The following is a 144,179-nucleotide window of genomic DNA, read 5'->3' on the forward strand; positions in this document are numbered from 1 at the left end:
TTTGTTATTTTTTAAGAGAAGTGGATGCTCAGAAATAGTCATCATTTTACCCTCACTTTACCCAATAGCCTGAATCTCTCATAGACTAACCTTGTCCTTAGGATAGGATGGAGCTACCAAGAAAGAAGGTCACCAAGGAAAATGGCATCCTCGGGAATTTCCTTCATTGTGGCTCACAGCTCAGGCCAACCACGTGCATTTCTACCAAACTGACCATGGTTTTCAGGGAGGACTTGTTTGTCCACAGTCAGTGTGAATGATGAAGAGGAGAGATTGAATCAAAGAACGCAGGTCAGGAACATCCCCTCCAGGGGCCATTGCTCAGCCTTTCCTACTCAGAGCCAACCTTCTGCTTCCACAAACACAGCACACGTGGATCACCTGCAGTGTAAAATATGGCAGCACAACTCAAACTCATATTCTTCCCATGTTGATCAGAGATACCTGTGGCGGTGACACCCTTCTGGATTCTTCTTGGTGACATGGATGTCTTACCCTGTGAGCACCTTGAACATCAAACACAGTGCTTTTCATCTTAGAACTCTTTTAAATTAGATCTCCTCTGTACTCCTAGGTGTAATGGTGCAGGTAGAGCTGCTACAGACCAGTGATGGGCTCAGAAAGCTTTCTCAGAGGGCTATGTCTCACTGCCATGTCTGCAGATAGCAAGTTTCTAGATCTATCAGGCTCTGGGAAACAAAGCGTGTGTTATGTGGCAAAGAAGCCTAGTGATGACAATTTTAGCAACAGCCCCGTCTTCAAAATCAACACACTGCAACCATGATAGCTCAGCCAGCTAAGCATGTTTTAGCAATAATCTGAAACCTGGAGACACTGGCATGTATTATGTGGGAAAAGTACCAGGAGGCACGGTGAAAGGAACGTGGACAAACATCTCAAGCGTCAGGAGACCAAGAGGGCAGCAGAGGGAGCTCAGGGTACAGGGGACACAGTTTTTGCCATGGGAGCAAGGACAGGGGTGCTGAGTGCTTGTTTCCTCTTGTGTCTAGACTTTCCCAATTTACCCAAGCCGAGAGCCTCTCCGGGAACTCCTCCGGAAGGGCAGTTCAAATATCTCTTATTTTCCTGCCCTGAAAATGAAAATCCATCGTTCTTCCTGAGAAGACAGGGAGAAACACATCAAACTTGGGATAAGTTGAAATCAATCCCAGAAGGCCCAGTGTTCTCTCAATGTCATTAAATTCTGCCCTCAATGTGCTTCTTTCAACACATTCCGTTTCTCTCCACTGTTGTATTTTTCCCCAAATGCCAGTTGGTTGAAACTGTATGTGTGCACATCTGACGCCAAATATCTTTTGAAGAGAAAACAATTCAAAACAAAGCATGATTTTACAATTCCTGAAATAATTTATACTTAAATTATTAAGTGCCGGGAGGCACTGAACTGCAGAGTGTCTGCTGGGAGAGAGGCGTAGTCTCAAAGTTTTTGGCATTTTCAGGGCCCCAGTTGGGAGGCGTGGTCGACCATACTGGTTAAACCCATTGGCTGAATCAAGCCCATCTGACCTAGATGGCGTCTCAACCAGGTGTGCCGGCTTCCTCTCACAAAGACCTGAATGTGAGCATGCCCTTTAGCCTTAAGCAGCTTCCAACTTCCTGTAAGGGTCGAGAGAGGCTTTGGCACGTAGAGTGACAGCCCATAGTTCTGCCTCACAGCATCAGTGTCTAAAGAAGACATGGGTGTTGGAGAGTGTGGGGCAATGATGATACTCTCGGGTGGACCTGATGGTTTCAAGGAACTCCATACTGCCCAGTCCTCGACACACAGGATAATTCCATACTGTCCAGTCCTCGACACACAGGATATACGGGAGCCTCAGTCAGGGCAGGAGCAATGAAGGCTGGAGGGAGAGAACACTGGGCTCAGAAATGCTGGGTTTTCCTTTGGCCATTCACACACACCTCTTAGGAAAAGAGATCTCTCATTGCAGCCTAACACACAAATAAGTTCAAAAGAAGAATTACCCTACAATGGCCTCAGAAGAAACAAAAGAACCTCTATTGATAAACACAGGGTTCCCTCCTATGCAAATCATTCTGCAGGCACTAGGTTAAAATCCCAGCCTTGGGTACTGAAAGCTATCAGTTCTCTTCTGACAGGGCTGTGGGTCCCTTGGGAAAGCAGAACTGTGGTCTAAAGATGCCATTTCTGTTAGTTCTGTGCCTGGTGACAGTTCCTCAACCTGAGGGTCTCATATATCAGTGTTGATTCTATGGGGATGGTTGTAACTGCAAGTGACTGACATATTCCAATTATTTTTATTTACAGGCGTCCTGTCCCAGGTGCCGCCTCAGGAGTCAGGGCCAGCACTGGTGAAACTCTCCCAGAAGCTGTCCCTCACCTGCACTGTCTCTGGTGTCTCCATCACCAGCATTGGTTACGACTGGAACTGGATCTGCCAGACCTGAGAGAAAGGACTGTGGTGGATGAGATACAGAGATTATGATGGTGGTACAGATTATAACCCGTCATTCCTGAGCCGACTTTCCATCACCAGAGACACATGGAGGAATCAGTTCTCCCTGCAGCTGAGCTCCGTGACTGCTAAGGACACCGCCATGTATTACTGTGCAAGGAACAGTGAGGGAAGTCAGTGTGAGCCGACACAAGCCTCCCCTGCAGGGAACACATTGGGCAGCAGGGGGCGTGCAGGACCCACTGAACACACACACCCAGTCCTAGACAGACACATGCATGACAGGGAGGATTTCCTGTTGAATGAGGGTTTCCTCTCTTACCTCTCAGCCACACCAGGGACAATTTTTTTTCTCTCCACTCACCTCTCAATTTTAATTTCCTCCCTGCATACTTGAACGGAGGAACAAATATTAAAGTTACTCTGATCCTTCGTACTCATCTTGTATGACCGAGTTTCCTTCTCTACAAACTGATTATCATGGTCATTCTCATCCTAGCTGTTACTCAAAATCTGTTGACAATGAAATACAGGCACGCACAGATTCATGAGTGCAAAGCATGATTTCAAATGTCCTCAGCTCGCTGATCTATTACAGCCCGGGCAGGCCTCTGGAGTTCTTTCTACAATGCTCCCTGTGCACTGTGTGTGATAATTGACTAAAGATCTCTAAGTCTGAGAAAATAAATGGGTGACTTCTGGGGCTAAACTTGTGGCATATCCTTCATAATGCTTGCTCTCCACTGTCTCCCTTGATGCAAAAACAAGTGTTCCAGGCACAGAGGGGAACAGGTGAACTGGAATGAGCTGTCTGGTTCGCGGACTCCTTTGTAAGATTACTCATTGGAGTCCCAAGGAAGTGAACGCTTGTTGGAATGAAAACTTTGATTTCCAAAAGAAAGCAAATGTGTCATAAGAGGAGGACATTCCACACTCATATCTCAGAATGCTTTTTAGAACTGAGAATAGTGTGACTTCACACGTATTTTGAATCTGTGATCAGGGGAACTGGTTCCTAGAGAAAGGACATCCTGTTTGGTAGAGTGTCAGCAAAACAGAGGAAAACGCTCAGTTAGAAGCACAGACAGAGTGGCTGCAAAAATGGTATCAAACTTAAGAGCAAGTGAGGATGGTTCAGGACTTGGAAGTTTACTTATTTGCTGTAAGTCTTCATGAGTAAAAGTGACTCTAAAACACCCAGCATCTTTGATGGCCTGAGGTGCAGAATGGTCAGCTAAGTGTAATTACCTAAAATAATCTGAAACCGTTTTTTAAAATTTTAAATGTTAAATAATTTTAAAATTATTTAACATTTAAAATTTAATAAATGTACCAGTCCTAATTAAATTACAGCTATATGTTTTTCAATCAGGAGAACAAAGTATAATAAATAACTAATATATAATATATGCAAATAAAGGTTATTTACAACTCCACCACCCTGGTGGCATAGTGGATTTCACATTGGGATGCTAAGTACAAGGTAAGCAGTTCAAAAGCATCAGCCACTCCAAGGGAGACAGATGAGGCTTTAAAAAGATTTACAAGGAATGTAAATTATATAATCCAAATCCAAAGAAGCCAATAGTATCAGAGCTTAAAAAACAAAACCAAAAATTTTTAAATAGTATCAGAGCTTAACTTGTGAGATTCTGGCATGCAGAAGGCCATGGATGACAGTGGAAGCTCAAAATACACTTGCAGGATCTCCACAGGGAATACACCTCCTGTGATTTCCCTCTGACCGTAACTGAGGGGTGGAAAAAGCTGGTGATCAGAGAGTATTGGAGAGATGACTATAGAATTTCAGAGTGACACATCTGACTTTGATGGTTAAAACTTTTCACTTGATCTCTCCTTTTATGAATTTTGTGCTGAATCTGGGTTTTAACATTTTATGTGATTTTTTACAAATTTAAGGGATTAATTCTGCTGTGTTTTGTTATTGTTGGTAGCACTTTTGATCCTCATATATTTTTATATGTTTCTTAATGTATGAAGCACAGGGTGGGTGACTCTACAGAATAAGGGTTCCTGGGGGTTTCAGCAAGAGAGATGGGGGAGTTAATAGGAGTTGAAGAAGGAAAAAACATGTTTTCTAACTCTAAAACACTGCTGGATACAATTTAACTGTAGAATGGGATGATGTCTGGATTAGGTCTTAATAAAAGGGTTTTTGTTTGAAAGAAATAAAATGTTAAAACATATTAGTTTTGAAAAAATGTTTTAAAATATTTTAATTTTGAATACTTTCAAAAATTATTTTAACAAAATAATATTGAAAATTAAATAAGAAATCTAACATCGATATAATATTATCTATTATATATTTCATAATAAAATTGCCAATTTCTCAATTAAAAAAGTTTTACAGTGCCTAAAACTCTAAGAGGCAGATTTACTCTACTCTAGACAGTCACTATGAGTCAGTGCCAGTGAGTTAAGTTAATTGTGTTTCCAATTTGAATCTTATTTTGGTTGCTTATGTCCATTAGTTTATTTTCTGTATTTTGTTTAAACATATTTAATACTATTGTCAGGAATTGTTTTTTTTCCCATTACCATGGTCTTCATAGAATTTCCTACATTGTGTTTTTAGGTTAATAATCTCATCTTTTCTGTGACATCATTTATGATATTGTTTATATTTATTAACATGTTAATGGTTTTCCTTTTAAAGATATTTTTCTGGTTGTGCTTCAATTTACAAAGTAGCTTGATAAAAATAACCTTATTCTTCCATCCATTTGCATTTTCCCCTTCTTTTATAGTGTAAGGACGACTTAACAGAATATTTCCGTTCAACCAATGTCTGAGGTCACCAGAAAAAGCACACCTTATTCACAGGCATTGGATGCAATAGTTTTCTCCCAGAGAGAAGAGACAGAGCCGGCTCATCATCAGGAATGGGCACCAGTCTCCACAGCCAGTGGTTTCACACTGTGGCCAGTGCAGGAATGGAGGTTTGCAAGCATCCCTCCTTTGTGCTGAAAGTGAAGAACAGTGTTCCCTCCTCAACAGCAGAGATAGAGAAATAAGGTTGTGCTATAAGGTGGAATCTACTGGAAGGCTGTGCTATAAGGTGGAATCTACTGGAAGGCAGTGATATGGTTTTGTTGTTGTTGTTTTGTATATTCCATGTAATGTATGTAACAATCAGTTTGGGGAAAGTTAGCTTATGTTCAGAAGAAGGTAGGTGTGTTGTAGGATGCCAGCTACTAAAGAGTAATTTTAGATCCAGAAGCCTTGGGAAAGGCAGTCAGACAGCAAGGTCATCACATTCCAGTAGCCAGCCTGACACATTTGGTCTTAAGCACACCTGGGTCTGTGATGGACTCTGGGGAAGGGCAGCAGACTGCACTTGGACTGCCTGCTTCTTCAATTTCCAATTCCTATTTGGGTTTATCTCAGATGTATTTTTGTCGTGGGCGGTAACATTCTTGAATTTTTGTTCTTTGTTTATCTGTTTTACATTAGATGACACCCAGAATTGATGAACACATCGAGATAGCAAAGAGAATAAGAGATTCTGGGGCCTACAGTAGGGGGTGGCGGGGATAAAAGGGAGCTAATGCCAAGGAGTTCAAGAAGGAAGGGGGTGTTTTGAAACTGATTCTGGTAACAATTGTTCAATGCTGCCTGATGCACTTAAACTAAGAATTGATATGATTATAAGCACCAAATAAAATGGTTTTGGAGAAAAAAATGAGAAAATAATTAAATATTAAATAAAGACTATTCCATTGCTAACAATTTTTTAATTTCAAATTTCTGGCTTATATCATAATCTCTTTTCCAGTTCAATATTTTAGCTAGTGTTTTGAAGTGTTGTACCAGCAAGACTTTCCATCAGTTTCTGATTATGCATGAAGAAATTATCTTTCATTTTTAATTTATTTTTCTCATGGTACATGTATAGGCAACAAAATAAATTTTCAACAATTCTTTTCATGAATGATTCAGTGGCCTTAGATTATCATCATGTTCAACAATTGCCAACAGCTGTAAGCTTTCCTATCACACACATCACAGACACCCATCAAAAAGAATTCTGACTTGACAATTCCCTCCTTTACATGGGACAAATAACTTTTACTTTCTTGCTTCAATTATTTTGAATAGAAGTCTGCTTTAAGTATCTTTCTCTTCATGTGGAAAGAGTGAAGCCTACACTCTGTTCAATACCTTCATTGTCTTTCAGGCAGATTTCTTTCTTAATCAGTATTTTATTGCGGAATATATCTCAATGTAATATCTATATAATTATCTATATCTATAGATCATACTTCCTTCCACTGTACCCAATTCAGATTGTCTTCAAGTTGTAGCACTCTCTACCTCCAAAGTTTTTTACAGTGAGGGAGAGTCAGTGTGAGTCCAGACATAAAACTAACTTCAGGGAGAAAGCTGACCTGCAGGAATGCTAAGGACCCATCAGCTCTGGACCAAGTGAAGAAAGAAGTGAGGACAGGAGCCTGGATAAGGACTGCAGTGCCTGGTCAGCGAGAACTGCTGTGCTGACCACTGTGGTAGCTCTACTGCCCATGGCAGGAAACCTGCTGAGACAACTCCAGGTAACACTCCTGACCAATATCAAGAATACTTGGGACCAGAAAAAATGTTGCTGTGGTACCCACAGAAGTTGGAGGACAGTATGAGCCCAGGAAACACTCTCTTGTATGTGATGGGATGCTGCCAGCAGGGGACTCTCTGAAGACACTGAGCCCAACACCCACCCCCGGTGCTAATTCATGGGAGGATAAATGAGCTTCTTCTTATTTCTTTGGTTTCTTTTAACCTCACAAATAAACCTGTTGTTAGGAAACAATTTCATTCCAACTCTAAATATTGCATACAACATTTAAGTGTCTTTTACTTTGTTCCAAATATTGTGAAATGTAATAGGGGAAGGAAGAATTTGGGATGATATTCACTTTTTTGTGTTCAGAGGTATGAGAATTTCAGGTTGATCTGATCTTGATTCCAAACATGGTGAGGATAGAGATTGTCTTTAATTTCAATATATCATTTGGGTACTTTTGATGGGAATGCACATAAAGTTACATTGAACATGAAATCTGCACCGATATGCACACAATTGGTAAAGTGGAGACATCAGAGGACTGTGTTCTCCCAAGGACTCCACCAGCATCGCTTTTCTAGTCTGAGTCCCAGAGCTACGGGCTCCATTTAGCCCTTTCCACCTTTAGATACAAGTGCACCTCCCACATGCAAATACCAGTCCCATGAAACCACAGCATGCATGTACTTAAATTCATATTTCTTCTTGCCCTGGAGAGCATTTTCTGGATGTCACAAATCTTATCCACATGACCATGAATTTTGTGTGGGTGTTCCTCTTTCTGGTGGCGACTCTGGGAGGTGAGTGCTTCAGAGATTCCTACATGAAGTCTGGAGATGCAGCATCTGAGCGCATGACTCCCTGTGTTTCTCTTTATCCCCAGGTGTCCTGGCCCAGGTGCAGCTACAAGAGTCAGGCCCTGGACTGGTGAAGCCCTCACAGACCCTGTCTCTCACCTGTGCTGTCTCTGGATTCTCTTTAACCAGCAATCATGTTACCTGGATCCGCCAGGCTCTAGGAAAGGGTCTGGAGTGGATTGGGGTAATATGGCATAATGGGGGCACAAAGTATAATCCAGCTCTCCAATCCCGGGTCAGCATCACCAGGGACACCTCCAAGGGTGAAGTTTATTTAAAACTGAGCTCCATGAATCCTGAGGACACAGCCATGTATTATTGTGCTAGAGACACAGTGATGGGAAGTCAGTGTGAGCCCAGACACAAACCTTAGTACATCAGGTCATGGTTTCAGCAGATGTGAAAGAGACAAGTCAATGATGTTTCCCATCAAAAGCTGTGGTTTCCCCACCTTGTCAGCACCTCTCTAGGGACCACCAAGCACAGACTCTAGGGAACCTTCATGTGTCTGAACTTGCCTTCTTTTGAGTGGAATGGGTTTTGTCTGTGTTTCACCGTTTATGCAAAGGCAGACTTCAAAGTAACAGGTATCGATGAAATCTCAGTTTACATTCAGGGTATTAACTAGTGCTATTTGTTGTCAAAGTTAGAAATATAAAACAAAACAAAACAAAAACAAACTCACTGTCGTCCAGTTGATGACAATTTACAGTGACGCCCTGTGGGTTTCTGAAATTTTAACTGCTTATGGGAGTAGAAAGCCCTGTCTTTCTTCTTTGCAGTGGGCACTTGCATACAGATCTCAGACCAACACATGACCACTATGCCACCAGCCTTGTTATAAAAATATTAGTGCAGGAAAAATTCTCATGTGAGCTTCAAATTTTCTCCAAGCCATCAGGTGGATGTTCAATGTTTTCATTCCAGTGAACACTCACAAGTCTACATTTATGTAGTAATTTTAACTCAGAATGACCTAAATAATATTGAATATGTTGAATTGTTGTTACCCTGGAATTGGCTTCAACTCCCAGAGATCCCATGTAGAACAGGATGAAATACTGCTCGGAACTGCACTCTGCTTACAATCATTCCTCCATTTGGACTCATCATTGCAACCTTTGTGACAATCCACCTCCTTGAAAGACTCTCTATTTTTCATTGACAGTCTACTTTACCAAGCACAGGACCAATCTCGGGGTTGTGGTGCTCCTAATGACATGCTCAAATAAAGGAAATAAAGGCTTACTTGAATGCTTCCAAGAAGCAGCCAATCGGAAGGACCTTGGGCCTCTACTCAAGCACTCCCTCAATGCATGAATACTTTCTTCTATTAAATTGGCATTCTATGATGCTCACCCTCCAGACACAACCGCTGAAGCCAAAGTGGGTGAACAAGCAAATGTGGTGAAGAAAGCTGATGGTGCCCGGCTATCACAAGAGATAGTGTCTGGGGTCTTAAAGGCTTGAAGGTGAACAAGCGGCCATCTAGCTCAGAAGCACCAAAGCCCACATGGAAGAAGCACCACCAGCCTGTGCGATCACGGGGTGTCAAAGGGATCAGGTATAAGGCATCATCAGAAAAAAAATGTCTTACCATAGTGAATGAAAGGGGAAGTGCAGAGTGGAAACTCAAAGCCCATTTGTCGGCTGCTGGAGATCCCCTCGCAGAGGGGTCTAGGGGAGGAAATGTAGCACCGATGAAGAATATAGCTTTCCTCCAGTTCCTAAATGTTTCCTCCCTCCCCCGCCCCTCCCCCCCCCCAACTATCATGATCCGAATTCTACCTTGAAAGTCTGGATAGAACAGAGGATGTACACTGATGCAGATAGGAGCTGGAGGCACAGTGAATCCAGGGTGGATGATACCTTTAGGAGCAGGGGTGTGAGGGGCAATACTGGGAGGGTAGAGGGTGAGTGGGTCGGAAAGGGGGAACCGATTACAAGGATCTACATGTGACCTCCTCCCTGTGGGACGGACAACAGGAAAGGGGGTGAAGGGAGATGCCACACAGGGAAAGATATGACAAAATAATAATTTATAAATTATCAAGGGCTCATTAGGGAGGGGGGAGCGGAGAGGGGGGGAAGGGCTTGATGCAAAGGGCTTAAGTGGAGAGCAAATGCTTTGAAAACAATGAGGGCAAAGAATGTACAGATGTGCTTTATACAATTGATGTATGTATGGATTGTGATAACAGTTGTATGAGTCCCTAATAAAATATTTTTTTTTAAAAAGCAGCCAAGATGTGCTTATTCCAAGACAGACCTGCTTGTCCTTCAGGCAGCCCGTGATATATTTAATATTATTCTCTAACACCATAACCCAAGTACATCAATTCATCTTGGATATTTCTCATAGGGTATTTGACCTTTACTAGAGTCGCTCTTAGTTATCACAACTGTGGCAGCTGTTTCTGACACTACAGATAGTGTCCAGGGTTGCTACGGAAAACACACAATATATAGGACAGCATATTCTACATATACTACAGTGAATACTCACGGAACAAAAAATAGCAGTAGCACTGACGTTGAAGAAATCTATATGACGTCTTAACACTGGTCACCATGAAGAGAAATGTTAATCTTCAGAATGTAAAGGTAGATTCATGCAAGTTATACTCAGGAGAACTTGGACCACAAAGGTATGTGGCACAATGATTAAATGCTCAATTTTAGCAAAAAGATTGGCAGTTCAAAACCACTCAGTGATTCCGTTGGTTAAAGAACTGATAACTTTCTCCAATCAGTATTTCAGAAAAGAAAATCTATTCAGACGGTTCTCTTTCATGTTGGAGACTTCATTAGGAGTCTCTAACAACAATCCTGCGCTCATATAACCTTGGATGCATAAAGTTCGATTGATATGCAGACAAGACATGTGCTGCCAATAATTATCCAAGACACAGTGAACGTCAACATAAGAGCACTTATAAAGACAATGTATTCTGTTACATATTTCCCTTTGCTAGATGTGCTTTTCTGCATAAATCATATACCATTTCCCTAGCACTGTTATTCAACCCGGGAAGAATGTTGTGTATTTTGATTTCTTTTTTATTATGTTAAGTACCAAAGAGTCAGTTCCAATTCACAGTGATTGAAAATACAATAGAACTAAAAAACGTCTCCCTCAACACCATAATCACAATGAATATTTTTAGCTCATTGTTACAGCCACTGTGTCAATCTATCTCATCATGTACCTTGTTCTTCATTGATCTCCTACTTTATCATGGATGATGTCTTTCTCAAGGGACAGGAATCATAACTTTACATGAAACAAAGTCGCCCCATCCTTGATTCTGAGGAACTCTCTCACTGTACTCCCTTCAAAACAGATCCATTTGTTATGTTGCCAGTCCGCCCCACAGTACTTTCATCATTCTTTTTCAACATCACAAGTTGAAGGCCATCATTTTTTCTATGACCTTCCTTATTTATAGTCCAGGGTTAATATTTATATAATAATATTGAAAATGTCATGACTTGGTTTCTAAAAGGGACCTTTAAGAAACCCTGTAACATGTGCCTGTTGGTGCAGAGATATGAAGGGATATGGTGGTGCTGAGGGATAGGATATGGTTGCTCACCACAAGGTCAGGGATTCAAACCAGATAAGGAATCCTCCTGAGTAAGAAGTTGTCTATTCCTGTAAGTAATTACAGTCACAGAAAAGCCTAAGGAGCAGTTCTAACAAGTCTTATAGCATTCCTATTAGAACAGATGCACTCACAGGGGGTTTGGTTTTGGAGGAAGAGCTTGTTCGTTTCCTAAAGCAGCTGCTTGCTTTCTTGGTTTTCCTTCAGTGTAGAAGAAGATCTGGTATGTTTCTAGCTCTCAGACCTAACAAAAAATAAATTAATGAATGAAATAGTAGAAGTATATGTTCACATCAAACAATACTGTACACTGGAACTCTGATAATTTTATAGTTGCAAATATTGGAATCTAAGGAGCCTACTGGTTTAAGGCATGCCTGTGGGTCACATCACTCCCATCTCTGTCATCCAACTTGTTTCAGCAACCAGCTCTGGAGACGCTTTGTTGTGGAGCTGTGGTGCCTGTGAATTATCACTCTGATCATAGTCCCCACCTCTTATAACAGCCAGGAATACTCCTAGGGAAATGCCTGTTGTGGTTTCTTTCATAACGAGACCACCACCATCACCGCCCTGTGATAAGAGGATTCCAGAGCCTTCTGAGTAAGGGAGCTTTTGATATAGAAACGTCAGTCTCCTTTCTCTTCCGCCTGATAGTACTAGTTCTCCCATCAGGTCAGTGGCTGGGAGATGCAGAGGGTCACAGCAGATTCAAAGACCCATTGGTCCTTTAATGCTTGTTCCGAAGACTCCAGTGGTCCTGTACGAAACACAGGTTGGGTTGGGAAGACAGCATTGGGGTTCACACTGACTCTTCTTTACTGTTTATCTTGCACACTCATACAAAGTTGTGTCCTCAATTTCAATCCATTAATTTTCACAGGAAAAATATTTTTGAAATAATTTCTTTAAAAAATCATTTCATTGTGGGCTCATATACTTCTTATCACAATCCATACATACATCCATTGTGTCAAAAAACATATGTACATTTGTTGCCATCATCCTCAAAACATTTGTCTTCTACTTGAGTCCTTAGTATCTGCTGCTCATTTTCCTCCTCCCTCGCCACTCCCCCCTACCTCATGAACTCTTCATCATTCATAAATTTTTATTTTGTCATATATTACACTGTCTGACATCTTCCCCCGCCTTCTTCTCTGCTGTCCATCCCCCAGGGAGGAGGCTATAGGTAGATTCTTGTAATCAGTTCTCTCTCTCTACCCCACATTCTCTCCAACCTTCAGGTATTGCAATTCTCACCACTGGTCCTAAAGGAGTCATCTGTCTAAGATTCCCTGTGTTTCCAGTTGCTATCTGTACCTATGTACATCCTCTGGTCTTGCCAGATTTGTAAGGTAGGATTGGGGTCATGATAGTGGTGGGAGGAAGCATTCAAGAAGTAGAGGAAAGTTATATGTTTCATTGTTGCTACTGTGCACCCTGACTGGCTCATCTCCTCCCCACCACCCTTCAGTAAGGGGTGTCCGGTTGGCTACCAATGGACTTTGAGTATCCACTCTGCACTCACCCACATTTTCAATGATATGATTTTTTGTTCCTTGATGCTTGATACCTGATCCTTTTGACAGCTCGTGGTCACACAGGCTGGTGTGTTTCTTCCATGTGGGCTTTGTTGCTTCTGAACTAGATGGCCACTTATTTATCTTAGAGTCCTTAAGACACCACATGCTATATCTTTTGATAGCTGGGCACCATCAGCTTTCTTCGCCACATTTGCTTATGCACACATTTGTCTTCATTGATTGTATCAGGGAAGTGGGCACCCACTGATATGATTTTTAGTTCTTTGATGTCTGATAACTGGTACCTTCTGTACTTCGTGGTCAGCCAAGCTGGTGTGCATCTTCCATGTAGGCTTTGATGCTTCTCAGCTAGATGGCCGCTTGTTTATCTTCAAACTTTTAACACTGCAGATGCTATATCTTTTGATAGCCAGGCACCATCAGCTTTCTTCACCACATTTTCTTATGCACATGTTGTTCTTCAGCAATCGTGTTGGGAAGGTGTGCATCCTGGAATGCCAATTTAATAGAACAAAGTGTTTTTCCATTGAGTAAGTGCTTGAGTGGAGGCCCAACGTCCATCTGCTGCCTTAATACTAAACCTATAAATATATGCACATACATCTGTTTCCCTCTACTCATATAAAATATTTACATATGTACATTCCAGTCTTTAGACCTCTATAAATACCCTTTGTCACCTAGTTCTTTCCTCTATTTTCTTTTACTTTCCTCTGTCCCACTATCATGCTCAGCCTTCATTTGGGTTTCAGTAATTTCGGTTACCTTGCCCTTGCTGAATCCCTACCAGGTCACTCACACTCTCCTTGCTACTGAGTTTGGATCACTTATTGCTCCCCTGTCCCTGGGTTGGTTAGCACCACCTCCTTTCCCCCTCCTACTTCTCTCCAATGTCCCTCCAGAACCATTGGTCCCGTAGTTTTCTCTTCCAGACTGTTTATCCAGTCTATCATATTTAGATAGATCTGTAGAGATAATAATATGCACCAAAATCAAGTCATAGCAAGATAGGCGATGAGTGAGAAGACAGCTAGGACAACAAAAAAAGGAATCCAATTACCCATGCAAGAGTAAATTAATTAAAAGAAAAAAAATTTTAAAGGAGAGAAAAACCTGTAAATAGATCAAGGTCTGAATTTTGATCTCTAGGTATGTCCCCCAGTCAGGTCCAATGGGGTACCATGCTTTGGACCCCAGTCTGTCCTTTGTACTCCCTCGGGGGCTCCCTGCTCTGCTTCTACAGTTGCTCTGCAGCACACTTTTAGTGGTTTGTCACAGAGTCAGTCTTAGCCAGTCCTGGCCCTGAGTCTGCAGTGTTGACCCCTTAGGACCCGGGGCCATCAAGGGATGGTGTGTCTCTTAGTGGGATCAGCCATATTGTCCACTCAGTCCATTGGCTGCTCAGAGTGGGGATATCATCCTCCAGGCATGATGGGCCAGGATGTGCTCCATTGTCTCTTCCTCCCCATTCTTTGCTCCCATTTGCTCTCATCAAAAATGCCCCTCTCCCCTATGTGCAGCTTCAATGCCGTCCTCTCAAGTAATTGAAATAATTTCTTCAGGTAATTAATCTGCCTGGATTAGTGAAACATTCTGCTGTGTGACCTTGGGCTTTATATATGCACCAATTTGTTCGAGTATCTTCTCTAGATTCTACCTAATTCACATCCAGAAAACCTGAAACACGAGTGTGTGTGTTTTTTGTTTTTTTTTTACTGGTGGACATTTCCAGAGAAGAGTGTCCTAGGGATTCGGAGACAAGTCTAGCAGTAGTCCACTTGAACTGTGATTGTCCTTTTTCCCTCAGGCCAATCTCAGGTGCAGTTGTAGGGATTGCCCCCCCCCCCAAGAAAAAACAACAACACCGAATTTACTGCTGTTGAATCAATTAAGACTCATAGAAACTGTAAAGGACAAAACATCATTGCTCTTTTGAACTTCTGAGACTCTGAAACCTTCTATGATCAGAAAGTTTTATCTTTCTCCTGAGGATTAGATGGTGGTCTTGAACTGCAGAACTTGTAATTAATAGTCTATTGTGTAATTCACACCACCACTGGATTTCCTAAGTTTGGTTTGTGTGTGTGTAGCTTTGGCCTTTGTTATGACAGATATATTTCATTTTTTTAAATTAATGAGTAATTTCTTTAAAATTTGATCAGTAATAGATGCTTGGATCTTGTTCAGAAGTTAATTATAATGATAATAAAATTATAATTATAGATTAGTTAGAGTGTGTTATTTTCACAAAGTTGAGCCTTCCTCTTCATAAACATGGTCTATTATTCTAATTATTTGCATTTCTTTTGGTATCTTGGAGTAGTGTTTTTCTTATAGTTTTCTTTATACAAGAATTTTGTTTCTCTGCTTAGGTTTATTCCATTTATTTTATCTTTTAGGTAGCTATTATAAATTGTATTATTTTCTGATTTAATTTTTAGAGATTTCAATATTATTCTTCTAGGGCTTTTGCATTTTCTATGTTTAGAAAATCATCAGCAATTATAGAGAGTTATCAGCAATTATAGAGTGTTTTATTTCTTTGATGCCATTTTGGATGCATTTGTTTTACATTTGTTGATTGATAGCTATTGTTCAGAGTTTGTGTTAGTCAGGATTAACTAGAGAAACAAATTCATAGACACTCAAATCTGTTTAAGAAAGACCTTTATATAAAAGAGCAGTTGTATATTGAGAAAACATCCCAACCAAATCCAGATCAAGTCCATAAGTCCTATATTAACCCATATGTCCGATATCAATCTACAAATTCTTCTTCAGACTCATGCAACACATGCAATGACCACAGGTCAGTAGGTGGAAAGACGTGGATCCAGTGGCAATGGAAGCATCTCAACACTGGCAGGGGTCTCTACAGGCTCCTCCAGCTGCAGGACTCTAGTGTAGCTCCATGTGTCTTATCAGTAGGAATGTCTCGCGGGGAGTGTGGAGGAAAAGCCATTCCCCCACAATGAATCACGGGTTTGATAGGCACAATCGTACAGTTGAAGTATATAATGATTATAATAATGTCATAGAGAATAAGGAGAGATAGAAGAGAGATTTAAATAATGGAATCAGACACGTTTCATGATAGCATGCTCACCTCAGTCCAGATTGATGGTCCACGTGGAGATGGTAGACATGAGGGCAGGAGGGAGGGGGAGGGGAAGGGGGACAAGGGGAAAGGAAACAGGGGAGCAAGGATGGTGGGATGGGGAGAGAGCCAGAGAGCGAAGAGAGAGAGCTTTTTACTGCTAACCCAGGCGTATATATCTTTTTTTTGGGGGGGGGGCGGCGTGCAAGCCCCTAATTACAGATTAATACATAGAGGAAAAGGTTGTGCTATAGGTTATACAGTAATGGGAGGGCAGTGATCTAAGGGTACATACCTAAAGGAATAGGAGGGATTAAGGGTATATATGTGACAAGATGGGCAGATCCTAGGTTCAGGATGGCAGCCTAACTTTGCATGTCACCAAGCGGATTTGACCTGTTCTCTGGCTCTCCATGGAAACATTATCAGTAGGATGTGAACCCCACCTACAGTGGACCAGATTTCCTCACGGAGAATATCTCTAAACATATGACCTCCCACCATGTGCTGGAATATAGCCTCTAATGTTTGGCATATCTTTGGGGGAGACAAAGCTGGGAAGGCATTTGTATCCTACAAGGGAGTGAGTGTGGATCCCATCTCCAGCAAGCTATTTATTTCCATAGTGTTACCAAATGAGGTCATCAAGCTATCACCTGATTGACAGGCTAAATTCCACCCCATTCGCTATCAAAATTCTCAAGTTGACACCAGATTATGTAACTACCACAGAGTTTCAGCACAATATGAACTAAGGTTGGTATTTAATGGTAGCCTTATCTAGTTCCAATTTGAAAGGAGAATGCCTTCACTTACTCTCCATTGAGTTCAATGTTTGTCATTGACTTTGCATTTTAGGGCCTATCAAATCAGTTTGGACTCACAGCAACATGAGAGAAAACAGAATGAAGCACGGGTCTTGCTTCATCCTCACAGCTGTGATTCATGAGGCCTTTGTTGCAGTTACTCTGCCAATGTATTGTGTTAAAGGTCAGCTTTTTAAAAATTACTTTATGCTTTATAAAGCATTAGGTCCTTATTCAAGCTCTGATTTTCCTGACATATGTCCAAAGTACTTGAGATGAAGTAATCACCTCACTTATTTCTATTAAGCATTAAACATCATCCAATATACAATTGTTTGTTGTTCTGGTGGTCCACCCTACCATCAAATTATTCACCAGTACCACAATTCAAGTACATCGTTTGATTTTCTATCTTTTTCATTAATTGTCTGACTTGCACGTGTATATGAGACAATTGGAAACCGCATAGTTTGGGCCAGGTACATCTCAGTCCTCAAAATGTCATCCTTGCTCTTCAACCTGTAAGGAGGTCTGTGCAGCAGGTTTGCTCAACGAACTGCATCATTTAATTGACTGTGGCTTCCATGAGTATTGATTGCAGATCCAAGCGAGATGAACTCCTTCACGGCTTCAATATTATCTCCATTTATCTGATATTTTCCATTGGTCACATAGTGGAGAGTTTAATTTCTTTACATTGAATTTTAAACTAAAGGGAAAGCAGCAGTCCCGCTCTTTATCAGTAAGTTTTACAAGCCATGCTGCCTTACAATATGTAGTTTTGTGTCATTTGTAAATGACAGATCATTAACATGACTTCCTACAATCTTGATGTCGTAGTTTTCAGTTAGTACAGCTTCTCAGGTTATTTGCTGAGTATAGCATGTTTCTCAGAGAAACTACTGAAGTTTTCAATGATTCTATATTACTGTGATGTACACTGAAAATCCATGGAAACAAAAAAATACACCACAGATTAGATTGAAGGTATATGTTTAAAAGAAGAAGAAAAAAGATTCCATGAAAGTACTAAAAATGTTATCTGGGAAATATGGCCAGGTCCTCTCTAACTATTCCACGAAAAGATCTGAAAAACAAAATCAACCAAATAATAACAACACCAATGAGTAATGGAAGTTAACATATTTGTATGTGTATCTTTGCAACGTGAATGCCTCCTTTAGTCATGTATCTATTCATTTCTTTTGCCCATTTTGTGTCTCGAAACTGTACATGTACATTGTCTCAACTGGGCTGATTTAGATGTTAGAAAAAATAAAGAGGATTAAATTCTCAAGAGAATATTCAGAGAAACGAGGAAACACAGTAGAATTAATATCCACTGTCAATTGGGGGTTTTAATGAAATCAGAATTTCTTAACACTCTCTATGCTTTCTGTGTCCAGACATTTTCTCTGCTCTTCAGCTTAAGGACCTTGAGTTCTCAATAAATGGAGGCCAATCCCAGAGAAGATGAAGACATTACACTTTCTCTTTTCGGTTTTTGAGAAAAGACTGAAAGCTTCTCTACTTTTTCCTCCTGAGACTCTAACACGCAGATCACACCTTCAATTTTTGGGTTAAATTTCAAAACATGATGAAAGACATGACACTGTGGTCAGAGATCTCTACGAACTACCTAACTTGTCCATAAGTTTTTATTTTCTTTCGGATATTCTTTGGCCTGGTGGTTATGTATTTCTCACAATATCAAGATATTTTAAAATGGTTGATATAAAAGAGGCTCATATTAGTAGTCATCATGGATTTTTCTCCCTGTCCTGGGTGCCCTGTGACAGGTACACCATCAGGATTTGAGCCCAGGAGTGATGAATCCCTCACAAATTCTCCCCCTAAGATTTTCTGTCTCTTGTGGTTCCATATTTCTGGAGCTAAATCTACCACAACCTGCAGAAAAGTTTGCAGTGGTTGTAATCAATATGTTGATCAGCAGAAAACAATTACCCACCTCAAAGGAGTTGACTATCAAGCTCCAGAAGAACATCCACCAAGTCGTTCACCCCGCAATACTGAGCTCAATGACCACTGAGGGACACAGCTGTCTATTACTGTGTGAGAGGAACAGTGAGAGGACTCAGTGCCATCCCAGGCACAACCTTCCCTGCAATAATGACCTCAGTCTATAGGGATCACATGGGCTGCACAGAGCATAGGAGCCAGACTTCTGGGCAAGGGCAATGGGGGAGGCAGAGGAGCAAGGAGCTTCCTCTTAGTATCTAGGGTTTCCTTTCCCTCCAAAATAGTTTCTCCAATAATCTTTGCTTCCTTAATATTTATTACAAAATCACACATCAATTTCAATGTTAATTCATTTATAAGTTGTATGCATAAACACAATTAAATATATGTATGCATGCACACATGAATCGTGAGGGTATAGTGGTTGCTCATTAAGCTGAGACTTCAAATTTCAGGAGATCTGAACCACCAGCTGTTCCACAGTAGAGAAATGGGTCTTGCTGTTCCCATAAAGAGTTACAGCTTCAGAAATGCTCACGGGCAGTTCTATCCTGTCCCCGTGAGTCACTGTGAGTCTGCACTGACTCATGGCAGTGAGTGAGTGTGAGTGACGAATACATGGATGTATACTATATTATTTGTATCATTAACATGAATGGTTGTACTGGGTTAAATGAAAATGAAATCACAATACAACAAACTGTGGGGTTTATCTGAAGAGAACTTAGAAGGCAGTTCATAACCACACACATTTGAATAGTGTGGAAGCAAAACTCTGAAATTGATTACCTCCATTTCCAATTAATGGACCTAGAAAAAGATGAGTATGCATAGGTAGTATCCATAGAATAGGTAGCAGAGGGGAGGAGGCAATATAAAAGGAACCAAGATAAATGAAATTATAGGAACACCATCAGTAAGCCAATGATATGAAAACTGACTCTTTTAGAAAATAAAGAAAAGTGAAAATTAGCCAGGTTTCCTGATCATGACAAAAGAAGGGGGACTTGAATCTCCCAGATCAGAAACCAGAGAGACACCATTCTGCATGTTTTGTGGACATGCCTTATGAACAGCTTCCTGTCCACGGGGTACAAATGTCACTGAAATGTGGGAATGCCTTGGAAGGCAAGAAAATCAGTAAGATTCCCACACAAGAAACATATAATTGAATGGCCACTATGATCATGTGTATCCACATCTTAAGGGGAATGAGAGAGGATGCATTGTGAGCGTTCATACCACAAAGTTAAAAAGTTTGTTTTGTATGTAATATAAAGTTTACAAATAGAAAACTACTTTATAAAATATTGATAATATAGAACAATTAAAGCAATGCTTGATAAACAGTTTGTTAAAGTGCAGTTTTTCTTTGATAGTGTTTGTATTTCTCTGGGTCCGAGGGAGAATTATTGCCTAAATTTTCTACTCATCTGCTTCTAAATATCAGGGGATATGCAAATGTAACTGTCTGCTGATAAACCAGCCACAGTCCCTGATGTGGGCCTTCTCAGAAGACAGTCTGTCTCCGGGGTCTTAGTTACTATTTTGAACACAGGAACTAGTACAGAGGACACATAATGAATTTTATACCAAAGTTGGCTTTCATTTTGACAATTTTACATGGCAATTACTGAGAGCTTGCTGTATGTGTGTATAATTGCGATTGTCTGTGATTTTATGTGTGTCGTCTAATCACAGTGACTCTATGCTTAGAGGTGTCCAGTGTGAGGTGCAACTGGTGGAGTCTGGGGGTGACCTAAGAAAGCCTGGGGGTTCACTGAGACTCTCCTGTGCAGCCTCTGGATTCACCTTCAGTGACTATGGCATGAACTGGGTACGCCAGGTTTCAGGGAAAGGCCTGCAGTGGGGGGCAACCATAAGCTATGATGGTGGTAGTACATACTACACAGACTCTGTAAAAGGACGATTCACCATCTCCAGAGACAACTCCAAGAACACGCTGTATCTTCAAATGAACAACCTGAAAGCTGAGGACACAGCCATGTATTACTGTGCAAGTGACACAGTGAGGGGAAGTCAGTGTGTGCCCAGACACAAACCCCACTTGCAGGGAGGAGACTGGTCCCCAGGAGGCACTCAGGACCCTCAGAGCACAGGACTCAGACCCAGGAGTAGGTGCAGCGCGAGCTTCAACGCTAGTTTCCTGTTGTCATGTGTGGATTCTCTAAATTTTAGAGTTCCCTCGGGGAATCTCCGTCTAATTTAAAAATAATAATTCTGTGCCTACTCCTGTTATCTATATTAAAAAATTATATTGTAACAGGAAAAGATATTCTGTCCTACAGCAACAATCAACTTGTTAACCTTTAAGGACAAGAAATGACTCTGCCAGGGGTCCCTGCATCAGAGTTCTCATGACTTTCAGATAAATACTTTCCAATCAGACTCTAGAAACATTGTAGCTGGCAAAGTTGAGTCTTAAGTGTTTGACTATTTGCTGAAAATTTCACAGCATGTTCTTCCAACACAATTTGTGAGGCATTCTGACAATCATCTAGCTAATGATGTAGTTAAAATCTAGGCAGTCAGCATGTTTTATGTTGAAATTATTCTTCACATGACACAGGTTTTGTTGCTGCTGTTGTTTGGTTTGGTTGTTTTCCTAATCTGGATGGTAGCCTACGTGTGTGTGTGTCTTTTCTGGAGCCCCATATGAAAACACACAAGCTCATCCATTGCATTTTATTATCTGTGTGCTAATGTCTTGTGTTGATCTATCCTTCAGAACCTTCAACCCGTGATAATCCAGAGAGACACGAACTTATCTGTGCAAATTCAGTATTCAGGGAGATCTCTAGGGCCAAAAGGGATCATTCAGTTCTTCATGCTGGATGCTGTATCTTCACCTTCACAGCCCCACAGAATGTTGGCCACTCTTTCTTGTTTCACCCAGAGAGTCCATACCTGTCACTCTCCTTCTGGTGGCTTTGCTACTATTTTGTATTGGGATACCAGTAACATTCCCAGTATCAAGTGACATGCAACTTTACGTGAGGATTTTCGGATATTTCAGTATAAGAATCTGTATTAAATGTAAAATTAGGTGTGAATGACATTATTAACGATGACATTTTGTATGAGAAATATCTTCCTGTGACAAAGGTAAATTGCTTTACAGTGATATGTACTCTTTCCACAGTAGAATGACTCTTAAGTAGACATAGCAGTGTAGTTGTTGAAGAAAAGCTCTTTCTCTTTAGTGACTTACAAAAGCCATTCCTATTTACAGCAATCATTGAATTGGAGCCACTTTGGGAAGAATTCACTAAGATTGCTAGATTTAGCTGATCTTCTAACTTTTGAATAATTCTACCATAATCTAATGGAGAAGAGAAAATGTATATCTGACAGTTTAAATGTTCTTGGTTTTGTTATGTGTGTCTGATAAATATATAAGTTCCCGATAGTAGAGGACTACTGACTTTATTCCTAAAGTCATCCTCAATGCTAAGCCAAGTCTACCTCCTCAGCCATCTTCCCCATCACTTTCTGTGTTCTGGAAGAATGGGACCTTCGTCTTGGTGAATGGAAAAGTCATGGACAGGATTGTGTTCTCTGAGGATACAGTCAACAATCTCAACCCAGATGAACCCATTTTAAAATATATTAGAAAGCTACCAATGATATGCAAATCTCCAACCAGATATAGTTTCATGATGTATTTATTTAAATTTAGGTCTCATTCACTCTTTATAATATATCTCAGAACCATGGACCTCATTCCCAAGAATATGTCGGTTTCGTCATATTGGGGCAGCTCTCAGAGGTGAGTAGGTCAGAGACTGAAACGAGAAGGTTTGGCAATACTTCATCTGAGCACCTGGATCTCTGTCTCCAGGCCAATGTGCTGGGGTTGGACCAATGTATAAAGTGTATACATTTTGTCTCACTATTCTGTCTCCTGATTCTCTTACATCAGCTACGAGTCAGCGTATTATGGAGTGGTGTGTGCAGACTATACTCCTCCTCCCATATATCAAGTACACATCCCCAGTGACCCTGTTCATAGTCACATTCATTGAACACTGAGCTCCATTGCTGCGCAGGCCATTGCCGTGCATCCCTGTGAAAGGAGGTGGGGGAGAAGGCAATGTGACTCCTGAAGTCCAGGAGAAGAAAGGCGTATGAGCTGCATAATGCTACATGATCTCCGTTTCTGTGTATTCTTGTTTTTTCTTACACGTAATGTACATTATTGGATAGAATGTTCTTTATTTTCTATAGTAATAGTCTCCAAAAATAAATACCCACTTTATGTTTTTCTTTGTATCAGGTCATCTTTGTGACCTTGTTAACGATACTATTTATACCACATTTATTGACATTTTCCTGTAGATTTTTTATCATAATTTTAGAGTTTCATATTTAATTTTATAATACCCATCTCTGTGTCAATCATGTATCCCAAATTGATGTGTATCACTTACAACCGTTTCTTACTATTTTGTATTACCCATAATATTTGTGGATAGATGGGCATGTTCAATATGTCCATATATATCAGCATATTATGTTCTGTATGATGTTTTCTATTGAGGACTGATTATGACCAAAGTTCTGCTAGGCTTTAATTGTCAGAGTTTGTTAAAATATAGTCATGGATCCATTTGTAGTTAACTACAAACAATGTACATCACTGCTAACCTTGGTTTTTATTTAAAATACTAAAGGACTCAAATTCCTCTATAAAACTCTTTTTAAAATGTGTTTGCTTTGTGTTCACTTGCTCTATCGCTAGAGAGAATCTCGATATTAACTTCCCTGATGCACCCTGCTGTTATTTTTACTGAGTGCGGGTCACTGTTGTGGCAGGGTGTGGGCCATGAGCATTTCTCTGGTCTTTTGACTGAGCCTCATTCCAAGGGGGTCCTCCTGGACCGGGCTCTGAGATGTGGTTTCTACCTGTTCCTTTTAGTCTGCGAAGGTTCTACGGATCTGCACATTCTGCCTACCCTTTCCCATTGGGCAGAGAACTTTTCTTCCAAGTTGTTCATTCCGTTGGTGCAAAGGTTTTCCCCAGTGCCTTCAGCTACTAATCATTAAGCTCTTCCTCTTCAGATGGAAGACTTCATGCCTAAATAGAGAGGTGGTCTGGGGCATGACTTTAGACTTGCCCTTTTAAAGATAGATTATTTTTTTTGTCTTACGGTGGCTTTTATTATTATTTTTTTGACACTGTTTTTTAATTTTAACAATTAGGGGCTCATACAACACTTATCACAATCCATACATAAACATACATCAATTGTATAAAGCACATCTGTACATTCTTTGCCCTAATCATTTCCTTTTTTTTTTCCTTTTCTTTTTTTTTACATTTTATTCGGGGCTCATACAACTCTTATCACAATACATACATATAAAAACATCAATTGTATAAAGCACATCGCACATTCCCTGCCCCAATCATTCTCAAAGCATTTGCTCTCCACTTAAGCCCTTTGCATCAGGTCCTCTTTTTTTTCCCTCCCTCCCCGCTCCCCCCTCCCTCATGTGTCCTTGGTAATATATACATTGTTATTTTGTCATATCTTGCCCTATCTGGAGTCTCCCTTCCCCCCCTTCTCTGCCGTCCATCTCCCAGGGAGGAGGTCACTTGTGGATCCTTGTAATCAGTTCCCCATTTCCAACCCACTCACCCTACACTCTCCCAGCATCGCCCCTCACACCCTTGGTCCTGAAGGTATCATCCACCCTGGATTCCCTGTGCCTCCAGCCCCCATATGCGCCAGTGTACAACCTCTGCCCTATCCAGGCCTGCAAGGTAGAATTCGGATCATGGTAGTTGGGGGAGGAAGCATCCAGGATCTGGGGGAAAGCTGTGTTCTTCATCGGTACTACCTCAAACCCTGACTGACCCATCTCCTCTCCTAAACCCCTCTATGAGGGGATCTCCAGTGGCCGACACTTGAGCCTTGGGTCTCCACTATGCTCATCCCCCTTCATTCAATATGGTGTGTATATATATATACACACACATATACATACACACACATATATATACATATACATATATATCTTTTTTTTTCATGATGCCTTATACCTGGTCCCTTTGGCACCTCATGATCGCACTGGCTCGTGTGCTTCTTCCATGTGGGCTTTTTTGCTTCTGAGCTAGATGGCCGCTTGTTCATCTTCAAGCCTTTAAGACCCCAGACACTATCTCTTTTGATAGCCGGGCACCATCAGCTTTCTTCGCCACATTTGCTTATGCACCCATTTGTCTTCAGCGATCCTATCATGGAGGTGTTCAGCCAATGATATGATTTTTTTGTTCTTTGATGCCTGATAACTGATCCTTTCGGGACCACTCAATCACACAGGCTGGTATGTTCTTCCAGGTGGGCTTTGTTTCTTCTGAGCTAGATGGCCGCTTGTTTAAAAGATAGATTTTTACCAATTGGTATTGAGCCTTAAAGTCATTTTGTTCTTCTCAGAGTCAGGAGTGGTGGATCTTGGTGCATGGGGCAGTGACTCTTCATCTGTTACTGTAGCCATGATCAAGGGATATAAGGAAATAAGGTTTTGTTTATTATCTGCAGCGTAAGGGATTTTTCTGCAAGAAAACAGTATTTTTTTAAGTCTGTGTTCCAGGGAGATGCTATTTACTTTAACCCAAGGAACATTTAACTGTTTCTTAAATGTTTCAGCCTAATCTTATTGAGTTTAAATATCATCCAAGACATCTTCTCCAGAGAAGGTAAGAACTTGCTCCTTTTCCTTCCTGATAGCAGCTCTCTCTCTCAAAATACGATGTTTGTTGTTTTAAGTGTAATGATCAAGGACCTAATATGAATCCCAGAGCTATGAAGACCATTTATAAGGAAGCAGGGACACATGTTAGTGCCCCATTTCAGGGCGTTCATACGCTGTCAAACACAGCAAAGGAAGTACACACAAAGAAGGCAACATAGATGAGAGTGATCTAAAAATCAGACATTTATGTGCATCAAAAGAGTTAAAAGGGAAATCAAGCAACAAATAAAAAGCAAAAAGCTCTTTCAATTTTAAGCTGCAATGTATATCTATTCCTTGTACAACAATAGACAACTGGAGCAAATATTATTGCATTTTCCTTAAGCCATATTTTCTATTATTTCCATCTTTCAGAATTTTGAGAGATGCAGTGCACCTTGATTAAGTGACTGACCAAGCCCAACCTCATGAGATAGGGGACTGCAAAAGAAACCCAGACATCTGAGTCTAGAAGAGTTCGATGTGTTGCTCCTTCAGAGTACAGGGAGATAGGAGATCATTGAGAACATGTGTACCAAACCTGTTAGGATAGTGATGTGTACATGAATAATGTCATGTGGTTGACACTTAAGAAGACCCCTACTAATCACTGCTATGAAATTATGATATGATCATGGCAGTGACCTGAACTAGTGTGCAGCTATGTGGTAGTCACCTAATCTGGTGTCAATTTAAGGACTGAGAGTGTAAGGGTGGAGTCTAGGTTGTCAATCTGAAGATAGCCAAAGGGACCTCTGTTGGCATGACCTTCTGAGAATTCCGATACTTCCTCTTTGGAGGAAGAAGACACCTCTCTCTCTCTGCTACTCCCTGGGAGACATTCCAGAAGACAAGCCACATGGACAGAACCAGACCACAGAAGCCAGAGAAGCCACAGAGACTTCTGCCAGGGCTAAGATATTCCTAATGATACTGGATCCAAAGACTTCCTACCCACTGGCCTGTGATCTTCTGCATTTGGCATCATTGCATGTGTTGTGTGAATCTCAAGAGGACTTTGCAGATTGATATCAGAAATATGGGCTAATATCGGATGTATGGACTTGATCTGGACTTTGCTGAGATGTTTTTCAATGTTCAATTGCTCTTGTATATAAATATCTTTTTTATACACATATGTGTGTCCATGGATTTCTTTCTCTAGTCTACCCAGATTAACACAAGCTACATCACGGTCTCAAGCTTGAATCGGTTAGACAAGCACCAAGAGCAAAGAGTGAGATGGGGGTTTGATGAAATGAACAGGATCAAGTGATGCTCTCTCTGCCAGTGTGCATATGAAAAGTGAACCAATTCAATGATCTCCAAATGAAAAATGCTAGAGTGTCCTGTGCTTTCACCCCTGGATTGTAGTGAGTACAATGTGTCTTCACTTTAAAGTAATTGATTATGCCCTTCAGCAAATTCTGGCACAAAGAAGTCCAGGTGACCAACACGTAGTGCTTGGATTTCCCCACCGTAAAAAGAAACATTAATTTGGAGGTGTACAGATTCTAATTAATCAGCAAATGAGTGTTGTCAACCCTCAGTCTGAGGAAAATATTTAAACTTTATGAGGAAAGAATCTATAAACTACATGTTTATAGATGTCACAGCTTCTATAGCCAATAATATGTACCATTTTCCAAAATTAGACAATCTTTGAGTTTAGGGAATAAATGTCAGGTGAGACCCATGAGCAGTTGTGACGTGGCTGTGCCCAGAGCACAAATGGAGAGGCTGTCTGTGGTTGGAGATGCTCACATTTCAATGGAACCAGAGTCCCAGGGCAAGGGACATTTACAAGAGTGTCTGTTTAATCTCTAAATGTCGAGGATCAGTTGGATGGATAGACCTAATTATAATGACGAGTGCCTCGTGGGTTTCAGGAAAAGGTCTTTGGTTTCAAAGTCGACAATATTGTACTTGACTCTTACTCTGAGCCTTTTCTTAAATGATTAGTTTTCATTTACTGGTTTTCTCCATCTTTGTACTTGAAATCATGACTCGACTGATTTTTCACTATTCCGGATATTCTAGCAAACAAGGGAGTGGTTTTCTATTCAGAATCTTGCATTTCTTAGAGGCTACTGAATTAAAATATTGTCTTGCCTGGGGCCCAACTTTTCCAGGTGTCACGTTCTTCCCTGAGACCCAGTAACACTTGAATCACTTTGCTTACACTGAGGTTGACCTCGATCATTGGGCTCTGGGATGTAGTGTGGGTATTACAGGTAAGAGTAGTGGGGTTGGTGATGACCATGGCCCAAGTTTGGGAAATCCTGGCTGCAACAGATTAGCAGAGGGACAATGTTGACTGGAAACATTCTGCCTGAGGCTTCAGGTCAGATGTGTGCAAATAAACTGCAAAGCTGGGAGTGGAGCTTGTCCTTTGGGCACAGCATCTGGTTTACCCTTTCCTGAGTGTCAGAATTTGGACTGAACAGAACCCACCACCACGTGATTCCTTTCCTCAAAATTTCATTAATTTCTTTTGGATTTTTCATTGATTCACAGAATCCAGAAACATAAGGGAATCTCCTCAAGAGTGGAGTAGGTGGAAATTGGAACTGAATGGCTTCATAGAAGAGTTGGACCTTTGGGATCTTATCAACCACAACTCCTTGGGACTAACCTGATATTCATGCTTCTCAAAGATGTCACTCCCACACAAGGAAAACTATTAAGGCTCTGAGGAGGTTAATTAAGAAGTTTCAGGGTATACAGGAAAAAAAGGACCTTGGAAATTGTGAGGTCTGAAGATGACTTGGGGTCCAATTGATGGTTTTAACAAACTATATTCTGCCCACTCTCTGGGGCACAGGATATACAGGAGCCCAAGGCAGGGCAGGAGCAATGAGGACCGGGAAGGAAAGAACACTGGGCTCAGAAATTCTGGGCACTCTTTGACCTCTCCCACACACCTCTTGGTAAAAACTTCTTCTGTTATAGACTAATATGCATATGAGTTCAAACATTTACCCTACCATGAGCTCAGAAGATAGAGGGGGTCTGGTCTCTATCACTTTCTGTTTATAAGGACAGGACATCCTCATATGCAAATTATATTTCAGGCACTAGGGTACAATTTCACCCTTGGGGTGGGAAAGCTATCAGTTCTCTTCAGACGGGGCTGTAGGTCTCTTGGGAAAGCAGAGGTGTGGTGTTAAGATGCTATTGTTATGTGTTCTCCTATGCTTGGTGACAGTTCCCCAAGGTGAGAGATACAGATATCTGACCTGGGTCTATGGGGATAGTTATGACTTCAAGTGACTGACATGGAACATTTGTTTTTGTTTTCAGGGGTCCTGTCCCAGGTGCAGCTTCAGGAGTCAGGTCCAGGACTGGTGAAGCCGTCCCAGAAGCTGTCCCTCACCTGCATTGTCTCTGGTTTCTCCATCACAAGCAGTGGTTACTGCTGGCATTGGATTTGCCAGACTTCTGGAAAGGGGCTGCAGTGGATGGGAGAGCTATGCTCTATTGGTAATACATATTATAACCCGTCTTTTCAAAGCTGACTCTCCATCACCAGAAACACATCGAAGAATCAGTTCTCCCTGCAGCTGAAGCCCGTGACTGCTGAGGACACGGCCATGCATTACTGTGCAAGGGAAACACACAGTGAGGGGAAGTCAGTGTGAACCCAGACACAAATCTCCCCTGCAGGGGAGACACTGGGCAGCAGGGGGCACGCAGGATTCATGAGCACAGACACCCAGTCCTAGACAGGCACAGATAGATGACAGGGAGGATTTCCTGTTGGAATTAGGGCTTTCTCACTTAACTCTTAGCCTCCCCTGGGACAGTTTTTTTTTTTAATTTTGCCATCTTTTTTGTTTATTTTATATTGGGATGCAAAGTGCAAGGTCAGTAGTTTGAAACCACCAGTTCCTCCAAGGGAGAAAGATGAGGCTGTTTGCTCCTCCAAAAGATTAACAGTGTCTGAAACCCTACGGAGCAGTTCTACTCTGTCCGAGAGTCACTGTGATTTGGGATTCACTTGGTGCCAATGGCTTACAGTTATCAAATTTCTGAATTTGTATCTTGTTTTGTTTGTTTATGTCCATTAATTGCTTTCTGTGTATTCTGTATTTTGTTTAATCGTATTTGATATTATCAGGAATTGTTCTATTTTTTCCATCATCCTGGTCTCCATAGAACTTCATACATTGTGTTTTCATTTTAATTATATCATCCTTTTCTGTGACACCTTTTATGATATTATTTATAAAATTATTATTAACATGTTAATGGTTCCCTTTTACATATATTTTGCTGGTTGTGCTTCAATTTACAAGGTACTTTTATAAAAATAACCTTAGTCTCCCTTCAAGTTGAATTACTCCCCTTCTTGTGTACTGCACAAAATATAACTGTTGATTTCGGTAAAACCAGTGTGTGAGGTCACTGACAAAAGCTCAGCTCACACACAGGCTCTGTGTGCAACAGTAGTTTGCTCGCACAGAGAAGAGACAGGGCCGGCTCATCATCAAAGTAGGCAGCAGTCCTCACAGCCAGTGGCTTCACCTGTGGCCAGTGCAGGAATGGAGGTTTGCAAGCATGTCTTGTTTGTGCTGCAGTTGTAGAATAGTGTTCCTTCCTCAACAGCAAACATAGAGAAATAGGGTTGTGCTGTGAGCTGAAACCTCCTGGAAGGCAGGGAGTTGGTTGTGTTGTTTTTGTTGTTGTTGCTTGGTGTATTTAATGTCATGTGAAGGACAAGCCGTTTGCTTGTTCAGCATGAGCCACAGGGTGTGTTGCAGGATACCAGCTACTAAAGAGTGCTTTTGGTTCCAGAAAATCCTGAGAAAGGCGGTCAACTGGCAAGATCCTCACATTCCAGTAGCCAGACTGACACATCTGAAACACACCTAGGTCTGTTATGGATTCCGGGCAAGGGCCGCAGACTATACTTGGACTGCCTACTTCCTCAATTTTAAATTCCTATTAGAGTTTATCTCATGTGTTTTGTCATTGGGGGATAGCATTATTGAATTTCTGTGATATGTTTTTCTGTTTGACTGTAGATGAAAGCCAGAATTGATGTACATAAAGAGACAGCAAGTAGAATAAGGGCTTCTGGGGCTACAGTGGGGGGTAGGGGAGTGGAATAAAGGAAGATGATGCCATTAGTTGAAGAAGGAAGATGATGTTTTGAAGCTAATTGTGGTAGCAGTCATACAATACTGCTTGATGCACTTGAACTACTGATGAACATGACACCTGTATTTGCTCCCCAAAAAATGGTTTTGGAGGGGGAAAAAAGTGAGAAAATAATTAAAATATTAAATAAAGACTATTCCATTGCTAACAATTTTTACAAATTCAAATTTTGGGCTTATATCATAATCTCTTTTCGGGTTCAATGTTTTAGCTGGCTTTTTGAAGTGTTGCTGTACCAGCAATACTTTCCGTCAGTTTCTGATTGTGGTTGAAAAACTATGTCATATTTTAAAAGTTATTTTTCTCATACACGTGCAACAAACTAATATTTTCATCACTCTTCTCATGCATAATTCAATGGAGAGGGAGGTGGTTTATTGTACCAACCTGGTAGATAAACACATGTGGGGTCAATTGAGGGGCGGAGGGATAAATGACTCGGTGAGCCTTGCCTTTCTAGTTTTTGGGTCTCTTGCTTTCTGATGGTTGGAGCAGATTGCAGATCCCTTACCCAGTGCCATGCTTGATCTGGCAAGGCTCACTTCCTGCAAGAACATCCCCAAGGACACACCGCATGTACCTACCCCAATGCAGCCCTGGGTGCTGGAATAGCTCTGTGGATACCCCTGCCAGCGCTGAGATGCATACACTGCTCACTGATCCAGTTTTCCTCCTGCAATCGGTCTCATTGCATGTGTTTTGTGACATGGAGGAGGACTTTGTGCATTAGTGTCAGACATATGGGCTAATGTTGGACTTGTGGACTTGGGTAGTACTTGGTTGTGATATTTTCCTGATGTAAACTTACCATTTATATAAAACTTTCTCTTATTCAAATGAGTTTCTGTGGACTCGTTTCTCTAATATACCCACACTAACACAAATGGAATTAGATTATCACTGTGTTCAACAATTATCAACAGCTGAAAATTTTCCTACCACACGTCACTGAAACCCATAAAAAAGAATTCTGACTTGTCAATTTCCTCCTTAACGTGGAATAAATAACTCTATAACTCTCTTGCTTTAATTAATTTGAATAGAAATCTTCTTTAAGTACGTTTCCTCTTCCTGTGGAAAGAATGAAGCCTAACCGGTGTTCAATATTTGATTGTTTTTCAGGCAAATTTCTTTCTTGATCAGTATTTTATTGTGGTATATATCTCAATCTCAAAATCTAGATAAATATCTACATGTATATATCGTACTTCCTTTCACTGCAACCAATTCAGAGTGTTTGCAACTTGTATCACACTCTATGTCCAAAGTATTTTATAGTGAGGGAGAGTCAGTGGGAGTCCAGACATAAAACTAACCTCAGGGGGTGGGCTGACTTGCAAGGATGCTAAGAACCCACCCACTCTGGACCAAGTGAAGAAAGAGGTGAGCACGGGAGCCTGGATAAGGACTGCAGTGCCCGGTCAGCTAGAACTGCTGTGCTGACCACTATGGTAGCTCTATGTGGACTCATCGTTGCAGCCTTTGTGACAATCCATCTCATTGAGAGTCTCTCCCATTTTAATTGACATTCTACTTTACCAAGCACAAGACCATTCTCTGGGTTCTTGTTCCTCCTAATGTAATGCCCAAATAAGTGAGATAAAATCTTACTTGAAAACTTACAAGAATTAAACAAGATGTGCTTACTCTAAGACAGAACTTCAGGCAGCCCATGACAAATTTAACATTATTCTCTAACACCATGTGCTAGTCCAGGCAGACTAGAGAAGCAAATCCAGGAAGACACTCACATGTGTATAGGAAAGAGCTTTATATCAAAGAGTAACTGTATATTAAGAAAACATCCCAGCTCTGATCACATCTATAAGTCCAATATTAGCCCATATGTCTGACACCAATCTATAAATTCTTCTTCAGACTCACACAACACATGTAGTGACAAAGATCACAGGCTAGTGGGTGGAAAGTCTTGTGGATCTGGTGGTGCTGGAAGCATCTCAGCACTGGCATGGGTCTTCACATTGCCAGGGCTCCAGTGCCAGGGCTCTGGCTATTATCAGTGGAGCACCATGTTGCTTTGTAAACAGGAATATTTCAACAGGTAGAGATTCTATCTGGGTCTGGCTTCCAGTGAGCTATTTATCTCCTTTGCACCTCCAAATGAATTCATCAAGCTGTGACCTCATTGATAGGCTAGACTCCATCCCTTCCCAAGTTGTCAAGAGATTATGAAACTGCCACACCATATCCCAAATGCGCCAATTCCTTGATATGTTTTATGGGGTATTTGGCTATTATAGTAGTCACTCTTAGTTTGCACAACTCTGGGAGGTGTTTCTGGCACTGAAGATGGTGCCCAGGGTTACTATTAAAATCACACAATGCCTAGGACAGAATCCCATAGTAAATACTCAAGGAACACATAATAGTAACAGTACTTGCATTGAAGAACTCTACATAATGTCTTAAGACCAGCCATCATGCACAGAAATGTTCACCTGTAGAAAGTAAAAATAGATGCATATGAATTGTACATAGGTGAACCTGAAACACAGAACTATGTGAGCATAATTAAATGCTCAACTTCTAGCCAAAAGGTAGACAGTTCAAAACCTTGGCAATTCAGTTGGTTAAAGACCTGATATGGTTATCCAATTATTATTACAGAAAAGAAAATCCTTTCAGACAGTTCTCTTTCATGTAGGGTCAATACGAGTCTTTAACTGTTTTTGCACCCAAACAACCTTGGATGCTTAATGTTCTATAAATATGTAGACAAGACTTTTGCAACCAATAACTAACGAAGGCACGGGGAACTTCAACATAAAAACAGTTATAAAGAGTGTATTCTGTTACATATTTCCTTTTCTAAGGAAAAGAAAACATATACCCATTCCCCCAGCACTGTCATTCAATCTGGGAAGAACATTGTGTCTTTTCATTTGTTTTGATGATGTTACGTGCCACAGAGACAATTGCAACGCTAAGTGATTCAATGTAAAACTGAACTAAATCATGCCTAGTTCAGTACCATAACCATAACGAATATTTTTAAGCTTATTGTTAGAGTCACTGTGTCAATCCATCACCTCCTCCTTCACTGATCCCATGCTTTATCGTGGATGATGTCTTTCTCAACAGACTGGTGTCATGATAGCCTGTCCAAATTACATGAAACAAAGTCTCATCATCCTTCCTTCTAAGGTATTCCTTGGCTGTATTTCCCTCAAAACAGATGTTTGTTATATTGATAGCCCAGTTTGTGGTGCTTTCAACATCCTATTCCAAAAGGTAAGTGAATGGCCATAATTTTGGATATGGCCCCCCTTATTCATAGCCCAGAGCTCATAGTCACATAATAGTATTAAAAAATCACCACTTGGCTTCTCAATGTGACATTTATACAGCCCTTTATACGGGCTTCTTGGTGTAGAGATATATGAAGATATGGTGACACAGTGGGATAAGTATTGGATTGCTCACTGCAAACCAGCCCACTGTGCCTCCCGAGTAAGATGAGGTTGTCTCTTCCTGTAAGTATTTATGGTCAAAGAAGTTCTCAGGAACATTTATAATCAGTCTTATAAGGTTCCCATGAGACAGGATAGGTGCACTTGCAGTGGGCTTAGTTTGAGGACGAAATCATTCGTTTCTTAGCTCATTCGTTTCTTGCTTGGTTTACTGATTTTCCCTCCGTGCAGAAGACTGTCTGGTGTCTTCATAGCTCTCAGAACTCACAATGAATACAGTAATGCATACATTAGTGGATGCGTGTGTTCAAATCAAACAATTCATATACAATGGAACCCTGATAATTTTGTGATTGCAAATATTGGGATCTGGGCAGGGTAAAAATTCAGTGTATGCCTGTGGGCCACCTCACTCACATTTCTGACATATTTTTGCCATCCAACTTGCTTCAAGGCCCAGCTCTGGAGAAGCTTCCTTGTGGAGCTGTGACCCCTGTCCATTAGCACAAGCAGAAGACTGGTGTGGTTTATTTTCTCAAATGATATGAACACCCACCTTCACTCCCCTCAAGATTCTCCTCTGGAACCAGAATTCCAGAGCCTGCTGAGCCAGGGAGACTTTGATACAGAAATGTCTGTCTCCATCCGCTTGCTCGTTTTGATGGTCCTAGGTCTCCCATCGGGTCAATGGCAGGGAGATGCACTAGGTCACAGCAGATTTATGGATAGATGGGATATTCAAAGCTTGTTTCCTAAGACTCCTGGTGTCCTGTCCCAGGTGCAGCTTTAGTAGTCAGGCCCTGAGGTGGTGAGACCATCACAGTACCTCACTCTCATCTGCACCATTACTGGGGACTCAGTCTCCAGCACCAGTGCCACATGGGAGCAGATCAGGCAGCCCTGAGAGAGGCTGTGAGTGGATGGGAAGGAGCTTCTACAGGTCAGAGTGGTTTAGCGAATACACACCAAATCTCAGAGATCTAGTCAGCAACCCAGACACATCCAAGAACCAGTTCTCCCTGCACCTGAGTTCTGTGACCACTGAGGATCCAGCTGTGTATGGCTGTGCAAGAAGACACAGAGAGAGAAGTCAATGTGAATTCCCACACAAACCACTCTGCAGCACAGGGGTGGGGTTGGACTGAAGGGAATTTGGGGCAATGGGTGTGCTCAGGCCCAAATAGCACAGGCCCAGGTTCCAGGAGCAGGTACAAGTGAGAGCACAAATAGGATGGTCTGCTGTGTTCTTTAGTTTATTTTGTTAAAACAAAATTTGGATTTTAGCAACAGATTTAGCAGGAATTTCAGTAGGAATCATTCTATTTTCTCTTAATTTAAAAAAAAAAGATGACACAGCAGCAGTAGTAGTAGTGGTAGTAGTAGTAGTAGTAGTAGTAGTAGTAGTAGTAGTAGTAGTAGTAGTAGTCGTAGTAGTAGTAGTAGAACAACAACAAGAAGAACAAGAAGAAGAAGAAGAAGAAGAAGAAGAAGAAGAAGAAGAAGAAGAAGAAGAAGAAAAAGAAGAGGATTGTTGTAAAGCTTTAGAAAGGAAATAGTAGAGTAAGGTAAAAAGTTGTGAAAAGAGGAAAACAATTATATTCCATGAAATAAGTGCTAAAAAGTGGTGAGGTGGAAAACTGGAAAGACCAGGGGTAGAGTGTAGGGATGGCCTCATTGGAGTGGACAATGATTTCTCTTCACTACAGTTTGCTGGGTCATTCATGTCTGTGCCCTCAGGTTTCAATCCATTAATTTCAAAGGGAAACTGTTTTCAAATCTCTCTTGAGTGGTTCACCTGCCTTTGCTTTATGAAGCATTTTATGTTGTGTGACCATTGGCTTATATAGAAATACATCCTTTCCAGCCTCTTCCCTAATATCTGGTTGATTTACATTTAGAAAAATCAAAACACAGTGAGTCTATTCTGAGACGTTTCCAGAGGAGAGCGCCTGAGTGATTCAGACATGATAGTGTGTAGATGCTTCTCTTGATCACATGGCTCATTGTGATTGTCCTTGTTTCCTTGGGTCTATCTCAGTTGCAGGTATAGAGGCTGGACCCCAAACACCCAACTCACTGCTGTCCAGTCACTTAAGAATATTAGAAACCCTATAAGGCTCTGGTTCTCAACCTATGGTTCGAGACCACTTGCTGGGGGGGGGGGGGGCAGGGGGATGAGCAAACGACATTTGAGGTATTTACTCGTGCCAACATGGCTGGTAAACACATGTGGGGTTAAATGAGGGCCTGAAGGATAAATGGCTCGATGATCCTCACCTTTCTAGTTCTTGGGTCTCTTGCTTTGCGATAGTCGGACTAGGGTGCAGCTGCCTTGGCCAGTTCCCTGTTTCAGCTGTCAAGGCTCACTTCCTGCAAGACATCCCCAAGGAGAAGCCACATAGACCTACTGCAGTGCAGCCCTGGGTGCTGGAGCAGCCGTGTGGAGACCCCCGCCAGCTCTGAGATGCTTACAGGTTCACTGATTTGGCTTTCCTCCTTCAGTCAGTGTTATTGCCTGTCTTTTGTGAGATATAGGAGGACTTTATGGATTGGTGTCAGACATATGGGTTAATCTTGGACTTGTGAGCTTGGGTAGCACTGGATTGGGATGTTTTCTTGCTGTGCACTTAACCTTTATATAAAACTCTCTCTTATACATGAATTTCTGTAGATTTGTTTCTCTAAAGTGCCCAGACTAGCACAACCCTTTCACAGTGATCACCTAAGATCATCAGTAAACACATTTTCCAATGGTCTTAGAAATCAAGACACCACTCCTCCATCCATCTCCAGGTGGGTATGCACTCGTGCAGATACACCCACATATGGGTAACTGGTGTGATGACATCATCGCGCCTACCCCATACAAATACAAGTGTATGTGAAAGGGTTGGCACCATAATGTGCTTAAGCGGACCAGTAACACATGTGTAGAGAGCAGCTACTCTGTAGAGATCAGTTGCTTTGTTGAAAGCAGTTAGCTACTCTGCTAAAAGCAGCTACTGTGTTGAAAGCAGTAGTATTGGAGGTAAAACGACACTTCATGAATTATAATTATTGGGTAAATGTAAAATCCTGTACCGTGAAATCATCAACTACTGCAAAAATATGGGATATCTGTACCATGGCAACTTAATCCTGATGCTGATTGGTCTTGTTAAATTCAGCTATGGTTGATATGAATACTACTCCCTTGTGAGAGTAACAGGTATGTAAAAAAACACAAACAAACCAAAACCACAGAATGGTAAATCACAGGAAACTTTAACGAACTCTATTGACTGAACTGTGCCATGTATCACCTTTTGTATTATTAAAGCGATTGTTTTATATTATTTTCATTAGAAAACCATGCCATGACAATGAATCATGTAGAGAAGAATGTTAACAAAATAAAATATAGCGAGGATTTTTTACAGTATGTATTTATCTCAATATTTACAGCAGGAATTGAGGAATCACAATGTGTTATTTGTTGTGAAGTTCTATCAGCTGAATATATGAAGCCAAAGAAACTATAACGCCATTTTGTTAGCAAGCATCTGTGTTTGCCAACAATTATACCAACTATTTTAGAAGCAAAGCTCATGGACTCAAGAAAGCCAGACTTGACACTGGTGGCAAAACCACAAACCAAACGTTAACAGCCAATGAAGCTTCATACTTGGTGGCACTCAGAGTTGCCAGAGCTATGAAACCTCACACCATTGCTGAGGATTTATTGTTGCAAGTGACCAAAGTCATTGTTTGAGTTATGATTGGACACAAACTTGTTATGAAATTCAGTCAATTTCCTTATCTAATGATACTGTCCGCAGAAGAATAGGTGACAAGTTTGCTGATATCCTTTATCAGGTCATCCCGGAAATTAAATCTGCTCCACTTCCAATATTTAGCATCCAGTCACTTCCAATATTTAGCATCCAGTTTGATGAATCTACAGACATTGCAACCTGGTCCCAGTTACTGGTTTACCTGAGGTATATTAATGATGGCAACTTTAAAGAAGAGTTTCTTTTTTGCAAACCTCTTGAAACAACAACTACTGCAGATGATGTATTTGACACAGTAGGTTCATTTCTGAAAGAGCATAAGATCTCTTGGGAAAAGTTTATGGAGTTTACTCAGATGGTGCTCCAGCTATGCTAGGATGCCTACCTGCATTTCAACGTTTGGTACTGAATGAGTCACTAAAAGTCAACGGACTTCACTGTATGATTCATCGGCAAATATTAGCAATGAGATGCTTCCACAAGAGTTACAAGAAATAATGAATAGTGTCATAAGTTCTGTCAATTTTGTAAAGGCGAGCACTTTAAACAGTTGACTGCAACTGCAGAACGAGATGGATGAGCACAATAATGCTCTGCTATTTAACACGGAAGTAAGATGGTTGTTAAGAGTAAACGTTTTAAAACGTGTTTTTGAGCTTTGTGATGAACTCAAAGCATTTTAAAATCAGAAGGCAACAACGCAGTTCAAAGCACTTTTCAGCGATCAAAGTAAACTACAGAAAATAGCTTACTTGGTTGACACATTTTCCATCTTGAATGAGTTAAATTGATCACTGTGAGGAACAAATGCAACATGACTTGATTTTCTGAAAAGATCTGATCATTCCAAATGAAACTTTAGCTTTGGCACAAAAAAAGGATGAAAATAAAATTTATATGTTGTATCTGCTTTTTTTGAGGAACATGACATTGAACCATACAAAAGAATGACGATGGTCATGCCTATGAAAGAACACTTGCACATGCTTGCAGATAAAATTTCATTGTACTTTCCAAATCTACCTGACATTCCATTTGCACTTGCTAGACACCCATTCACAGTCAAAGATGAAGATGCTCCGGAGACAGTTCAAGAAGTGTTCATTGAACTCATTAACAGTGAGTCAGCACAAACTGATTTCGCTACAATGCCAGTTACAAAATTCTGGATCAAGTGTTGGCAGTCATATACCTATCTGAGACCATCTTCTTCCATTTCCAACAACATATCTGTGAAACAGGGCTTTCCAGCTTTTTGGTTATCAAGTCTAAATACCAAAGTAGACTTCGTTGTGCTCTTGCAAAGACTGAGAACTTCTGATCTGGTGAGAAGGAAGGTTTCTCAGCATTTGCACGCACGCTGGCTTTTTATGCATACAGTCGCAAAATGTAGCAATGCAGTTTATTATCATTATATTAGACTGTTAACCATGCTACACCATGCTTCAAGACAAAATTTCATTTATTTGTAATCAGAAATAAATATTTCACAATACATAATTACATATTGTTTTTGTGATTAATCACTATGCTTTCATTATGTTCAATTTGTAACAAAGAAAATGCATCCTGCATATCAGATATTTATATTACAATTCTTAACAGTAGCAAAATTACATTCATGAAGTAGCAAAGAAAATAATTTTATGGTGTGGGTTCTCCACAACATAACATGAGGAACTGTATGAAAGGGTCATGGCATTTGAAAGGCTGAGAACCACTACTATTGGACAAGGGCTAACTGGCCGTTTTGGATTTCTGAGATCATAAAACTTTTCAGGATCATCTTACTCCGAAAGAGTAGCTGGCAGTTTTTAACTGAGGACCATGCAGCTAGTAGCCCATTGTATAATCCACTACACCATCAGAGCTTCTAGGTATAGAATCTCTTCCCTTTCTTTTTCAACTTTTCAGAAAGATGCTGGGATCTGAATCAGAATTGCATTATAATTATAGATCACTTGTGGTGTGTTTGATATTTTCACAAAGTAAAATTCCCTATTAAAGAGTATGGCTAATTTTTCACTTTATGTCTTATGGTATCCTGTAGTACTGTTTTTAAGGTTTTCTTTGTACAGATGTTTGTTTTTCTGCCCAGGTTTTTTCCATTTTATCTTATAGGTGGCTCTTGTAAATGGTATTATTTTCTTGAATTCCTTTCCAGAGCGTTCTCTGTTGGTACACGGAATCCAAATGGACTTTTCTATATTGACCTATGGCCTGTGAAATTGCTGAACATTTCATTTGGATGCAATGATTTTCTTGTAGGGCCTTGGATTGTCCATGTTTAGAGTGATACCATCTCCAATTACAGTTTTACATCTTTGCTACCATTGTCAGCTTTTATTAGACACTTGTTGATCAATAACTGCCATAAAGACTTGCAGCATATTATTAAATAAAAGTGGTATTAAATGGTATCCTTATCAGGTGCCAATATGTAAAGGGAAAAATTTAATTAACTATGCATCAAGCAAAATGTTTGTCATTGGCATTGCATTTTGCTGTTTAAGTCAAATTAAATCATGTCACTCTCATAGAAATGTTAGAGAAAAAAAAGAATGAAACACATATGGGTCCTGCTTCCTTCTCACAGTTGTCAAGTTTGAGCTTAGTTGCAGTTACTGTGATGTTCTATGTTGTTGAAGTTCATCCTTTTTTCAATGATATTTTGCTTTATCAAGCATGATGTCCTTTAATGGACAGATCTCTCAACAAATTTCTAATATACTTAAAATGAAATTTTCATAGTATCCATTTATGACAAGCATTATAATTGTACAACTTCTAAGCTACAATTGACAGTGCATCAAACTATCAAGTTCTTCACTAGCACTATAATTAAAATGCATCATTTTACTTTTAAACAGCCTCATTCATTTTTCAACTTTCAGTGGCATATGAGACAATTAAAAATAAAATAGCTTGGATCTGGTAAATATTAGTTCTCAAATAGACACTGCGTTTTAAATGTTTAAAGAGGTCCTGGGAAACAAATATGCCCAGGGAAACACATCACTTGTCTATGGCTTCTGTGTATATTGATTGAGGTCCAAGTGAAATGAAATCCTTGACAACTTCAATGATATCTCCATTTTTCATGGTAATTTGTATTGGTCCTATAGTGAGGATTTTGGTTTTCTTTCATCGAGCTGTATTCTGTAGTTAAGGCACCAGTCTCTGATCTTCATCAGTACGTTTTTCAAGTCAGACTACCTTATGGCATGCAGTATTAAGGCATCTTCACACTACAGGGAATTAATAAGGCTTTCACAAATATTATTTCCGTGCTCTTCTATATTTAGGACAACTTCTTAGATTATTTTCTTTTTTTAACATTTTATTACTCATACAACTCTTATCACAATTCATACGTATACATACATCAATTGTATAAAGCACATCTGTACATTCTTTGTCCTCATCATTTTCAAAGCATTTGCTCTCCATTTAAGCCCTTTGCATCAGATCCTCTTTTTTCCCCTCCCTCCCTGCTACCCCTACCTCATGAGCCCTTAATAATTTTTAAATTATTATTTTGTCATATCTTGCCCTATCCAGCGTCTCCCTTCACCCCTTTTCTGTTGTCTGTCCCTCAGGGAGGAGGTCACATGTAGATCCTTGTAATCGGTTTCCCCTTTCCAGCCCACTCACCCTCTACCCTCCCAGTATCGCACCTCACACTCCTGGTCCTGAAGGTATCATCCACCCTGGATTCCCTGTGCCTCCAGCTCCTATATGCACCAGTGTACAACCTCTGCTCTATCAAGGTAGATTTCAGATCATGATAGTTGGGAGGTGGGGTGGAGGAAGCATTTAGGAACTGGAGGAAAGTTGTATACTTCATTGGTGCTACATCGCACCCTGACTGACTCATCTCCTCCCCTAGACTCCTCTGTGAGGGGATCTCCAGTGGCCGACAAATGGGCTTTGGGTCTCCACTCTACACTTCCTCCTTCATTCACGATGTTAAGTTTTTGGGTTTTTTTTTATGATGATGCCTTATTCCTGATCCCTTTGGCACCTCGTGATCACACAAGCTGGTGTGCTTCTTCCGTGTGGGCTTTATTGCTTCTGAGCTAGATGGCCGCTTGCTCACCTTCAAGGCTTTAAGACCCCAGACACTATCTCTTTTGATAGCCGGGCATCATCAGATTCCTTCGCCACGTTTGCTTATGCACCCGTTTGTCCTCGACAATCGTATCATGGAGCTGTGCAGCCAATGATATGATTTTTTGCTCTTTGATACCTGAAAACTGATCCCTTCGGGACCACGTGATCACACAAGCTGATGTGCTCTTCCATGTGGGCTTTGTTGCTTCTGAGCTAGATGGCCACTTGTGCACCTTCAAGGCTTTAAGACCCCAGACGCTATCTCTTTTGATAGCCGGGCACCATCAACTTTCTTCATATTTACTTGTTCAAATGCTTTGGCTTCAGCAATTGTGTCGGGAGGGTGAGGATCATAGAATGACAATTTAATAGAAGAAACTATTCATGTATTGAGGGAGTGCTTCAGTAGAGGCCCAAGGTCCTTCTGCCACCTTAATACTAAACCTATAAATATAGACACATAGATCTATTTCCCCATCCTCATATATATATTTGCATGTACATGTCTTTGTCTAGACCTCTATAAATGCACTTTGCCTCCTAGTTCTTTCCTCTATTTCCCTTGACTTTCCTCCTGCCCCACTATCATGCTCCATCCCCACCTGGCTTACAGCTATACCTCTTCTTTAAGTAACCTTGCCCTTATCATTCCCTACCAGGCCAGCCACTCCCCACCTCGCCACCAATTTGGATCCCATGTTGCTCCCTTGTCCCTGGGTTTGTTAACACCACTTCTTTACGCCCAATCTCCCCCTATCCCAGGTACCCCCAGAACTGTCGGTCCCTTTGTTTTTCCTCCAGATAGTTCATCCAGCCTGTCTCATGTAGACAAACCTGTGGAGATAATAACATGCACAAAAATAAGACAGAGGAAAACAAAGCAACAGTATACAGCCAGACAACAAAACAACAACAAACCACTGACAAAGAACAAAACAAAACACATCAAGATAGAAAAGCTTGTAGTTAGTTCAAGGTTCGTTTGTTGGCCTTTAGGAGTGTTTTCCAGTTCAGTCTGTATGGGCACCACGCCCTGGCCCCAAATCCACTTTCAGCATTCCCTGGGGACCTTGCCACTCCATTCCCTTGCTGTTCCGCTGAACTCTCCCAGTGATTTGCCTCAGTGTGGTCGGATCAGGTCAGGTGCAATCTGCACACTGTGTCTCTGATGCTTTCTCCGGTAGCGCCATTGGTCACTGAGGGGTATCATGTCTTATAGTGGGGGCCATGTTGTCCTCTCTGTGGACTGGCTGCTCTAATCAGGAACATCATCCTCACGGCCTGGTGGGCAAGTCTGTGCTCCACTCTCTCCTCCTCCCCTTCATCTGCGCCCGTGTGCTCTGATCCGATATATCCTTCTGCCCGAGCTGTAGAATCAATGTCGTCCTTTGAAACAAATTCTTCTTGGGGGAGGGGCAGGAATCCACTTAATTTTTGGTGTTGGGGCCAGCCTCCCAGACCTCTCCACTGGTTCCCTACTCCACTCCGGAATGCTGCATTCACACCTCGCGGCACTGGGTGGAAGTCTGGTCCCACTTTCCCTGTGGAGATATAAACAATACCCTCCCCTTGGGTGGGTTAGTGCCCCATGCCCCAGCTCACCTTTTCTTCCTTATATTCATCCTTTTATTTTTCTTTCCCCACCTCCTCCCCAGTTGTCTACTATGTGCATCCCTGGTTTTGATCTGGTCTCTGCCATACTACACAGTCTTCAACCCAAAAATGTTAGTATATAGTAACTTTTTCCCCTATGCCACATTAGCATTTTTTTTTTAATATTTGCCTCAGCAGGATCATGTTTTACTTTTCCTTTTGTACCTGACTTACTTCACTTAGCATGATTTCCTCCAGTTCCTCCCAAGCCGGTATGTGCATCATAGTTGAGTTTCTTTCCCTGTGATCTATCTTTCTCAGAGTGGTGTGTTGAAGTCACCCACTATAATTGTCGGGTCTGTGATTTTTTCTTAATCTTTTGGAGTGTTTGGTTGACATATTCAGCTGGTCTCTCATTCAGGGAATATATGTTTACAATGCTTAGTGGTTCATTGTCTATGATTCCCTTGAGCATTAGATAGTATCCTTCCTTATCTCTTTTTATGGTTTGTACTTTGAGGTCAATTTATTCCGAGATTAGGATTGCAACCCCTGCTTTTTTTGTATTGCTGTGTACTTGGTAGGTCCTTCTCCAGCCTTTGATTCTCAGCCTATTTTTGTCTGTAGCCTTGAGATGTGTCTCCTGTAGGCAGCAAATGGATGGGTTGTGTTTTCTAAGCCATTCTGCTAGTCTCAGTCTTTTAATGCCTGCGTTCAGGCCACTGATTTCAGGGTTATTATCTCCATCTGTGGACTCTGTGATGCCATTTTATACCTTTTGTGTTGGGAGTTTTCCTACTTTCCTTTCTCATTAGTGTGTGTTTTTTGTGTGTATCATTCTTGACTTCTTTCCATCCTTAAACCAATGCTATCTTGGGGTCTCTTTTCTCCTTGTTGTGCTCTGGGTGAAGTTGTTCTATGTATTGGTCTCTTATTTGTGCTTGGTGAGTGTTGTTCATCTGCCCATACTGAGTCGGCGAGGATCTTTTGTAAGGCTGGGTTTGTTGTAATGTAATTTTTGAGTTTTTCCTTGTCTGGGAAGACTTTTACTTCTCCATCGATCTTGATCGATAATTTGGCTGGGTAGATATTCTTGGAGTTGCGTTGTTTTCCTTCAATTTTTGGAGTAATGTTACTCCACTCTCTCCTTTTTTTCATAGTTTCTGCTGATAGGTCTGAGCATATCCTTATGTGGGAACCTTTATATGTGACTGCTTGTTTTTCCCTGGCTGCTGTCATGATTTTCTCCTTTTCCTCAAAGTTGGATAGTTTAACTATTATGTGCCTTGGTGATTTCATCTTGGGGTCCTGTCATGCTGGTGTTCTTTCAGCCTCCTGGATGGTTGCCTGGTTTTCATTCATTAGGCTGGGCAAGTTTTCCTCCAAGAATTCTCTCGCTATTGTAGCAGATGATTCTTTGTTGTGTCTTCCTCCGGTAGGCCAATAATTCTAATGTTCTGCTTCATAGCATCAGACATAGCTCTTAGGTTTTCTTCAGCTTCTCTGATGCTCTTGTTAGATTTTTGTTCACGTTTATTAAAGTCTGCTTGGCTGTCCTCCAAGACACTGATAGGGTTCTCTGATTCCTCCAATCAATTTTCAAGGAACATGATTGTGCTATTGTTTTTCATTATCTCCTCGCTAAGCTCCTGTATCGTTTCATCCTTTTTCTGTATTGTTTCCCTCATATCCTGCATGGCTCCAAGCAGCATTCTGAGTTTCTTTGAGTGGCATCTCAATGTCTGCTTCTTCTATGTATGTTGTTATGTTCAGGACATCTTCTGCCTTTGTCTTTTTTTCTCCTGTTTTTTTCGTTGAAGTCGTTAGGGGTGATGGCTTTTTGCGTTGAGTTATTTTAGAGGGACCAGGTGCCATTTTCTAGTCTCTCTCTGGAAGACTTACAGGAATGCTTCTTCGAACTGCCTACAGCTGATTTTGCTATGGTATTAACCTACCACTTTATCTTCCTGTGGCTTCCCTATCAGGGGAGTACCCCAGATGGCAGGTCGGCTGCCTGCCCCAGTGTTGCACAGGCTGGGCTGATGTTCCTGTTATTGGTTTGAATGTTGAAAAGTGTTGGCTGAGCTGCCTTATGTCCCCAGGTACTCAGGCAGGAACTCCCTGGTGAGAAGTCTGAGGAGTATCCCCTAGAGAGCAAGCAGGCCTTTCCCTAGCCTTTGGCTATCTAAGCAGGGTGGAGCTCACCTAGCTGGGTGTGGCCAAGGCGCAAATGCCCTAGGGCAATGGGAGTGCCCCATATGTCTGCAATGGAGCATGAGAGAGCAGGGTAGGAATAAAGAGCAGGGGGAGAAAAATTAAAATGTTAGACTAGACTCTGCAGGGGTATAGGGAAGTGAGGGAAGCAAAAGCAACTATGTAGCTGAGTCCCACTCCCTGCCTGTGGAGCTACAAGGGCTTACTCCCTGCCCCAAGCCCCAGCTGCTATCCACAGCTGAGCCCCAAGAGTCGCAAGAAAGCTGCTGAGCAGCCCCCAAAGAAGTGGGGGGACACAGAGCAGAGATGTTAACAGATGCAGCAGTGTAGCTGAACCCTGATCCCTGCCTGTTGGGCTGTGGGGTGTTGGGTTTAGTCCCTGCTCAGACCACGTAGGCACCGCAAGCTGTGGCCATGACATGAAAAAGCTCCTGTGCAGCCCTCCACGGCTGTGTTGGAATAGAGAGCAGAGATATAAACAGAAGCAACAATCAATGTAGCTGAACCCTGATCCCTGCTGGTGGAGCTGCCAGGGTCCTGTCCCTGCCCTGAGGCAGGCAGGGGAAAACTGTGGCTGTGTTTAGACCAAGCCCTGCTACAGGCTCCAAATGGCCCCGGCTCTGGCAAATACATTGGCTGGGCTCCAAATGGTCCCGGCTCCAGCAGTTACAGCGGCTGGGCTAAGGTCAAGCCCCCGGCGGCTTCCAGTGATGTAAGCCAAAACCCACAGCCCTTCAAAACCCAGTGGATATGCGCCTACTTATCTTTATGATGCACCTCCTGCGATCCAGCAGCGTTGAATTTCCCTCTAAGCAACTCTCCTGGGCTGGATTCTGCAGAGTCCCCCTGGCATGTGTGACTACGTTGCCATCGTCCTGTGGGCTCGAACTGATAGTCCTTAAATTGGGGATAGGATTTAGTGCAAGCCCCAAACCCATTCCTTGATCTATTACTTTATTACCTTTTATTTGATAAAATTAAAATTATTTAACTTGGCAACCACTGTATAGGTCATATTGTTCCATAGTTCAATTCTGTCCAAACGAATTGTGCAATTTCTTGCATACTCATACATGTTTTCCAAATGATAGGGTTCCTTCCTAGACTTCTTCAAATCATCTCCCTTTTTTCTCCTCCACCCTTCAAGCACCCTAAAACCTTGTTATGCTTTCTTTCCCTGTGGGCACAACATCCCTAGGTTTCATTTTCTGAAAAATAACCAAACAAATTACACTGCTTCAAGACGGTGAGCTCCAATGGCGGCACACCTGTGAGAAACAGCCTAATGTAGATGAGTATAAGCAGACTGCAACAGAACAGCCACACAGTTGCCAGGATAATACGTCTTAACACAGCACACTTGCTGTACCAAGACTTGTTTGTTAGACAACCAATAGTAGACAGCTCTTGGTACAGCTATTTTCTTCAACCCCAGACACCATGTGTTTTCCAGCTTAATTCCTCAGGTTACAGTGAGTCTGGGGTAGAATCCAGTTCCCCCAGTGGAGTTCCCATTTGGGGATCCCACAGAAGCAGCTCTGCAGCATGACTTGTACTCTGAGAGTCAGGATTCAGTTTCCCACTGTTCTGTGACATCTGACCTGGCTTCCCAGGTAACCCCAGAGTCCTAAGTCAGCTCTGCTCTCCGAGTGCAAGTCATGAAATACCCTCCCTACCTGTTGATCCGAAGAGCACCTGCAGTCTCTCCTTACTCCACTTGGCTGTCAGCTCTCCTTTCCCACACCCGAGCAGACACGCACTTACGTTCACCCAAAATTGACTGTTCCATCTCCCCTCTTCAGTGCTGCCCACGCCCTACCATCACTAAGCCTCACCCCTTTGAGAGGGCCACCACCCTCTCCAGGGGACCTCACCCCAGATCCATATTGCTACTACTCAGCATCCTGCCCCCTTTCCCCCACCAATGGATCCCAGCTATCAGGAGATCAGGAAGTGTCCTCTGGCCAAATGACCTCCACTATACTTACCTTGACCAGAGGATTTGTGGTTCATGGCACTGGTCCAGCTCTTTCCCAGGCGATCTAGCTCCTAGCCAGAGGGCCTGATGACGTGCAAACTTGAGCTTGTGCCCTTTCTGCGACTTTTTCCAAGTGGAGTGAACTTAAATAGCATTTGTCCTTTTGTGCTTGACTAACTTCACTAAGCATGTCTTCCAGATCCTTCCACGACTTGAAGTGTTTCAATGCTGCTTTTTAGGGATTCATATTATTTGTGTGTTTACATCAGAGTTGTTTTTTAATGTATCCACTTTTCTCTTGATGGGAATTTAGGCTGGTTCCAGCTTCGTGCTATTGTGAACTGTGCTGCAATGATCATGGGGGAACACATGTCTGTTCGTCATCTCTTTCTTATTTCTTTGGGGTATATGCCCAGTAATGGTATTGGTGAGTCAGATGGTAGTTCAATTTCCATATGTTTTAGGTATCGCCATATCTCCTTCTATAGTGGCTGTACATATTTACATGACTACTAGCAGTTGTACAAAAGTCCTTATCCCACCAGACCCTGTCCACCCTTTATTGTTCTGTTATGTTTTGTTTTTAAATTGGGATACATTACTGGGCTTTAGTTGGTATCACATTGTTGTTTTGATTTCCAATTCCTCAATGACTACAGACCTAGAACATTTCCACATGTGTTTATTAGCCATTTATCTATCATCTTGTATGAATTGTTTGTTCAGGTCTTTAGCCCATCTTATCAAAAGTTTTTTTCTTGCTATAACCTTGTAAAATTCTGTGGATCTTAATCATTAGTCTTTTATATGATGTGTCATTACTAAATATCCTTTTCCAGTCTGTGGGCTCTCTTTTTACTCTTTTATTAAATAAACTCTATTGATTTACACAAGTGTTTTCTTTTTCATAGGTCCCATTCATCTATGTTACCTTCTATGGAGTATGTTTCTTTTGTTAATTCTGCCAACCCATGTATTCCCTGGACTAATGATCCTGCTAGCTCTGGATTTTACATGTAGGTGTTTAATCCACCTGGAGTTATTTTAGTACATAGAATGAGATATTTCATTTCATTCTTCTGCAGGTGGTTATCCAGATTTTCCAGCACCATTTATTGAGGAGGGCACCTGCTTCCCATTTAATGTCTTTTGGGCCAATGTAAAAATCAATTGTATGTGGATGTTTTTATTGTTGGGTTTTCTGTCCTGATTCATTGACCTGAGAATATTGGTCTTTTAAAATAAATTTATATGCTGTTGGATTCTATTGACCAGGGCTTTGTTGAGGATTTGGGCATCTATATTCATGAGAGATACCAGTCTGTATTTCCAGAGGTTATTGTGGTTTGGGGCAAGGGAGGAGTATAACCAATCCACTACAGTCCCTTATGTACCCTGTGAATTATTTTTAGAAGAGTGCACTTTTATTGTGCTTATAACAGTGGTTTCCTAAACAGCTCAGAATTATCCGCTGTTTATGCGTGGTCCTGGGGTGTCAATTTTCTATTACAATGAATGGCCCAGGGAGGAGTGTACATTCAGAAGTGGATCAGGCTACAGTCTGGGCACCAGTTCTGAAAGGTACCTGGCCTGTGCAGGACAAGTGCCGGAAACCTGGAAATACCAGGTCCTATTTCTACTAGCACGGTGAGGCATTTTGTGATTCCTTTCTCAAAGCAATATAGAAACACCTCCACCGACACCTAGCCCTGCACCTGGCAGATTCCAAGCACTCCTGTTTCCCCAGTGCTGAGACTCTCTCCACGTGGCCTGATCTAATCATCTGCAGGAAGGAGCTGGGCATAGCTAGGGATTATCACCAGTGGGAGCTCTCCTCCCTCTGCAGACCATGTGGTTCACCATCAAGCCTCCAGTTGTCTCTGCAGGCTTCTGTGGGATGATCCTGAAGTATCAACAGTTCGGCCGGGAGTTGCCACAGCACCTGCAAGGGAAGCAAAGCACAGGAAGGTGCTGTGAACTCCGACGGCATGATTGAGAGCACAGCTGTGCTCTCTGTGGATAAACCAATTTAAAGGACACCTGGTATTATATCCCAGGCCCCAACCCAGCTACCTACCTGCAAATTTGGCAATCCCACAGCAGTGAGCTGTTCACAGGGCCGATCCAACACTTAGCTTTCCTTTTAAATATATTTTTTCACTTGCTTTGCTTCAATTTAAAGGTAGATGTACAAAAATAGCCTTATTCTTCCTTCCAATAGTATCCCCCTCTATTGTAATGTAAGGTCAACTTAACAGCATGAATCTGTTAAACCATTGTCTGCGGTCCCCAGCAAAAGCACAGTTTACCAACAAATACTGCATGCAACAGTACTTTGCACACACAGAGAAGAGATGGAGCTGGCTCATCAGTAACGGGTCTCACTACCCCCAGCCAGCAGTCTCACTTTGCGGCCAGTGCAGGGATGTTGTTTTGTAAGCATCCTTCGTTTGAGCTGCTAAAAGAACAGTGTTCCCTCCTCACCAGCAAAGATGACAAAATAGGGCTGTGCTATGAGGGAGAATCTACTGGAAGGCAGGGAGTTAGTTTTGTCGTCGTCGTTTGTATTCCTTGTAATATATTTAACAATCAGTTTGGGGAATGTTAGCATGTGTTCAACCAAAGGTAGAAGGGGCAGGCTGTAGGACACCAGACCTAAAGAGTATGTTTGAACACAGAAGCCCCTGAAAAGGCAGTGATCCAGCAAGGTCACCACATCCCAGGAGCCAGACTGACATAATTGATCCTAAACACAACTGGTTCAGTCCTGGACTCCAGGGAAGGACAGAAGAGTACACTTGGACTGCCTTCTTCCTCAACTTGCAATTCCTTTTGGGTTCACCTCAGATGTATTTTGCAATTGGGGGTAATTCTCTTGAGTTTTGTTATGTGTATTTCTGTTTAACAGTATACGAACCCAGAATTGATAAATGTATAGAGGCAGCAAGACAAACAAGGATTTCTTGGAGATACAGTGGGGCAATGGGTGGGGTAAAAGGGAGCCGATATTAAAAAGTTCAAGAAAGATGTTTTCCTCCTGCTTGATGTGATGGAACTGTGGGATGATATGATATCTATGTTACTATGGGTAGACTAGAGAAACAAATTCATAGACACTCACGTCCTTGAGAAATAGCTTTATGTACAAGAGAACTCAAATATCAAGAAAACATCCCAGCCCAGTCCAGATCAATTCCTTAAGTCCAATCTTAGACCATATGTCCGATACGTATTTTTAAAGTCTTCTTCAGACTCACAAAACACATGCAATGATGCCAAATGCAGCAAGAGCACAGGCCAGTGGGTGGGAAGTCTTCTGGATCTGGTGGCATTGTAAGCATCTCAGCGCTCGCATGGGTCCACGTGATTTCTCCAGCTGAGAGCACTCACATAGTTCCACATGTCTTGTCAGCTGCAATGTCTCCCAGGAAGTCAACAGAAAGAGACAGAGAGAGACAGACTCCTACATTCAAGGAGGAATGAAGGAGTTCCCAGAATCCTCAGGAGGCCACTCCAACACAGAGGCCACATTGGCTATGATCTGATTAACTGGCTAGACTCCACCCCTTCACTCTTAATCCTGTGAAATTGACAAATGATTATATGACGACCACAGCTAACTATAAGATGGTTTGGGCAAAAAACAAATAATCAAATAAAATAATAAACATAGACTATTTCATTATGAAATTTTTTATTGTAAATTCAGTTATTGGTTTATATCACAATCCCTTTCCTGTTCAATATTTTAAAGTTTTTGAAATATTGTACTGGCAAGAATTTCTGTCCGTTTGCAGCTATGTGTGCAAAACTTTCTGTCATGTATTGGAACATATTTTTCTCATGAAACATGCAACAAAATACTATTTGCAACATTCTTCTCAGGTGTAGTTCAGTGGCATTAGAGTATTGTTTTCAACAATTAAAAACATCTGCAAAATTTCCCATCAAACATAACAGAAAACCACCCCCAAAATAATTCTGACTAGAAACTTTCCCCTTAACATCAAATAATTAACTAAAACGTTCCAGTTTCAATTATTTTGAATAGAAGCCTGATTTAAATACTTCCCCGTTCCTCTGTAAAGAAGGCAGCCTAAATCCTGTAGAATATCTTTGTCTTTGAGCCAGATTTTCTTTACCAGTATTTTTTGTGGCGTATATCTCAATATCAAAATCTGTATAAAGAGCTATGTCTGTAGATCATACTTCCTTTCACTGTATCCAGCTCACAGTGTTTGCAACTTGTAGCACTCTCTACCTCTAAAGCTTTTCCCACTGAGGGACCAGAGGTAAAAATAACCTCAGGGAGAAAGTTGACTTGCAGGGGTGCTTAGGCCCCACAGGAGCCTGGATACAGACTGCAGTTAGAGCTGCTGTGCTGACCACTATGGTAGCTCCAGTGCCCGTGTTTGGAAATCTGCAGAGACAACTCCAGGTAACACTCCTGACCAACAATCTGAATGCTTATGACCAGAGAAAATGTTACTGTGTGCCCCACAGAAGTTGGAAGACTGTGTAAGCCCAGGAAACACCTCTCCTGTATGTGATGGGTTGCTGTCAGCAGGGGGCTCAGAATACCCATCACCCACAGAGGGTACTAATCCATGGGAAGAAATATGACCTTCTTAAGACTTCTGTGGGTTCCTGTTTCCCCACAAATAACCTTGTTGGTAGGAAACACTTTTTTTCCAATATTAAACATGGACTATAACGCAGTATATTTTATCCTTTCCCAAATATTCTGAAATGTTATAGGGGAAAGGAGTTTTAGGGAGACATATACTTGTTTCCCTACGTGGTCAAAGGAATGAAAAGATTCAGGTAGGCCTAGTCTTGATTCCATTGCATGGTAAGCATAGAGATTGTCTTTAATTTCACCAGATCATCTGTGTACTTCTGATGGTAATAGATGTAAAGCTACATTAAACTTAAAATCTGCACAGATGTCCGCATGATTGGTAGAGTGAAGACCTCAAAGAGAGGGCTGTGTTCTCTCAAGGACTCCACCAGCATCACTTTTCTAGTGTGAGTCCCAGAGGCAGGGGCCCCATTCAGCCCTTTCCACCTTTACATACCATGCACCTCCCACACGCAAATGCCTGACAAGAACCCAAATAAAACCACAACATGCAAGGACTTAAATTCATAATCCTTCTCACCTGGAGAGCATTTTCTGGGTGTCACGAATCTTATCCACATGAACATGAAGCATGTGTGGGTTTTCCTCTTTCTGGCAACTCAGGGTGGTGAGTGGTTCAGGGAGTCAGACATGAAGTCTGGGAGTGAAGAATCGGGGCACATGACTCACTGGGTTTCTCTCTATCCCCAGCTGTATAGGCCCAGGTGCAGGTACAAGAGTCAGGCCCTGGACTAGTGAGGCCCTCACAGACCCTATCTCTCACTTGTGCGGTCTCTAGATTGTCTTTAACCAGCTATCATGTGACCTGGGTCCACCGGGCTCCAGGAAAGGATCTGGAGTGGATTGGGATAATATGGGAGAATGGGGGGCGCAAACTATAATCTAGCTCTCCAGTACTGAGTCAGCATCACCAGGGATACATCCCAGAACCAGGTTAATTTAAAACTGAGCTCTGTGAATCCTGACGTCACGGCCATGTATTACTGTGCAAGTTACACAGTGATGGGAACTCAGTGTGAGCCCAGACACAAACTCAGTTTCAGCAGAGACAAGGGAATGAAGGCAGTGAGGCTTTCCTCTCAGAAGCTGTGGTTTCCCCACCTTGTCAGCACTTCTCCAGGGACTACCGTGTATAGTCTAGGGAACCTTCATGCATCTGAGGAAGAACATGCACTCTGTGGAAGTCTGGAAGGTCATCTGTCGCCAAGATGGTGGGCCATGTCAGTAGAGGGACAGCAACACAGAACACGGGTACCCATATGGTAAGTCACAACTGTCCGTTCACACACTTGGCCCAGGCCAAACTCCAGCACCTCTTCCTTTGTTTTGAAAGCTTTGTTACACTAACTCCAATGAAAGTTTTTCTTGTTGAAAATTTCTCATGATTAACGAGATCTGATGTCCACATATAAGATGTTCCACATTTAATTCATGCAAAGGGCTTTTTTCCTTTTGTCAAATCTCTGATGTGCTGTAAGGCATTGTGTCTGGCTGAAAGCTTTTCCACATTCATCACATATATGGGGTTTCTCTCCAGTATGAGTTCACTGATGAACAGTAAGAGAAGCCATCCAGATAAAGGCTTTTCCACATTCATGACATACATGGGGTTTCTCCCGAGTGTGAATTAGCTGATGAACAGTGAGAGAAATCTTCTGGATAAAGCCTTTGCCACATATATAGGGTTTTACTCCTGTGAATTTTTATATGAGTTTTGAGATTTCCTTTACGAATGAAGCTTTTGCCACATTCACTACATTTATGTGGTTTCTCTCCACTATGAGTTTGCTGATTAATAGTGAGAGCAGTCTTCTGGATAAAGCCTTTTCCACATTCACCACATACATGGGGGTTTTCTCCAGTATGAGTTCGCTGATGAACAGTAACTTTACTCTTTCTGATAAAAGCTTTTCCACATTGACTACACACATGGGGTTTCTCTCCAGTATGAGTTCGCTGATGAACAGTGAGAGCATGCTTCCGAATAAAGGCTTTTCCACATTCACCACATACATGGGGTTTCTCTCCAGTATGGGTTCACTGATGAATGGTGAGAACATTCTTCGTGAGAAAGGTTTTTCCACATTGACCACATACATAGGATTTCTCACCAGTATGAGTTCGCTGATAAACAGTAAATTTACTCTTCTGGCTAAAGCCTTTGCCATATTCACCACATACATGGGGTTTCTCTCCAGTATGAGTTCGCTGATGAACAGTGAGAAGAGTCTTCCTGATAAAGGCTTTTCCATATTCACCACATATGTGGGGTTTCTCTCCAGTATGAGTTTGCTGATGAGCAGTGAGATCACTCTTCCTAGTGAAGCCTTTCCCACATTCACTGCATACATAGGACATTCCTGCCACATGAGGTTCCTGATGTCCCTTGAGGTATGATACACTGTGAAAATTTTTCCCACATTGCAAGCATTTTCCTAGCTTTTGTCCTTCATGACTTTTTTGATAATGTTCATTGAGTTTGAACATTTTCTTGAATATTTGCCCACACTGACTGCATTCGTAGGTCTTATCTAGTATACCAATAATCTGGTGTTCATAGAACACAGAGTCTTCAATGAAGGTTGTTCCACATTTATCGCCTGTGTGTAGTTTCTCAATTTCATCAGACTCCTGATGCTGAATGCACTGTGACTTCATGAACCTGGGTGGTTCACACTCAGGGAATTTCATTTCAGTATTAAATTGCTCTTGTTCACTGTGGAGAAAAGTTTTCTCATCTTCTGTATTTTGTTGCTTCTGTTCTGATTTAATTCCAGAATGATTAAATCTGATTTTACATTTTTTTCATGTAATCCAAACATCTCATAAGTTTCCTTTGGAGGAAAATTATTTTTATGCTGAGAATATGTATTACATTTGTAGCACCATTCCATTCTGTCAATGCATCTTTCACATTGCAAGTGCTCAAGCAAATGATCATCATCTTTCTGGATTTCTATAAAAGAACACAACATTGACTCTTTTAAATATCTTGGTTTTCAATGGACCCCATAAAATACACATTGATATAAAGTAGATCTTTAGTGACAACCCTCTTTTATGACTATAAATAAAACACTATGCTTAATGTTTATTGCCCATTGGACGAAATACAATCATGTAAACAATTCAAATGGTAAAAATAGTTACTATAGAAATCAGGTTGGATATGAAAGTGATAAATGGACACAGGTTTGATATTTGCTTAAAGAGGTACATGAATACATACAACAAACATAACAGAAGGAAGACATGAGACCAATAGACCACAGGAGTGATATGACTTGCTAATTCCATTTGGTAGAGGTTAAATGTATTCATTTAATCAATCTTTACTGAAAGATAACTAAGTGCTAGATAAAGTTGGGAATGCGAAACATGGCGAATATTCTACTTGGGAGAAAACCATTTTTACAGGTATATATGAAAGGGATTATGGTACAGAAACACATTCCTTATGTTTGTGGAGCCTGTATTTTAGCTCACAGCACTCCTCTTACAGTGCTGTCCTGTGGTGGCGTGCAGGTTGCTGTGATGCCAGAAGCACTGCCACCCAGTGTTTCAAATACAAGCAGGACCACCGATGGTGCACAGGTCTTAGTGGATTCTCCAGAAATAGGGACTGGGAGGAAGATCTGGTGATCGACTTCTGGAACATGAACCCCTCAGGTTTAATGGCAATGAAATAACACTGAACAAGTACTAAATCCTCAAAGTACAGTCAACCATAATGATGTAGATGGAGGAAAAGCTTTGGGGACCTTCAGTGCTTGACATGGCATGACTGAAAATGAGAAAAAATAGCTGCTAATATCCTCTAGTAAATGGAAAATGGCATACATGCAATATTGTCATGAAAAATTGCAAGTTGTCAAAACAAAATGGAATGGTAAAAATTGATAGTGTATGCATTATTCAACTTTAATAGACTGGTACTGGCTATTTTTAATTAGATAATCAAGTGGTTTATAAGGCTGAGATCGACAAATTCAAGAAGATTGGCATCATATTCATTATCCAAAAGCACACTGCAATATCTTCCCTGATGTATAATTTTGTCAGTGGTAGGCTAATATTCATATGCCTGCAAGCAAGACCAGTTAGTACAAGTGTTATTCAGTTTTGTGCACCAATTAAAGCAAACATAGAAGCATTCACAAAGTTGGAGAAGAGTCCCAGTCACATACTCTTAGTTAAATATCATCGCCACACTATCCTTTCATTGTAGTGCCACCTTAATGATACCTCATACAAGCGCATGGCTAATTACTATCTGCCAGCAGCTTTAACGACAAGAGCAGACATGTTGTTGTTATTGTTCTCCCCGCTCAGGAGACAATTACTCCACTCCACCTACCCTCAGCACCGGTCTTAAGTTGCTCATCCAATTATTTCAGGGATCCCGAGGCTAAAGATCCTGCCTACCTTGTTAGGTAGCTAGGTGTCTGCCTGTGTTTGTGTGGGAGGCGGGGGAGCTGCATGCCCTGAGATTATATAAATTGGTGAAAGAATGCAAAGCCTTTTTATTTCTGCCCTTCAATTACACACCAGTCCTTTAGGACCCATCCAGTGGGCATTTAAGAGAGAAAGAGATAATTGATTCCTTAAGTGACAGCAACAAAGGGAACCTGATTGCTTTCAAAGCTAGGCATCTTTCAGCTGAGAAGCAAGAAGTCAGGCACCTGTAGCAGCTGTATACTAACATCTTCCTGGAGGGCAGTTGGGGGGAAATCTCTGTCTGGAGATTGCTCATTAGCAGTTCTAGCTTTGGGACTTGTGGGGGTTTTCTTCCAGCACTAGAACTGGTCTTCCAAGCCCTGTGGTCAGGAGTACAGATATAAGGCTGCTGCTCACACTTTCATCCAGGTTCTGTTTACCACCACAATAATGAAATTGAGGGGAGAAGGGATAAAGGAGAGCTGATATCAAGGAATTAAAGAAGAAAAAGTTTTCAAACTGTGGTAGCTATTGTACAGGACTGCTCCATGTAATTGAACTATGGGAAGTTATGATATCTATAAGAGCTCCCAATAAAATATTTAAAAATATATATTGAAATTTTCACATGAATTTTTCAGCCTGACATTGATCAACCAAACAATCATACACACTGATAAGTGTAAAATTTGGGGAAAGTAGCAGTAGTTGGAAAATGTGACCTTAGTAACAGAAATGACACACAGGTTCACTAATAACATTTTGAGACTAATGATGAATTCATAGCAAATTCCTTATTAAACACCAGAAATGGAAACTACACATATGGATTTTCCGGAATGGAACAAATGAAAATCAAATCAACCACATCTACAGAAAGAAATGGTGGAGAAGCTTATAAGTCAAAACACGCCCAGGGGTTAACTGTGGAACAGATCATAAATTGCTCAAATCCAAGTAGAAGCTAGCCAAAGTAGCTAGAGCACAGCTTAGAGACTATGTAAAGAATAAACATGAGGAATAAAAGTCTGACTGAAGACTAATGACAGAGACCAGATGAGATGTGGGATGAAATGAAAGGCAACTTACACATGGAAACCAAAAGGCTACTCAAGAGACAGAAAAGAAAAGAGAGCAATATTGAATGTACTATGCATTGTTTGAATAACAGCAATAAAACCTATTGGAATATACTGCAAAAATGTTCTTTAGAAGCAGCAACAGTCATCTTTCGTGTATTGGACCTGTTAAGAAGGGGTGGGCCTAAGGAAGGGACACTACATAGTAAGAAATATATAGCAGACATTGCTTAATTTAAAAAAAACATGCCCTTTCCACTTACAAAAATTATTGGAGGAACAGACAACTTAAAAAAATCTTACAGGTAGAAAAAAATGTAAGGTACAGTGCTAAAGTATACTTTAAGCTGATAATTTTCTTGCTAGGAAGATGATTTTAGATACCCGGAAACAACAGAAGTCATAAATATATTTCACCAAAAGGAGTAAAATATGGGGAAATATGTCTGTTAAAGAATTCCAACAGAGAAGGCAAATTGACCATCTCTCTAAGAAAACAGAAAGAACTGACATCACCTGCATGAAGAAAACTTTAAAGGAACAGGACACCAAATGAGAATATGGACACCAAATCTTTAGAGAAACTCCAAGGGGGGAAGCTAAGGAAGCACAAAGGAGACCCGTTTATGGTGGGAGCTCAAGATGCAAGATGGTGCTGCATACTGCAAATGGATATCCATTCTTACTCAGTAGGGGAGGAATGTGCTGTATTCAGAGGACAGTTACTAATTCAGAGTTCTCTGTTTGGAGAGAAGTGTGCAAGACAGATTTTCATAGTAAAGTGGAAACATAAAAGAAGGGAAAATTTCAGAATGTTAAAGAAAATTATGGAAGCAAACACACTTAGTGTAAAACAAGAAAATGGAAATCTAATCTCATAAGAGCTACAGGTGTACTTCCCTCAACATCTTGGACAAGTGAACTCTCACATACAAAGTAGCACACACTTTTATGCATTTTCTGACACCTTTCATAGATATGAGGCCTTCTCCCTGTTCAATCAACTACCCCAGCCAATTCCCCTTAAGGTGTTTTGACCATGCATCTGAGAAAATTCCACTATAGTTTGCTTCTAATACCAAACACAGTTCTCTTGTTCCAATTGAGAGAAAGCTTCTGGGGTGACAATTAGATAACCTGTTTAAGGGAAATTACAGAATCTTGGACACACCAAAATTAACGTAAAGTGTGTAAAGACTGCAGTTTTGTATTTCTAGAAAAATAATGTTCAAAGGAACAAAGTAAATAGCATTCTTTCAAGGGTAGAAGACCTAACCCACTAACCTAGGATGAGAAAATGCAATGAGAATCTACCTCTTTGAGAATACCACAAACACCGCAAAGTTTTTAACATATAAGACAGGAAAAGCCAGTGACGAGGTCAATGACTTGAGAATTCTCCTCACCAATGGAAACCAGGTTGTGATAGTTCTCCAACATCACATCCTGATATAGGGTTTTCTGAGCAGAGTTCAGGAGCTACAATTCCTTCCGGGTGAACTTTACAGCCACATCGTTGAATGTCAGTGGTTCCTGTAGTAAGAGGGGTCTACTTAATGAAGTATTTTCCATTTGAAGATTTAAAAAAAATATATCTTACAGTAAAAAAAGGAAAACAATAATAAAAACTATTGTGGTAGTTCATTCCATAATGCGTCATTAACTGAGGACTTGGTACAAAAATATTTTACCTTATTTCTACATTCACGACCATCAGCCGAGAAAACTAGCCCTAATTTTAGAAAGATCTCCAGTGTTCTGAGAAATAAATGTTTTCAAATACATTCTCCAGGTCAAATACAGTGCCCCCACAATAGCTAGCTCCACATTAAGGAGCAGGCTTAAAGGAGCTCCCATAGTAGAGGAATCATTTCTGTACCTGGCTACTTCACTATGCCTGAAGGTTATCTGTATATCTGAGCAATCAGGTTCTAGAGCCAGCCCAACATAAATGTAGCAAACACCTGGGGAGGGCACAGGGCCAGTTTGAAGTCAACTAACACTAGGTCAAGATGGTAACTCAGCATCTTGCTTGTTTAGAATTTTACCCGCTTATGATATGACCCATTAACTATGTACATGCTAACTGCATGACACGAACGCCTTATGGAAAGACCTGTAAGCTCCATTATATATACCCACTGGAAAATATATTCACTCTCTCAGGCCTGACATGGGAAGAGAGCCCCTGTGTCCAGCTGTCTGCTCTCTGTCTTTTAATATTTTCACAATTGCAATGTCACTCCTGAGGATCACTTTTGGAGTGTTGGGGACCCCAGTGCCTGAAAATAATGCACCCACTCTTAACATTAGAATTTTGAGTTCCAGTGACATTATCTGAATGTTCTAGAAATAGCTCAGCTTTATAATCACACAAGGTAGATAAAGACCTATTTGTTATTAAATGGCATTAGGATTTCTACCAGCATCACCATTATTAGAGGCTCGGTACCTTCAGTGGCAATAAGTACTGGGAACAGTGCAGATGGGGGAGGTCAAACATACCTCAACTCTCCAACACTTTTTGTCAACTCTAAAACAAGTCAATCCTTCCACACCACTCTGTCTCACTTCTGGGTTTGATAATCTGTTGCTGTGGTCACACAACACTCAATAGATCAAAGTGGTCTATTAATGAACAAGGTACAACTCGGGATCAGGAACAAGAAGCTATAAGTCAGAACCAAGATCAGAATGTTCATAGACATTATCTCCCTTACTGAGTGCAGAACAACTTTCTAAGCTCTTAAAGGCCACCTTAGGACAAGCTCCTCTTGACAACCTTAGGACAAATTCTCCTCAGCCACCTTTGGAGTGAATTATCTTAACTTTAATTGCAAGGTCCTCTTGAACTTGCCATCTTTCACCACATGCTCTCCAAGGCGCCCCCAGCCTAATTCTGCTGGGTGGATCTCTGGAGCCTTCCTAATCTTGCCTAGGCAGGGAAGATGCTGGGTTGGCCCAAGAAGCCAACATATTAAGAGGGAGAGAGAGAACTGCCTGCAGGCATGGTTTGAGAGGAGACAGTGAGGCATTATCCTGTCATCTGAGCTGTTGATTTGGGTTTATTAGCCCCTGCAGCCACACAGTTCAGAATGAACCCATGGATTAGGGATTTGCAGCTTCCAAAAAATTAATGTGGCATTTCCTTGAATGGCAACTATGAGCTGCCTGTGTGACCTGACTTGAGAGCTTCCTCCACTCTATGAGCCATTAGCTTGCTGTCTGACCTTCCAATTTGGGTTCCTCAGCCCCTGCAACCTATTAGCTGACGAGATTCAACAACTTCTCTTTGTGAGGCAGTGGACTGTGGTCTGACCTGATGATCTGGTTCATCAGCGTTTATAAACAAATCAATGAGGAAAAACCTACAGACTGATTCCTGACCTTTATATAGATCTGGAACTCACCAGCTTCCACATCTTGAAGAGTGATTTATTTACTTGATGACTTTTGAGTTTTGTGAGATGTTGCTGAGCAAATCATGGACCATCTTGAACCTCTACCACATAGGGATGGGTCTACTGCTGCTCCTGCAAAATGAACTGTACTATTCATGGGTCAAGAGCTGCACCAATGGAGACAATGACCAGGGCAGAAGGGACAGAGTGACAGAGCCAATGGTGTCAGGTCCAGAAAGGGCTTTTCAGCCAAGAAAGTGGGACAGGCAGGCAAGATCAAGAAGAGGATATCCAAAAGTAGTTGAGAGGACCATATAAAGATGGAACTAAGAAATGAGCCTATCTTTAGAAGGAAAAATGTCTGATAGGGGACAGGGAAAACAGGCCTTCCCTGAAGAAGAGCAAATGTGCCTACATGGTTCTTTAATATGAAAGTCAATGTGTAGCCTACTAATTCTGGTACCAAATTATACTCTGTTACTGAGTAAAACTTGTACCTGTGACTCTGGACTGTAATTAGTCCATGGCCACTGCAAAAAAAAAAAAAAAAAGAATCAGCTGAGTAGGAGAGGAGTGTGGCAAAGATACTGGTGTCAGACTGGAAAACCATTGGAGGGTACAGGTCTGTCTAAGCTCTGCCTCATATGAATCAGAGCTGATGTTGACAGTTAATTCTCTCTCCTGCATCTCTAGTTAGAGGAGGTGAGATGCTGTCTCATTTTTAAACCACTAATGCAACAAGACCCATTTTAGATGCATTGATGAGAATGCTGCTGTGTGGGAGAGTATTTAACATATCACCTTCAGAAATAAGCATTAAAGAAAGTTACTCAAACAAAAATCCCATGGACTACTGAACTCTCCTAAAGAAGTGATTTTATTTCTCCTTAAAAACCATGTATAGCATATAATTTGAAAGATATGCTGGCCATAGAATAATAAATTATGAGCTGGAAGATAATGTTATCCAAAGAATCCTCAGTGCTATATTATATTCAATGTCAATAGTTTATTGTTAATCCTATGATCAATATATTCCTAATCTTCTCCAGCCAAATGTTGAAATCAGAGTAAAAGTTTAGCTCTAAGTTCTACTATTTCAAATTTCTGCTTTTCCAATGAACTGAATCAGTATTATACAGGCTCCTACAATTCCAGTAGAAAATACAGAAAAGGATAAAACACATCAGAAGCACCTGAGCCTTGGCCATTTTCTTTGGTCCTTAGGACACTACAGGCAACTGGGATGCTCTGTCTTATCTGGATCAGCTCTAATGATGCTCACAAATTTCAATCTCTCGTGAGGAAATCCCAAAAGTAATAATACAAGGCACTCTTCCTCCTTCCTCTAAGCTGCTGGTGATGCACCATCGGCAGGCTGATGGGAGAATACAGTGTAACACATAACCAATAGGTCCAGGTGCTGTTACTGTTCTTTCCTTCTTCTAAACACCCAAAGTCCCCAATACTGTTAACGGTGCCCTTATTGAGTAATGGGAAACATGCTTATACCATGAGCAATAAAATCTAAAACTCATAATGTTCACACATGTGAATAAAAGATTATTTTATAACAAATAGAGATTGGGCAATCAAATATAAATATAAAAAAATAAACAAAGAGTTGGATCCCTACCCCACAGCATACAAACTACCAATTCCTTACTGTGTGACTCTCAAAGAGAATGACAAATCAATGAACCTTTAAGATGATTATGTTAATTAAAGCATCTGGAAACATTTTACATGGGATATATAAAGAGCTATTATAAACTAAAGATTATTTTATAGGAGAACTATAAATTGTAAAATAACTTTAGAAACACTTTTAAACTCACCATCAAGTAGAGTTAGACATATAAGCTGCAGATAGGACACAGGAGAACTGCTGTACAGAGCTTCCAAGATTCTAAAGCCATGACAGGATGCTAATGGGTGTGTACCTCTGACCTTGAGGATAGAAGTCCAACACTTAACACATGTCAAAAACAAGGCTCCATAATAAACATTTATATGACATTTATTAGATTGAAATTTATATCTATACATATATAAATTACATATAAATGTAAATGAAGAAGTATATATCCCCCAATAATGAGTGCACTTTTGAATCCCAATATAGATAATGTTTTTAATATACCATTATTTGTAGTACCTAATGCAGTTAGATCAGTGGTTCTCCACCTATGGGTTGAGACCCTTTTAGGGGTTGAAGGACCCTTTCACAGGGGTTGCCTGATTCATAACAGTAGTAAACTTACTGTCATGAAGTAGCAACAAAAGTAGTTTTATGGTTGGAGCTTCACCACAACATGAGGAACTGCATTAAAGGGTCGCAGCATTAGGAAGGTTGAGAATCACTGAGTCAGACAGGTGGTCTATACAAGTACACAGTCTAGCTATGCCCCCTTAACTTCCTCCAAATTATTTACCTGGGTTTGTCGCCTGCCAATGTGAACGAGGAAAAGTTGTCCCTCATAGTGGTTACTGTCAGGCTGCTAATTGCAAGGTCAGCAATTGGAAACCACCAATTTCTCCTCGAAAGCATGAGTGACATGGCTTTTTACTCCGTTATAAAGTTACAGTCTTGGAAACCCACTGGGGCTGTCATATAAGACAATCGGGCAGCTTGGCCAACAATACATTGGTACCGTTGTGCCTTGTGGTTATGTAAATAAACTGTCTGAAACCTAACCTACAGATTAGTTACTTTGGAATTCATGTTACAACTAATTGAGTTATTTCAGAGACAGAAATTGGGATCTCACTACCAACAAAAAAGAAGAACCAGGGGGACTTCCAGCAAGATGGCGAAGGAGTAACAAACACCAGAGGAACTCCACAGAATTCAAGCTAGGAGAGTTACTTAGAGATAACTGAACACTGCTGGAATGCAGGAGGAGCATCATAAAGACAAGTAGGCACAGACCCATGGGGTTTTGAGGGGCTGGGGGCTTTTGGTTTACTTCAGTGGAGGCCGGCTGGGGCTTGACCTTTGCCCCGCCACTGTCTCTGCCAGAGCCAGGACCATTTGGAGCCTGTAGGGCTGCTTGGTCTCAACACAGCCACAGTTTGCCACCACCTGCCTTGGGGCAGGCACTAGACCTTTGCATCTCCTCTCTGTCACCCTATCAGTCTTGGAGGGCTGTGCAGCAGCCTTTTCTCAACACAGCCACAGCTTGCTGCTACCACCTCCGAACAAGGATTAAACCCTTGCAGCTCCTCTGGCCTGGATAAGGGCTCAGCTACATTGTTGCTTTCTATCCATCTCTTCACTATATTCCCCCTCCCCCGCCCCTCATGGGCACATTTGGCTTGCTTTTTAACTTTTTTTTCTCCTCTTTTCCTCTTTCTTGGTCTCTCACACTCTACTGCTAACCTCCAGACCACTCCCTTAGCTTAGGGCATTTACACCTGAGCCACACGCAGCTAGGTGAGCTCCACCCTGTGTAGTTAGCAGGCTGGAAAAATCCCTGCTGGCCCCCAACAGGGGATACTCTGCTCAACTTCTGACTGGGGAACTCCTTCCAGCCTTTGTGCCTGTGGGGCATAAGGCAGCTCGGCCAACACTCCTCAACAAAAGTTACTGCAGGAGCCTCTGCCCAACCTCTGCAACACCAAAGCAGGCAACCCTTCTGGGTCACTCCCCCGAGAGGGAAGCCACAGGAGGACAAAGTGGTAGGTTAATTCCATAGTGAAATAAGCTATAGGCAGTTCAAAGTCTCCCAGAGAGAGCCAGTGTTCTTCGACTCCCTGGAAAATGGCACCTGGCTCATCTAAAACAATGCAACACAAGCAGCCATCAGCCCCAAAAACCTCAACAAAAAAAGGAGAGGAACAAAAGGCAAAGCCAGAAGATGTCCTGAACATAATGCATGCATAGAGGAAGCAGACATTGAGCTGCCACAGAAAGAAATTTTCAGAATGTTACTTGGAGTCAGGGGATATGAGGGAAACAATACAGAAAAATGATGAAATGATAGAAAAGGTAAAAACCATAAATCAAAGAGAAATACAGGAGCTTAGGGAGGAGATAACAAAAACCAGTAGCACACTCATGGACCTCGACAAGCAACTGGAAGAATCAGAGGCCCGCATCAGTGACTTGGAGGACAGCCAAGCAGACTTCAACAAACGAGAACAAAAATCTAATAAGATCATCAGAGAAGCTGAAGAAAACTTAAGAACTAAGTCTGATGCTATGAAGCGGTACATCATTAGAATTATTGGCTTACTGGAGGAAGACACAACAAAGAAGTCATCTGCAACAGTAGTGAGAGAATTCTTGGAGGAAAGCTTCCCCAGCTTAGTGAATTAAAACAAGGCAACCATTCAGGAAGCTGAAAGAATCCCAGCAAGACTGGATCCCAAGAAGAAGTCATCAAGGCACATAATAGTTAAATTATCCAACTTTGAGGAAAAGGAGAAAATCATGAGAGCAGCTAGGGGAAAACAAGCAATCATATATAAAGGTTCCCAAATAAGAATATGATCAGACCTATCAGCAGAAACTATGAAGAAGAGAGAGTGGAGTAACATTTTCAAAAAATTGAAGGAAAACAATGCAAACCCAAGAATACGCTACCAAGCCAAATTATCAATCAAGATAGATGGAGAAGAGTCATTACATTGCACGCTCATCTCGATAATATGATCACTGAAGACAGATTTGTGCATAAGCAAATGTGGTGAAGAAAGTTGATGGTGCTCAGCTATCAAAAGATATAGCATCTGGGATCTTAATGGCTTGAAGGTAAAAAAGCGGCCATCTAGCTCAGAAGCAACAAAGCCCACATGGAAGAAGCATACCAGCCTGTGCAATCACAAGGTATCAAGGGATCAGGTATCAGGCATCATCAGAACAAAAAATCTTACCATAGTGAATCAGCGGGGGAGTGTGGAGTGGAGACCCAAAGCCCATTTGTAGGCCACTGGACATTCCCTTACAGAAGGGTCTTGGGGAGGCGATGAAACAGTCAGGGTGTGATGTAGCAACGATGAAAAATACAACTTTGATCAAGTTTCTGGGTGCTTCCTTCCCCCCTCCAACTGTCATGGTCTGAATCCTGACTTGCAGGTCTGACTAGACCAGGGGATGTACACTGGTGCAGATGGGAACTGAAAATGCAGGGAAGCCATGGCAGATAATCCCCTCAGGACTGGTGGTGTGAGTGGTGATATTTGAAGGGCACAGTGAGGTTGGGTTGGAAAAGTGGAACCTATTTCAAGAATCTACATGTGACCTCCTCCCTGGGGGACATACAACAGAAAAATGGGACACAGAAATATATGACAAAATAACAATTTATAAATTATCAAGGGTTCATGAGGGAGGAGGGAGTGAGGAGGGAGAAGAAAAATTGAGGACCTGAAGCCAGGGGCTTGGGTGGAGAGCAAATGTTTTGAGAATGATGAGGGCAACGAATGTAAAAATGTGCTTTACACAATTGATATATGTATGGATTGTATTAGGAGTTGTATGAGTCCCTAATAAAATGACTTTAAAAAAAAAAAAGAACCAGGAGTAGGGGCCTTTAGATCCCAGATTCTTTCACAGAAATTCTTCAATCCAGCAGACAGGCAGCTGTGACACAAGAGTGGACATGAAGGGAAGAAGCAGCAACAGAGACATGGTGGCAGCAGAACCAAGAGCCTGAGACAGAGCAGTGGCATTCCCAGACCACAGAACAAGAGAGCTAAGTGCCTTTGGGCAGGAGGTTAGAGGTGAAATAGGGGTACATTTGAGTTCTTATCTGGGGAACTAGATTTGCCAACCCACATAGAGCTAAGTGTGTCTGGTACAAGGCTAAGGTGCAGAGAGAGAATTTATCCGCAGAACTAAGAGAACTTTGTAATTTTTGTACATTTAGGACAGAAGCCAGGGGGTTGTAGGGCCTGACCTCACCTGCAGGTACGGCTGTCAAGATGCTGTCCCAGAGAACTGTACCTTGAGGCACTGATGATGCTAAATTGTGTGTTAGGGTGGAAAAGTGACTTCTTTGTCAAACATAATTTGAGGAGAGCATTTATTGAACTTTAAGAGACAACAAAAGATACGCACACACATCATATGGATAAGGGAGGCCATTAGCAGTTCAAATGCAACTGAGGATTCAGAGTCGGGACCCTAGATAAATAGGACACAGAACAAAAGGCCATGTCACAGATCATGATTGGTGGCAAAGCAATACATCAGATACAGGTGGGACTGCAGCAGCAGGAATGGGACCATAATTGGGACATGCACATTATTAGATAGAAAGACTTAAAAGATTGGTCCAGGGCCTTCAAACTGAGGCAATCAAGGCCAGACTCATAACAATGGCCCCTGTGCTGTCCTCGCTTAGGTGAGCTCCATCAAGGATACATCTAGGCAGGCCCTTGGAGGGGGATGGATGGAGAGGAGTGCAGGCAATCTATTTTGTAAGGCATTTTCCGCAAGGGTAAGATGATCTACATTCTTGGCTAATTATCAAAAGGAATTCAATGGAGGCTTAATCAAACTGGGGAGGCAGCAAATGGACAGAGTTGTCACTGTCATCAGCAATGCAAACCTTAAACCCAACTCAGTGCCACAGAGTGGATTCTGGTTACAGTGACCCTTTAAAGGGAGGTGGAATGGCCCCTTGTGGATTTCGGAGACTATAACTCTTACCAAGATTGGAAACCTTGTTTTTCTCCTCAGGGGTGACTTGTAATTCTGAACTGCTGACCTTGCAGTTAGCAGTCCAATCTGTAACCACTATGCCACCCGCCTTTTGCAAATTGGAGTGCTCACAATTTAAGTTCTAATACAATTATACATGGTTACATTATCAGCAAATTCTATCATTCCGGGAGATGCGCAAATTGCTCGGACCCCGACCAATGGGGCAGCCTGGGTTCTTGTACACTGGTGTTTCCTGGGTTCAGACCCCAGAAAGCTCAGATCCCTCCTGCTTCCCCTCAAACTCCTCTGCCCAGTGCTGACCCCAGGAACCCCAGGGATGCTCACCCTGCTTGGAGTCAGGTGAATGGATTTGGTTCACGACCCAGTCAGAAGTTGAAGTCCTTCCTTGTCATGCTTCAATGTGCAAGACACTAGTACCAGATTTCTAGCTCCCTAGACTGGACTGTATTTCTCTGTGGCAAATCTTTGTTCTGAAACAGAAGAGGAGGCAATGTTGAAAAAGGCATATCACTTTCTTGGCCTGTACTTCTTGCGCTAAATAGTGACCACCCCCACCACCTGGGATCAAAATCCTGCTCAAAGCTGAGGGTTTGCATCAAACAAGGGTCCACTCTATCTTTGCAGAGCAATTTTACTAATTTCCCAAATATCATGATCAACTTTGGATCCACAAAGTGGAAGTACTTAAGGCCTCAAATTTCTCAAGCTCCATTGAAGGTAAATATCTTCTTTTCACCAGCAATCTAACTGAAGAACGGAATATTTTATGAAGAATGTTCTTTAAAAGCCCATAACGGAACCTCAGACCAAAACCCTTGACATATCTGGTGAAAGTGATCAAGCTGAATCACGCTCATATCTGCCACTCCAACTCAGGCTGAGCTTCTCATTAAGTAAAACCTACTCCAATCCCCTTGCATCCTGGGTATTCTTTACAATATCTATTGTGTGAAGAAATCCCTATGGTTGGGTAGCCCATTTATGCACAATAGTGTAGTAACTAGAGAAAGTTTTTGTACAGGTGGACAACAAGAGACAGAGCGACACCCATAGCACATCCTAGAGGTACCTTGGCCAAGATAGAGATATTCTAAACAAGAAAACAAGCCAGGGGAATCCTTATTTGCTACTCTCTTAAGCTCTTGTGTTTACAGATGTCCGATTTTAAAGCCTTTGGGAAAGACTGCAGCTTACAGTCATGGAATGGCAAGGGGTCATGGTAAGAGCCAAGGTGAGGGAAGATGCTTAAAAATGCAAGATGTATCCAGAAAAGAGATGACTGATCAAACCATTTTGTCATCTTGACCTAAATTCTGGATTCCAAGCTTTCTAGGTAATGCTGACTGATGGCAAACAACACACACTGTAGTAGTGGGCTTATTGGCTTGGGTTCAAGGATGTCCCATCCATAGTCTCAGGTGTGAGTGACGATTTGTCCCGTCAAGAGGGGTGTAAATCATTTATCACTCTAGAGGATCCAGCCAGAGCAAGTGATCTATGAGAGTCGAGTGGGTTTCAGGATGTTCAGAAAGTTTACAATCAACTGAATCACAATTCAATTCCATGAGAAACTTCAAGGCTAACTGTAAGACAGATTAAAGTTGAAGATTCTGGCAGCTAGACAGGAGAGTATTCACGCAATATGAATAGACACTTTATTCTTTTTGTCTAAGTTCACGTTATTGGGTGAAACATAACAATAATTGTCAGAGTAACCTTATTAATATTTTCTATGAGACCAGTAATAACCTGTAAACAAGGTCAGATAATGATACTTCAAGAAAACTGTAGAGCAATATTGATAATGGATCTACATGAAAAAGTTCTTGAAAACATTGGGAATAGAGTCAGAAAACACATGAAAATAATTACACATGATAATTAAGTAGAATCTATCCTAGAGTTGATTTAATATAAGAAAATGAGCACTGTAATATATACCAATTAATGTAAAAAAGAATTAATAATCTAAATAGACACAAAACTTACTAACCAAAGTCAAAGACTTTTCATGCTAAGGAAAAATAACTCTACAAATCTAACATAAAACAAATATAGTTCAAAATGTTAATATGCTAATATACATTCCTAAAAAGAAAAAGTCATACTTGAAAAAACATCACCCCACGTCAGAAAAAGGACAACCATAAATGTCCACTTTTACCAGTGATATTAAAAATTGACTGTATGTTCTAACTAGAGCTACCAGGTTCACTTTTTTTTAAGGAAGAGGCTTCCAAAAAGACATAAAAATTCCTTTAATCATAATTTAATTATCACATCCATAAAATATTCACGATATGCCATGAATAGCTAATAAATGCTAAAACATTGTAGGCTACATTTAAACACGCTGAAATAACTCTTGGTACTTAACTCCCTAACTATTAATTGTTAATCAGAAGTGGAAGGGGAAGGTGGGGGGAGAAAGAGGGAACCTATCACAATGATCTACGTATAACTCCCTCCCCAGGGGGATAGACAACAGAAAAGTGGGTGAAGGAAGACATAGGGCAGTGTAAGAGATGAACAAATAATACTTTACAAATTATCAAGGGTTCATGAGGAGGGGGGAATAAAAATGAGAAGCTGACAGCAAGGGCTCAAGTAGAAAGAAAATGCTTTGAGAATGAGTATGCCAACAAATGTACTAATGTGCTTGACACAATGGATGGAGGTGTGGATTATGATAAGAGTTCTACAAGACCCAATAAAGTGATTTAATAAAAAAAGAAATACAGCATGATCAAAATTATAGCATTTATCTTACAGAAAAGGAAGTACAAATGTATTCAGATTAAAACCCTGAAACAGGGAATTTGTTTCCACCCATTCTGTGATGAAAGCATGAATTTAGAGTCCTGTAGTTTTCTGTAGTGTTGAAGGTCCTCATATACTGATGAATTAATAAACTAAACCAAGGCATTCGTGTGCACATATAATATTAGAGTGACTATATAGACACACATATATGTATGTGATACACACACATATATGTATGTGATACACACACATATACCAAGCTGGACAACAGATAGGATTGATGCTCACCCAAAAACTGAAGTTTGGGGACTTGAACACACTGAGCCATGGATGCTCTAGGTAGCATTGGACCCATGGGCTTCAGTTGGACTGGGCTGGGATGTTCTCTTGATGAAAAGCTCTCTCTTATGCATATGTCAGTGTCTATAGTTTTATTTTTCTAGAGAACCCAGCCTAAGGCAGATCCCCATCACATTAGTGTCATATGAGGGCGAAAAGGTGTACCTGACATGCTGCTCTTGGAGAAAAACACATCACAAGGAAAGTGTGAAAAGATAATCAACAATTCCCTGACACTGAGCCAGTCCTATGCTCCTCTAGGTCTGTGGAATTTTGGTGGAAGAAAATCTATTTATAACAAAAATATCAGAGGGGCCAGCCCCAATCCCAACTAAGAGGACAGCTGCCCCTTCCCCCAGAAGAATTTACTTCAGAGGACAACACTGAAGCTACAGCTCAGGGAAAGGGACATGTCTGATCAGAGCACACGGGAGAAAATGAAGGGGGAGGAAGAGAGAGTGGAGCACACATCCTGGCCCACCAAGCTTTGAGGACAATATGCCTGCTCTGAGCAGCCCATGCAAAAAGAAGCACTATGGCTGCACCGACTATGAGTCATGACATCCCTCACTGACCTATAGCCCTATAGGGGACAACACTGGAGACAGTTTGGGAATTGCATCCGATCTGACCCCACCACACCCAGGCAAAACACTAAGGGTGTTGTGCAACAGAACAGCAAGGGAAGTAGAGCAAGGAAGTCCCAAGAGTACCAAAATTAGACTCGGGGGCCAGGGCGTGGCCCCCATCAGACTCCACAGAAAAGCACTCCTAAAGGTCAACATAGAGACCTCTAACTTTTTACAGGCTTTTCTCTTTTTTCCCTTTTTTTCTTGTTGCTGTTGTTTTGTTTTCTTTTGTCATTTTGTTTTGCTCTTTTGTGTGTATGTGTGCTTGTGTGTGTGTATGTGTGTGTGTGTGTGTGTGTGTGCATATTATAACTGCACTTCTAACTAGATAATATAGGCCAGATAAACAATCTGGAGGAGAAAGCAACAGGACCCATGGTTGGGGCAGGGAGCATGACATGGGAGAAGGGGAGGTGGGGGAAAGAAAGTGGTGTTAACCAACCCAGGGAAAAGGGAACAATCAATAAGTGATCCAAAATAGTGGGAAACAGAAAGATTTTTCCAAGTCATCTCCCCCAAATATATGTTAGACTTAGGACACTGCTCACAATTAATGGTAAATAATTGTCAAGTTACCTCCCTGAAGGCAATCAGCTGTCAGAGGACTGTCTAGTCCCACCACATATAGGGCCCATCCCTGCTGTTAAGGACAATGGGATACTTCCCCCTAAAGGCTTCAATTTAGACCCTGCAAGGTGGGTTTACAGTACACCTTACTGATAATGATTTCTACAGTGAACCAGAGAACAGGTCAAACCTGCTCAGTGACATCCAAAGTTAGGCTGCCATGCTGAATCTCGGGTCCGCCCATCTTGTCACATGCACACCCTTACTCCCTCCTCTTCCAACAGCATATGAACCCCTACAGCAGCCCACTCCCATTACTATATTACCTATAGCACAACACTTTCCTGTGATGGATTTCTTCACCTGTAATTAGGGGGCCTGCACATCCCCAGATGATATAAAAGCCTTGGTTAGCAATAAATATTTCTCTCCCCATGTGGACCCCCAAGTGAGGCTGAGGTGAACATGCAACTATGAAATGTGTCTGACTCCATTATTTCAATCTCTCTTCTATCTCTCATGCTCCCTATGACTTTACTATAATCTTTATTTATTATCACTGTACAATTGCACCAACCGACCCGCTGTGATGTGTTAGGGTCTGGCCTTTCCCCTGACACAAAATAAGTGGCAAGGAGGGTGTAAGATGCCTGGTAGGGATTGATCAAGGCAATGTAACTGAGAAGAATTACTGAAACCCTGAAATTACTGAACTACAGACAGAGCATGATAGTGGGACAAGAGGAAAGTAAAAGGAAATAGAGGAAAGAACTAGGAGACAAAGAGCATTTACAGAAGTCTAAATACAAGCATGTGCATATGTAAATATATTTATATTAGGGTGGGGAAATAGATCTAGGTGCATATATTAATAGGTTTAGTATTACGGTATCAGATGGACATTGGGCCTCCATGCAAGTGCTCCCTCAATGCAAGAACACTTTGTTCTATTACCTGGCATTCCACGATGCTCACCTTCCTAAGATGATAGCTGAAGACAACTGTGTGCAAAGAAAATGTGAAGAAAACTGATGGAGCCCAGCTACCAAAAGATATAGCATATGGGATCTTAAAGGGTTGAAGGTAAACAAGTGGCCATCTAGCTTAGAAGCAAGAAAGCCCACATGGAAAAAGCACACAACCTATGGATTGATTACAAGGTGTCGATGGGATCAGTATCGGGCATATTGTGAATGAAGGGGAGTGAAGATTGGGGATCCAAAGCCCGTCTGTCAGCAACTGGACAGCCCCTTACAGAAGGATCATAGGGAAGAGACGAGCCAGTCAGGGTACAGTGTAGAAACAATGAAAATACAACTTTCCTCTACTTCCTAAATGCTCCTCCTCCCCTCCACTATCATGAACCTAATTCTCTTACAAATCCAGCTAGACCAGAGGATGCACACTGGTACAGATAGGAACCTGAAACATAGGGAATCTGGGACAGAAGATGCCTTCAGGACCAGTGGTGAGAGTGGTGCTATCATGAGGGTGAAAGGAAGGTGGGGCAGAAAGGGGGGACCCATTACAAGGATCTACATAAAACCCCCTCCCTGGGGGATGGACAACAGAAAAGTGGGTGAAGGGAGACATCGGACAGTGTAAGGATGAAAAAATAATAATTTATAAATTATCAAGGGTTCATGATGGAGAGGCAGTGAGCAGGGAGGGGGGAAATTGAGGAGCTGATACCAAGGGCTCAAGTAGAAAGCAAATGTTTTGAGGATGATGAGGTAACACATGTACAACTGTGCTTGACACACAATGGATAAATAGATAATAAATAGATAAAGCTATCATGTTAACCTTGAAAAAACACAGAGCTCTTACAAGGCACAATGCACACATAGCCTCTCTGCACCAAAGGTCAACACTCACATTTATAACACGTAAGGAAACTTAGTAGACTCATAGTCACACTTGATATAAGAAATCAGTATAACACTAAGAGCCTTATATTCATGGGGAAACATGACATCATGCTCCTGAGAGGAAAGTACTACACTTGTTTATATAACAAAGTATTCCCATTACTCAGCTCACATACTGCAATAGCATCACTGAGTATGAAACATACACAAATATACATATACACACGCACGCACACATCTTTCCGTTTTTAATGAAAATATTCATACCTACTGAGGCCAGGTTTCTAAAAGTTTCCATCATCCCGTGTCTCTATAGTTTCCTCTCAGAAAGGTCCAGCAATGCCCATTCTTCCTCGGAGAAATTCAGAGCCACCTCCTCAACAGCCACAGTGTCCTAAAACATCCCGTATATTCTGGCTTGGCAAGGTACCATGCATTCCACTATGTGAAAGGATGAAGAAGACAGTCCTGGGGAAACAGAGACTTCACATGGGCATTAGACACAGGGGTCTTGCTCTAAGGATTTCCATCAGGGTTTAGCTAACCCACTTCACCCACTAGATCAGCTGTTCTGAACCTGTGGGTTGCAACTCCTTTGGGGGTTGAACAACCCTCTCAAAGGGTTCTCCCGTTCATAACAGTAGCAAAATTACAGTAATGAAAATAATTTTTTGGTTGGGGGGTGAGCACACATGAGGAACTGTATTAAAGGGTTGCAGCATTAGGAAGGTTGAGAACCACTGCACTAGACACACTCCCTCACTAATTACATGTTATCCCAAGGACTGCATGCTTCTAGCATAATGAGTTTATCTCTGTACAGTTTGTCTGTGACCAACTGCAGCCTTATTTCTATCTAGCTGTTTCAGAATAGAGAACAGTCAGAACACATAAATCAGATGAATGATCAAAAATAAAAGCCTCGATTCCAAATTCATATCCTCTCTTCCATTGGAGGGAGGATTGAAATCAGAATATTTATCAGAACAGGAAGCACAGGGTGAAAGGAAGATGACAACTAGGAAACACTGCAGAATTTGTGCTTCTCCCTGTCGCCCCTCCTTAGCCATTGGAGAGCTGCTGGTATGAACTAACAAAGTAGGGACCCAAAGCCCTGGAGTCATGGTATCCTCTTGGAGAATTCTACGTGATCAAGAGCTGACGTGTTACCTGGTGATAGAGATGATTATTTGGGGAATTATGAAATTTTCTATAGAGTGTCTATGTTACTCGCCTACTTTCCAGTCACTCTGCAGTTGCACGCTTGTGTATTTTGTATTTTCAATGAGATAGGACAAGCTATTGAAAAGGGAAACCGGGCAAGAGTGAAAGGTAACAATAGAATATAGATACCCTCTGTACACTGGTACAGATAGGAACATGGAAACAAGGAATCCAAGGTGGATGATCCATTCAGGTCCAGTGGTGAGAGTGGCGATACCAGGAGGATGGAGGGAGGGTGGGGTGGAAAGAGCGAACTGATTACAAGGATCTACATATAACCTCCTCCCTGGGGGATTGACAACAGAAAAGTGGGTGAAGGGACATTTTGGACAGTATAAGATATGACAAAATAATAATTTATAAGTTATCAAGGGTTCATAAGGGAGGGGGTAGTGGGGAGGGAGGGGCAAAAATGAGGAGCTGATGCCAGGGGCTTAAGTGAAGTGCAAATGCTTTGAGATTGATAATGGAAATGAATGTGCAAATGTGCTTTACACAATTGATGTATGGATTGTGATGAGTTGTAATATAATGATTAAAAAAAAGAATATATGCAGATATCTTGAAAATTTTCCCACTGAGACAAAGCTACTGTCATGTAATTATTATGGACTGCTCCCCTCAAAAAATACTGGATACGCACATCAATACACACTAAGCTCATAGGATATACTGACAAAAGAGCACAATATATTCAGTTTCATAATAGCATGTCCTTTTTGCTGATTGGGAAAATGTACTTAGGTTCCAATTTTCTTATAAGTTGACTGAACTTCAGTGCATTTCAATGTTAAACTGTTAGGATACTAGGACTTACATACCAGGCTTTGAGATGTTTTTCACATTTTAGATTTTTAAAGATTTTTTCACATTTGCAGATCATGGAAGGACGACTAGCTGAACATGATGACCACTAGCATTCTCTCAGCTGTGGGACTGGCCTCCATGACTTGTCATACTTTTGTTCCCGCATCTTTTCAGGAGAGACCAGTCCCTGGAGAAGGACATGGTGCTTGGTGAGGGAGAGAGAGGCAAAGAAGAGAAAGGCCTTCGCCAACATGGATCGACACAGGGGCTGTCGCAATGGCTCCAACGTGGGAACATGTGAGGATGGTGCAGGACAGGGCAGTGTGTCGCGCTGTTACATAGAGGGCTTTAGGGGCTGGAATGGACACGAAGCCACCTAACAACAACATAGAAAAGGTTGCACTTTATGCTAAGATTTCACAGCATGGCCAACTAGCTATGGCATAAAGTCGCATGAGCTGTCACGGTCACTCCACAATTCTGCTACAACAGTGTAACCTAGTGTCGATCCAATAAGCCTTTCAAAATCTCATCCACAGCAGTGCATCGGGTGCCGGGTTTTAAAGCCTTCCCATTCCTTCATGATGAACCAAAACCAAATGGACTGCGGTCAAGTACATTTTAACTCATTTTGACCATAAAACAGGGAGTGGAACTGCTCGCTAGTGTTTCCAAGTCTGTAAATCTTCACGGGCCCACGCAGCCTCCTTGGCCTCCCTTGATGGGCCTGGAATGCTGGAGCCACAAAGGGTCTGGCCAGCGGCATCGATTAAACCAGTGAACCACTAGGGCCTCTTTCACACAACATGTTCATGATAAAACACTGCATTTATTCAGCAACCACGATTCTGAGGCAATTTCCAAAAAGATTTGGCCACATTGGCTCATTTAGTCCTCTTGTCACTCACTTTTAAGCAGATGTTGCTCCCAATGGGATAGAGCTGAAGTCACCAACATTACTCACAATTTCAGTATTGCTCAAATGAAAACTTGTTGAACCAGGTCAGCATGCAGGTCCATGTGTGTACAACTAAATGCCTGGCAATTACATTTCTGTTCATATGCCCAGAGCTTTTTATTCTGTCAGTCATCAGTTACAGAGATGATCTGGATCTTCTGTGTAGTACAAAGAGGAGACGAAGAAAACAATCTATTCAATTCAGATAACTGGAACGCATTGTCCTGGAAAAGCCAGGACCCTCAGACAATACTGCTTACCTCAGGGCCGTACAACTGGCTCTTGCATATAAGAAATTATTAGATTGATTGAGCAAATAAAAAACCATTGAGCAAATCAGAACAAAACCAGACCAATGTGTTCTGAGAGGGCACACCATTCCAAAACCAACAGTTCAACCCTGCACACATGAGGTGGCTATGAGTTGAAAACACTCCACAGTAAATAACAAGAACAAAAGCACAAGGCCAAATGATAATAACTCTTATGAGAAATGCAACAGAGGTGGAGTCTAAGCATTAACACATACATATTTACATTTCGTGAGCTAGTGTAGGGAGAAATAAAATGATCACTTTAGGAAACACTAGCCAGAGAACCCTGGCATGATAAGGAAATTCTAACAACATGGGAAGGTTCTGTGATGAATTTGCAAATGCTCAGTTCGATTTCCGTTTCTCAAACATACAGGCTAAGGAGTCAAAGAGCACCCAGGTCTTCAGGGGCCGGAGAGGGAAGCTCCATGGTCAGCCACTAAATGAAAAGCTCGTTAGCAATAAGCATTCATGGAACTTCCCACACTGGAAAATAAGTGGAGCATGAAGAAGCACCAGCAAGAAAGTAAAACAAAAGAGGCAATAGTTAAAAGAAATGCAAATGAGGACGTTCAGGTTTATGACCAATATGTGAAGAGCTCAAAGTCACCATTCCAGTCTCAGAGATAAAAGCTGACCATGTTGAAGTCAGAGTACGGAGGTCACAGGGCATGTTTTTCTTTCTGGTGTACATTTTTTAAAAAAATTACTGTCATTGAGTCAATTCTGACTCAAAGCATCCCCACAGAGCAGAGTAGAACAGGGCCTGCGCGTTTCTGAAACTGCAACTCTTTAAGGGAGTAGAAAGCCTCATCTTCTACTGTGGACCAGTGAGCGGTTTTGAATGGCTGAACATGTGGGTACCAACCCAACGCATAGCACACTACATCACCATGGGTGCACAGTGTTGTAATAAATTGGAGAAAACTAGATGGTAACTAACAACAAGAAAAGCATCCTTTTAAATGCCTCTAATTAATTACTCTAGTTAGGACCCAGAGCAAACATCTGTCCTCAATACAGAGGGGCGGTGAAAACAGGTACTCTCTCAGCTGATTTCATTGTGAAATCATTCTGTGTACCTGCCTATGGGGCCCTTTTGTTTACAAGTGGTTTTCCTTATCTGCCCTTAGTAGTCTAATCAATTGCATTCATTGAAAACAGTGATTTGAAGGATGTGATGGGATTAACTAATGGGTAGTCCAAAAGAGTTTGTTCCTAGAGGAGAAAATACCAGACCACAGGGTATTAGGAAGAAATGTACTTGCTATGTTTTAAGGATAGTCAAAGCCCAGGTTGAACAAATACATTTTTATAAGGATAAAGGAAGTCAGAAAGGTGTGTCGTTGGGATTTCAATGAAGAAATGCAAAAAGATTGAAATCAATAAAAAAGTAGCATGTTCCAAAATTTCATACCATTGTGTGCTCACTTTCCCTATAAGATCACTAAAGACAAATGGGGGATGAACAACAGAAAAGTGGGTGAAGGGAGACATCGGACACAGTGGATGGATGTATGGATAGTGATAAGAGTTGTCTGAGCCCAACGTAAATGATTAAAAAAAATAGCATGTTCCAAAAAACTCTCCTCCACTAATATATCAGTTCCCAAAACTGTCAACAAAAAATATTCTATTTTTTGCACTTCACAAGAGTACACAAAAAATGTGAATCAAATTGCATTTAGCCTCAAATAGCTAATAAGGGGTCAAGAACAAGGGTTGGCATTGTCTGCACATAACTCCCTGCCACCACATCTGGTCCAACTCACAGCAGAGCTATCACAGAGCAGAACTCCCTGTAGGACTCCCACGCCTGCACATCTTTAGTGGAGCAGGCAGACTCATCTTCTCTGCACATTTCTGGTGAGTGTGCACAGCTGCCCTTGCAGTCAGCAGCCCAATATTTAACCCACTGGACAAAAGGACTCCTTTGTTCACGTGTCCCACATACAATAAAGTATCATTACAGGAACTCATGAAAGACCTACAGAAAAAGAAAAGCAGCTCCAGAAAGGCCCACCAATTTGTAAGGGAAGCTAATTCCTGACACATCAGGCTACACAGGGCTCTGCCTGCAAGCACTCACACTTCAAGATGCAGGTCCCTAAATGGAGTCCCTGAGTAGTGTGAGCAACAGAGTGCTCAGCTACCAAACAAATGATTAGAGACTGAAGGCAACCTTAGAAGAAATCAACAACTTCTGAAGTTAGCCAATGAAAATCTTACGGAGCATAGTTTTACTCTGAAACCACATACGGTCACCATATGGAACCCAATGGTAGGCAAAATGATTGATATTTAACAAGTATTACTTAATTGAGATACAAGGAGCTCATTGGTAGCCAATCCTTCATGCCATGAATGCACAAGGGGTTTTTGAAAAAGGCCATGGGAAAATGGAATAAAAATAATGGAATTTTTCCATTTGGAAGCTACTGCATATCTTTTCCTAATAGATTATGCTAAACAGTGCAAAATTATGCTAAATAGAATAATGTCATAAATCTTTTTTAATTCCTCAAATATTGTACATCTTAAAAGTATTTAGGATCCCTGTTCATCTTCCATGATAATTCAGAAAGAATACTAAGCTATTTACATATAGCATCTCTCTTAAAGATCTATTAAAGCTGATATTAATTTTATTCTCTATCTATGGTAAAGAGACCAGTTAGGTTACCGTATATATGTACGATACACATAAAAACTTGAGAGCTGAAAATTTACAGAATGACTTTATTTTTCTGGGTCCTGCAAATTTTACAAATTCAACTGTGTGGTTTTTCATGTTATAGTTAGAAACTCAATCTCCTTGTAGTTTTGAATTTTCCTTCTTTGATAGATTGCCAGGTTTCATAGGTTCTGGCATGTGTGTACATACACACATGTGTGTCTTGCTTAGTTTTTTATGTCCCTGAGCATGATAATGGTTACCATGGATAGGTGTTCATGGAAAGGCTGGAAGTTTGTGTCTACTCAGTCTCCAGGGAAGAAAGCCTGGGTGATGCACTTGAGAAACCAGTCACTGAAACCCCTCGGCAACATCCCTGCACTCTGACTCACATGGAGTCCCCAGGAGTTGGTGTGGGTTTGATGGCAGATGCTTGATTTGGTTCATTCCTTTGGGGGAAAAATGAATTCTGGTATCATTTGCTACTCTGCAGGCTGGCAGTTCAACCTCACCAGCACATCTGCAAAAGGAAAATGAGGCTGGTTGCTTCTGTATAGATTTTGTTATCAGATACCTATGGAGGAACACTATGAGTCAGAATTGACTGTGTGGCAGTGAGTTTGTTTTGGGGGGTGGGACAAAGTTTCTAGGTGGCACAAACAGCTTGCACTAGACTGTTCCCCTGAGGCTTGATGGGGGTAAACAGCCGGCATTACTGTGGAAGAACAGGAGATCTGCTTCCACAAACATGATGCTCCAGAAAAACTATGGAACAGTTCTGCTCTATAACACATGACATAGCCATGAGATGGAACTAACTCCATGACACCTAACCAAAGGGGAAATTGAACATGATCACATATTCTTGTCTATGTATACACATGGATATTACATTGAAATTATGACTAAATCAAAAACAAATATAATTCCCATTAAGAATCACCATGTCTGCAATGAATAACATGTCAGTGTGGCCCATCTAAATTAGTCCGTGAAGAAGCCCCACTGCTCCAGTGGTTAAAGGACTGGCAGCTCCATGAAGTGGCCATCTGGTAACGCATGATTATAGCCTAGAAACCCCAACGAGGAGTGGAAGGTGCTGTGACATCACTCACAGAATCCACTGTAGCGCAGTGGACAAAACAAGCCTCTTATCAAGAACGCGTGGATAAAAGGCTAGAACATTCAAGCATTACCATGCAGTGGGGCACAGAGAAAATAACATGCTATCTTACTATATATAACAGTTATATATCTGGAGGTTGCCTTCTATTAGAAATAATCATGACACAAATTTTAAAAGGAAGAGCTATTAGTAGGACTCTGTTCTTGAACAGAAAATGCAAACAAATTGAAGAGCTAACATATGAAAAAAAAGTAAATCAAAAGATTAATCAGGGCCACAGGGAAAAGGATCAAATGCAAAGCTTCACTGGAGCTGGCCGCCAGGAAACAGCTGGCGCTCAATCCATCTGGCCCCAAGCGCACTACTTGAACTCTGGTTTATACAGCAAGAAACCAGGAACGGTCGGGAATACTTTTCTCCTCCGATCACAACTGTACACGCTGACTAAGGGGGGTGGAGCAGCTAGGGAACTTCCTGCTGATATCCAACATGGGCATGGGCAGCAGCCCACTAACATTTTGAATCTGGTGGGTCCGGGGACCAATGCAGAAATAGCAAGCTGAAGCAATGGAAATATAGAGGCGAGTGTCAGCAGGTTAGCAAATGAGACTTAGGGTCGTTCAGTCACAGTATGCAGCCATTAGGATGTGGATGTATGTCCACTATTAATGATTTCAAAATAAATCATGTGGGGAGAGGGGGTTGGGGAGGATGGGGACCAACTCAAGCATAAGCTGGAAAATATAGAAGCTAAATTCATCTGGTTAATTAATAAACATCAGGATATTTCAAACGCTTTCTGTATCCAGTAGGATAAATGATGGATTTCAATCTATGTCACTGTGAAAATAAAATAACTGAAATTACCAAAAAGTGCTGACCTTGACCACATGTGCCACTAACTTACATCAATTCTGACTCACAGTGACCCCCGAGGACAGAGTAGAACTGCCCTGTGGATTTTCAAAACTGAAACACTACAGGGGAAGACCTATTATTTCTCCACATTAATATATAAAATGACTTGAAAATAAGTAAGTAAAATAATTGCTGGGTCCTGCAAATCAAAAGGATGTAAAAGGAAACCAAAACTCCCTATTAAAAATATGAGTGGATATTAAATCTGGGCCAGCAAGCTCTAAGAGCCAAGAAGGATCATAAGAGGGTGGCGGCAGGGGGGAAAGTGGCAGTTTAAAGAGAGATGAGCCATCAATGCAACCAATCTCTGAGATGAGGCTTATAGGGGAAACATCCCCCCCTGGGGCTCTTCACACTCCAAGTGGAAAAGTCCAGCATCCGCAGACACAAATCTCAGGAGCTGTATTAGAGATTAAAGTCTTAGCACTCCAGTGAGTAAAGCGCTATAGGATAGATGGCTGTAGATTAAGCCTCCATTGAATTCTTTCTGATCATCAAGCAAGGAAATAGATTAAATTGGCCCAGGGACAGAGGAACTGGGAAGGTGAACACCATTCACTGATCTCCAGGTAATGCAGAGGGTCCTATAGTCAGGAGCCCAAAATGCCTTAGCAGTTGAGCCCTGACTGCCTGGGTCAGAAGGACTTGGAACAATCTTGTAAAATGCTCTATCTGGCAATGAAGGTGGCTCAGTTACAGTCCTGTCCCTGCTTCTGTAGTCCCATTTATAACATGCTGTACTGATGCTCCACCAATCAGAAACGTGTGACCGTTTCCTCTGTTGCAATCTTATTTCATTCGATTCCCGACTTGACTGTTTCCCTGAACTGCACTATGATCTCCATCCGGTGATGGGTCCGCGTCTTTGTATTCTCTTTGTCTCTTTTAATAATTAATAAATGTTCTCCGTAAATTATATTTGAGATTGGAGTTCCTTTTGTAGTCCAAATCAGAGCACAAGCTAGTTTTTGATGGGCAGAAATGGTTAAGAACATGCAGTAGAGTAAAAAGGAGACCGCGTTTTAAATATAGTTTAAAGAGAACATCTATTAAATCTTATGAGACAAAGACAGCACAAGGGCACAAACACATCATCTGAATGAAGGAAGCCACCAACAGGAGGTGGAAATGGCTTCCAAGGTTCACAACTGAGATGTGAGCCAAAGAGGGTGTGGGGGAGGGGCGGGGCAAAGGAAACTCACAAAAGCATGCATCTCAATGGCAGACATTCCATCCTTAGATAGCAGGCTTACAAAATGGGTCCAGGGCCTCCTGACCAATGCAGTCAGGGAAAGGCTAAAAGCAAGTGGCTCCTGACTAGGAGTCCCCTGGACTGTCTCCAGTTTGGTGACCTCCATCAAGGACACACACTCAGGCAAACCTCCAAGAGAAACTGCTTCTCCATGGGCTGCCTGCAGAGGTGAAGCAAAGCCACCCTGCAAAGCCTGAGGGTCAGATTACCTACTACCTTGGTTCCTGGGCAGAAACCACTCAATAGAGGCTCACTCCATGTGGGGCTCTGCAATCTATGCAAGGACCAGATCTGTGCGGGGATTTGGGGCTGTCACTGCTCTGGTACCCCTTTGCAAAGCAGGGTGCTGAGAAGTTAAGCTCTAATACAGACCTCGGTCATCAGTGGGGTGGCCTGATGACTGCAAGGCTGCCTCTCCTTTCAGTAAAGGCCACTCTGGGGTCCCCATGCTCTCATGCCCGCGACCTGACACGAAGGGACAGGCCCCAGGCAACCCCCCCCCCCCCCCCGCCAAAAAAAAAAACAAAAAAAAACACGCAATCGCGCCTTTCTGGACGGAGGAGCTCTGAGCAGAAAAAGCGGCCAGAGTATTCCCGCGCCCGAAGGCAAAGGCCTGCAACCAATTCAATAAGGATTTAACTGGAAATGTCCCAGGGGGTCGCGGCGACCTGGAACACTGTTGTATGGGCTGCGGGAAGTGTAACGTCCACGGGAACCCGGACACAGCTGGGACTCCAGGCCTGCAGGGGATTCCGCGCCAGGGATCAGCACAGAAACACAGAAACTCACCCACAGAAGCTCTTGGGCCGCACTCTTGGATCCTTCTCACTCAGAGGAAATGGGTTCAGCAGGAAACTATCACCTGGGGAGGGGGTGGGGTGGTCTCTGTGGGAAGGGGCGGGGCCTGGAGGTAATGAGGGTGTCGTGGAGGGAGGTTCCTGGAGGTGAGGCTCAGGGCCTGGCAAGGCAAAGGATTCATTCTTAGTAGTTTCTTCTTAGTCTGGAAGCCCTGCTGAAATCTGAGCACTTTGGGTGGCCCAGCTTGCATTTGAAAAGCGTTTGCATTTGAATCCCAACACCACACAAGTCCAGGCACAAAGACAAACTGAAAGAAAAGTGATGGGTGGAAGGCATGCTTCCCAAGTGGGAATTTCCCCAAGAGACACTCCAGCAGCTAGGGCCACAGAGACACACACTTGACAGCATCTGCTGCCATCTGCTCCACCTGACCACATCTCTCCTGCTTTTCACCTGGACGCCTCTGAAACTCAGACACTGATTTCAGGCTCTGCTCCCTGTGCTTCAGGCTCTGCTCCCTGTGTATGATCAGGTGAGCATCAAGATGGGGAATCCCTGAAAATGCCAGTTATCCTGTTGTCTTCTTCTCCTCCCTTGCTCTCTCTCTCTCCCAGCACTGCTTAAGATTTATTTCCCCCCAATCTGTGGGTTCTTATGTTCACATAGGTTTTTATGAAACCTTTCTATGTGAACAAGTGTCTATTTTGACCAAGTTACAGTCAACTAATTGTCCTACACAGAATGTTTCCTTTAATATATTTCATGTGTTGAGGTCTCTCCTTTCTATTTCTATGTTATTGAGGGTTTTTATCAGGAATAGGTAGTAGATATTGTCAAATGCCTTTTACGCATCTATTAATATGATATGGTTCTTATTATTTGTCCTATTTATGTGGTTGGTTACATTAATTTTTTCTAATATCGAAACATTCTTGTATCCCTGGTAATAATCCCACTTAATCAAGTTGAAATATGAACTCAAAGTCAGGGATAGGCGCTCTCTAACTCAATCCATCCCATTTCCACAAATGTAAAGATAAACTGGTCTGATGTATGATCTACTCACTCACCTAAACCAATAGTTATGTAATCATCAAATATGTTCCTTTATTGTTAAAATATTAGTATCATATATTCTGTTGTAGAGTGTATTTTATAAATAATTTTACCCCATATTCTCTGTAGTCATAAAATTTTCTTTTAAAGTTTCTCATGCATTAATAAAAAGGTTTCTTGTACAAATCTATATTTATTCAATTTTGTCCTTTACTATTGATTCATATTGCAGGTATACATATTAAAACCATGATTATATTTTTTTTCAACAAGATTCTGGAATGATTATTACTTTACTGCTTATTTTAAAAAGAAACACTCTAACATTTCAGTACTTATTGTACATACAGTCCCTGTACAAGAGAGGTTGTTAGGTGTCACTAAGTTAGTTCCAAATCATAGTGACCATATCACCACAGGGAGAAACACTGGCTTGCCCTAAACCGTCCTCATAATTGTTCTTATATTTGAGCCCATTGTCTCAGCCTCTTTCAATCTAAAAAGTTTTCCTCTTGTTTACCAAGCTCCATGGTTGAAGTGATATATCTCTTGTTTTTGCCTCCGGTTTGCAAATACACAAAACTCTAAAGGTTTTACATATATGGAATAAGAAAATACATTTAAAAGAAGAACAATAAAGTCAGAGCTGTTGTGTGAATTCTGACTCATAGAACCACAGAGAGCAGAGAAACAGCTCCTTAGGCTTTTGTGTTTTACATTTTATAGAACATGTTTCATCTTTACCACAGCAAGTAGTGTCCTTATAGACAATAGTCCAAAACTAGACAGGTGATGCAGTGGTTGATTTTCTCAGTCTCAGACATGTATAAGCACCACCTGGAAGTTAAAATGTACTCGACTATCCAAGAGCTGAAGAACATATTCAGTTTATTTTGTATACAACTGTGTCGATATGGTAGAAGTGTATTCTTAATTGTTTTATGAGGCCCTGAGCACAGCTGTGAGATTCTGGTTGTAAGAGAATGACATCCTGACCCACTATCACAGTGACTCAGGCGTCACCTTTTCCGATGTGGATACTGAATGTCACAGGTTGGTGCTTTTAGCTCAGTGCTGTATGGGATATGTGACTTTGATCATACATGTAATACTAATCTAACCGTTTTTCAGGATAAGAATCTGGTGGGGGGGGGTTTTCCCCACTAAGACCTACACATTGCATTATTTCCAACTCATCTGAATTATTTCCTGTATGGTCAGTGTTATGAAGAACAAACTTTCAGATACATTGGTGGGAATTTAAGCACCAGGAACTACTGTTTTTGATGTCTCTGCCACATCCATATTAACCTCTACCACATCCATATTTTCCTGAATATCTGTGCTTAATGAAGTCTGTCCTGACTGAATTTTCACTTATGTGTTTCCCAATCACACCCATGACTATGCTTCTCCTATTCCGGGTCACGCTGAGACAGGACAGAAGTGGCAGTGTCCTAGCCGGAAGTGAGGGTCATAGCTAGGTTCCTACTTGCTGTGCACGGTGTGGAGCCAGAGAAGTGTTGCAGCCTGAGCTCTGTGTAGTCGGCGCGCCCACGTTGGGGTCGTGTTGGTGACCAGTTGGGGTGACCTTGCCGCACACAGCAGCCTGGCTCGGGTGCAAGCACCCTTCTCCCCTCACCTCCTCTTATCCAGTACCTCTCCCCTTGTACGGTGAGATGTGGGAGGGTGTCCCAGAGACTGGTCCCATCCCCCTGTTTGGGGATTGGTTGGAATTCCTTGCGAGAAACCTGTTGGAGAAAGGGGGATCCCAGACTGGCTTTGGGCGTCTGTGTTCCCGATTAGTCGCTTTGCAGGTCTCTCCTAAGCCCCCTGCATTGTCTCCATACAGTGTGCCACCTCCCCGAGACTCCTGGAACATCTTCAGCTCAAAGATGAGCCCCGGGTCCCTTTCTTCTCTCGCTATGAAGAAGTGAACGCTATTCAGGAAGCGAGTGGTTGCAGCTGGTGCACAGAACGTTAGGGCTTCCTCCTGAGGTTTGCCCAATGTTGTGACCTGTGCAGTAACTTTCCCTGGGGAGCGGGGCGGGGGGAGAACCCAGGTCTGGAAATGCCCTGACTCCTTGCCAGCCAGTAGGGTGTCTGCGGGGAGTACACCCACCCTTGAGGTTGTTGAAGTGATATTCCAGCGCACGCACGGCGCACTGAGACATGATTGGCATTCCCAGGTAGCTGGGCTAAGTCCTTCCAGGACTGGAGGCCTCAAGCGAGGTGACCCAGGTTGGTGGCTATCAGTCAACAGTCTGGCAGGTGGCAAGTAAAAGGAGAAAGAGACAGGCCCAGCTGTACAAAGATGGGGTTCAGTGAGCAGGAACTCAGCCAAAGTGAAGGCCAGTCTTTCTTTGGGAAAGCGTATTGGTCTCGATAGAAGGGCAAGAGCCAAGTACGGAAGATCTCCCTTCCCACATACACTCTTCAAGAATTTTGCGTTGTTTCTTTAATTTTTACAAAGCCGGGGGAGTGTGGGAGCTGCTCCTGCTTATTTATTGCCCAAAGGTAAATTTCTGTTTCCTCTGAAGAAGTTTCTAGTAGCTTGTCCTATGTTTAGACTTATGCCGACTCCATTTTAACTGTGTATTCCCACCTGGAGTCATTTTATCTCTATTTTAATTCCCTGAGTGTGTTGCTTTGTTTGGGGACATTTTTTTAAAATTTGTTTTTATCTTGCACACTCATACAAGGTTGTGTCCTCAATTTCAATCCATTCATTTGCATAGGGAAAGTATTTTGAAATCATTTCTTGAGGTAGTTCATCTGCCTGGATTTGTGAAACATATTCTGCTGTGTGACCCTTGGCTTTATATATGGATCAATCTGTTCTAGTATATTCTCTAGAAACTAGCTCATTCACATCCAGAATACCTGAGACACAAGTGAGTGATTTTTTTTCCAGGTGGACATTTCCAGAGAAGACTGTCTTAGGGACTCAGAGACAAGTCTAGCGATGATCCACTTAAACTGTGATTGTCCGTTTTCCCATAGGTCAATCTCAGGTGCAGTTATAGGGATTGTCCCCCCACCCCCAAACACCCAACTTAACTGCTGTTGAATCAATTAAGATTCATAGAAACTGTACAGGACAAACCATCATTGCCCCTTTGGATTTCTGAGACTGTAAAACCTTCCATGATCAGAAAGCTTTGTCTTTCTCCTGAGGATTAGATGATGGTCTTGAACTGCAGAACTTGCAAATAGTAGTCTATTTTGTAATCTACAACACCACTGGATCTCCTAGGTATGGAGTGTCTGTGTAGTTTTGGCCTTTTTATGATGGATTTGTTTCATTTTTTTAAGTTGAAGAGTAATTTTTAATAAATCATTTTATTGGGGCTCATACAACTCTTATCACAATCCATACATACATCAATTGAGTAAAGCATCCTTATACATTCATTGCCCTCATCATTCTCAAAATTCGCCTTCCACTTGGGTTCCTGGAATCATCTCATTTTCCTTTTTCCCCTACCCCTCCCTCTTTTCTCCCCCCTCCCCCATGAACCCTTAATAGTTTATAAATTATTATTTTATCTTATCTTACACTGTCCGGTCTCTCCCCTCACCTTCCTTCCCGTTTCCCATCACCCAGAGAGGAGGTTACATGTAGATCCCCTAGATCGGTTCTCCCTTTCTATACCCCCTTCCCTCCAGGTGTCGCCACTCTCACCGCTGGTCCTGAGGGGTTCATCCGTCCTAGATTCCCTGTTTCCAGATCCTTACTGCACCGCTGTGCATCCTCTGGTCTAACCAGGTCCCCAAGGCAGAATTGGGATCATGAGAATTGAGGGGAGGAAGCGTTCAAGCACTAGAGGAAGGTTTTGATTTTCATTGTTGCTACACTGAACCCTGAGTGACTCATCTCCTCCCATTTCTTTTAAAATATGGTCAGTAATTCCATGTCCTTGAAGATAGACACTGGGATCTTGGTCAGAAGTTAATTATAATGGTAATTGCATTATAATTATAGATTGCTTAGAGTGTGTTATTTTCACAAAGCTGAGCCTTCTGCTTCATGAACATGGTCCATTAGTCTCATTATTTGCATTTCTTTTGGTAACTTGGAGTAGTGTTTTTCTTATAGACTTCTTTCTACAAGACTTTGGTTCTCTTAGGTTTATTCCATTTATTTTATCTTTTAGATAGCTATTGTAAATGATATTATTTTCTGATTTCCTTTTCAGAGCTTTCAACAATTTTCTTCTAGGGCTTTTGGATTTTCTATGTTTAGAAAATCATCAGCAATTACAGAGAGTTGTCATCAGCAATTATAGAGAGTTTTACCTCTTTGTTGCCATTTAGGATGCATTTGGTTTTCATTTGTTGACTGATAGCTATTGTTCAAAGTTTGTGTTAGTCAGGGTGGACTAGAGAAACAAACTCATAGACACTCAAATCTGTTTAAGAAAGACCTTTACATAAAAGAGCAATTGTATATTGAGAAAACATCCTATCCAAGTCCATACGTCCTATATTAACCCATATGTCCAATACCAATCTAAAAATACTGCTTCAGACTCATGCAACACATGCAATGACCCTGGATACAGGAAGATCGCAGGCCAGTAGGTGGAAAGACTTGTGGATCCAGAGGCAATGGAAACTCTCAATGCTACAGGATCCTCCAGCTGCAGGAATCTAGTGTAGCTCCATGTGTCTTATCAGCAGGAACGTGTCACAGGGAGTGTGAGGTAAAGGTCAGCCTCCCACAACTAATTGCAGGTTTGATAGGCACAATAGGACAGTTGAGATATATAAAGATTATAATAAAGTCCTAGAGAATACGGAGAGATTAGAAGAGAGATTGAAATAATGGAGTCAGACACATTTCCTGGTAGCATGCTCACCTCAGCCCCACTTGGTGGTCCACGTGGAGATGGGAGACAGGAGGGCAGGAGAGAGGGGGAGAGGAAGGAGGACAATGGGAAAGGGAACAGGGGAGCAAGGATGGAGGGAGATGAAGGGAGAGCTGAGAGCCAGGGAGAGTGAGGGGAGAGGGCTTTATATTGTTAACCCAGGCTTATATATCTTCTTTTGGGTGGGGCATGTAAGCCCCCGAATTACAGGTAAAGACATACATCAGAGAAAAGGGTTGTGGAATAGGTAATACAGTAGTGGTAGGGGGGGTGATATAGGGGTACATACACTATAGGAAGAGGAGGGATTAAGGGTTTACATGTGATAAGATGGGTGGATCCTAGATTCAGGATGGCAGCCTAACTTTGTATGTCACCAAGCAGGTTTGACCTGTTTCCTGGCTCTCCATGGAAACCATTAACAGTTGGGTGGGTACCCCACCTAGAGTGGAACAGATGCCTGCAGGAGGAATATGTCTAAGCATCTGACCTCCCACCATGAGCTTTCAAATAACCTCTGTTTGTCAGAAATTTGTGTGAGACAAAGCTGGGGGGCATTTTGTATCCCACAACTAGAGTGAGTGTGTATCCCTCCTCCAGCAAGCTATTTATTTCCATAGCATTACCAAATGAGGTCATCAAGCTGTGACCCGATTGACAGGCTAAATTCCACCCCTTCACTTTCAATATTCTCAAGCTGACACCAGATTATTTAACTACCACAGTTTCAGCACAATACGAATTAAGATTGGTATTTAATGATAGCCTTATCTGATTCCAATTTGAAAGGTGAATGCCTTCACTTACTCTGCATTGAGTTCAATGTTTGTCATTGACCTTGCATTTTGCTGTTTTAAGTCCTATCAAATAAATTTGGACCCACAGCAACACTAGAGAAAACAGAATGAAGCGTAGGTCTTGCTTCATTCTCACAGTTGTGATGTATGAGGCCTTTTTTGCAGTTACTGTGCCAATCTAGCTTGTTAAAGGTTACCTTTTTTAATAACCTTATGTTTCATAAAGCATTAGGTCCTTATCCAAGTTCTGATTTTCCTAACAAATGTCCGAAGTACTTGAGATGAAGTAATCACCTCCTCCCTTCTTTCTATTAAGCATTGCACATCATTCAATATACAATTGTTTGTTCTTCTGGTGGTCCATCCTACCATCAAATTATTCTCCAGTACCATAATTCAGGTACATCGTTTGATCTTTCATCCTTTTCATTCATTGTCCGACTTTGACATGCACATGAGACAATTGGAAACCTCATAATTTGGGCCAGGTACATCTGAGTCTTCAAAGAGACTTCCTTGCTCTTCACCTTTGACGAGGTCTGTGCAGCAGGTTTCCTCAACTAAATGCAGCAGTTGATTGAGTCAAGCTTCCATGAATATTGATTGTAGATCCAAGAGAGATGAACTTCTTCCAAATTTCAATATTATCCCCATTTATCCTGATACTTTCCATTGGTCCCATATTAGGGAGTTTAATTTTCTTTACATTGAATTTTAATCTAAAGTGAAGGCAGTAATCCCTGCTCTTTATCAGTAAGTTCTACAAGTCATATTGTCTTACAACATGTAGTTTTATGTCATTTGCATGTGCCGGATTATGAACCTGGCTTCCTTCAATCTTGATGTCATAGTTTTCAGTTAGTACAGCTTCTCAGGTTATTTGCTCAGAACAGCGTGTTGCACAGAGAAACTACTACAGCTTTCAATGATTCTGTATTACTGTGATGCACAATGAAAATTCATGGAAAAAACAAACAAACCACACTACAGGTTGTATTAAACATATATGTTTTAGAAAAAATATTCCGTGAAAGTGCTTAAAATGTTTTCCAGAAAATATGGCCAGGTATTCTGTAACCATTCCAAGAAAAGATCTCAAAAACAAAGTCAACCAAATAAACAATAACACCACCAATGAGTAATGGGAATTAACATATTTGTATGTGTATCTTTGCAAATTGAATGTCCCCTTTAGTCAAGTATCTATTCATGTCCTTTGCCCATTTGCATCTCAAAACTCTGTACATGTCCACCATCACAACTCGTGCTAATTTACATGTTAGGCTAAAGAAAGAGGACTGAATTTTCAAGAGACTATTCAGATAAATGAGAGAACACAGTAGAAGTAATATCCACTGTCAGCTGGGGGTTAATGAAATCAGAATTTCTTAACACTCTCTAAGCTTTCTGTGTCCAGACATTTTCTCCACTCTTTGGTGTAAGGAACTTGAGTTCTCAATAAATGGAAGCCAATTCCAGAGAAGATGAAGACATTAGACTCTCTTTTCGGTTTTTTGAGAAAAGATTGAAAGTATCTCTACTTTGTTCTCCTTGGGCTCTAACATGCAGATCACTCCTTCAATTTCCAGGTTAAAGTTCAAAACATGGTGAAAGGCACCACACTGGTCACAATTCTCCAGAAACTGTATAACTTGTCCGCAAGTTTTTATTTTCTTTCATGTATTCTTTGGTCTGGAAGTTATGTCTCTGGTAATAGCAAGAGACTCCAAAAATGGGTTAACATAAAAGAGACTTACATTAGTTGTCAGCATGGATTTTTTTCCTCCCTGTCCTGGGTGCCCCGTGACAGGTACAGCATCAGGATTTGAGCCCAGGAGTGATGAATCCCTCACAAATCCTCTCCCTAAGATTTGCTGTCTCTTGTGGCTCCATATTTCTGGACCTGAATCTACCACAACCAGCAGAAAAGTTTGCAGCACTTGTTATCAATATGTTTGAGCATCAGGAAACAATTACCTGCCTTAATGCAGCTGACTCTCAAGCGCCAAAAGCATATCCACCAAGCAGTTCTCCCCGCAGCTGAGCGCAATGACCACTGAGGGCACAGCTGTCCATTACTGTGTGAGAGGAACAGTGAGAGGACTCAGTGCCATCCAGGCACAACCTTCCCTGTAATAATGACCTTAGTCTATAGGGATCACATGAGCTGCACAGAGCACAGGAGCCAGACTTCTGGGCAAGGGCAATGGGGGAGGCATGGGAGCAAGGAGCTTCCTCTTAGTATCTAGGGTTTCCTTTCCCTCCAAAACATTTTCTCTGAGAATCTTGTCTTCCTAAATATTACAAAACACCACATCAATTTCAATATTCATTCATTTATATGTTGTATGCATAAACACATTTAAATATATGTATGCATAAATGAATCCTGGTGGTGTTTTGGTTACTCATTAAGCTGCGACCTGAAATTTCAGGAGTTCTTAAGTACTAGCTGTTCCACAGTAGAAAAACAGGGCTTTCTTCTCCCTAAAGAGTTACAGTTTCAGAAGTGCTCAAGGACAATTCTACGCTGTCTATAGGGTCATGATGAGTCTGCACTGGCTCATGGCAGTGAGTGTGAGTGATGAATATATGGATATATACTATATTATTTGTGTCATGAACATGTGTTTAATGATTTTCACATCCTAGATGGCTGTACTGGATTAAATGAAATCACAAGACAACAAACCGTGGGGTTCATCTGAAGAGAACTTAATGAGGAATTCATAGCAACACACAGTTGTATAGTGTAGAAGTAAAACTCTGAGATTGATTACTTCAGTTTCCAACTAATGGAACTAGAAAAAGGTGAGTATGCATAGGTAATATCCATGGCATAGGTAGCACGGGCCTGGGAGAGACAATAAAAAAGTAACCAAGATAAATGAAATAACAGGAACACAACCAGTAAGCTGATTATATGAAAACTGACTCTTTTAGAAGATGAAGAAAAGTGATAAATAGCCAGGTTTCCTGATTATCACAAAAGCAGGAGGACTGGAATCTCTCAGATCAGAAACCGGAGAGGAGACACCATTCTGCATGTTTTGTGGACATGCTTTATGAAGAACTTCCTGTCCACACTGTACAAATATCACTGAAATATGGAAATGCTTAGAAGGAAAGAAAATCAGTAAGGTTCCCACACAAGAAACAGGTAATAGAACGGTCCACTATCATCATGTGAATCCACACCATAAGGGGAATCAGAGAGGATGCATTGTGAATGCTCATACCACTCAATTAGAAAGTTTGTTATGTATGTAATATAAAGTTTACAAATTGAAAACTATTTCTTAAAAAGATTGATAATTGATAACAATTAAAGCAATGCTTGATAAACAACCTGCTTAAGAGCTGTTTTCTGTTGGGAGTGCTCGTTCAGTCTGAGGGAGAACTCTTGTCCATATTCTCTACTCATCTGCTTCTAAATATCAGGGGACATGCAAATGCAGCTCTCTGCCTGCTGATAAAACAACCACAGGCCCTGATGTGGGACTTCTCAGAGGACAGTACCCATTTCTGGGGTCTCTGCTGTTAATATTTTGAAAGCAAGAGCTAGTCCAGAGGACACATAATGAATTTGGTACCAAACGTGGCTTTCATTTTGGCCATTTTACATGGTAATCATTGTAGAGCTTGCTGTGTGTGTGTATAATTGTGAGTGCATGTGTTTGTATGTAAGTCATCTAATCAGAGTGTCTGTTTGCAGGTGTTCAGTGTGAGGTGCACCTGGTGTAGTCTGTGGGCGATCTGAGAAAGCCTGGAGAGTCTTTGAGACTCTCTTGTGCAGCTTCTGGATTCACCTTCAGTGACCATGGATGAGCTGGGCCCGCCAGTATCCAGGGAAGGGCCTGCAGTGGGTCGCAGGCATTAGTACTGGTGTTAGTACATACTATACAGATTCAGTAAAGGGCCAATTAACCATCTCCAGAGACAACGCCAAGAACACGCTGTATCTGCAGATGAACAGCCTGAAAGCCGAAGACACAGCCATGTATTACTGTGCAAGAGACACAGTGAGGGGAAGTCAGTGAGAGCCCGGACACAAACTTCCCCTGGTGGGAGGATATTGGTCTCCAGGGGGTGCGCAGGACCCACAAAGCACAGGACTCAGACCCAGGAGCAGCTGGAGCTCAAGGCTGGTTTCCTGTGGTTATATGTGGATTCTCAGAAATCTCAGTTCCTTGTGGGAAATCTCTAATTTAAAAAATAATACTTCTGTGCCTACTCCTGGCATCTGTGAATTCAAAGTTATATTGTAACCAAAACTATATTCTGCCCCACAGCAACAATCCGCTTCTTAACCTTTAAGGACAGGAAATGACTTTGCCAGCGGTCCCTGCATCAGAGTTCTCAAGACGCTCAGATAAAATATTTTCCAATCAGACTTCAGGAAAATGGTGCCTGGGTAAAGGTATCTATTAAGTGTTTGAGTATTGGCTGAAAGTCTAACAGTATGTTCTTTCAGCACACTCTGAGGAATTCTGGCAATCATCTAGCTAATAATTTAATAAAAGATAGGCAGTCTGCCTATTTTATATTGAATTGTTTCTTCAAATGACACAATTTTTGTTGTTGCTGATTTTTGCTTTTTTTGTTTTCCTTTTTTTTACCCCAGGGTAGAGTGCAAACGCAGGGCTCTACTACCACAAATTATTCAGTCAAGTTTCCAACATTTGGGGAAATCTCAGGGGTCAGGACAGCTTTGGTTGTTTTTCCTAACCTTTGTGGCTGTGTGTGTGTGTGTATCTTTTCTGGAATCCCATCTGAAAATACATAAATTCGCCAACTGCATTTTATTATCTGGGTGTTAATATCCTATATCAGTCTATCCTTCAGAACCTGCAGCCCATGATAGTCCAGGAAACACACTAACTTTTTGTGAAAATTCAGGATTCAGGGAGAGCTTAGGGCCAAACGGGATCATTCAGTTCCTCATGCTGGATGTTGTATCTTCACCTTCACAGCCCCAAAGAATGTCGGCCACTCCTTCTGGTTTCACCCAGAGGGTCCACATTTGTCCTATTAATGAGCTCATCCTCCTCCTAGTGGCTTTGCTAGTATTTTGTTGTTTGATACCGGTAACATTCCCAGTATCCATTGACACACAACCTTAAGTGAAGAATTTCAGCTATTTTGGTATAAGATCCTGTATGAAATGTAAGATTAGGTGTGAATAACTTTATTAATGATGACTTTGTGGATACTACATGTCTTCCTGTGTCAAAGGTAATTTTTTTAGTGTTGCATGTACTCTTTCCACACTAGAATAACTCTTGAGTAGATGTAGGAGTGTAGTTGTCAAAGAAAAGTTCTTCCTTCTTAGTGACTTACAAAAGCCACTCCTATTTACAGCACGCATTGAATGGGAGCTATTTTTGGCTGAATTCAATGAGATTTCTAGATTTAGCTGACCTTCAAATATTTGAATATCTAATTTTACATAATCTATTGCAGAGAGAAAATGTGTATCTGACAATTTAAATGCTCTTGGTTTTGTTCTGAGTATCTTAGAAAGATATAAGTCCCTGAGAGGAGAGGACTACTGCCTTTATTCCCAAAGCTGTTCTCAAACTTAATTTGTGTCTCCCTCCTCAACCATCTTCTTCATCACTTTCTGTGGCCTGAAAGAATAGGCCTTGTTCTTGAAGAATGGAGAAGTCACGGAAGGGAATGTGTTCTATGAGGAAGCAGCCAACATTCTCATCTCAGATTGACCCCTTTTAAACTTTATTACAAAGTTACCACTCACATGCAAATCTGCACATAGTCCATTGGATATAGTCTCATGATGTATTTACTAAAATTTAGCTCTTATTCTGATTTAATACACCTGGGAAAATAGGCCTCATTGCCAATATGTCAGTTTCTTCCTCTTCTTGGGGAAACTCTCAGAGGTGAAACGCTCAGGGATTGAAGCATGGGGTTTTGTGACTGCTTTATCTGTGAATCAGGCTCATTCTCTCTAGGAGAAGCATATGCAAATAAAGGCCCTCCTTATGCTGATAAAAAAACACCCCAATCCCAACAAAACAGTTCTTGGAGAAGATCCTCAGTACCATAATCTACAAGAGTCGCTGTTCTGAAATTTGTATGAACACAGAATCATCATGGAGTCTGTACTAAGCTGGGTTTTTCAGGCAGCTATTTTAATAAGTAATGCTATTGAGAGCAAGTGTGTGTGAGTGGGTATGAGTTGCACACAGTTGACATGTGTGATCGCTTTCATGACCGGCATATATTTTGTTTGAAAATGGCAATTGCAATGTGCAACTGGTTGAGTCTGAAGGAAACTTGAGGGAGCATAAGACATTTTTGAGATTCTAATGTGCAAACTCTGGATTTACATTTAGTAACTTTTCCATGACCTGTATGAGCCAAGTTCCAGGCCTGCAGGGTGTCTTATTAGTACTGTTGATATCACATATTGTACAGATTCCATGAAAGCTGGTTTACCATCTCCAGAGACATTGCCAAGAACACATCGTATCAGCGAAAGGACAGTCTAAAAGTCAATCACACGTCCATGTATAATGGTGGGGAAGAAACACAGAGAGAAGTCAAAGTGAGTACAGACACAAACCTCCTATGCAGGGAGGGAGCTGTGTTGCAGGGCTCTGTAAGGGCATGAACAGAAGGAATGATTCTGGATCATGTGCATTTGGAGAGGGAGTTTCTAGTCTGGATCTCTATTGTGATCCAGGGTTCTTCATCTCACTATTTCACACGGGAATTTATGTTTTGTTTTCTTTTTATGATTCAGTTCCTACCCTTAATATCTGTGAATTCAAAGTTGTATTGTAAGAAAATAAAACATTCTCATAGAGAGAAAAACAACCAACCAAAATGAGCTTGTCCCATAGGGAGTAGAAATTTTCCAGGGGTGATCAGCGTGTATTTTGAGAAGGTCAGTGTTTTAGTCCTGGTGGACTGGAGAAACAAATTCATAGACACTCCTATGTGTATAGGAAAAAGCTTTATATAAAGAGCAACGGTATATTGAGAAAACACACCAGTCCAGTGCAGATTAAACCCATAAGGCCAATATTTGCCCATATGTCTGATACCATTCTGTAAATTCCTCTTCAGACTCATGCAATACATGATACAATGCCAGGTGCAAGAAAATCACAGGTTAGTGGGTGGAAAGTCTTGTGGATCCAGTGGCATTAGAAGCATCTTACTGCTGGCGTGGGCCTCCACGTGACTCCTCCAGCTCCAAGGTTCTGGCTGCCATTAGCATAGCTCCATGTGGCTTGTCAACAACAATGCCTCACAGGGAGAGAGTGTATCTAGCCTTCAGTGAGCTATTCATCTCCTTTGCACCTCCAAATGAGGTCATTAAGGCATGACCTGATTGACAGGCTAGACTGCACCCCTTCGCAGGTTCACAGGAGATCATGTAACTGCCACAGTCTGAATATCTTTCAGGAAGACTCAGTGGAGTGCTAACCGTTAAGGCCTCAATTAATGGCTGTAAAGTTGGTGGTTTGAAACGTGGTGTCATTTATTCAAGTACAATATATTGTAAAAAGTTGCTTTCACCCAAACTAAAATTCTGTTGACATTGATCAGTTCCAAGTCATAGTAATCCTAGAGGACAGACTAGAACTGCTCCTACAAGATTTCCAAGCCTGTATTTCCTTATGAGATTATTCCACCACAAATTCTCCCACACAGCAGTTCGTGGGTCTGAATGACTGAATTTTCATTTAACAGCTAGGCAAGTCATGACTGTCCCATTAGGATTGGTAGTTCTTACTTATCTATCAGTTATTTTTAAAAAATATTATATCCTGTCAAACAATCTTCATAGTTTAGAATTATGTTTTTCATCAAGCCTTGCTGTTTTTCATCCAGATTCTTCCCCTAGATCAGGGGTCAGTAAATTTCTTTTTTCAAAAAGACCTCTGAAAACTATAATTGATTATTCCATTGGTCATATAGACTTGGAGACAATTATTCAACCTTACTGATTGTGAAAACAACAGCAGGAAAGAGAAAAGGGCATAGCTGTGTGCTAATAGAATGTTATTCACAAAGACAGGCACTGGGCCATGAGCCTGTTAACCAAAGCCCTTCAATGAGGGTCTGTGTAAGTAACAGATGATCTTCTGTTTCTTTTCTAAAACAGTTTTATTGGAATTTCATGCACATGATATAATTCAATCATATCAAGAAGAGGCATATACCTGTCTTGATTTTCTCTGCAGTAGGAGCAGCTTGCCTGCCACTACCCCTCATCCCCTAAAAATTTTTGCCAGTGCCAAATTCTTCTCCACTCATCCCTTGGTCAGGAATGCCTCCCAGCTGATGAGGTGTCCCATCTGTGGCGCAGAAACATCCTAGACACTGACAGAAGAGCGCTTCAGCAGCTTGGCATCCCTACATTCCCTGACTTGATTGATCCCTAGTCACAGCTTCCAAACCAGCATATCTCAAAGGACATTGACACAGCAGCCAAGCTCATTGGGGCTGCCACAGTTGGAGTGGCATCTCTGGAGCCTGCATTGGGACTGGGTTTGGGAGCCTCATCCTTGCTTATGCCAGGAACCCTTCTCTGAAGCAGCCGCTCTTCTCCTATGCCATCCTGGGCTTTGCCTTCTCGAAGGCCCTCGGGCTTTTCTGCCTGATGGTGGCCTTCCTCATCCTTTTTGCCATGTGAAGGAGCCATATCTACCCCCCACATTTCTCTGTCCCAAGTCTCTCTGCCCAAAATTTCCCTTCCCTGCACCTCCCCGGACAGCCTGGGGAAAATAATTGGCTCAAGGTTTGACAGAGACAAATAAATACTGTATTAATAAAGATGCTTCTTTTTTTTAAAAAAAGTGGGGGGCATACAATCATCATCACTATCGATTAAATTTTTTCTTCCTTTTGTTCATATCATTACATTTTTGGCAAAATGTACACAAGAAAACATTCTCCAATTCAACCACTGTTATATGTACAATTGAGTATCTTTGATGATACTTTTCATGTTTACAACCATTATTGATATCCTTTTCAAAATTATCCCATCACCAATAATATAAACTGAATTCCCCCTAAGCAACAACCATTTCACCTTCACCCATGGTAACCATTGGTCAAGCTTTGTTTGTTTTTATATAGTTTTAAAAATAGATGTATATAATATTCACATATCAGGCATCAAAGAACAAAAAAATCTTTATAATTGGGTGCATACCTCCATGATACAATCACCGAGGACAAACAGGTGCATATGCAAATGTGGTGAACAAAGCTGATGGTGCCGGCTATCAAAAGAGATAGTGTCTGGGGTCTTAAAGGCTTGAAGGTAAACAAACGGCTATCTAACTCAGAAGCAACAAAGCCCACATGGAAGAAGCACACCAGCCTGTGTCATCAAGAGGTGTGGAAGGGATCAGGTATAGGCATCATAAGAAAAAAAAAATCTTACCAGAGTGAATGAAGGGGAAAGTGCAGAGTGGTGACCCTAAGCCCATTTGTTGGCCACTGTAGATCCCCTTGCAGAGCGGTCTAGGGGAGGACTTGAGTCAGTCAGGGTGTGATATAACACTGATGAAGAATACAGCTTTCCTCCAGTTCATAAATGCTTCCACCCCTCCCTCCACCCCACCCCACCCCACTACCATGATCCAAATTCTACCTTGCAAGTCTGGATAGAGCAGAGGATGTACACTGGTGCAGATAGGAGCTGGAGGCACAGGGAATCCAGGGAGGATGATACCTTCAGGACCAGGGTGTGAGGGGTGATACTGGCAGGGTAGAGGGTGAGTAGGTTGGAAAGAGGGAACCGATTACAAGGCTCTACATGTGACCTCCTCCCTGGGGGACAGACAACAGAAAAGGGGGTGAAGGGAGACTCTGAACTGGGCAAGATATGACAAAATAATAATTTATAAATTGTCAAGGGAACATGAGGGAGGAGGGAGCTTTGAAAATGATGAGGGCAAAGAATGTACAGATGTGCTTTATACAATTAATGTAAGTATGGATTGTCATAAGAGTTGTCTGAGTCCCTAATAAAATGTTTTTTAAAAATAGTATTCATTTACATAGATGTTTAAAATGTTGTACTATATGTATATATGCATATATATAATAATGAATTCTTTGGTTCTCTCCCCCTCCCACATTCATTGTTTGCTCCCGAAAGTTCCTCACCCTTCCTACTCCTCTACTCCCCTAGGGCCCTATAGACCATTGCATCAGTTATTGTCTCTAGGGATCCGCGCCTTCTGTGCTTTACAAACTTTGAAACCCAATAGAAACAACAAAAAACAAAACCAAAATAAAACAGCAAGAAGAAAATAATAATAATATAAAGATAAAAATGAAAATGAAGAATAAAGAAGGAAAGACTACCATCAATATTTTAAAGTTCAGCAAAAAAAAAAAAAATCCTGTCATGGAACAAGTGAGAAATGCTTTACCTTAGAGCAAGTACAGGTTGGATCGAGAGGTAGGTCAACTGACCAATTGTCATATTATGCCATGGTCTGATCCACCGTGATCAAGTTCGCAGTTATCTCTGTCTGAGAGTAAAGCTTTTCAAGGGGATCTGCCAGAGGTTTAATATGACTAAATATTCTTCAGATGGATTTTTTTGAGTTCTCACTGTTCACCTACCCTTCGACAAATTGGATGTTCATAATTTGAGCTCTGAAGGTTTTTCCTTCATCACATTTGAATTGTCACTATCTTTGGGTCACACATGCTGGTGTGCTTCTTCATTGTGGACTTCCTTGACACCTGACTTAGATGGCTGCTTGAAGACAAGCCATTTAGATCCCAGATAATTGATACCCTGGTACCATCTGCTTTCTTCACCCCACTTTGCTGTAATGCCCCTATCTTCATTGATTTTTCAATGAAGGTAAGTATTGAGCAGAGCCATGTTAAGATCCTGTACCCAGAATATGATCACCTAGAGGATGGATCTAGCTAAATCCTGTCATATACCATGGGCACCTCTAACTAGTGCCTGGAAAGTGAACATGTGAAACTCCACAACTATGTTAGTCTGGGTGGACTAGGGAAAAAAATTCACAGACATTCATATGTGTACAAGAGAGAACTTTATATCACAGAGAAATTGTACATTAAGAAGGCATAACCGCCCAGTCCAGTTCAAGTCCATAAGTCTGATATTAGCCCAGATATCTGACACCAGACTATAAATTCTTCAGACTCATGCAACACATGCAATGATGCCGAATGCATGAAGAGCACATGCCAGTGGGTGCAAAGTCTTGTGGATCCAGTGGAGATGGGTGGAAACATCTCAAAGCTGTTAAGAGTCTCCACGTGGCTCCTTCAGCTCCAGGGCTCTAGCGTAGCTCCTTGTGCATTGTTGACAGGAATGTCTCATAGGGCATGAGACTGTGTCCTGCCTCCAGCGAGCTATTTTTCTCCTCAGTGCCTCCAAATGATGTCATCAAACTGCACCCAGATTGACAGACTAAACTCCATCCCTTCATCTTAAGTCTCAAATTGACAGCAGATTATACAACTACCACAGCAACCATGGAGGCAGATAAAGAGCAGGACAGGAAAAGCGAAGTAGGTACCTTCTCTATTTGTTTTGTACTCTACTCTTATTTGTATCTTTATGTCATTATAATTTTTCTTTATGTTTAATTATATCTTTGTTTTTAATTGTTTTTGTTATTATCTCCAAGTTTGGAAGTAAAGGAGTGGATGAATAGAGACCATAACTGAGGCAATGGTTTATATGGAAGGGGGAGGAGTAATCAGTGGATCTGTGAAGCAGGAGGGAGCATTAAGCTTATTTTGAAAATGGGCATACAAATTTTTTTTAGAAGTGTTTTAAGTATGGAAATGTGAATGTTATATCAGGAAAAGAAAGAAAGAAAGAAAGAAAGAAAGAAAGAAAGAAAGAAAGAAAGAAAGAAAGAAAGAAAGAAAGAAAGAAAGAAAGAAAGAAAGAAAGAAAGAAAAGAAAGAAAAGAAAGAAAAGGAAGGAAGGAAAGAAGGGAGGAAGGAAAGAAAGAGAAAGAAAGAAAGAAAGAAAGAAAAGAAAGAAAAGGAAGGAAGGAAAGAAGGGAGGGAGGGAGGAAGGAAAGAAAGAGAAAGAAAGAAAGAAAGAAAGAAAGAAAGAAAGAAAGAAAGAAAGAAAGAGAGAGAGAAAGAAAGAAAGAAAACGATCTATGGTTACCATGTGTGAAGTGGGAAGAGATTTGGCTTAGGGGGGGCATTAAATTAAGTTTAACTGCAGTGAAACAATATGCAGGGGGATAAAAATAATGGTTGTACAACCTGAAAAGAATACTCAATGGCACTGAATTACACATGTAGAAGGCGTTGAATCGGTGAAAGTTTTGTTGCATACAGTTTTGCAAGTATGTGAAATATATTACATGAATAATAATTACAGAGGGGGAGAAATTGTTCTATAATTGACTGTGGTAAAGATTATACAACTCTTCTTGATATGGTTGAAGTATTGAATTATATAAGGGGGAAAGTTCTAATAAAAGTGTTTTGTTTTGAAGTGGATGCTCAGAAATGTTCATCATTTTACCTTCCACTTTAACTCAACAGCCTGCACATCTCATGGGCTACCCTTGTCCTAAGGGTAGAACTGGGCTGCCCAGAGAGAAAGTGGAACATTCCTAGGAAAATAGTATCCCCAGGAATTCCCTTCATTATGGCTCACACCTCAGGCCAACTGTCTGCATTTCTACAAATCTACCCATGGTTTTCAGGAAGAAATTGTTTGTCCACAGTCAGTACAAATGATGAAGGGTAGAGATTGACCTCACAGAACACAGGTCAGGAAAATCCCCTCTAGAGGCCATTACTGCTCCTCCTCAGAGCCATCCTCTTTCTGCTTCCACAAGCACAGCACACGTGGATCGCCTACAGTAAAATATGGTAACAGAGCTCCAAGTCACACATGAAAGTCAGGTATCTTAGGCCTTCATCCTTACCATGTTAATCAGAGATGCCTGTGGAGGTGACACCCTTCTGGATTCTTCTTGGTGACATGAATGTCCTACCCTGTAAGCACCTTCATGTCAAAAGCAGTTCTTTTCATCTTAGAATGGTTTTAAATTATATTTCCCCCCGTATTCCTAGGTGTGATCGTGCAAGTAGAGCTGCTACAGACCAGTCATGAGTTGGGAAAGCTATGTGCTATGTCTCAAAGTGCTATGTCTAGCTTCCAGGTCTGAAAATATCAATGTTTCTAGATCTAAAAGGCTCTGGGAAACACGACCTGTGTTAGGTGGCACAGAAGCCTTGTGATGAGTCTTAGCAACAACTCAGTTTTCACATATTGATGCATTGCAACCACTATAGCTCAACCAGCTGCATGTGTTTTAACAATCTGAAACCTGAGGACACTGACATGTAAAATGTAGGAAACGTACTAGGAGACACAATGAAGGCTTAATGGTCAAACATCTCAAGCATCACAACCCTAATTGGGCAGCAGAGGGAGCTCAGGGTACATGGGACACAATCTTTGCCACAGGAGCAGGTGCAGGGGGTGCCAAGTGTTTCTTTGCTCTTGTGTCTGGAGTTTTCCAATTCACCCATGTGGAAGACCACTTCAAGGAACCTTCAGCAACTAGGTTCGCATGTCTCTTATTTTCCTGGAGGGCAGATCCTAAAAATTAAAAGCCCATATTCTTCCTCAGAAGACAGGGGAGAAAGAAATCACACTTGGGACAAGTTGAAATCAATCCCAGAAGGACTGGTAGTCTCTCTATGCCGTTAAATTCTGACCTCCATGTGCTTCACTCAACACAATCAGTTTCTCTCCATCCTAATTATTTTTTCCAAATTACTTTAGGTTGAAATTGTATGTGTGTGAATCCCAGCCCAAGTATCTCCTGTGAAGAGAAAACCAAACCAAACCTGATTTTACCATTTCTGAAATAATTGACAGTTGTATATTATTTTTGTCAATATTTATTATTTTAATAGGTAATTATTCTCTTGAGAAAAACATATCCTTTAACCAGGATTTGTCAAATTATTTTTTTTACATTTTATTAGGGGCTCATAAAACTCTTATCACAATCCATAAATATACATACATCAATTGTATAAAGCACGTCTGTACATTCTTTGCACACCAGCCTGTATGATCATGAGGTGTACACGTGATCATGTATCAGATATCAAAGACCCAGAACAAAATAATATCTTTGTGAATGAAGAAGAGTGTGCAGTGGAGACCCAAAGCCCATCTATAGACAATTGGACATCTCCTTACAGAAAGGTCACAAGAAAGAGAAGAGCCAGTCAGGGTGCACTACAGCACCGATGAAACAAACAACTTTCCTCTAGTTCTTTAATGCTTCTCCCCCCACTATCATGGCCTCAATCCTACCTTATAAATCTTAGTAGACCAGAATATTTACACTGCTACAGATAAGATCTCACAACACAGGGAATCCAGGACAGATAAACCGCTCAGAACCAACAATGAGAATAGAGATATCAAGAGAGTAATGGGAAGGTGGGAGTAGAAAGAGGAAATCAATCACAAGGATTGACATAGAACTCCCTCCCAGTGGGACAAACAGCAGAAAAGTAGGTGAAGTGAGACAGCAGACAATGCAAAATATGAAAATCATAATTTATAATTTATCAAGGTTCATGAAAGAGGGAGAGTGGGAGAGGGAGGGGAAAATGAGGAACTGATATCAAGGGCTCCAGTACAAAGCAAACGCTTTGAAAATGATGATGGCAGCATATGTACAAATGTGCTTGACAATGGATGAATGCATGAATTGTGATAAGAGCCCTAAGAGCCCCCAATAAAAGTATTTAATAAAAAAGAAAGCATTAGTATTGTAAAGCATAATACCTAGATTTTGGAGAGCACAATCAACTCCTCAAGCATGGGAGACTTCCTCTAGTTTTTGGAAGATGCCCTGGAAACGTCCCGATGTGTTATGCAAATTCACAGACAGCATTGGCTTCTCTGGGTATGTAGAGACCTTCAGCATCTACAGAACTTCTAAGTTTAACTCAGTACCTTAAAATTCTTGGTGTGCAAAAGATTTGTGAAGGGAAGGCAAGCTTGATTCAAGGCAAGACAAACCTGCAGGGAAGGAGCGAGACTCAGGAGCCGCTGTCATATTCAGCTCAAGGGGACAATTAAGGGAAGGTCTAGAAGGGGCTGGGGAGGGTTTTACTTTTAGCATATGAATTTTCTTTTCCAAAAGATAATTTAAAAGAGAATTAGACAAGGGAAGCTTGTGTCAGATTAAATATATATTTCTAGGGGAATATTTATTTAACTGCATCAAGAAATGAATAAGCACCACACTTAAGGGGTGGAGAGGAGGAGGGCACATTTCAAGGCACTGTCTCTAACTGTAGGTTGACATTTCCATTAAGTCAATTCTTTCTCTTAACAACCCTATAGAATAGGGCTGCCCTTGTAGGCTTCTGAGTCTATAAATCTTCATGGGTGTGTAGAGAATTCTTCCCCCTGCAGAGCCATTGGAGATTTAGAATGACTGACCTTGCATTTAGCTGCACACTGCATAATGAACCCCACACGCAGGGCTTTCCAAGATATCTAGAACATTCTTATCTACTCTTGGAGTGACTCTCTTAGAAGTCATTCAACATTACTTATGACTATATAGGCAGAAGGTATGCAAATAGACCCCTCCCCTGCTGAGGAAAACCATCCAAGTCCCAACTCTGAAGCTCTTGGACAGTTGCTCCACCTCTGGAATTCCAAGGTACCCCCATTCAAGACTGAACAAATCAAGTCACAATGGAATCTCTATTGAGCTCAATTTTCCTTTTTGGAATTTCAAAAGATGCTTTGATGCAGAGAAAGTGTGCATGAGGGGGCATGAGTGAGAGGCAGTAAATATGATTTTCAGGATCAGGATGTCTGTGTGTTTACAGGTGTCCAGTGTGAGGTGGAGCTATGGCATCTGAGGGAGACTTGAGGCAGTCGGAGGCTTCTCTGATATTCTCCCGTACAGTCTCTGCATTCATTGCCTGTATTTATAATATACACTGGATCTGCCTAGCCCCAGAGAAGGGGCGGCAGTGGGTTTCATACATGAATAGTGTTGGTAGGACTCTCTGAAGGGCCAATTCACCATCTCCAAAGACAATGGTAAGGACATACTATAACTTCAAATGGACAACCTGAACTTCAAGGACACAGTTTTGTATTTCTGTGCAAAAGATGCACAGTATGGTAGTTACATAATCTGGTGTGAATTTGGGACTTCAGAGGATAAAGAGGGAAGGGTTGGAGTCTGTCAATTGGATCATAGCCAATGAAGCCTCTGCGTGGGCATGGCCTTCTGAGAATTCTGGGAAATCCCGTATTCCATCTTGGAGGTGGAAGAGAGACTCTCTAATCCCTGGGAGACACCCTACTGACAAGGGTGACTCTCTGTGAGACATCCCTGAATAGAAGCCACATGGACCTACCCCATGCAGCCCTGGGTTCTGGAGAAGACATGTAGAGACCCGTCTCCGCTGAAAAGCTTACAATGCCACTGGATCCAAAGACTTTCTGCCCACTGGCCTGTGACCATCTTGCATTCTGGATCATTGCATGTATTTCATAAGTATGAAGAGGAATTTATACATTGGTATCCGACACATGGGCTAATAATGGACTTATGGGCTTGGCCCTAACTGGGGTTAAGATGCTTTCTAAATGTACAATTGCCCTTTATATTAAATCTCTTATACACAACATACGTGTGTCTATGGATTGGTTTCTCTAGTCTACCCAGACCAACGCACACAGTGAGGAGAAGTCAGAGTTAACCCAGACATGAATGTACCCTAGTGGAAGAGGTTAGGCTGCAGGAACCCCTCAGGATCTGCAGAGCACAGGACTCAGACCCAGGAGCAGGTCCAAATGGAGCTTCACTACTGGCTTCCTGTTGTGTCTGGGGATTCTTCTCCTTCTCAGCATCCCTCAGGGAATCAGTGCATCTCCTCCCGTCTTTCTGAAACACTCACCCAATCTCCCTCTGATGATAGGATGATTTCAAATTTAGCTTGTTTCGTTTTTCCCTTGAATTGTCTCAAATTTCCCATGTAATTGGTAATTCCTGCATCTAGGACAAATTCTGTTCAAATCATCGGCTTCATCAAAAACTTTATCCCTTGCTTTCAATAACCCTCCTGTATTCCCTCCTTCCTCGGGATAACAGTCCCTGCTGTGCAAAGGATCTCACTTTATTATCTTTGTATGTGTGTGTGTGTGTGTATATATATATATATATTTCCACACAACATACTACATGAACTTACCACCAGTAGCCCAATCCTAGATCAAGTCACCTCTCTCCATTCATCCAAATGGAGACTTTCTTCTCTGAGTTCATTCATTTTATTCATTCACAGCTCCTGTCTGTCCTTGTCCACCACAGGCTAATTTGAGAGTCAGTGTTTTTTTCTCCAAAGGCTGTTTAATTTAGCAGTTGTGCATATTGATACAAGAGTAGGAAAAGGGAGATAAGACACATTTTATGCTTAGTCTCAACATGCCTCCACAGACCTCACCTCCCTTCCTGCCCTATGTCTCCTTTTGCATGGGCTATAAGCATCCTATTCTGTACAGGGCACCCACAGGTTCCCTTCAAGTTCTGTCAGAATATCCTTCTCTAGAGACATGCCCAGGGACTGATTTTCTGTCAATCAGTACTGTGACTGCTGTAGTTATGATCACATATTTCTGAGTCAGGCAAACACAGAGGGAAAGGCTATGGGAACCCAGACACATACACCCATACAGGGAGAGGGCGGGGCTCAGGGGTCACTCAAGCCCACAGATAACAGGGACCCTCAGGGGAGAAATGTAGAGGAGCCTAAGAAGGATTAGTTAAATTAGGTACCTATTTCCTCTACCTGCAGAGAAAATGTCTCTGCCACACACCTCCACATTCTTGTAGCTCAGTGTGTATATTCTTGTATGCACTTTGTCTGTTTTTTTGTATGTGCTAGTACACATGAACTACTCTGTGCCTTAATATGTTATACTATGTGACAGAACTTGTAGTCTGTTCTGCATTGATTCTATTATTATAATTCTAGTATATTTTAGTGTGTCTTTGTGGGTTTTTTTCTTAAGTAAATGCATGTATATTTATTAATCTGAGGGTATTGTATGAAGATTTGTTAGTTCTAGTATATGTGCTGATTTGTTCATAGTAGGCATGTGTATGTTAATATGACTGTTAAAACACAAATGCCATTATGTGAGTTTCCTGCTTGCGTGTGTTCAGTCCAACCCATGTGAGCTCTTCAAACTTTATGAGCTCACATCTCCTTGAATAAAATACTTTATTGAGTGTTAAGAAATTACTAAGCATGGGGGAATCCATTAGAGGCCCATAGTAATATGCACAGCAGAGTACGCTAATCCGTGAAACTTCTTTTTAAAGTGGACAATAAGAAACAGAAGGACATGAACAGCAAATCCTAGAGGTGAACTAGTCAATGCAGAGACATCCTTAACTAGGAAACAGGCCCAGAGGGATGTTTATTTTCTCCTCTCTGAAGCTCTTGTGTTTATGGATGGCAATGATAAAGCCTTTGTAAAAGAATGCACGCTACACTCAAAGGATGTCTAGTTGTAGGTACATGGGTGATGCCAAGAGCCAACGTGAATGCAGAAGTTTAAAGGTAAATGAGATGGATCAAGGAAAAGGATGACTTATCTTCCATCATCTTTGCCCAGAGAATGGGGTTCAAGCTCTCTACATAAGGTTAACTGATGAAAAATAACACAAACTATTGGAGAGGGCTTACTCCTATTCCTTTCAAACAGCTAAAAGAACTCAAGGTTGCTTGTGCTCAATATGGCCCAACTGCCTCTTTTACTCAATCTTTATTAGATACACTTTCCTTCGAGGTGCTTCCCGCCGCAGAATGGAAACAATTGGCTTTTGAAAATGCAAATACTGCCTGCCAGGCAGCGCTGAGACCTTTTGGAAAAAAGGGCAACCTGTCCGATTATATCAGACTATGCTCAGACATTGAACCTTTCTTTACTCAGGGGCTTGCGATAGCAGCTGCTTTGTAAGGAAAAACAGTAAAGGAGGGTTAATGATACTATGGAACTTATGGGAGCCCTGCAGGCTGGGCTCCCTTCCCCCTCTGCTATTCCAGCCAATACATATAAGATCATTTTAGATTTAAAAGATTGTTTTTATACCACGCCCTTGGATCCAAAATATTGTAAAAGATTTGCCTTTAGTGTCCCTTCCACCAACTTCAAAGAGCCTATGAAGAGATATCATTGGCTTGTTTTGCCTGGAGGAATGGCCCCAACCCGCTATTAATATGGGGAGGAGGGCATGTTTGGGTTTTTACACAGGATGCTGATGGAGCATGGGGGCTGCCTGAATGGTTGGTGCAGTTTGCAAACCATGCAGATGGTAATTTGCCTCAGAGTGCTTCTGGGGACATGGCTCAGTGAGAAGTACTAGGCTTAAGTTTCTGATCCACCACTCTTACTTCCTGCTGTCTGGGAAGGTCTGGAAATCAAGATGTGGGTTAATGACTCACGCCCTCCCTGTACAAAGTGAAGGAAATGTTATTCCACCCACTCCACAGTCTTTTTCCTCATGTAGACTAGAGATTCAAAAGAATAATAAAACCATATTGTGGAGATCGTGTCTCACAGACAAGCCCATCAGGTATAACGTCACAAAAGAGAGATATATCATCGATTGGTCTGTCAACCAGGACAATACTCAAAAAAAAAAAACACTGCCAAATGGGAAAAGGGGCTGTCTGCAGGGCTTTGGTGGTCAGATTTGGGTTTTCCACAAACTCAGTGGTGGAAAATAGGGGCTGCTTAGGGGGACATGAAGCTTATGGGCCCTACCTCCAGACCACAGGGAAATGTTACTGCCTGCGTACCATCGCCTTATGTACTTTTGGCAGGGAATATTACTATAGATCATGATGACTCTAAGTTTAACAGGTCTTGTAATAACTGCAATTTGTCTAATTGTATTACCTGGTCCCCTGAAGGTATTGTCATCGCCATTTTATATCAACCTTCTTTTGTTATGCTGCCAGTGAATATTACTGGGCCTTGGTATTCAGAAAGAGGGTTACAGGTATTAGAAGAGACTGAAAAAGCATCAACCAGATTTAAGTGTTTTGTAGGTTTGCTTATAGCAAGTATTTTAGCTATATTAAGTTTAGTTGCTACTGCTACTACTGCAGCAATTGTACTTTCACAAATCTTACAAACTGCCCACTGTGGAAATGAATTATCCAAAGATGTGACTAATGTTTTGGGTACTCAAGAAGATATAGACAGGAAGTTAGAACAAAAAGTAAATGCTCTTTATGACATGGTCATGTATTTAGGAGACGAGGTGCAGGGGCTTAAGGCCAGGTCTAGTCTACAGTGCCATGCTGTACATACATGGATCTGTGTTACACCTAAATAGTACACTAACAGTCAGTATAGCTGGATTAAAGTGTAGAATCATCTTCAAGGTACTTGGCACAATGCTAATGAGTCTTTAGATTGATTACAACTCCATCAAGAAATATTAGCCATAAAAGATGCTAAGTCTCTTTATTTTGATGTCGACAAGGTTGCTGAGGATTGGCTCCAGCATTTTCAAGATTCTTTCCCTTCGTTAGGAAATCTCAGAGGCCTACCTCACATGCTTTTTCTCTAGTCACAGCGGGAGTGTGTGTATTGTTTATCTTATGCATACTCCCTATGATACTGCACAAGGTTATGGTTGAATTATTGGCTTTAGGAACAAAATTACAGGAAGTACACCTGCATACTTCACTCCCTCCCCAAACAGGAGTATAAGGCAGAGGCTGGTTAGTCAGACGGGTAAAATCGAGTCTGAGTATTCCAACCTAAGACAGGTCATAGTCTCCTGCAGACAGTGACTGATGACGGGTAAGGGCGATTTCAGGACTTCACAACCTAAGACAGACACAGTGATCTGCTGACGTTTTGAGTAAAGACGTCTTCAGTAAATAAAAAAGCAGGGGCTGTTGAAGGCCATTAAGACTCAGCTTTGAAACAGCTGATAAGTCTCATGAACTATGTGTCAGTGTTTGCTGATTTCTTCTGTGACTTTACGTTTTGAACATACTGTTAAGAACAAGAACAACAACAAAAAAAAAGAACAAGAAAGTATGCAAAGTCTGGGAAGATACGTTGTTTAATTTTCTCAGGGATGTCTGCCTTGGCAGAAGACAAAATTGCTATGTGTAGCAAATGTGCTTGCTTAACAATGAGATAATAAACCCCGGGTTGTTTCTGCATGGATAAAAGGAGTATGTAAAACAAACCCGAAGCTTCAGTATTCACTGTTGCCCTCCCAATACTTTTAATCTCTTCTTTTTACCCTAATAATCATTCCCCCTCTTTCAGGACGGTTTGACTCCTGAGCTGGCTCCGACAGCCCCTCCTTGATCAAAATTCTTAATCTAAAGCTTGAGTAAATTTTAACTCCTTCCAGAAAAAAAATTGGTTGGTGTATAGAAAAAAGACCAAAGGAAGCAGCACACCGGCCAGTGCGATCACGAGGTGCCAAAGGGACCAGATATAAGGCATCATGCAAAAAAAAAAAAGATATAAGTGTGTGTATGTATGTGTATTTATGTGTATATGTATATATGTATGCGTATATATATATTATATTAAATGAAGGGGGAAGTGCAGAGTGGAGACCCAAGGCCCAAGTGTCGGCCAATGGAGATCCCCTCATAGAGGGGCTTAGGAAAGGAGATGGGTTAATTAGGGTGTGAGGTAGTATCGATGAAGAACACAGCTTTCCCCCAGATCCTGGATGCTTCCTCCCCCCAACTACCATGATCCGAATTCTACCTTGCAGGGCTGGATAGGACAGAGGCTGTGCACTGGTACATGTGAGGGTTGGAGATACAGGGAATCCAGGGTGGATGATACCTCCAGGACCAAGGGCGTGAGGGACGATGCTGGGAGAGTGGAGGGTGAGTGGGTTGGAAAGGGGGAACTGATTACAAGGAGCCACATGTGACCTCTTCCCTGGGAGAGGGACAGCAGAGAAGGGGGGAAGGGAGACCCCGAATAGGGCAAGATATGACAAAATAATGAGGTATAAATTACCAAGGGCATATGAGGGAGGGGGGAAAAGGGAGGGAGGGGGGGAAAAAAAAAGAGGACCTGATGCAAGGGGCTTAAGTGAAGAGCAAATGCCTTGAGAATGATTGGGACAGGGAATGTATGGGTGTGCTTTATACAATTGATATATGTATATGTATGGATTGTGGTAAGAGTTGTTGGAGTCCCTAATAAAATGTAAAAGAAGAAAAGAGGAGAAAAAAATGATTAGGGCAAAGACTGTACAGATGTGCTTTATACAATTGATGTATGTATATGTATGAACTGTGAAAAGAATTGTATCAGCCCCAATAATTTGTTAAAAAATAAAAAATAAAAAAAAAAATAAAAAAAAAAACCAAACAAACAAATATCCTGAATACTGAAAGTATAACAGTCAAGAGATCAATCATTGCATTAGATAAATCTGCTGAACAATGCCTCTTTAGAGTATTGAAAGGAAAAGATATTACCTGGAGGACTGGTTTCACCTGACCAAAGCAGGCTATTGTCAATTGACTCTTGTGCATTTGAAAGATGAACAAAGGAAGGCTGAAGAAGAATGAATATATTAGAATTGTAGTTCTGGACAAGAATGTCCCACATACCATGGACATGCAAAGGACAAACAAGTCTGTTTTGGAAGATGTAATGTCAGAGTGCTACTTAGAGGCAAGGATGGTGAGAGTTCATATTATATACTTTGGACATATATCAGAAAAGATCATTCCTCGAAAAGGATATTTTGTTTGGTAAAGATGACGGGCAGTGAAAAACATGAATCCCACTACCAAATGGATTAACAAAGTGACTGCGACAAATGGTTCACCAAACCCGAAGAATGATATTCCTGCTCAAATTGCCTAATGCACAGAGAGGACCATAGGGCCATCCCAATCACAAGACACGGCATCCCTTAATGACCCACAGCGCTATGAGGGACAACACTGTGGCACACTGTGGGAAATGTGCTCGATCTGACTTCACCACACTGGGGCAAAACTCTAAGGGCATGCAACAGAGCAGCAAGAGGAGCAAAGCAATGAAGTGCCCGGGAAATACAAAAAAACAGACTGAGTGGCCAAGGCATGGTACCACATCAGACTCAACCAACAGTAAAATACTCCTAATGATCAACGAACAAACCTGGAATGATTCTTAAGTCTTTTCTCTTTTTTTCCGGTGGTTGCTTCCTTTTTTGTTGTTGTTATTTTGCTCTGTCTTGTTTCTGTGCTTATTATTGTCTCTGCATGTCTATCTAGATAAGATTGGCAGGATAAACACACCAGAGGAGACAACAATGGGGCTGATGGTTCTGGGGGGGGGGGGATAAAGGAAACAGGGAAGTGGGGGAAAGGAAGTGGCTGTAAGCCTGGGGTCAAGGGCACAACAAGTGATCTAAAATCGACGTTGAGGAGAGTGTAGGATTCCTGGTAGGGCGTGATCAAGGGCAATGTAATGAGAGGAATTACTGAAAACTGATGAAGGCCAAACATGATAGTGGGACAAGAGGAAAGTAAAAGGAAATAGAGGAAAGAAGTAGGAGACAAAGGGCATTTATAGAGTTCTAAATACAGTCATTTACATATGTACACATATATATGACAAAAGGGTAACATATCTATGTAAATATATTTAAATTTTAAGTATAAAAGTAGCAGATAGACATTGGACCTCTACCCCAGTACTCTCTCAATGAAAGAAGACTTTGTTCTAATAACCTGGCATTCCATGATGCTCAGCTTCCTGACACAATCGATTAAGACAAAATGGTGCAGAAGCAAATATGGTGAAGAAAGTTGATGCTTCCTGGCTATCAAAAGATATAGCTTCTGGGGTCCTAAAGGCCATCAAACTGAGAAGCTACAAAGTCCTCATGGAAGAAGCACACAAGCCTGTGTGATCATGAGGTGTCAATAGGATCAGGAATCTGGCATCAGAGACACAGAACAAAAAATCCTATCAATTTGAAAGAGGGGTAGTGTGGAGTGAGACCCAAAGTCCATCTGTAGGCAATTGGACACCCCCTTACAGTAGGGTGTGTTACACAGAAACAAAACCAGGACACTTGTGAATATATATAGATATATGCATACATACATCTATTACATATACAATATATAATCATTATATATAAAACCATTATATATAATCATTATATATTATTATATATTCTATATAATGGATAGACATATAAAGCACAAAAGAATATAGCAGCTAATTTGTTCACACAGCTGTCCAGAGTGCTCAGTTCAACTCACTTCCGTGAAACATTTAATATACTGGAAGTCCTTCAACTCATGAGGGCCACTGGGTCCAAGGTCAAGGAAGCAGACAGGTGAGTCTTATGTACGGCAATGCAGGCAGTCTGGACACAGGCAGCAAACAAAGGGCAGATCATCAACAAAGAGCAAGAAGATAGGATCCAACAGTCCCAAGCTCAAGTGATGCATACATCAGCAACATGATGAAGCACTTCTCAAAGGAACCTCAAGCTCTAGCGACATGATCCACAGGTTGTTAGGCCAACACTTAGTGTAGCTCACAAGTTGTGGCAGAGAACTAGCAGGCGCACCCTGATCTGATGAGAAGAGTGCAAGAGAGAGAGAGGCACGGTTTGCCTAGCCATTTATCTCTTTGCCCTCCAATCAAACTGCAACATTATTTATACCATGTTCCTATGAGCCAGGTTGGCACAATAAACTAACCTATCAGAATGGGTCACAAGGATGAGCCAGTTAGGGTTCAGTATAACACCTATGAAACATACAACTTTTCTCTAGTTGTTTAGTGCTCCCCCCACCCCACAATCATGACCCCAAATCTACTGTACGAAACTGGCTAGACCAGAGAATGCACATGGGTACCGAAAAGAGCTAGAAACACAGGGAATCAAGGGCAGATAAACCCATCAGGACCAATAATCAGAGTGGCAATACCAGGAGAGTAAGGGGTAGGTGAGGGGTGAAAGGGGAAATGAACACAATGATCTACATATAACCCCTTCTCAGGGGGATGGACAACAGAAAAGTGGGTGAAGGGAGACTTCAGACAGTATAAGACACGAAAAAGCAATAAAAAATTATAATTTATCAGGGCTTCATGAGGGAAGAATAAAATGAGCTGATACAGCGCTCAAGTAGAAAGAAAATGTTTTGAAAGTGATGATAGCAACATGTACAAATGTGTGTAACACAATTGATATATGCATGGATTGTAATACAAGCTGTACAAGCCCATGATAAAATGAGTTAAAATAAATAAATTTTTTAAAAACATGCGTTCATCCTCAATTATGAGGATGGCACAGGAGAGTGCAATGTTTTGTTCTGTTGTGCAATGGGTCCCAGTGAGATGGCACTGACTCAATGACAGCTGATATGACAACAGTCTCAGAAACCACAAATATACACCCAGCGCAAACACAAAGACATTAGTGTGTTATGTTTACAAAAGATATTATTTCTCTCATGAAAAAAAGGGAAAAGGTTTCTTCAGTTAAAAAAAGTTGGAACAAACAAGGTGACAACAAAATCACTGAGGCATTTCCACCCCTCATTAGTCCATTCTTTTGGTGAGCTGAAGGCAGTTCTCTAAGGGCCTCACAGCATGCCAGGTGGCAGAGTACTTTCAGGAACATGGGCTCTAGTCTAAAACAACACACTCACTAAGTGGTGAGCAGCTATTTGTCTGTCTAGGAAACTGTAAATCATGCAGTCCTGTACACTGAGGGTTCAGCTGGAAGTTCAGAGGATCCAGCAGAGCAAGAGACTGACAATAATTACTCACTGGATTGCAGGATGCTTAGAAGGTCTATAATCAATTGAATCAAAATAAAATTTCTTGAGAAACTTCCAGCCTAACTGTAAGATAGATGAAAACTAAAAATTCTGGCAGCTAGAGTATTCACATAAGATTAATAAGCACTTTTTTACTGTTTTGTTGCTTAAGTTCAACTTATTGGGTTCCAACATAACAATAGTTTTTAGAGCACTTAGTAACATTTTCTATGAGACAAGAAATAACCTGATACCCATGTCAGATGACGATATTTTAAGAAAAATATAGACGAGTGTTGATAATGGATCTGAATGAAAAAGTTATTTTTAAAATAGGAAACTGAGTCAGACAATATATTAAAATAAGCATGCATCAAGATTAATTCTAATTCATCCCAGAATTGATTTAACACAAGAAAATGAACACTCAAATATGCCTAGTGATGGGGGAAAAGTCAATTATCTAAATTGACACAGAATGAATAATAAACAAAGTAAAAAGCTTTTCATGTTAAAAAAAAAAACAACTACAAATCTAACATGAAATAGGTAAAACTCAATATGCTAATATACATTCTTGTAAAAAAAACTTTGAAAATGTCACATGTAAGAGAAAGAGAAAAAAGTTCACCCCATCGCAGAATCAGGATAAACATACATATCCATTTTCACCACTCATATTAAAAATGATACTAGCTAGATTGATCAGAAAAAAAGAATTAATAAAAAGAAGAAAATGACTTCCAAAAAGAAGAAAAGAAAATTCCTTATTCATCATAAATTGAAGATGTCATGTAAAAAAGTTGCCAATTGAAGGCAAACAAGCGGCCATCTAGCTCGGAAACAACAAAGCCCACAGAGAAGTGCGCAACCTAAGCGAATACAAGGTGTTGAACGGACCAGGTGGCAGACACCAAGAACAAAAACCATCATTGTGTGATCACCTTCCTCTAATCTCTGGGGGATGGGCAATGGGAAGGTGGGTGAGGGGAGAGGCCTGGAAGTATAAGATAACATAATAATTTATAAACTATTAAGGGTTCATGGGGGAGGGGAGAGCGGGGAGGGAAGGGAAGGGATAAAAAGGAAAACGAGCTGATTCCAGGAACCCAAGTGGAAGGAGAATTTTGAGAATAACGAGGGCAACTAATGTATAAGGGTGCTTTACTCAATTGATATATTTATGCATTGTGATAAGGGTTGTATGAGCCCCAATAAAAAGATTTATTCAATTTTTTAAAAGTTGCCAAATAGGTCATAAATACTATATATAGGTAGTAAATGTTAAAATGTTCTAGGCAACATTTCAACACACAAAAATACTTGGTACTTAAATCCCTAATGATAAACTGCTAATCTCCAACTCCCAAACCATTAACCCTTACATATTAAGATGCTGACCATCTTTCAAACACACCTATACCCTTCTAAAACACAAGAGGAGGAGGAGGTGATGCTGTTTGCCAGAGAGCAGGGAGAGCCGGCCAGCCTGCCTGCAGGGCTAAAATGGGCAAAAGCAGTACTAGGAGATTTATATATGCAGTTAGCAGGTAGCACACATTTTGCCCTAACAAAACTACTGGTAAACATCCTTAGTTGTTATCAAAAAGGATACTACAAAAACATGTGTATGGTACACACACATGCACTTATGTACACACCAAAATCACATAAATAATGAAATTGAAAATATATTTTTGTGTGTGTGAAACATTTTGAAACAATGATAAGATCTACAAAAATAAAATGGGATCCAACTCAACTATTCAAGTTTGTGAGACAGGTGGGAAAGCCTGGGGACCCCAGGGTGGGAGAGTGCCGACAGCGGGCCAGGGATCCAAACGGCATGCTGACACACAAGTGCACAATGTGAGCATCTCCAACCCATTTTCCTAACAGGACCTCCTCATTGACCACCTAGGTAGTGTCGAGAAAAACAAGTCCCCACTCAGTGGCTGGCCTACACACCTTTTCCAGCATGTGGCTGCCCGGGGTTCAAGGCTAGGGGCGATCAGGGAGTGTGGAGGCAGCTCCAATCATTCCCTCTCACCTCCTTCCTCTCTCCTGTCCTCCCTCCTCTACTCCTGCCCCTCACCCCTCCACCCCCATCTTACAAGGAAGATTAGATCAAATCATCCGACATTGAAGGATTAAAAAGTGACATCACTATGAACACTTGGCCACCACAAGCCAGTTATCCCTGTGGTAACTTTTCCAACACTTCCTGCTGAAACCCCAACAGGTCAGAGGGATCTAGAGGTCCTTCTTTCATGGTCTAAATTCCTACTAAAAATCAAGATCCAGTGAGCTTCAACAATTTCTGCTCCAGGGGAGGTTTCTGTCCTCCCTCAACTCGCCTTAGGACACCTACATTACCTTTACCAGGTGTACCGTCCCAGTCAAACAACCCACCTGACCCTGCTAAGTCCCTGCCTGCTCCAGGGAGGAGTCCCAAGGAGGCTGCAGCTAAGGCTCAAAGGGAGCACAGCAAGAAATGCCAATGCAGCGGCAAGGAGACCTACTGTGTGTTATGTGCACAAGATGCTCCAGTAGGTCCACTCAGACTCCAGTATCTCGTTCAGGGCCATGAGCGTTGTGCACTCGTTGATCAAAGACACCTTTGGGCACATCGCCGACCAGGCATCTCAACTGGCACATTCCAAACTACTCCACCATCACAGCCTGCGACATCCTGGTGACCATGAGCCTGCTGCTGCCTGGACAGCTGGCAGAGGCGCCTTGGCCAAGGGCCCCAGGGCCAACGCCCACTACACCAGCCCCAAATAAATTGTCCTTCAGCCTCACAACATTCAAACGCCAAGGGCCCATTTCAGGGTCACTTCCAGTTTCATCCCCCAAATAGAGGTTGAACACCTTAACATTACCTTGTTTTTGGTTCCTTTGTTTCAGTTTGGTTTTTGATTCTTCTGTGCATAGTTTAGTTAGATTACTTTTGTGATGGAGAGCATCTTTCTTTCTTTTTAACATGTTTTGGGGCACTTAATCCACATATCCCACATAATCCCACAATTCAGCCATCTTAAGCATTCCACAATCATTACCACAATCGATTTCACATCGTCTATTTTCCCACTATGATTAAATCGCCTTTAAGCAGACTTATTAGTCACCTTCGGTTGTAGTGTTCAGTCCCCTCAATCCTTCATTCTTACTCCCCAAGTCCCCTCACCCTCCCCAACTCCGCCAGCGACCCACCCCGACCCCACCCAGGCATCCTTACAGACACTCGCATGTTATTTCATCTCTAGGCATCCACTCCTTTTGTGCTTCACAAACTGAACCCAACAGAAACAATAAAGAATAGAAAGGAAATGAAATGGGAATGATTTTAAAAACCTTAGTAATATATAGATAGAAATAAAAACAAAGAGTAAGAAGAAAGGGCGGCCACCAATATTTTAAAGCCAGGGAAGACGTTTCTGTCACGGACCAGCAAGAGATCTTGCGCCTAGAACAGACTCTGGTCGGGTCCAGAGAGAGGTCAGCAGAACAAGATCCCGGGCTCACCTTTGAGCTGAGGAGGCGCAAGGAGTCTCGGGAGGAGGCATCGCTGTGCGGAAGGAAACAAGGGAGGGGGGTTAGGAGACCCGCAAAGAGAGAATCAGGGAACCCCGAAGCCCCAAACCCCAGCCGGGATCCCCTTTCTCCAACAGGGACTCCCACCATGAACCACAACCAATCTGAAAGCAGGGAAATAGGACCGGCCTTGGGGACACCCGCCCACCTCTCACCAAGAGAAGCGCTGGCAGGGTTCCTGGGGGAGAGAAAGGGCGCTTGCACCCTAGTCAGCTGGACTAAAACAGCCTCCGCCCACATACATGTCCCGGAGCCCAGAGCCTCCCACCTGGGAGCGCCGGCAACAGGGTGCTCAGGCTGTGGGCGCTTCTCTGGCACCCCAAGCAGAGCACCAACAGTGGAATCCTTGCAGTGAGTTGCAGTTCAGAATAAGACACCGCCACTTCCGGCCCTGTCTGGGCGTGACCCGGGGTGGGAGGAGCTGGCGGGGTCAGAGAGGGGTAGGGGTCTGCCTTCAATTCCTCTCAAGGCAGCTCTTTCCCCGCCCATTTCTGCTGAGATGCCAGCACAGGCGCCTGGTGAGGGGGTGGGCGGGGCCTGGCCGGCTTGGGGCGGGGCTCGGGGAGGAGCCAGAGAGGAGAGAGGCGGTCCACGCCAAAGGGCCCACACCTGTGGCTGAAACTCCAGCGGCAAAGACTCAGATAACAATGGCTGAGGCACCAGTAATTTGGCCCTTTGCAGAGGGAGTGCATGGGTGACATGGTTGAGATAGAACCATGTACGTTGGGTGTGGATGTGTATCCTCCTAACAAACTGGAAACACCCAACCCCCCAACTCTGCCAAAGTGTTAATGGGGCTGAAGCACGAACTGAGGGTCCCTGCTTAACATATGAGTTCAAACAGTTACTGTACCATGGGCTCAGAAGATAAAGGGGGGCCTGGCCTCTATCACTTTCTGTTTATAAGGACAGGACTCCCTCATATGCAAATTATCTTTCAGGCACTAGGGTACAATTTCACCCTTGGGGTGGGAAAACTATCAGTTCTCTTCAGACAGGGCTGTGGGTCTCTTGGGAAACAGAGCTGTGGTCTAAAGATGCTATTGCTGTGTGTTCTGCTGTGCCTGTGACAGTTCCCCAAGGTGAGAGATTCAGATATCCGACCTGGGTCTATGGAGATAGTTGTGACTGACATGGAATTTTCTTTTTTTAATTTGCAGGCGTCCTGTCCCAGGTGCAGCTTCAGGAGTCGGGTCCAGGACTGGTGAAGCTGTCCCCGAAGCTGTCCCTCACCTGCATTGTCTCTGGTTTCTCCATAACAAGCAGTGGTTACTGTTGGAGCTGGATCCGCCAGACCTCGGGGAAGGGGCTGCAGTGGATGGGGTGCATAGATTATGGTGGTAATACAGGTTATAACCCGTCCTTCCAAAGCCGACTCTCCATCACCAGAGACACATCGAAGAATCAGTTCTCCCGGCAGCTGAGCTCCGTGACCGCTGAGGACACGGCTACGTATTACTGTGCAAGGAACACAGTGAGGGGAAGTCAGTGTGAGCCCAGACACAAACCTCCCCTGCAGGGAAGACACTGGGCAGCAGGGGGCGCAGAGAAACCAGCCTTAGACAGGCACAGATGGATGACAGGGAGGATTTCCTGTTGGAATTAGGGCTTTCTCACTTAACTCTTAGCCTCCCCTGGCACAGGTTTTCATTTTGCCATCTTTTTATCTATTTTACATTGGGATGCAAAGTTCAATGTCAGTAGTTTGAAATCACCAGCTCCTCCAAGCGAGAAAGATGAGGCTGTTTGCTCCTCCAAAAGATTAACAGTGTCTGACACCCTACGGAGCAGTTCTACTCTGTCCTAGAATCACTGTGATTCGGGATTCAACGGTGCCAATGGCTTATAGTTATCGAATTTCTGAATTTGCATCTTGTTTTGTTTATTTATGTCCATTAATTTGTTTTCTGTGTATTCTGCATTGTGTTTAATCATACTTCATATTATTATCAGGAATTGTTCTATTTTTAAAAATTGTTCTATTTTTTCCATCATCCTGGTCTCCACAAAACTTCATATATCGTATTCTCATTTTAATTATATCATCCTTTTCTGTGACATCTTTTATATTATTTTAAAAATCTTTCTTAACATGTTAATGGTTTTCCTTTTAAATATATTTTTCCTGATTGTGCTTCAATTTACAAGGTTCTTTTATAAAAATAACCTTATTCTCCCTTCCAGTTGAATTACTCCCCTTCTTGTGTACTGCACACATATAACTGTTGATTTCTGTTAAACCAGTGTCGGAAGTCACTGACAAAAGCTCAGCTCACACACAGGCTCTGTGTGCAACAGTAGTTTGCTCACAGAGAAGAGACAGAGCCGGCTCACCATCAGAGTAGGCAGCAGTCCTCACAGCCAGTGGTTTCACTCTGTGGCCAGTGCAGGGAGGGAGGTTTGCAAGCATCCCTCCTTTGTGCTGCAGTTGAAGAACAGCAAACATAGAGAAATAAGGCTGTGCTGTGAGCTGAAATCTCCTTGAAGGCAGGGAGTAGGTGTTTTTTGTTGTTTCTTGCTGTATTCAATATCATGCATATGACAAGCAGTTTGCGTGTTCAGCATGAGCCACAGGGCGTGTTGCAGGACACCAACTACTAAAGAGTGCTTTTGGATCCAGAATATCCTGAGAAAGGCAGTCAACTGACAAGATCCTCACATTCCAGTAGCCAGACTGACACATCCGAAGCACACCTAGGTCTGTTATGGATTCCGAGGAAGGGCTGCTGACTGCACTTGGACTGCCTGCTTCCTCAATTTAAATTCTTATTGGAGTTTATCTCATGTATTTTGTCATTGGGGGATAGCATTCTTGAATTTCAGCGATATGTTTTTCTTTTTGATGGTAGATGAAAGCCAGAATTGATTAACATAAAGAGACAGCAAGTAGAATAGGGGTTTCTGGGACTACAGTGGAGTGGTGGTGGTGGTGGAATAAAGGGAGATGGTGCCACTAGTTGAGAAAGGAAGATGATGTTTTCAAGCTAATTGGGGTAGCAGTTGTATAATACTGCTTGATGCACTTGAACTACGGATGGATAAGACAACTGCATTTGCTCCCAATAAAACAGTTTTGGAGGAAAAGTGAGACAATAAATAAAATATTAAATAAAGAATATTTATTCCATTGCTAACACTTTTTATAAATTCAAATTTCTGGCTTATATCATAATCTCTTTTCTGATTGAATATTTTAGCTAGTCTTTTGAAATGTTGTACCAGCAACACTCTCCATCAGTTTCTAATTGTGAGTAAAAAATGAAAACTATGTCATATTCTGTTATTTTTATCATATATGTGCTACAAAATAATATTTTCAACATTCTTCTCATACATAATTCAATGGAGAGGTACATAGTTTATTGTGCCAACCTGGCCGATAAACACTTATGGGGTCAATTGAAGGGCCGAGGGATAAATGGCTTGGTGAGCCTCGCCTTTCTAGTTCTAGGGTCACTTGTTTTCTGATGGTCAGACAAGGGTGCAGCTGCCTTAGACAGTTCCCTGCTTCATCTGGCAAGGCTCACTTCCTGCAAGAACATCCCTTAAGAGAAGCTGCATGGACCTACCCCCATGAAGCCCTGAGTGCTAGAACAGCTGAGGGGTGACCCTGCCTGTGCTGAGATGCTTACACATTCTCTTACTTGGCTTTCTTCCTGCCATCGGCCTCATTGTGCATGTTTTGTGAGATGGAAGAAGACTTTGTGGATTGGTGTTGGGCATATGGGCTAATGTTGGAGTTGTGGGCTTGGGTACCACTGAGTTAGGATGTTTTCTTGATGTGCACTTAACCTTTATATAAAACTCTCTTATACATATGAGTTTCTGTGGATCATTTATCTAATGTACCCAGATTAACACAAATGGCATTAGATTATTATTGTGTTCAACAATTACCAACAGCTGCAAAATTCCCTCCCAAACGCATCACAGAAACCCATAAAAAGAATTCTCACTTGACAATTTCTTCCTTAACATGGAATAAATAACTCTATAACTCTCTTGCTTGAATTACTTTGAATAGAAATCTGCTTTAAGTATGGTTCCTATTTCTGTGGACAGAATGAACCCTAACCTCTGTTTAATACTTTGATTGTCTTTCAGGCAAATGTCTTTCTTGATTGATATTTTATTGTGGCATATATCTCATAACAATATCTATATAAATATCTACATGAATCGATCTCACTTCATTTCACTGCAAACAATTCAGAGTGTTCGCAACTTGTATCATTCTCTATGGCCCAAGCTTTTCACGGTGAGTGAGAGTCAGTGTGAGTCCAGACAGAAAACCAGTCTCAGGGAGAAAGCAGACTTGCATGGATGCTAAGGACCCACCAGCTCTGGACCAAGAGAAGATAGAAGTGAAGACAGGAGTCTGGGTAAGGACTGCAGTGCCTGGTCAGCTAGAACTGCTGTGCTGACCACTATGGTAGCTCTACTGCCCATGGCAGGAAACCTGCAGAGACAACTCCAGGTAATACTCCTGACCAAGAGTCTGAAAGCTCAGTACCAGAAAAGAATGTTGCTGAGGTACCCACAGTTGTGGAAGACAGTGTAAGTCCAGGAAACGCCTCTCGCTGTTAGCAGGCGCCTCTCAAAATACACTGAGCCCAATGCCCACCCTCGGTAATAACTCATGAGAGGATAAATGCACTTTTTCTTATTTCTGTGGTTTCTTTTAACCACACAATAACCATATTGTTAGGAAACCTTTTATTCCAACTCTAAATCTAGAAGATAGGGTTAAAGTATTTTTACTCCTTTCTAAATATTCTGAAATATCATAGGGCCAAGGAGCTTTATGGATGACATACTCTAGTTTCCCTATGTGTTCAGATGTATGGAAAGATTCAGGTAGGCCTGGTCTTGTTACCTAAATATCGTGAGGATAGAGATTGTCTTTAATTTCAATAGAACATCTGGGTATTTTGATGGAAATGACATAAAGCTACATTAAACATGAAATCTGCACAGATGTTTGTATGATTGCTAGAGTGAAGACCTCAGGGAGAAGACTGTATTCTCCCATGGCTGTCAGGGTAGCCAGCGCCTCACAAATCATCCCAGGTCTGGTAGGCACAATTGTACAGTGATAATAATTAAAGATTATAGTAAACTCATAGAGAAATACAGGCGATAGAAGAAAGAGTAAAATGATGGAATCAGACAAATTTCATGTTAGCATGCTCACCGTAGCCCCGCTCGGTGATTCCCATAGAGATGGGAGACCTGAGGGCAGGAGAGTGAGGGGAAGGAGAACAAGGGGAGAGGGGACATGGAAGCGAGGACCGCAGAGGAGAGCACCACGGGAGAGAGATTCTTTATTTCTAACCAAGATTTATATACCTTTGAGGGTGTGCAAGCCCCCTAATTTCAGGTAAAGACACACATCACAGGGAGGGGTCATACTATAGGTAATACAGTAATGAGAGGATGAAAATCTAGGGGTATACAGGCAATAGGAAGGGGAGGGATTGGGGTATACCTGTGCCAAGATGGACGGATCTCAGATTCAGGATGGCAGCCTAACTTTGGATGTCACTGAGCAGGTTTGACCACTTCTCTGGCTCTCCATGGAAACAATTACCTCCCACAATACGCTGGCAAATAGCCTCTAATGTTTGGCATATTTTTAGGGAAGACAAAGCTGGGGAAAAGTCTTTTTAGATTACACACTTGGACACCACCATTCTGCCCTTTCCACCTTTTTACATACAACCGCACCTCCCACATGCAAATACCTAATATGCATTCAGATGAAACCACAGCATACATGTACTTAAAGTCATATGCCTTCTCACCCTGGAGAGCATTCCTTTATCATGAATCTCAGCCACATGAACATGAATTGTGTATGGCTTTTCTTGTTTCTGGTGGCAACTCTGGGAGGTGAGTGCTTCAGAGATTCGTACATGAAGTCTGAGATTACAGCATTTGAGCACACGACTCACTGTGTTTGTCTTTATACCCAGGTATCCTGGCCAAGGTGCAATTATGAGTCAGGTCTTGGACTGGTGAAGCCCTCACAGACCCTGTCTCTCACCTGTACTGTCTCTGGATTCTCTTTAACCAGCTATGGTGTGTACTGGATCTGCCAGGCCCCAGGAAAAGGACTGGAGTGAGTTGGTGATATACGGGGTGATGGGAGCACAGACTATAATCCAGCTCTCCAGGCCCAAGTCAGCATCACCTGGGCACCTCCAAGAGCCAAGTTTATTTAAAACTGAGCTCTGTGAATCCTGAGGACACAGCCGTGTATTACTGTGCTAGAGACACAGTGATGGGAAGTCAGTGTGAGCCCAGACACAAACCTTAGTACATCAGGTCATGGTTTAAGCAGATGCAAGAGACTAGGTCAGTGATGCTTTCCTCTCAGAAGCTGTGGTTCCCTCGCCTTGTCAGCACCTCTCTAGGGAGCATTGTGCAGAGTGTGATTCTAGGGAATCTCCAGGCATCTGACCATACTTCTTTTTATAGGGATGGCCTTTATTTACCATCTACCCAAAGGCAGACTTCACAACAATATGTACTCAGATCTCAGTTTACAATTCAGGACACTAACTAGTGCCATTTGTTGTCAAGTTAAAAATATTAAAAGAAAACCAAACCCAAACCCACTGCCATTATTTCAATGCCAATTTATAGTGAGTTTCTGATTTTTACTGATGTAGAATCCCCTGTCTTTCTTCCATGGAGTGGCTAGTAGTTGCAAACTGGTGAATGCAAATCTTAGCACAATGCATAACCACTATGCCACCAAAACTCCTTATAAAAATATTAATGCAGTATAAAATTCTTATGTGAGCCTCAAATTTTCTCCAATCCATCAGCTGCATGTCCAATATTTTCCTTCCAGTGAATACTCACAAATATATGTTTATGTAATAATTTTAACTTACAATAACCTGCATAATATTTTGTTAGGGATCTTTAAGTTGGCTTAAGTTCACAGTGATCACATGAACAACAGTGAGGTGGTTAGTTTATTGTGCAATGTAGCGGATAAACACGTGGTTTTAATTGAAGGGCAGAGTGCTAAATGGCTCGGTGAGCCTCATCTTTCTAGTTCTCGGGTCTCTTGTTTTCTGATGGTTGGACCAAGGTGCAGCTGCCTTAGTCAGTTCCCTGCTTCAGCTGGCAAGGGTTACTTCCTGCAAGACATCCCTGAGAATAAGCCACATGAACCCACCCCAATGCACCCTAGATACTGGAGCAGCCATGTTGAGACCTCTGCCAGAGCTGAGATGCTTACACATTAATTGACTCAGCTTTCCTCCTGCAGTCGGTGTCAATACATGTATTTTTGAGATGGAAATGGACTTTGTGGATTGGTGTTGAACGTATGGGCTAATGTTGGACTTGTGGGCCTGGGCAGCACCGGTTGGGGATGTTTTCTTGATGTGCACTTGCCTTTATATAAAACTCTCTTATACATATGAGTTTCTTTGGATTTGTTTCTCTAAAGTACCCAGACTAATACAAACAGGATGAAATACTGCCCGAAAGTGCGCCATCCTTACAATCATCCCTCTCTTTGGACTCATCATTGCAGCCTTAGGACAATCAGTCCCATTGAAAGTCTCTCACATTTTCATTGACATTCTACTTTACCAAGTACAAGATCATTCTCTGGGTTCTGGTTCTCCTTAATGTCATGCCCAAATAAGTGAGTTACAATCTTATTTGAATGATTACAAGAATTAAACAAGATGTGTTTACTCCAAGACAGACCTGCTTGTCCTTCAGGCAGCCCATGACAGATTTAATATTATTCTCTAACACCATGTGCTATTCTGGGTATACTAGAGAAACAAATCCAGGGAGAAACTCACATGTGTGTAAGAAAGAGTTTTATATCAAAGAGTATTTGTATATTAAGAAAACATCCCAGCTTAGATCAAGTCCATAAGTCCAATATTAGCCCCTATGTCTGATATCAGTCTATAAATTCTTCTTCAGATTCATGAAACACATGCAATGATGTAGATCACAGGCCGGTGGGTGGAAAGTCTTGTGGTTCTTATGGTGATGGAAGCATCTCAGCACTGTCATGGGTCTGCACATGGCCCCTCCAGTTCCAGGGCTCTAGCTGCATCAGTGTAGCTCCATGTGGCTTTGTAAACAGGAATGTCTCAACAAGAAGAGATGCTATCTGGGTCTGGCTTCCAGGGAGATATTCATCTCCTTTGCACCTACAAATGAAGTCATCAAGCTGAGATCTCATTGACAGGCTAGACTCCATCCCTTCCCAAGTTGACAAGAGATGATGAAACTGCCACAACATAACCCAAATGCATCAATTCCTTGATATGTCTTATGGGGTATTTGGCCATTACAGGAGTCACTCTTAGTTTTCACAATTCTGGGAGGTGTTTCTGGCACTGAAGACGGTGCCCAGGGTTACTACTAAAATCACACAATGCATTGGACAGAATCCCATATTAAACACTCAAGGAACAAATAATAGTAATAGTATTGACCTAGAAGAACTCTACATAATGTCTTAAGACCAGTCAACATACACATAAATATTCACCTGTAGGAAGTAAAAGTAGATACATGTAAATTATATGTAGTAGAACCTGGACCACGAAACTATGTGGGCATGATTAAATGCTCAACTTCTAGCCAAAAGGTTGGCAGTTCAAAACCACATGGTGACTCAGTTGGTTAAAGACCTGATAAGGTTATCCCATCATTATTACAGAAAAGAAAATCCTTTCAGAGAGTTCTCTTTCATGTAGGGTCACTAAGAGTCTTTATGTTCCTGCACCCAAACAACCTTGGATGCTTAATGTTCTATAAATACGAAGACAAGACTTTTGCAACCAATATTTAACCAAGGCAAAATGAAATTCCACATAAGAACAATTATAAAGAGTGTAGTCTGTTACATATTTCCTTTTGCTACGGAAAATAAAACATATATCCTTTCCCCAGCACTGTCATTCAACTTTGGAAGAATATTGTGTCTTTTCATTTAATTTTGATGATGTTAAGTGCCACAGAATCAATTTCAAATCTCAGTGATTCAACGCAAAACAGAACTGAATAATGCCTAGTTCAGCACCATTATCACAATAAATATGTTTGAGCCCATTGTTACAGCCACTGTGTCAGTCCATCACCTTCTTCTTTACTGATCCCCTTTATCATTGATGATGTCTTTCTCAATGGACTGGTGTCATGATAACATGTTCAAGTACATGGAACTAAGTCTCACCATCCTTCATTCTAAGGAACTCCCAGGCTATGTTTCCCTCACAAGAGATCTGCTTGTTATATTGATAGCCCAGTCCATGGTACTTTCAACATTCTTTTCCAAAAGGTAAGTGAATGGCCATAAATTTGGTTATGGACCCCCTTATTCATAGTCCAGGGCTCATATTCATATAATAATATTGAAAGTATCACCACTTGGCTTCTCAAAGTGACATTTAAAAAGCCCTTAATATGGGCTTCTTAGTATAAAGATATACAGAGATGTGGTGATGTAATGGGATAAGTATTGGGTTGCTCACCACAAACCAGCCAACCATTCCTCCTAAGTAAGATGAGGTTGTCTTTTCCTGTTATTATTTACAGTCAGAGAATTTCTATGAGCAGCTTTAATCAATCTTATAAGGTTCCCATGATTCAGGACAGGTGCACTCGCAGTGGGTTTAGTTTTTGAGGAAGAGATCATTCATTTCCTAGCTCAGTTGCGTGGTTTACTGATTTTCCCTCAGTGCAGAAGAATGTCTGGCGTGTTCATAGCTCTCAGAACTCAAATGAATAAATTAATGCACACACTAGTGGATGCATTTTTTCAAATCAAACAATACAAGGTACACTGGAACTCGGATAATTTTATGATTGCAAATATTAGGATCTGGGAGGGTATAAATTCAGTGTATGCCTGTGGGCCACCCCACTCTCATTGCTTACATATCACTGCCATACAACGTGCTTCAAGAACCAGCTCTGGAGAAGCTTCCATGTGGAGCTGTGAGCCCTGTCAATTAGCACACTCTTAATAGTCATCCTCTGACCCCCTGATAACAGCCAGTAACACTCATAAGCAAAAGCCTGGTGTGGTTTATTATTTAAATGATATGAACACCCACCCCACCCTCAAGATTCCCCTCTGGAACCAGCAGAATTCCAGAGCCTGCTGTACCAGGGAGACTCTGATACAGAAAGGTCTGCTTGCATTCTTTTTCTCATTTTGATGGTACTGTGTCTCCCATCGTGTCAGTGGCAGGGAGATACAGTAGGTCACAGCAGTTTTAATGACAGGTGGGATATTTAATACTTGTTTTGTAAGTCTCCTTGTGTCCCGTCCAAAGTGAAGCTGCAGGAGTCAGACCATGAGGTGGTGAGGGCATCACAGACCCTCACGCACACTTGCACCATCACTGGGGACTCAGGCTCCAGAAGCAGCGCTATTTGGGAGCAGATCAGGCAGCCCTGGGAGAGGCCCTGGGTGGATAGGAAGGAGCTTCTACAGGTAAGAGTGGTTTAGCGAATACACACCATCCTTCAGAGATCATCTATTCATCAACCCAGACACATCCAAGAACCAGTTCTCCCTGCACCTGAGCACTGTGACCGTGGAGGACCCGGCTGCGTATGACTGTGCAAGAAGACACAGTGAGGGAAAGTTAATGTGAGTTCCCATATAAACCACCCTGCAGCACAGGGTTGGGGTTGAACTGAAGGGAATTCAGGGTAATGGGTGTGCTCAGGCCCAAAAAGCACAGGCCCAGGATCCAGGAGTAGGTGCAAGTGAGAGCACAAATAGGATGGTCTGCTGTGGTTTTTAGTTTATTTTGTTCAAACAAAATTTGGATTTTAGCAACAGATTTAGTAGGAATTCCAGTAGGAACCATTCTATTTTCTCTTAATGTAAAAGAAAACGAAGATGAAGCAGAAGTAGTTGAATTAGTAGAACAACAACAAGAAAGGGATTGCTGTAAAGCTTTAGAAAGGAAATAGTAGCATAAGGTAAAACGTTGTGGAAAGGGAAAACAAATATATTCCATGAAATAAGTGCTAAAAAGTGGTCAGGTGGAAAGCTGGAAAAACCAGGGGTAGAGAGTAGGGTTAGCCTCATTGGAGTTCACAATGACTGCTCTTCACTATAGTTTGCTGGGTCATTCAAGCCTGTGTCCTCAGGTTTCAATCCATTAATTTGCAAGGGGAAACTGTTTTCAAATCTCTCTTGAGTGGTTCATCTGCCTTTCCTTTATGAAGCATATTATGATTTGTGACCATTGGACTTATGTAGAAATAAATTCTTTTCAGCCTCTTCCCTAAAAACTGGTTGATTTATATTTAGAAAAATCAAATCAAGTGAGTCCATTCTGGGAGCTGTTTCCAGAGGAGAGTACCTTAGGAATTCAGACATGAGAGTGGGGAGATGCTCCTCTTGAACACATGGCTAACTGTGATTGTCCTTGTTACCTTGGGTCTATCTCAGGTGCAACGCTAGAGGCTGGACCCCAAACATACAATTCACATCTGTCCAGTCACTTAAGACTGATATAAACCCTATAGAGCACTGGTTCTCAACTTGGAGGGTCGATACCCCTTTGAAGGTCGAACTACTCAAGGTAATTAGTTTATTGTGCCTACCTGGCCGATAAACACATGTGGGATTGTTTGAAGGGCCGAGGGATAAATGACTCGGTGAGCCTTGCCTTTCTAGTTCCCAAGTCTCTTGCGTTGTGATGGTCGGACCAGGGTGCAGCGGCCTTGGCCAGTTCTCTGCTTAAGCTGACAAGGTTCACTTCCTGCAAGACATCCCCAAGGAGAAGTCGCATGGACCTACCCCAATACAGCCCTGGAGCAGCCGTGGCAGACCCCTTCCAGCACTGAGATGTTTACATGTTCTCTGATTTGGCTTTCCTCCAGTCATTGTGTGTATTTTGTGAGGTGGAGGAGGACTTAATGGATTGGTGTCAGACATGAGGGTTAATCTTGGACTTGTGGGCTTGGGTACCACTGGGTTGGTATATTTTCTCGATGTGTACTTAACCTTTATATAAAACTCTCTCTGATACACGAGTTTCTTTGGATTTGTTTCTCTAAAATACCCAGACAAACACCGTTTTGCAGGGATCGCCTAAGACCATCAGAAAACACATATTTCTGATGGTCTTAGGAACCAAGACACCAATCCTCTATCTGTCTCCAGGCAGATCCTCCCACATGCAAAAAACACCCACATATGAGTAACTGGCGTAATGATATCATAACTCCAACCCAATCACATACACCCCGTACAAATGCAAGTGTGTGTGACAGGGTTAGTGCCATAATGTGCTTTTGCTTACCAGTAACACATGTGTAGAGAGCAGCTACTTTGTAGAGAGCAGCTGCTGTGTTGAAAGTATCTAGTCTGTTAAAAGCAGCTACTGGGTTGGAAGCAGCAATACTGGAAGTAAAACAACACTTCATGAATTATAATTACAGGGTAAATGTAAAATCATGTACTGTGAAATCAACTACTGCAAAAATATGTAAACATCTGAACCATGGGAACTTAATTTGGACGCTGAATTGGAAACTCACAAGGGCAGTTCTACCCTGTCCTATAAGCATCCCTCTGAGTCCATATTGACTCGATCGCAGTGATTGATTTTTTTGTTTGCTTGTTTTATTTTTTTGACAATTCATGATTTATCCATGGGGGCAGAAAACCTCACATGAAAGCAGGTGTAGTAGTTACATAATTTCATATTCCCCTGATAAATTAGTCTAGGGGTGAAGGTTAGCCTGTCATTCATGTCACAGCTCCATGATGCTTCCTGGTGGGCTTGACCTTCTCATGAGAATTCTGGGAACTTCCACTCTTTCTCCCTGGAAGTTGGCCAACTTCTTTCTCTATGCTTCACCTTCACACTGTTCAGAGAGCCAAAAGAGCCGCATAGAGACCTGAGCCAGCACTAAGAAAGTCTACCGCCATTGGATACACAAGAATTTTCAGCCACCGACCTGTGATCCTTCTGCATTCAGCATCATTGCATGTGGTGCATGAGTCTGAAGAGGAATATATGGACTAGTATTGGAGTAATGGGCTAATATCAGACTTATGGACTTGGTCTGGACTGGGCTGAGATGTTTTCTTGATATCCAATTACTCTTTGATATAAAGCTCTTTCGTATACATTATGAATGTCCCTGGATTTGTTTCTCTAGCCTACCCAGTCGAACAGGGCAGGTATTTCAAGAGAAGTCCCCTTTTCTTTGCAAAATCTAGTCTCTGTTTCCCAAGATTTAAAGATATGGCGAGTCCATCAGAACTGGCAACATAAATCAGTTTAATTCAGTAAATATTTGCTGATAAGTGACTTTTTTTTTGATTCCTTATAAAGTTAGGCGACAGTTTTCCATCGTCTGTGGAATGATCTCACCAAATTGGGAAATGTAACAATATTGAAATTCTTGTATCTCCATTTTCAGCCAGCAACTTTGGAATCTGACTCGAACTTTCATAATGAAATTATCTAGTATAACAGCCATAAAAGAAGCATAGTCTTTATGGATGCAAATTAATAGGGACATGCTTCACTTTGATCTGTCCCATAAGCACTTGTTGTGAGAGACCAAACAGAGTTACTTGGAGGAATTAAATTTAAATTCCAGACCTCGCAATTTGGAAGAGTCTCTACAAATATTCTGCCCATGCACTTGAAACCATTGGATTGATAGAACCTCTGGTGAGTGATAAATTAAATTAGCAGAGTGGGGAAATCATGATATGCATAATTGAATCGAACTGTCATGTTTAACTGCCCCAATAGCATTCAAGCAAAATAAAACAAGATAAAAGTACAAACTCCAACTCTAAGGACAGTCAAGTTTAACAACTCCCCTCCCCCTTCTCCCATCACGTTTTAGTGCTCCCGCTTGTTTTATATTTAAATTTTGTTACTCTGACATAAAATTTACCTAGAGCATTTGATGGCAGCTACTTCTTTTTTCCTAAAGGCAGTCTTCATACATGACAATGCTTTGGGGAGCAGAATGGCCCTTCACCTCAAAGGTCATTAGTTTCGGTTCTTGCGTCAGCACCATTAACACCGTGGCAGGGTTGAATGGCTGGATGGTTCATGTTAGTGAGGAGGATGCCCCATCTGGGGAATCTGATCACAAGCTTACACAGTCCACGTACGTTGTACATCGTTTTATGTCTCCCATGCACACTCTCGGTGCTGGGAGAAAGTACCGTTTCTGCCCTCAGGTGACTTGGCCATCATTATCAAAGTCTGAGGGCCCATTGTTGCGGGAGGACTATCACTGGCTCCTCCCCGCGCCGCCCCAGGCCCCGCCTCTGGCCCCGCCCTCAGCCTAAACAGCACTCTGGTTCTTCCCTTCCCCAGACACCTGGGTGTGTGCATCCAAGCCAATGGTCCGGTCCAGAACCGCCTCAAAGGTGAAGTGAAGGCAGAGACCAACCCCGCCGGCTCCTCCTAACCCGGGTGCTCAGAGATGGGGTGGAAGTGGCGATGTCCCAGCCGGAAGTGTGGCTTATTGGGCGCGTCCTAGCGTCCTACTTACTGTGCGCTGCATGTGGTGCGAGAGAACCTCCTGGTACCTTAGTTCTGCGTAGTAGCCAGCGCTCCCAGGTGAGGGGCGCTCTTTCCCAAGCATGTGCGTGTGGGCAGCAGCCAGTTTGGGGTACCCTGGTGCACACAGAAGTCCTGCTGGGGTGTAAGCGACCTTTCTCTTCTCCTCACCTTCCCCAGGGGACGCTCCTCTCCTGGTGAGAGGTGAGCTGGTGTCCCATCCCCCAACTTTTGGATTGGTTGGGGTTCTTGGTGGAAATCCCTGTTGGAGAAAGGTAATCCCAGGCTGGGGGTCTTGTCTTCGAGGTTCCCAGGTTCGTTGCCTTGTGGGTTTCTGCTCACCCCCCTTTTCATTGTTTCCATACATCGATACCTTCTCCCAGAGACTCCTTGCACCTCATCAGCTCAACGGTGAGCCCTGGGGTCTGTTGTTTCTCTCACTACGAAGAAGAGCACGCGTCTCCAGAAGCTAGTGGCTGCAGCTGGTGCGCAAAACATTAGGGCTTCCTCCGGAGGTTTGCTAAGACTTGTCACCTGTGCGGTACCTTCTTCTGAAGCAGGGCCGGGGGAGAACCCAAGGTCCAGTTCTAGAAACTCCCTGGCTCTTAGTGCCAGCTGTTGTGTGGCCGCAGGGAGCCTCAGCCTTGTGGGTGTAGAAGTGGTATTCCAGTGCAGCCACCATGCACTGAAACTGATTGGCATTCCCAGGTTGCTGGGCTAAGCCCTTCCAGGACTGGGGCCTCAAGGAGATGGCCCAGTTCGGTGGCTCTTAGTGGACACCTTGGCAGCTGGCAGGAGAAGAAGAGACACGCCCTGCCCTAGAAAGATTGGGTTCAGTGACCTGGAACTCAGTCAAAGGGAGACCCAGTATTTTGGGGAAAAGCTTATAGGTCTCTAGAAGGGCCAGAACCCTTCTAGGGTTCGTTGGAAGCCTTTACTAAGGAAAGCATAGGTTTCTTATGTTTACAAAGCTTCCTCCATCTATCTTGCCACCCAGCTGTGTTGTCAGTCTGTGGAAGCTGGCAGCCAGTCCATTGGAGTTATCCAGACCACCCACAAAGATGTGGGGGAACCCTCCTATCAAAAAGAGTACAGATATCCCAAAGACTTACACACTCAAATTGAGCCTGGATTGGATTGGGCTCCTTCTACCCTCCTGCTGCTCTGGCCTCTTTTGCTCTCACCTCTTCTCTCTACCTGTAAGGCTGGCTCTCCCTCCCACTTAGATTCTTTCTGCAGGTTCTGCAGCAGACATTAGAGCTGTTTAACCCCTTCCTCACCAATTCTACTGTAGTTCGTTCATGTTCTCTTATGTAATAGTGGGTCTCATGGATTTTACACATTTTAATTTAGCTAATCCTCTGGTTTTAGACGAAGGGCCAGCTCTAACCTTTCTTACCTAACTATTCTAAACCCCTATGATTTCCTGTTCCCTACAAACCACACCTCCCTCAATAAGTCTATAAATTAAAGGTCTCACTCTGTCTCTTATCTCTGTAAAACCTGAGATATGGTGGCCTGCACGGGGGAGGTGGGGGGCTGTCGAGGCTAGGACTGGAGCGGCACTTTCCTTTCCCTAGCCTCTAAAGTTCCCAGCAGCCTTCCTGGACCCCCTTCAAGCCAGTGAGCCTAACAGAGGGATCTCCACATCTTCAGCTAAAGACCCTCTGACAACACATTGGTGAGTGTTAAATCCAAAGCTCCCTACTTCAAGGTCATCTGCTCATTTTCTCTTGGCCTTTCTGAAAATGTCCACGTACCAGAAAGCTTTGCTCAGTCAGATTGTCTTCCCAGCCCCGGGGGCTTAGGTGGTAATTACCCAGTGTAAGGATGCTCTCCTGTTTTACTACCTCATATAACAGAGCTCACATTTTCACTCAGCATTTTAAAATGGGTTGTAAGAATGCTCAGTGTGTTAGTCCAGGTAGGCTAGAGAAATTCATAGAAAGTCGTGTGTATAAGAGGTTTATATAAAGAGAAATTGTACATTAACAAAGCATTCCCACCCAGTCCAGTTCAAGCCCATAAGTCTGATATTAGCCCATATGTCCGATACCAATCCATGAAGTCCCCTTCAGACGTAAGAAACACATGCAATGATGCTGAATGCAGGATAATCACAGGCCAGTGGGTAGAAAGTCTGGATTCAGTGGTGGTGTAAGCATCTCAGCATTGGCAGGGGTCTCCATGTGGCTTCTCTAGTTCCCAGGGCATGGGGTCTATCAGCATAGTATCATGTGTCTGGTCAGTAGAGCGTCTCTAAGAGAGTGAGCCGAGAAAGAGAGAGAGAAAGAGAGAGAGAGAGAGAGAGAGAGAGAGAGAGAGAGAGAGAGAGAGAGAGAGAGAGAGAGAGACTGTCTCCTGCCTCCAAGAAGGAAATTCCGGAATTCCAAAATTGTCAGGAGAAGGCCGTACCCACACAGGGGCCATTGGTTATATTTTGATTGGCAGGCTGGACTCCACCCCTTCAGTCTTAATCATCAAATTGTCAAATGTTTATATAACTACCACACTAAGCAATGGCATAAAATACTTCTAGTTTGTGTACTGGCAAACTTCAATTCACTCGGTCTTAAATCAGTTATTCATAGGGGAAAATTGATTTTCTCATGTAATAATGCATGACTGCAGTACAAATTGGACAACAATTCAAGATGGTCACCAGGTGGTATACTTGATTTTAAATTTTTTCAAGATCTCAATAATTTCTTTTTAATCTACAAAATATATTCTGATATTCCGTATATCCAAGTTTTCTCCTTTGTGCTCAACCTCATTTATTTCAGAATTGTTCCACTATGCAAGTCCTACTGGTTCAGGAGAATGTTCCTCTCTCAGACTAAGAATCAGTCTGTGATCCTTCTGTTCATGATATGCCGCCAATTTCAGTGCCTATTGTCTCTGACCAAACTGCAGCTGTGCCTTCTTTCTTCCCTCCCCTTTACAACCTCCTTCAGGTTTCTCCAACCCACAGGATGCTGCTACATTCTCCCAGTTGCCAGACTGTAACCCTATATCTCTTGCTATAGTGTCTCATTCTTCTTCAGCCTTCCTCCTCACCACCTCCTCCCACTCCTGCCTTGTTTCAACACCCTCCCACCACCTCTGAGCCCACACTCTGTAATCCAGTATCCCCTACCCTGTTACCTCATACACTTTCTACCCAAACTCCTCCCTTGTCCATACCATGATTGTCCAGTCCTCCCACCTCTCTGTCACCAGTTCCCCTCCAACCCTTGCCATGTTATAAGACATCTGACACCTGTCCCCTACTGCCAGCACCATCTCCACCTCTCATTCTTTTATGTCCAGCCCTCTCCAGCACAAAGACAGCTCCTTCAAATCCAAAGCATCCATGCTCAATCCTATCCCCCCTCAGTACCCTCTGTGATGTTGCAGGAGCAGAGAGGCTAGTAAAAATTCAGATCCCTTTTTTGTTAAATTATTTTTCAGGCTTAGGAAAACATCTTAGATGCTATACATTGGACCCAGACACTTACATTAAAGAATTTAAATATCGGCTTTGCAGATGCTGCTGCTTGAATTTTTAGGGTTTCTGGTCCAGCCACGGTCACCCCTACTGTGTTTTTCGACATAGCTGTCAATGGTGAGCCCCTCGGCTGCATCTCTTTCAAGCTGTTTGCAGACAAGTTTCAAAGACAGCAGAAAACTTCCGCACTCTGAGTACTGAGGGGAAAGGCTTTGGTTATAAAGGCTCCTTCTTTCACAGGCGCATTCCAGAGTTCATTTGCCAGGGTGGTGATTTCACATGCCATAATGGCACTGGTGCAAGTCCATCTATAGAGAGAAATTTGAAGATGAGAACTTCATCCTGAAGCACACAAGTCCTGGCACCCTGTCTATGCAAATACTGGGCCCACTACGAACGGTTCCCAGTCAGTTATCTGTCCCGCAAAGACTGAGTGGTTGGATGGTCTGGTGAAAGAAGGCATGAATATTGTGGAAGCCATGGATCGTTTTGGTTCCACGAATGGCAAAACCAGCAAGAAAATCACCATTGCTGACTGTGGACAACTCTAATTAAATTTGATCTGAATTTTCATGTTTTATCTTAAGCACCAGACCATTCCTTTTGTAGCTTGAGAAATCACCCTTCTGTTCCCAATGTGCTTGCAGTATCGTTTAATCTTGTGCTCTCCCTCCAGTTACTCAGGTTTCCTACTTTCCTTATTTCTCCTGTGTCCAGCTGGAAAGCAGAGTTAAGTTTATGATTATGAAATAAAAGATAAACAATAAAATAATTTAAATATGTCACTCAGTCATATGATCTTACCTGCCATGACATCCATATGATTTTAACAACTACCTTGACCCCTGAAGATCGGGAGAGAATCTGGATAGCTGCACAATGAGAGCTGATGAAGGGTATGCCCAGACTGGGTTAAGCCCGTGGACTTCAAGGCAGTTCCCAAGCACAACCCTAATTAGAATTATCAGATGATCATGAGCACCCAATTCTTCAAAATGATATGATTTTCATCTCATTGAGGGCTTGCCAAAAGCCTCAAATAAAGCAGCCAATTATGACAAAATTAGGGAAATCATTTAGGAACCAAATGAAAATTCTGCCAAATTTCTGTCACATCATCTTCCAGAAGGTTTAAATACATGAAAGTAGACCCTACTACACCAAAAGGGATCATTGTACGTCACTCAAATTTCATCTCACAATCAGCTCCAGACATTAAAAGAAACCTTAAAAAGTTAGACTGTGACCCCAGACTTCACAGCAAGATCGCAGTGCAGCATTCAAAGTTTTCAACAGTAGCGAGGATCAGGAAAAGTTATATAAGCTATCAAGACTTAAGGTTAAATTTCAAATGTTAGCAAGTGCCATCCAGGACCGAGTGGGTGTATCTAAACTAGTTATTGGGCCGCCCACGAGTTAACCATGAGCACCCTGCTTCAGATGCTCCCACTCGGGGCCATGGGCAAATGTATGTCCTAATTTGTTACCTCCAAGAAAGTAATGTCCATAGTATGAACAGAAAGGTTGCTGGGGAAATGACTGCCCCACTGAACACAAAGTGTGTGGTACAGTTTATTCCACTACACCTCCGGAGCAACCTGCTCAAGATGCCTCAGTAGAAGAGCTGCTTGGCTTGGCCTTGGAGGATTGATGGTACCCAGGGTATAAGGCCCCACTGAAGATCACCCACCTCAAGTCCAGGTAACTACCATTGCCTGAAGTAAGCCCATTTCTTTCCTTTTAGAACCTGCATCTGAGATACGACTTTCTCGTTGTTTCTTTCCTCCTGCAAAGGTCGAGAAGCTGTGCCTGCCCTTTCCTTTTTCCCTTGTTGAAAAATATTTTCAGCTACAAATGTCTATGTTCCTCTTGAAATGGAAGACTTCATACACAAACAAACTGAAGAGTAACTTCTGGACATAATTTCAGATTTGTTCTTATCTGTGTCAGATATAGATTTTTATGAATGTACACCTAGCCTTTCAGTGATTTTATTCTGTTGAGTTTCAGGAGAGGTAAGTTTGGTTGCATTTTGTCAGTGATTACTCTCCTGCTACCCTAGCCACCATCAAGCGATTAGAAGGAAATCAATTTTGTTTGTTACTTACCTCTTTTTTTTTTACATTTTATTAGGGGCTCATACAACTCTTATCACAGTACATACATATACAAACATCAATTGTATAAAGCACATCCGTACATTCTTTGCCCTAATCATTTTCAAAGCATTTGCTCTCCACTTAAGCCCTTTGCAACAGGTTCTCTTTTTTTCCCCTCCCTCCCTGCTCCCCCCTCCCTCATGAGCTCTTGATATTTTATAGATTGTTATTTTGTCATATCTTGTCCTATCTGGAGTATCCCTACCCCCCCTCTCTGCCATCCAGCTCCCAGGGAGGAGGTCACATGTGGATCATTATAATCAGTTCCCCCTTTCCAACCCACTCACCCTCTACTCTCCTAGTATCACCTCTCACACCCCTGCTCCTGAAGGTATCATCCACCCTGGATTCCCAGTGCCTCCAGCTCCCATATGCACCAGTGTACAACCTGCCCAATCCAGTCCTGCAAGGTAGAATTCGGATCATGGTAGTTGGGGGAGGAAGCATGCTGGATCTGGGGAAAGCTGTGCTCTTCATCAGTACTACATCACACCCTGACTGACCCATCTCCTCTCCTAAACCCCTCTGTGAGGGGATCTCCAGTGGCCGGTAAATGGGCCTTGGGTCTCCACTCTGCACTTCCCCCTTCATTCACTATGGTATGTATATATATACACACACACATATATATACACATTTTTTTTTGCATGATGCCTTATACCTGGTCCCTTTGGCATCTCGTGATCGCCCAGGCTGGTGTGCTTCTTCCATGTGGACTTTGTTGCTTCTGAGCTAGATGACCGCTTGTTCACCTTCAAGCCTTTAAGACCCCAGACACTATCTCTTTCGATAGCCAGGCAACATCAGCTTTCTTCGCCACATTTGTTATCTACATCTTAAGATATGTTCTGCAATAAAACAAGTATTGTCGTAAGTCTGTGCTTCTGGGAGATCCTATTGACTTTGACACAAGAGGCTTTAAACTATTAAATATTTTAGAAAAATCTTTATGCAGTTCCAATGTCATCTAAGACATCTTCTCTAGCAAAGTTAAGACTTTGGTGTGTTTCTGTCCTAATGGGAACGCTCTCACTAAAAATATGGTATTTATTGTTAATATTACAATTGTGTTGAAGAAAAGTTTACTGTAAGGCCATGTCTGTTACTGTGATTTCTTGTAATATTAATGTGAATGCTTTTTTCTCTTCTCTTTTATTTCAACCCAAATAGTAACTTTCATTATAAAACCAGAAATGAGAAATAACCTAAATGTCTAAAAAGAGATAAATTGTAGTATATGCGTGTTCCTTCTCTAAGATGTTAAGCATTAAAATCAATTCATGCTGACTAGATATAAACTTATGGGTCTATTGCCACATAAATGAAATAAATTGAGTGAAATATGTTAAGCAAATGAGCATACATACTGTCTTAAATCAGCTATATATAAATCGCTTATTGTGTATGAAACAATATGAACAGGACTGTATTCTGTGTATCGCAATCACATAATAAGGAACCATTTCCAAGTAATAATCCCAATGAATCCTTCTGGGAGACTCATTTACGTTTAAGGTGGAACAGTGAGCATTTTGAAAATATTCAGCCATAGTTGCCACTGTATATTAGGAAGATATGCAAATACCGCCCCCCCCCTTCTGCTAATAAAATCCACACCATTCCCAACCATACAGCTCTGGGCAAAGATCCTCAGTACCAGAGTCCCCAGGTAAGCCCATTCAGTAGTTTGTATGAACACAGACTTGTCTCACTCAGGTATTTTAACAAGTCATTTTATTGAGAGCTAGTGTGTGGAGCAGGAGACTGGAAATATGTCATGGTTTTCATGACCAGCATATTCTATGTTTGCAAGTGTCAACACTAATGTGCAACCGGCTGGGTCTGAAGGAGACTTGAGGGAGCTTAAGATGTCTTTGAGATTCTTTTGTGCAATCTCTGGATTCACTTTCAGTAGCACTGCTGTGACCTGTATCAGTCATGCTCCAGGCCTACAGTGGGTTTCACATATTAGTACTGTTGCTATCGCATATTATGTAGATTCCGTGAAGGCTGGTGTACCATCTCTAGAAACATTGCCAAGAACACACTGTATCAGCGAATGGACAGTCTAAAAGTCAATCACAATTCCATGTATTACGGTGGGTAAGACACACGGAGGGAAGTCAGTGTGAGTACAGATACGAACCGCCCATGCAGGGAGGGAGCTGTGTATTGTAGGGTGCTGTAAGGGCCTGAAAAGAAGGAAGCATTCTGACTCTGGAGCATTTGGAGAGGGAGTTTCAAGTCAGGTTTCTTACTTTGATCCAGGGTTCTTCATCTCATAGTTTCCCACTTGGAATCTATATTGTTTATGATTCAGTGCCTACCCTTAATGTTTGTGGATTCAAAGTTGTAAGAAGAGAAAACATTCTGTTGGAGAGGAAAACAAACAAATGAGCTTGTTCTACAGGGAGTGTATATTACTCTGTCAGGGGTGATCAGCATATGTCTTGAGGTCAGTATGTTAGTCTGGGTGGATTGTAGAAATCAATTCATAGGCACTTCTATGTGTATAGAAAGAGCTTTATAGAAGCAGCAATTGTAAATTGAGAAAGCATACCAGCCCAGGACAGATCAAACTTATAAGTCCAATAGTAGTCCATATGTCTGACACCAATCTGTAAATTCCTCTCGATTCATGCAACATATGCAACAACGCTGAGTACAGGCAGATCACAGGCTAGTTAGTGGGTGGAAGGTCTTGTGGATCCAGTGGCCTTGAAAGCATCTTAGTGCTAACATGGGTTTCCATGGGACTCCTCCAGCTCCAAGGCTCTGGCTGCTATTTGCGTAGCTCCATGTGACTTGTGAACAGGAATGCCTCGCATGGAGAGAATGTATGTGGCCTCTAGTGAGATGTTTATCTTATTTGCACCTCCAAATTAGGTCATTTAGCTGCAAACTGATTGACAGGCTAGAGTTCATTCCTTTGCAAGTTGACAGGAAATCACTTAACTGCCACAGTCGAATAGCTTTCAGGCAGACTCAGTGAAGTTCCTGGGTAGTGCTAACTGTTAAGGACTCAACTAATGGCTGTAAAGTTGGTGGTTTGAAAATTGGTGTCATTTATTCAAGTATAATATATTGAAAAAAGTTGCTTTTCACCCAAACTAAAAGTCTGCTAAAACTGATCATTTCCAACTCCTAGTAATCCTATAGGACAGATGAGAACTTCTCATATAAGAATACCAAGCCTGTAGTTCCTTATGAGGTTATTCTACCAAAAATTTCTCCCACAGAGCAGTTGCTGGGTCTGAATGATTGACTTTTCATTTAACTACTGGGCAAGTCACCACTGTACAACCATGGTAGGTAGTTCTTACCTATCCATTCAAGTGAAAATTTTAAAATATTATATTCTGTCAAATAAT

General features: G+C 41.9%; 1 long non-coding RNA gene across 3 annotated transcripts; it reads right to left on the reverse strand.

Annotated features, from left to right (window-relative positions):
- Positions 1–54,444: 54,444 nt before the first annotated feature.
- Positions 54,445–121,006, reverse strand: LOC142427438 (uncharacterized). 3 transcript variants are annotated; one of them, XR_012780059.1, is made up of 7 exons: positions 120,873–121,006; positions 120,536–120,578; positions 74,605–74,805; positions 68,493–68,638; positions 63,334–63,445; positions 59,501–59,627; positions 54,445–55,534 (listed from the first exon to the last, which is right to left on the reverse strand). It is a non-coding gene; the product is annotated as an uncharacterized LOC142427438 (long non-coding RNA). The 3 variants fall into 3 exon arrangements; XR_012780058.1 differs by lacking the exon at positions 74,605–74,805; XR_012780060.1 differs by lacking the exons at positions 120,536–120,578; positions 120,873–121,006 and adding an exon at positions 76,383–76,849 and having other exon boundaries at positions 74,605–74,778.
- Between the last annotated feature and the right edge of the window lie 23,173 nt (positions 121,007–144,179).

Source organism: Tenrec ecaudatus, chromosome 15 (assembly GCF_050624435.1).
Source record: "Tenrec ecaudatus isolate mTenEca1 chromosome 15, mTenEca1.hap1, whole genome shotgun sequence".
Lineage (NCBI taxonomy): Eukaryota > Metazoa > Chordata > Mammalia > Afrosoricida > Tenrecidae > Tenrec > Tenrec ecaudatus.